This window comes from Oncorhynchus clarkii, chromosome 31 (assembly GCF_045791955.1).
Source record: "Oncorhynchus clarkii lewisi isolate Uvic-CL-2024 chromosome 31, UVic_Ocla_1.0, whole genome shotgun sequence".
NCBI classification, from domain to species: domain Eukaryota; kingdom Metazoa; phylum Chordata; class Actinopteri; order Salmoniformes; family Salmonidae; genus Oncorhynchus; species Oncorhynchus clarkii.
The window spans coordinates 7,471,997-7,573,527 of NC_092177.1; the positions used below are offsets into that span (position 1 = coordinate 7,471,997).

At 44.5% G+C, this 101,531-nt stretch overlaps 4 protein-coding genes across 8 annotated transcripts in view; 3 read left to right on the plus strand and 1 right to left on the minus strand.

Annotated features, from left to right (window-relative positions):
• LOC139390922 (uncharacterized) overlaps positions 1–1,546 on the plus strand; it is a 22,497-nt gene extending 20,951 nt beyond the window's left edge. For all 4 annotated transcript variants that reach the window (XM_071138318.1, XM_071138319.1, XM_071138317.1 and 1 more), the window contains exon 12: positions 1,047–1,546. In XM_071138318.1, the coding sequence (XP_070994419.1) occupies positions 1,047–1,157 (111 nt within the window). In that variant the 3' untranslated portion in view covers positions 1,158–1,546. The remainder of the gene's footprint in view (positions 1–1,046) is intronic.
• Positions 1,547–27,074: 25,528 nt separating this feature from the next.
• LOC139390929 (cationic amino acid transporter 2-like) lies at positions 27,075–45,072 on the minus strand. Its single transcript, XM_071138328.1, has 14 exons — positions 45,017–45,072; positions 44,623–44,656; positions 43,940–44,114; positions 42,229–42,430; positions 36,853–37,008; positions 36,546–36,711; positions 32,929–33,065; positions 32,274–32,496; positions 31,708–31,844; positions 31,405–31,507; positions 31,181–31,314; positions 28,097–28,263; positions 27,544–27,652; positions 27,075–27,291 (listed from the first exon to the last, which is right to left on the minus strand). Exons 3-14 carry the CDS (start codon positions 44,105–44,107, stop codon positions 27,161–27,163), a joined length of 1,833 nt encoding a protein of 610 aa, XP_070994429.1. The 5' UTR covers positions 44,108–44,114; positions 44,623–44,656; positions 45,017–45,072; the 3' UTR covers positions 27,075–27,160.
• A 1,620-nt stretch (positions 45,073–46,692) lies between these two features.
• On the plus strand, positions 46,693–49,835 carry LOC139390483 (uncharacterized). Its single transcript, XM_071137617.1, has 2 exons — positions 46,693–46,713; positions 47,889–49,835. Exons 1-2 carry the CDS (start codon positions 46,693–46,695, stop codon positions 49,833–49,835), a joined length of 1,968 nt encoding a protein of 655 aa, XP_070993718.1.
• Positions 49,836–56,498: 6,663 nt separating this feature from the next.
• Positions 56,499–95,220, plus strand: LOC139390920 (annexin A6-like). 2 transcript variants are annotated; one of them, XM_071138312.1, is made up of 25 exons: positions 56,499–56,874; positions 58,401–58,445; positions 61,393–61,477; positions 62,376–62,470; positions 63,517–63,630; positions 63,782–63,872; positions 66,307–66,386; positions 66,631–66,687; positions 66,815–66,908; positions 67,279–67,374; positions 67,547–67,605; positions 68,315–68,437; positions 71,817–71,875; positions 75,581–75,659; positions 77,261–77,342; positions 77,503–77,597; positions 78,022–78,135; positions 83,185–83,275; positions 83,797–83,876; positions 84,017–84,070; positions 84,154–84,247; positions 86,599–86,694; positions 86,854–86,912; positions 88,559–88,681; positions 92,958–95,220. In XM_071138312.1, exons 2-25 carry the CDS (start codon positions 58,437–58,439, stop codon positions 93,015–93,017), a joined length of 1,989 nt encoding a protein of 662 aa, XP_070994413.1. In that variant the 5' UTR covers positions 56,499–56,874; positions 58,401–58,436; the 3' UTR covers positions 93,018–95,220. The 2 variants fall into 2 exon arrangements, with proteins under 2 accessions (XP_070994413.1, XP_070994412.1); XM_071138311.1 differs by having other exon boundaries at positions 56,698–56,874; positions 88,559–88,696.
• The last annotated feature ends 6,311 nt before the right edge of the window (positions 95,221–101,531 follow it).

Below are 101,531 nucleotides of genomic sequence, written 5' to 3' on the forward strand. Positions count from 1 at the left end.
ATTTTTGACGTTGTGGTTACAGTGAACAACATTGTTAACTCACAAGCATATAATGAAAATTAAACATCTTATCTATGTTACCCAACTAATTCTGATTATTCCCCCACACTCAATATCACAGACCAGATTTTCCCCAAAAGAAAAATGCATCAGGTATTATATGCATTGTTTTGATTTTGAGCGAATTCAGTAATATATTTGTACCACTTTAGATGCTGTTTTATTTACAGTGGTGACGATGTAATGATGATGTTAATGATGGCAGCTGGAGTCATTTTGAAAACATGTGTACCAGTACCCCCCTGTATATAGCCTCCACATTGACTCTGTACCGGTACCCCCTGTATATAGCCTCCACATTGACTCGGTACCGGTACCCCCTGTATATAGCCTCCACATTGACTCTGTACTGGTACCCCCTGTATATAGCCTCCACATTGACTCGGTACCGGTACCCCCTGTATATAGCCTCCACATTGACTCTGTACTGGTACCCCCTGTATATAGCCTCCACATTGACTCTGTACCGGTACCCCCTGTATATAGCCTCCACATTGACTCTGTACCGGTACCCCCTGTATATAGCCTCCACATTGATTCTGTACTGGTACCCCCTGTATATAGCCTCCACATTGACTCAGTACCGGTACCCCCTGTATATAGTCTCCACACTGACTCTGTACCGGTACCCCCTGTATATAGTCTCCACATTGACTCTGTACCGGTACCCCCTGTATATAGCCTCCACATTGACTCTGTACCGGTACCCCCTGTATACAGCCTCCACATTGACTCTGTACTGGTACCCCCTGTATATAGCCTCCACATTGACTCTGTACCGGTACCCCCTGTATATTGCCTCGCTATTGTTGACTTTTTACCCCTTTTCTCTCCCCAATTTCGTGATATCCAATTGGTAGTTAGTCTTCTCCCAGGTCTACTACACCTGTTGTATTCGGCGCAGGTGACAAATACAATTTGATTTGATTTTGATACTTCGTTGGACTGTTAAACCCATGTTATCCTGTATCTTGGGTCTTTCCTAGGAGTTCTCAGAGGAAGACTACCTGGCCATAGTGAACGGCTGGAGAGACAAACTAAAACGCTGCGACACTGGGGACCAACGCTGGGGTCTATTCCATGCAACAAGGAACTGAGAGAGATGGAGAGAGAGAGAGAGAGGAGAGAAGTATCCCTTCAGGAGGGAGGGTTCAGTGCCTGGTCCCAGCTCCACTGCTACCAGATCAACTAGAGGTGCTTACTAGACATCAGTAGCCTCTAGTCTGAGATGATCTTGTGGCACGTACAGATTGTGAAGTATTTGAAAAATGGTCGTTATCCAGGTACCAGTCTAACTGGTGTCTTTGGTTTGAAAGGCGAAAATGATCTAAATAAGTAAATAAGTACATTTTATTAGACATTTTAACTTTGTGTAAATTTGACCCGACAATTTTTTTGTTATCAAATGTGAATGTGCATCATTTCCCAGTCTGTACTATCAACATACCATAGTTTGATAACTTTTACAAATAAAATGTTGAAAACACTCTGTTTGCCCTGGCTTGAATTGGTTTCTGTCTGTCCTTGTTGCTGCCTCATTGTTCTGTCTTCATGGCAAAAGAGGAAGTAAAAAGAGGTGGACTAAGATACAAATCTAATATGCAGTATATTTAATAGCAGGATTCTATTGTGAATTATTAAGCCTGTTACGTCACATTGTGTTCCCAACTTCTAAAGGTATCACCACGGTCACCATTATCACCACGGTCACCATTATCACCATGGTCACCATTATGACCATGTCCACCATTATCACCACGGTCACCATTATGACCATGTCCACCATTATCACCATGGTCACCATTATCACCATGGTCACCATAATCACCATGGTCACCATTATCACCATGGCCACCATTATCACCACGGTCACCATGGTCACCATTATCACCATGGTCACCATTATCGCCATGTCACCATGATCACCATGACATGCAACACATTTTGGGACTAACAGAAGGCTCCTTAACAGCTCCTTCCCCCAAGCCATAAGACTGCTGAACAATTAATCAACTGGCCCCCCGGACCATTTACATTGACTCCCCCCCTTTGTTTTTACACTTATCCAGTGAAGGTCCGTCCATGCTGCAGCTGAACAGCCCAGTCAGAGCGAAGACCACCTCTGTATTCCACCTTTAACAGATTCAAATATCATTTAAAAATATCATTGTTCATTTTGGAGAGTTTCAGGCAGACACACTTTTACCACAGAATTTAAGTGAACAAAACAATTGATTGTTAAAGATTCCTGGACTCTTTATTTAATCCTGATACACCTGAACCAAAAATAAAACACTATGGTAAAACCCTCTCTATTTCTCCCCCCTCTCTATTTCTTTCCCCCTCTCTATTTCTCCCCCTCTCTATTTCTCTCCCCCTCTCTATTTCTCCCCCTCTCTATTTTGCCCCCTCTCTATTTCTATCCCCTCTCTATTTCTCTCTCCCCTCTCTATTTCTCTCGCCCCTCTCTATTTCTCTCCCCTCTCTATTTCTCTCCCCTCTCTATTTCTCTCCCCTCTCTTTTTCTCCCCCCTCTCTATTTCTCTCTCCTCTCTCTATTTCTCTCCCCTCTCTATTTCTCTCCCCCTCTCTATTTCTCCCCCCTCTCTATTTCTCCCCCCGCTCTATTTCTCTCTCCCCTCTCTATTCTCCCCCTCTCTATTTCTCTCTCCCCCTCTCTATTTCTCTCTCCCCTCTATTCTCCCCCTCTCTATTTCTCCCCCCTCTCTATTTCTCTCTCTGCTCTATTTCTCCCCCCTCTCTATTTCTCCCCCCTCTCTATTTCTCCCCCTCTCTATTTCTCTCTGCGCTCTATTTCTCTCTCCCCTCTCTATTCTCCCTCTCTCTATTTCTCTCTCCCCCTCTCTATTCTCCCCCTCTCCATTTCTCTCCCCCTCTCTATTTCTCTCCCCTCTCTATTTCTCCCCCTCTATTTCTCCCCCCCTCTCTATTTCTATCCCCTCTCCATTTCTCTCTCCCCTCTCTATTTCTCCCCCCTCTCTATTTCTCTCTCCGCTCTATTTCTCTCTCCCCTCTCTATTCTCCCCCTCTCTATTTCTCTCTCCCCTCTCTATTCTCCCCCTCTCTATTTCTCCCCCCTCTCTAGTTCTCTCCCCTCTCTATTTCTCTCTCCCCCTCTCTATTCTCCCCCTCTCTATTTCTCTCCCCTCTCTATTCTACCCCTCTCTATTTCTCCCCCCTCTCTATTTCTCTCTCCGCTCTATTTCTCTCTCCCCTCTCTATTTCTCTCCCCTTTCTATTTCTCCCCCCTCTCTATTTCTCCCCCCTCTCTATTTCTCTCTCCGCTCTATTTCTCTCTCCCCTCTCTATTCTCCCCCTCTCTATTTCTCTCTCCCCCTCTCTATTCTCCCCCTCTCGATTTCTCTCTCCCCTCTCTATTTCTCTCCCCTCTCTATTTCTCCCCCCTCTCTATATCTCCCCCCTCTCTATTTCTCTCCCCTGTCTATTTCTCTCTCCCCTCTCTATTTCTCCCCCCTCTCTATTTCTCTCTCCGCTCTATTTCTCTCTCCCCTCTCTATTTCTCTCCCCTTTCTATTTCTCCCCCCTCTCTATTTCTCCCCCCTCTCTATTTCTCTCTCCGCTCTATTTCTCTCTCCCCTCTCTATTCTCCCCCTCTCTATTTCTCTCTCCCCCTCTCTATTCTCCCCCTCTCTATTTCTCTCTCCCCTCTCTATTTCTCTCCCCTCTCTATTTCTCCCCCCTCTCTATATCTCCCCCCTCTCTATTTCTCTCCCCTGTCTATTTCTCTCTCCCCTCTCTATTTCTCCCCCCTCTCTATTTCTCTCTCCGCTCTATTTCTCTCTCCCCTCTATTCTCCCCCTCTCTATTTCTCTCTCCCCTCTATTCTCCCCCTCTCTATTTCTCCCCCCTCTCTATTTCTCTCTCTGCTCTATTTCTCCCCCCTCTCTATTTCTCCCCCCTCTCTATTTCTCCCCCTCTCTATTTCTCTCTCCGCTCTATTTCTCTCTCCCCTCTCTATTCTCCCTCTCTCTATTTCTCTCTCCCCCTCTCTATTCTCCCCCTCTCCTTTTCTCTCCCCCCCTCTATTTCTCCCCCCTCTCTATTTCTATCGACCTCTCCATTTCTCTCTCCCCTCTCTATTTCTCCCCCCTCTCTATTTCTCTCTCCGCTCTATTTCTCTCTCCCCTCTCTATTCTCCCCCTCTCTATTTCTCTCTCCCCTCTCTATTCTCCCCCTCTCTATTTCTCCCCCCTCTCTAGTTCTCTCTCCCCTCTCTATTTCTCTCTCCCCCTCTCTATTCTCCCCCTCTCTATTTCTCTCCCCTCTCTATTCTACCCCTCTCTATTTCTCCCCCCTCTCTATTTCTCTCTCCGCTCTATTTCTCTCTCCCCTCTCTATTTCTCTCCCCTTTCTATTTCTCCCCCCTCTCTATTTCTCCCCCCTCTCTATTTCTCTCTCCGCTCTATTTCTCTCTCCCCTCTCTATTCTCCCCGTCTCTATTTCTCTCTCCCCCTCTCTATTCTCCCCCTCTCTATTTCTCTCTCCCTCTCTATTTCTCTCCCCTCTCTATTTCTCCCCCTCTCTATATCTCCCCCCTCTCTATTTCTCTCCCCTGTCTATTTCTCTCTCCCCTCTCTATTTCTCCCCCCTCTCTATTTCTCTCTCCGCTCTATTTCTCTCTCCCCTCTATTCTCCCCCTCTCTATTTCTCTCTCCCCTCTATTCTCCCCCTCTCTATTTCTCCCCCCTCTCTATTTCTCTCTCTGCTCTATTTCTCCCCCCCTCTCTATTTCTATCCCCTCTCCATTTCTCTCTCCCCTCTCTATTTCTCCCCCCTCTCTATTTCTCTCTCCGCTCTATTTCTCTCTCCCCTCTCTATTCTCCCCCTCTCTATTTCTCTCTCCCCTCTCTATTCTCCCCCTCTCTATTTCTCCCCCCTCTCTAGTTCTCTCCCCTCTCTATTTCTCTCTCCCCCTCTCTATTCTCCCCCTCTCTATTTCTCTCCCCTCTCTATTCTACCCCTCTCTATTTCTCCCCCCTCTCTATTTCTCTCTCCGCTCTATTTCTCTCTCCCCTCTCTATTTCTCTCCCCTTTCTATTTCTCCCCCCTCTCTATTTCTCCCCCCTCTCTATTTCTCTCTCCGCTCTATTTCTCTCTCCCCTCTCTATTCTCCCCCTCTCTATTTCTCTCTCCCCCTCTCTATTCTCCCCCTCTCTATTTCTCTCTCCCCTCTCTATTTCTCTCCCCTCTCCATTTCTCCCCCCTCTCTATATCTCCCCCCTCTCTATTTCTCTCCCCTGTCTATTTCTCTCTCCCCTCTCTATTTCTCCCCCCTCTCTATTTCTCTCTCCGCTCTATTTCTCTCTCCCCTCTCTATTTCTCTCCCCTTTCTATTTCTCCCCCCTCTCTATTTCTCCCCCCTCTCTATTTCTCTCTCCGCTCTATTTCTCTCTCCCCTCTCTATTCTCCCCCTCTCTATTTCTCTCTCCCCCTCTCTATTCTCCCCCTCTCTATTTCTCTCTCCCCTCTCTATTTCTCTCCCCTCTCTATTTCTCCCCCCTCTCTATATCTCCCCCCTCTCTATTTCTCTCCCCTGTCTATTTCTCTCTCCCCTCTCTATTTCTCCCCCCTCTCTATTTCTCTCTCCGCTCTATTTCTCTCTCCCCTCTATTCTCCCCCTCTCTATTTCTCTCTCCCCTCTATTCTCCCCCTCTCTATTTCTCCCCCCTCTCTATTTCTCTCTCTGCTCTATTTCTCCCCCCTCTCTATTTCTCCCCCCTCTCTATTTCTCCCCCTCTCTATTTCTCTCTCCGCTCTATTTCTCTCTCCCCTCTCTATTCTCCCTCTCTCTATTTCTCTCTCCCCCTCTCTATTCTCCCCCTCTCCATTTCTCTCCCCCCCTCTATTTCTCCCCCCCTCTCTATTTCTATCGACCTCTCCATTTCTCTCTCCCCTCTCTATTTCTCCCCCCTCTCTATTTCTCTCTCCGCTCTATTTCTCTCTCCCCTCTCTATTCTCCCCCTCTCTATTTCTCTCTCCCCTCTCTATTCTCCCCCTCTCTATTTCTCCCCCCTCTCTAGTTCTCTCTCCCCTCTCTATTTCTCTCTCCCCCTCTCTATTCTCCCCCTCTCTATTTCTCTCCCCGCTCTATTCTACCCCTCGCTATTTCTCCCCCCTCTCTATTTCTCTCTCCGCTCTATTTCTCTCTCCCCTCTCTATTTCTCTCCCCTTTCTATTTCTCCCCCCTCTCTATTTCTCCCCCCTCTCTATTTCTCTCTCCGCTCTATTTCTCTCTCCCCTCTCTATTCTCCCCCTCTCTATTTCTCTCTCCCCCTCTCTATTCTCCCCCTCTCTATTTCTCTCTCCCCTCTCTATTTCTCTCCCCTCTCTATTTCCCCCCCTCTCTATATCTCCCCCCTCTCTATTTCTCTCCCCTGTCTATTTCTCTCTCCCCTCTCTATTTCTCCCCCCTCTCTATTTCTCTCTCCGCTCTATTTCTCTCTCCCCTCTATTCTCCCCCTCTCTATTTCTCTCTCCCCTCTATTCTCCCCCTCTCTATTTCTCCCCCCTCTCTATTTCTCTCTCTGCTCTATTTCTCCCCCCTCTCTATTTCTATCCCCTCTCCATTTCTCTCTCCCCTCTCTATTTCTCCCCCCTCTCTATTTCTCTCTCCGCTCTATTTCTCTCTCCCCTCTCTATTCTCCCCCTCTCTATTTCTCTCTCCCCTCTCTATTCTCCCCCTCTCTATTTCTCCCCCCTCTCTAGTTCTCTCTCCCCTCTCTATTTCTCTCTCCCCCTCTCTATTCTCCCCCTCTCTATTTCTCTCCCCTCTCTATTCTACCCCTCTCTATTTCTCCCCCCTCTCTATTTCTCTCTCCGCTCTATTTCTCTCTCCCCTCTCTATTTCTCTCCCCTTTCTATTTCTCCCCCCTCTCTATTTCTCCCCCTCTCTATTTCTCTCTCCCCCTCTCTATTCTCCCCCTCTCTATTTCTCTCTCCCCTCTCTATTTCTCTCCCCTCTCTATTTCTCCCCCCTCTCTATATCTCCCCCCTCTCTATTTCTCTCCCCTGTCTATTTCTCTCTCCCCTCTCTATTTCTCCCCCTCTCTATTTCTCTCTCCGCTCTATTTCTCTCTCCCCTCTCTATTCTCCCCCTCTCTATTCCTCTCTCCCCCTCTCTTTTCTCCCCCTCTCTATTTCTCCCCCCTCTCTATTTCTCTCTCCCCTCTCTATTTCTCTCTCCCCCTCTCTATTCTCCCCATCTCTATTTCTCTCCCCTCTCTTTTTCTCTCCCCTCTATTTTTCTCTCCCCTCTCTATTTCTCTCCCCTCTCTATTTCTCTCCCCCCTCTCTATTTCTCTCTCCCCTCTCTATTTCTCTCGCCCCTCTCTATTTCTCTCCCCTCTCTATTTCTCTCCCCTCTCTTTTTCTCCCCCCTCTCTATTTCTCTCTCCTCTCTCTATTTCTCTCCCCTCTCTATTTCTCTCCCCCTCTCTATTTCTCCCCCCTCTCTATTTCTCCCCCCGCTCTATTTCTCTCTCCCCTCTCTATTCTCCCCCTCTCTATTTCTCTCTCCCCCTCTCTATTTCTCTCTCCCCTCTATTCTCCCCCTCTCTATTTCTCCCCCCTCTCTATTTCTCTCTCTGCTCTATTTCTCCCCCCTCTCTATTTCTCCCCCCTCTCTATTTCTCCCCCTCTCTATTTCTCTCTCCGCTCTATTTCTCTCTCCCCTCTCTATTCTCCCTCTCTCTATTTCTCTCTCCCCCTCTCTATTCTCCCCCTCTCCATTTCTCTCCCCCTCTCTATTTCTCCCCCCTCTCTATTTCTCTCTCCGCTCTATTTCTCTCTCCCCTCTCTATTCTCCCCCTCTCTATTTCTCTCTCCCCTCTCTATTCTCCCCCTCTCTATTTCTCCCCCCTCTCTAGTTCTCTCTCCCCTCTCTATTTCTCTCTCCCCCTCTCTATTCTCCCCCTCTCTATTTCTCTTCCCTCTCTATTCTACCCCTCTCTATTTCTCCCCCCTCTCTATTTCTCTCTCCGCTCTATTTCTCTCTCCCCTCTCTATTTCTCTCCCCTTTCTATTTCTCCCCCCTCTCTATTTCTCCCCCCTCTCTATTTCTCTCTCCGCTCTATTTCTCTCTCCCCTCTCTATTCTCCCCCTCTCTATTTCTCTCTCCCCCTCTCTATTCTCCCCCTCTCTATTTCTCTCTCCCCTCTCTATTTCTCTCCCCTCTCTATTTCTCCCCCCTCTCTATATCTCCCCCCTCTCTATTTCTCTCCCCTGTCTATTTCTCTCTCCCCTCTCTATTTCTCCCCCCTCTCTATTTCTCTCTCCGCTCTATTTCTCTCTCCCCTCTCTATTCTCCCCCTCTCTATTCCTCTCTCCCCCTCTCTATTCTCCCCCTCTCTATTTCTCCCCCCTCTCTATTTCTCTCTCCCCTCTCTATTTCTCTCTCCCCCTCTCTATTCTCCCCATCTCTATTTCTCTCCCCTCTCTTTTTCTCTCCCCTCTATTTTTCTCTCCCCTCTCTATTTCTCTCCCCTCTCTATTTCTCTCCCCCCTCTCTATTTCTCTCTCCCTTCTCTATTTCTCTCCCCCTCTCTAAATCTCTCTCCTCTCTCTATTTCTCTCTCCTCTATTTCTCTCCCCCCTCTCTATTTCTCTCTCCCCTCTCTATTTCTCTCGCCCCTCTCTATTTCTCTCCCCTCTCTATTTCTCTCCCCTCTCTTTTTCTCCCCCCTCTCTATTTCTCTCTCCTCTCTCTATTTCTCTCCCCTCTCTATTTCTCTCCCCCTCTCTATTTCTCCCCCCTCTCTATTTCTCCCCCCGCTCTATTTCTCTCTCCCCTCTCTATTCTCCCCCTCTCTATTTCTCTCTCCCCCTCTCTATTTCTCTCTCCCCTCTATTCTCCCCCTCTCTATTTCTCCCCCCTCTCTATTTCTCTCTCTGCTCTATTTCTCCCCCCTCTCTATTTCTCCCCCCTCTCTAGTTCTCTCTCCCCTCTCTATTTCTCTCTCCCCCTCTCTATTCTCCCCCTCTCTATTTCTCTTCCCTCTCTATTCTACCCCTCTCTATTTCTCCCCCCTCTCTATTTCTCTCTCCGCTCTATTTCTCTCTCCCCTCTCTTTTTCTCTCCCCTTTCTATTTCTCCCCCCTCTCTATTTCTCCCCCCTCTCTATTTCTCTCTCCGCTCTATTTCTCTCTCCCCTCTCTATTCTCCCCCTCTCTATTTCTCTCTCCCCCTCTCTATTCTCCCCCTCTCTATTTCTCTCTCCCCTCTCTATTTCTCTCCCCTCTCTATTTCTCCCCCCTCTCTATATCTCCCCCCTCTCTATTTCTCTCCCCTCTCTATTTCTCTCTCCCCTCTCTATTTCTCCCCCCTCTCTATTTCTCTCTCCGCTCTATTTCTCTCTCCCCTCTCTATTCTCCTCTCTATTCCTCTCTCCCCCTCTCTATTCTCCCCCTCTCTATTTCTCCCCCCTCTCTATTTCTCTCTCCCCTCTCTATTTCTCTCTCCCCCTCTCTATTCTCCCCATCTCTATTTCTCTCCCCTCTCTTTTTCTCTCCCCTCTATTTTTCTCTCCCCTCTCTATTTCTCTCCCCTCTCTATTTCTCTCCCCCCTCTCTATTTCTCTCTCCCTTCTCTATTTCTCTCCCCCTCTCTAAATCTCTCTCCTCTCTCTATTTCTCTCTCCTCTATTTCTCTCCCCCCTCTCTATTTCTCTCTCCCCTCTCTATTTCTCTCGCCCCTCTCTATTTCTCTCCCCTCTCTATTTCTCTCCCCTCTCTTTTTCTCCCCCCTCTCTATTTCTCTCTCCTCTCTCTATTTCTCTCCCCTCTCTATTTCTCTCCCCCTCTCTATTTCTCCCCCCTCTCTATTTCTCCCCCCGCTCTATTTCTCTCTCCCCTCTCTATTCTCCCCCTCTCTATTTCTCTCTCCCCCTCTCTATTTCTCTCTCCCCTCTATTCTCCCCCTCTCTATTTATCCCCCCTCTCTATTTCTCTCTCTGCTCTATTTCTCCCCCCTCTCTATTTCTCCCCCCCTCTCTATTTCTCCCCCTCTCTATTTCTCTCTCCGCTCTATTTCTCTCTCCCCTCTCTATTCTCCCTCTCTCTATTTCTCTCTCCCCCTCTCTATTCTCCCCCTCTCCATTTCTCTCCCCCTCTCTATTTCTCTCCCCTCTCTATTTCTCCCCCTCTATTTCTCCCCCCCTCTCTATTTCTATCCCCTCTCCATTTCTCTCTCCCCTCTCTATTTCTCCCCCCTCTCTATTTCTCTCTCCGCTCTATTTCTCTCTCCCCTCTCTATTCTCCCCCTCTCTATTTCTCTCTCCCCTCTCTATTCTCCCCCTCTCTATTTCTCCCCCCTCTCTAGTTCTCTCTCCCCTCTCTATTTCTCTCTCCCCCTCTCTATTCTCCCCCTCTCTATTTCTCTCCCCTCTCTATTCTACCCCTCTCTATTTCTCCCCCCTCTCTATTTCTCTCTCCCCTCTCTATTTCTCTCCCCTTTCTATTTCTCCCCCCTCTCTATTTCTCCCCCCTCTCTATTTCTCTCTCCGCTCTATTTCTCTCTCCCCTCTCTATTCTCCCCCTCTCTATTTCTCTCTCCCCCTCTCTATTCTCCCCCTCTCTATTTCTCTCTCCCCTCTCTATTTCTCTCCCCTCTCTATTTCTCCCCCCTCTCTATATCTCCCCCCTCTCTATTTCTCCCCCCTCTCTATTTCTCTCTCCGCTCTATTTCTCTCTCCCCTCTCTATTCTCCCCCTCTCTATTCCTCTCTCCCCCTCTCTATTCTCCCCCTCTCTATTTCTCCCCCTCTCTATTTCTCTCTCCCCTCTCTATTTCTCTCTCCCCCTCTCTATTCTCCCCATCTCTATTTCTCTCCCCTCTCTTTTTCTCTCCCCTCTATTTTTCTCTCCCCTCTCTATTTCTCTCCCCTCTCTATTTCTCTCCCCCTCTCTATTTCTCTCTCCCTTCTCTATTTCTCTCCCCCTCTCTATTTCTCTCTCCTCTCTCTATTTCTCTCTCCTCTATTTCTTTCCCCCCTCTCTATTTCTCTCTCCTCTCTCTATTTCTCCCCCCTCTCTATTTCTCCCCTCTCTCTATTTCTCTCCCCCTCTCTATTTCTCCCCCTCTCTATTTCTCCCCCACTCTATTTCTCTCTCCCCTCTCTATTCTCCCCCTCTCTATTTCTCTCTCCCCCTCTCTATTCTCCCCCTCTCTATTTTTCTCTCCCCTCTCTATTTCTCTCTCCCCCTCTCTATTCTCCCCCTCTCTATTTCTCTCTCGCCTCTCTATTTCTCTCTCCTCTCTCTATTTCTCTCTCTTCTATTTCTCTCCCCCCTCTCTATTTCTCCCTCCTCCGGTCATCTTAAATAATTATACTTTTAAACAAAACAAAAGTCCTCACCTCACACACATGGTTACGGGCGTATATATATATATAGAGTTGAAATGTATTACATTTTGAGTTTGCATCTCAATATTACACTTTATTTTCATCACAGAAGACTGAAATTTAACAAAACCTTTGACATAGAAACACCACATTTTCTGCAGGTTTTTTAAAATAATGTTGATAAATTATTAAATTATTGTTTATACAGCATCTCTATACAAACAGAGAGGTGAGAAATGAGTCCCTCTCACCAGAGTCACACAGGCCTTACATACAGCATCTCTATACAAACAGAGAGGTGAGAAATGAGTCCCTCTCACCAGAGTCACACAGGCCTACATACAGCATCTCTATACAAACAGAGAGGTGAGAAATGAGTCCCTCTCACCAGAGTCACACAGGCCTACATACAGCATCTCTGTACAAACAGAGAGGTGAGAAATGAGTCCCTCTCACCAGAGTCACACAGGCCTTACATACAGCATCTCTGTACAAACAGAGAGGTGAGAAATGAGTCCTTCTCACCAGAGTCACACAGGCCTTACATACAGCATCTCTATACAAACAGAGAGGTGAGAAATGAGTCTCTCTCACCAGAGTCACACAGGCCTACATACAGCATCTCTATACAAACAGAGAGGTGAGAAATGAGTCCCTCTCACCAGAGTCACACAGGCCTACATACAGCATCTCTGTACAAACAGAGAGGTGAGAAATGAGTCCCTCTCACCAGAGTCACACAGGCCTACATACAGCATCTCTGTACAAACAGAGAGGTGAGAAATGAAGTGAGTCTCTTTTTATATTCAAGTTTTATACAGGGGAAAAACAACATTGAGACTGAGGTCACTTTTTCTAGTGAGCCCTAGTTGCCGTGGAGATTCCTGTTTCCATGGCACCCTGTCCCATCACATCGTCAGGACCGGAGTCTCACCTGAGTCTCACCTCGTTGTCCTCCTCTAGGTTAAGCAGGAACGCCTCACGCAACAGGGGTTCCCTTTCCACCTCAGCTTCATGGTGTCGCCGACCCGGACACTCAGACGGCCCCCTACACGCTGGAACTCAACCCACACTAACTCAGCCTACGGTATAAACCCAGGAGAGGAGAAACATGCAGTTTATCTTTATTCTTCATTATGTTTAGACACAAGAGAATACCTCACACTGCTTTTGCTAGTATCACTTAATTTTATTCAAGATTAGTCACAGCTTTTATGAATGCTTGTAATAGACATTGCTCCGCCAACATCCGTCCATTGCATCAGAAATCTCAGACCTGTGAGTGCTTTTAAAAAATGTGTGCACATAATGTTTACCTTTAATGCATACTACTTATATGTACAGATTTGACGAAGATCCCAATCTGTCATGGCAGCCTCACGATTACGAAAATGCAAAACAAGGCTTACTTTTATGAATAATTTGATAATTTGAAATGTTTTCAACCCTACCTGTGTCAGAGGAACAGGGCCGGTGTTGCTTTAGCTTTGGGTTAACCTGCTCCCCTCACTGGTTTACTGTTACTGGGTTTAGGCTTACGTCCTGGTGGGCTGGTCTGTCCCTCCTGCTCCCCTCACTGGTTTACTGTTACTGGGTTTAGGCTTACGTCCTGGTGGGCTGGTCTGTCCCTCCTGCTCCCCTCACTGGTTTACTGTTACTGGGTTTAGGCTTACGTCCTGGTGGGCTGGTCTGTCCCTCCTGCTCCCCTCACTGGTTTACTGTTACTGGGTTTAGGCTTATGTCCTGGTGGGCTGGTCTGTCCCTCCTGCTCCCCTCACTGGTTTACTGTTACTGGGTTTAGGCTTACGTCCTGGTGGGCTGGACCGTCCCTCCTACTCCCCTCACTGGTTTACTGTTACTGGGTTTAGGCTTATGTCCTGGTGGGCTGGTCCGTCCCTCCTGCTCCCCTCACTGGCTTACTGTTACTGGGTTTAGGCTTACGTCCTGGTGGGCTGGACCCTCCCTCCTGCACCCCTCACTGGTTTACCCTTACTGGGTTTAGGCTTACGTCCTGGTGGGCTGGTCCGTCCCTCCTGCTTCCCTCACTGGTTTACCCTTACTGGGTTTAGGCTTACGGCCTGGTGGGCTGGTCTGTCCCTCCTACTCATCCTCACTGGTTTACTGTTACTGGGTTTAGGCTTACGTCCTGGTGGGCTGGTCTGTCCCTCCTGCTCCCCTCACTGGTTTACTGTTACTGGGTTTAGGCTTATGTCCTGGTGGGCTGGTCTGTCCCTCCTGCTCCCCTCACTGGTTTACTGTTACTGGGTTTAGGCTTACGTCCTGGTGGGCTGGTCCGTCCCTCCTACTCCCTTCACTGGTTTACTGTTACTGGGTTTAGGCTTACGTCCTGGTGGGCTGGTCCGTCCCTCCTACTCCCCTCACTGGTTTACTGTTACTGGGTTTAGGCTTACGGCCTGGTGGGCTGGTCCGTCCCTCCTACTCATCCTGCTGGCACTGTCTTGCAGAGCAAGTATCAAATAGTGAATTTGTATTCTTTGAAATACACATAACCATAGTCACAAGCACAGTATGCTTCAGGTTAATGCAACATGAAGAGTCTAATGTTGATTTGCTATTGGTAAACATACTTTGGCAATGACAGGAATGTCCTGCATGGAATTTACAATACAGACAGACAGCATGAGGTGAAAAGTAATGTAACTAACAAAAGAAATGCCATCAAAGTTCACAGTAAGTCATCTACTAATCTCTTCCTGCACCTCACTAGCCTAGTGTACGTTCAGGAATGCACACTATCCACAGCCACACAGAGAGGAAATAAAGTCACTTACCAAACTCCAGGTTTAACCCACAGATGAGGAGAGCGCCCAATAATACCAGCCTCCACTTCTCCCCTGAGCCGTTTACTGCCACCATGGATCCTGTGATGTACAGACCAATGAACCCACCGACTGACTGAGCACAGGATTAACAGTTCACAAGGCTCACAACCGCAGAACCACAGGGAACGCAACAAGGAGGGAAAGAAGGGGGTAGAGAGAGAAGGAGAGAGGGAGAGAGAGGGAGAGGTTGGGAGAGGGGGGAGAGAGAAGGAGAGAGGGAGTGGGAGGGAGAGAGAGGGAGAGAGAGGGAGGGAGAGGTTGAGAGAGGGATGGAGAGACAAGGAGAGAGGGAGAGGGAGGGAGAGACAAGGAGAGAGGGAGTGGGAGGGAAAGAGAAGGAGAGAGGGAGAGGTTGAGAGAGGGAGGGAGAGAGAAGGAGAGAGGGAGGGAGAGAGAGGGAGAGGTTGAGAGAGGGAGGGAGAGAGAAGGAGAGATTGAGAGGGAGGGAGAGAGAAGGAGAGAGAGGGGCAGAGAGAGAGAGGGGGTCAAGAGAGAGGCAGAGAGAGAGGGAAAGAGAGAGGCAGAGAGAGAGGGGGTAGAGAGAGAGGGTTAGAGAGAGAGAGGGAGAGAGAGAAAGGCAGAGAGAGAGGGGGTAGAGAGAGAGGCAGAGAGAGAGGTGGTAGAGAGAGAGGCAAAGAGAAATACATATAATGAGAGAGACACAAAGAATTAGAAAACAATTGGGTGAAATGCCATCGTGTGACCTGTTGCCACAAGAAAAGGTCAACCAGTGAAGAACAAACACCATTGTAAATACAACCCATATTTATGTTGATTTATTTTGTTTGCACATAATATGACATGATTAAAATGTCTTTATTCTTTTGAAACTTTTGTGAGTGTAATGTTTACTGTTATTTTTTTATTGTTTATTTCACTTTTGTTTATTACCTAGTTCAGTGGTTCCCAAACATTTTATAGTCCCGTACCCCTTCAAACATTCAACCTCCAACTGCTGTACCCCCTCTAGCACCAGGGTCAGCTGTACCCCCTCTAGCACCAGGGTCAGCTGTACCCCCTCGAGCACCAGGGTCAGCGCACTCTCAAATGTTGTTTTTTGCCATCATTGTAAGCCTGGCCCACACAAACACTATACAACACATTTATTAAACATAAGAATGAGTGTGAGTTTTTGTCACAACCCGACTCGTGGGAAGTGACAATGAGCTCTTATAGGACCAGGGCACAAATAATAATATCATAATAATCAATAATTTTGCTCTTTATTTAACCATTTTACATATAAAACGTTATTTGTTCATCGAACATGATGAATAACTCACCACAGGTTAATGAGAAGGGTGTGCTTGAAAGGATGCACATAACTCTGCAACGTTGGGTTGTATTGGAGAGAGCCTCAGTCTGAAATCATTTTCAACACACACTCTGTATCAGGAATCAAGGTAAGACCCAGATGCAGACCGTGTCGAAGTAACAATGTTTATTACAGCAATCAGGGGCAAAGGTACAGGACGGCAGGCAGGCTCAGGCTTAGGGTCAGGCAGAGTGGTCAGGTGGGTGGGTACAGGGTCAGGACAGGCAAGGGTCAAAATCCAGGAGGATGAGAAAAGTAGGAGCTGACACAAAAACACTGGTTGACTTGAACAAACAAGACAAACTGGCAACAGACAAACAGAGAACACAGGTATAAATACACAGGGGATCATGGGGAAGATGAGCGACACCTGGAGGGGGTGGAGACAATCACAAAGACAGGTGAAACAGATCAGGGTGTGACAGTCTGTGTCTGTATTTAGTTTTCATGCTAGTGAGGGCCAAGAATCCGCTCTCACATCGGTACGTGGTTGTAAAGGGCATCAGTGTCTTAACAGCACGATTTGCCAAGGCAGGATATTCTGAGCGCAGCCCTATCCAGAAATCTGGCAGTGGCTTCTGATTAAATTCAGTGTTCACAGAACCGCTTGTTGCATTTTTGACGAGGCTCTCTTGTTCAGATATCAGTAAGTGGACTGGAGGCAGGGCATGAAAGGGATAATAATTGTGTAATCCGTTTCGGGAAAGTACCTGTGTAATTGTACACCCAACTCACTCAGGAGCTTCGCTATGTCACATTTGACATTGTCTGTAATCTTGAGTTCATTTGCTCAAAAAAATTAATGCAAGCGGTCAGACAAGTGAAAAAAATGGTCAGTAAAGAAAACTTTAACCTGTTTCAAAACATCTCCTGCCGTGTCACTGATGCGACGTGAAACGGTGTTGTTTGATTGTCTGTATAGTTTTTTTGGCCTTTTCCCCCAGCATTGTCCCAGCCACATCCACGGCAGCAGGAAGAATTAATGAAGTCCTCCACAATAGTGTGGGGCTTGCCTGTCCGAGCCACTCGGTAGCTCACCATATAAGACTCTTCTGGCCCCTTCTAATTAATGGTATCTGTGGCTTTTATACACGTCTTACTACTCGAAAGTTGTCTTTATTCTCGCTCAAAAAACTCCTGTGGTTTATTTTTCAAATGGTCATGTTTCGTTTCTAAATGTCTGCGCAAGAGTGAAGGTTTCCTGTGAGAGTAACGGTTAATGTGATTGGATGAGTAACGGTTAATGTGATTGGATGAGTAACGGTTAATGTGATTGGATGAGTAACGGTTAATGTGATTGGATGAGTAACGGTTATGTGATGTGTAACGGTTAATGTGATGAGTAACGGTTAACGTGATTGGATGAGTAACGGTTAATGTGATTGGATGAGTAACGGTTAATGTGATTGGATGAGTAATGGTTAATGTGATTGGATGAGTAACGGTTAACGTGATTGGATGAGTAACGGTTAATGTGATTGGATGAGTAACGGTTAATGTGATTGGATGAGTAACGGTTAACGTGATTGGATGAGTAACGGTTAATGTGATTGGATGAGTAACGGTTAATGTGATTGGATGAGTAACGGTTAATGTGATTGGATGAGTAACGGTTAATGTGATTGGATGAGTAACGGTTAACGTGATTGAAAATGTGAAGAATAAAATTTTTTAAATATATATAAATATATATAATATATATACACTTTTTTATTATAAATAAATTAATTGTGAATCACGTTTTTATTTAGTCCCAGTTTGGGACTACCTGAACTACTTTACTACAATGTAAATAGATGTTTCTCATGCCAATAAAGCCCTTAAATGGAATTGAATTGAAATGAGAGAGTCTCCACAAATTCCTCCTGAAATTCTCAATGGAGACATTCAGGGGCCTGTGGTCCAATCAGCAGCCGGGAATGGAGGCCCCTCCGCCCAACTACTTCTGGGACTGCTGAGACTGTTTATTTAGGTAGTAGAGTGAGAGAGAGAAAGAGCTTTGCATAGTAGCAGTGGCCCTCTGAACTACCTTGAAGACGTAAATAACAACAGTGTCCTAGTGTTGATGTTGGCGTGTTTTAGTTAGGTACTACCTTCAAAGGGACAGAAGTTTGAGGGAGGCTGAGACTATTTGTTTAGCTGGAGCAGTCAAGAAAGAGGGGCATGGCAGGTTGGCAGTGGCCCTCTGAAGTACAGAGGCGATATCTTTTAAAAGTTAACAACAGGGTCATTTCTAATACTACTCTTTTCATTAGATTTAGTTGGTTTAGCTGGAGAAGTGGAATAGAGGGCGAGGAGCATGGCCCTCAGAACTACCGTGCTGCAAACCTTGAAGATAGAAATATAGTATACTCTATTACAGGTTTTCCTAAAACTCTTGTGTTTTGACCCAAAGCTTCTCTAAGGTTCAAATACATGGATTGGATGTTTCTAGGAGTAAAATATTGCACCATTTAGGAAACAGGAAGCTAACAACAATTATGTATTTACCATAGTGTTGGGCAAGCTACTCTGAAAAGATTGTTCACCAAGCTACCAATTACGTACACTAGCAGTAGTTAAGCTACACTAAAGCTACCCCTTAAGAAAAGTATAGTTTACTAAAGTTACTTTAAAAAAACGACTTTGTGAAAAATGATCATATCATACATCTGAAATGTCATAGACTACAAATTAAGCAGGTCTGATTCTGAAAAAGAAAGGAAATTATTGCCTACTTCACCCATATTTTTGCAAAAGAAGTAGTTAGCTACACCGCTACATGGTAAAACAGTAGTGTGTACTTCCAGTAGTTAGCTACATGGTTAAACAGTAGTGTGTAGTTCCAGTAGTTAGCTACATGGTTAAACAGTAGTGTGTAGTTCCAGTAGTTAGCTACATGGTTAAACAGTAGTGTGTAGTTCCAGTAGTTAGCTACACCGCTACATGGTGAAACAGTAGTGTGTAGTTCCAGTAGTTAGCTACATGGTTAAACAGTAGTGTGTAGTTCCAGTAGTTAGCTACACCGCTACATGGTAAAACAGTAGTGTGTAGTTCCAGTAGTTAGCTACACCGCTACATGGTAAAACAGTAGTGTGTAGTTCCAGTAGTTAGCTACACCGCTACATGGTAAAACAGTAGTGTGTAGTTCCAGTAGTTAGCTACACCGCTACATGGTAAAACAGTAGTGTGTAGTTCCAGTAGATAGCTACATGGTTAAACAGTAGTGTGTAGTTCCAGTAGTTAGCTACATGGTTAAACAGTAGTGTGTAGTTCCAGTAGTTAGCTACATGGTAAAACAGTATTGTGTAGTTCCAGTAGTTAGCTACACCGCTACATGGTAAAACAGTAGTGTGTAGTTCCAGTAGTTAGCTACACCGCTACATGGTAAAACAGTAGTGTGTAGTTCCAGTAGTTAGCTACACCGCTACATGGTAAAACAGTAGTGTTTAGTTCCAGTAGTTAGCTTCACCGCTACATGGTAAAACAGTAGTGTGTAGTTCCAGTAGTTAGCTACACCGCTACATGGTAAAACAGTAGTGTGTAGTTCCAGTAGTTAGCTACACCGCTACCTGGTAAAACAGTAGTGTATAGTTCCAGTAGTTAGCTACACCGCTACATGGTAAAACAGTAGTGTGTAGTTCCAGTAGTTAGCTACATGGTAAAACAGTAGTGTGTAGTTCCAGTAGTTAGCTACACCGCTACATGGTAAAACAGTAGTGTGTAGTTCCAGTAGTTAGCTACATGGTAAAACAGTAGTGTGTAGTTCCAGTAGTTAGCTACACCGCTACATGGTAAAACAGTAGTGTGTAGTTCCAGTAGTTAGCTACATGGTAAAACAGTAGTGTGTAGTTCCAGTAGTTAGCTACACCGCTACATGGTAAAACAGTAGTGTGTAGTTCCAGTAGTTAGCTACATGGTAAAACAGTAGTGTGTAGTTCCAGTAGTTAGCTACACCGCTACATGGTAAAACAGTAGTGTGTAGTTCCAGTAGTTAGCTACATGGTAAAACAGTAGTGTGTAGTTCCAGTAGTTAGCTACACCGCTACATGGTAAAACAGTAGTGTGTAGTTCCAGTAGTCAGCTACACCGCTACATGGTAAAACAGTAGTGTGTAGTTCCAGTAGTCAGCTACATGGTTAAACAGTAGTGTGTAGTTCCAGTAGTTAGCTACACCAGTAGTTAGCTACATGGTTAAACAGTAGTGTGCTACATGGTAAAACAGTAGTGTGTAGTTCCAGTAGTCAGCTACACCGCTACATGGTAAAACAGTAGTGTGTAGTTCCAGTAGTCAGCTACATGGTTAAACAGTAGTGTGTAGTTCCAGTAGTTAGCTACACCGCTACATGGTAAAACAGTAGTGTGTAGTTCCAGTAGTTAGCTACACCGCTACATGGTAAAACAGTAGTGTTTAGTTCCAGTAGTCAGCTACATGGTAAAACAGTAGTGTTTAGTTCCAGTAGTTAGCTACACCGCTACATGGTAAAACAGTAGTGTGTAGTTCCAGTAGTTAGCTACATGGTAAAACAGTAGTGTGTTGTTTCAGTAGTTAGCTACACCGCTACATGGTAAAACAGTAGTGTGTAGTTCCAGTAGTTAGCTACACCACTACATGGTAAAACAGTACTGTGTAGTTCCAGTAGTTAGCTACACCGCTACATGGTAAAACAGTAGTGTGTAGTTCCAGTAGTCAGCTACATGGTAAAACAGCAGTGTGTAGTTCCAGTAGTTAGCTACACCGCTACATGGTAAAACAGTAGTGTGTAGTTCCTGTAGTTAGCTACACCGCTACATGGTAAAACAGTAGTGTGTAGTTCCAGTAGTCAGCTACATGGTAAAACAGTAGTGTGTAGTTCCAGTAGTTAGCTACACCGCTACATGGTAAAACAGCAGTGTGTAGTTCCAGTAGTTAGCTACACCGCTACATGGTAAAACAGCAGTGTGTAGTTCCAGTAGTTAGCTACACCGCTACATGGTAAAACAGTAGTGTGTAGTTCCAGTAGTCAGCTACACCGCTACATGGTAAAACAGTAGTGTGTAGTTCCAGTAGTTAGCTACACCGCTACATGGTAAAACAGTAGTGTTTAGTTCCAGTAGTCAGCTACATGGTAAAACAGTAGTGTTTAGTTCCAGTAGTTAGCTACACCGCTACATGGTAAAACAGTAGTGTGTAGTTCCAGTAGTTAGCTACATGGTAAAACAGTAGTGTGTTGTTTCAGTAGTTAGCTACACCGCTACATGGTAAAACAGTAGTGTGTAGTTCCAGTAGTTAGCTACACCACTACATGGTAAAACAGTAGTGTGTAGTTCCAGTAGTTAGCTACACCGCTACATGGTAAAACAGTAGTGTGTAGTTCCAGTAGTTAGCTACACCGCTACATGGTAAAACAGTAGTGTGTAGTTCCAGTAGTTAGCTACATGGTAAAACAGTAGTGTGTAGTTCCAGTAGTCAGCTACATGGTAAAACAGCAGTGTGTAGTTCCAGTACTTAGCTACACCGCTACATGGTAAAACAGTAGTGTGTAGTTCCAGTAGTTAGCTACACCGCTACCTGGTAAAACAGTAGTGTGTAGTTCCAGTAGTTAGCTACATGGTTAAACAGTAGTGTGTAGTTCCAGTAGTTAGCTACATGGTAAAACAGTAGTGTGTAGTTCCAGTAGTTAGCTACACCGCTACATGGTAAAACAGTACTGTATAGTTCCAGTAGTTAGCTACACCGCTACATGGTAAAACAGCAGTGTGTAGTTCCAGTAGTTAGCTACATGGTAAAACAGCAGTGTGTAGTTCCAGTAGTAAGCTACACCGCTACATGGTAAAACAGTAGTGTGTAGTTCCAGTAGTTAGCTACATCGCTACATGGCAACACTACACTACCAAGATCTGAATGTAGTTCAACTACCACCAAGCTACTGCAAAATGTAGTTAAATTACTAGATCAACTACATGTATATAACTACTCCCCAACACATGTTTAACATGCATTTTTATGAATGGTACTGTATGGAAGGCCTAATGAACCGTCTGACCCCCCCATGTGGGGGCCTATGTTCATGGAAGCACACACAGTTGATGTCGGGGAGTTTACATATACTTTAGTCAAATACATTTAAACTCAGTTTCTTCACAGCTGCTGACATTTAATCAAATATGTAAATGAAAGAGTAGTATATTTGAATGTATCCTGTATGGTGTAATTAAACAGTAGAGTATTGGAACGTTGTAACGTCTCTCGTCGGAAAGCATGGACCAAAACGCAGCGTGGAAAGTGTTCACGATTCTTTATTACTCGAACAAAATAACAAAGTGAAAAAAAAAACGAAACAGTTCTGTCAGGTGCAGAAAACACTAAACAGAAAATAACTACCCACCAAACACAGGTGGAGAAAAAGGCTGCCTAAGTATGATTCCCAATCAGACACAACGATAGACAACTGCCTCTGATTGGGGAACCACACTCAGCCAAAAAACAAAGAAATAGAAAACATAGAAATAAAGAACCTAGAATGCCCACCCTAGTCACACCCTGGCCTAACCAAAATAGAGAATAAAAGCCTCTCTATGGCCAGGTGGCGTAACAAACGTATCCTGTGTGGTATAGTTAAAGAGTATTGGAATGTACTGTATCTTATATGGTGCTTCATTAGCTCTACTGTACCTCAGGTCTAGATGTCTGTGTGCTGTGTGAGTGCGCTGAACCTTGCTTAAGGAATGACTTGCTCAGCCATGATTATGGCATGGCCTAGGTAACAACATGTCAATGGTTCTATTGTTCCCCATGAACACAGAGTGGAAAAGTGGTACGCTATGACCATGTCCCAAATTGCACCCTATTCCCTATATAGTGCACTACTTTTGACCAGAGCCCTATAGGCCCCAGTCAAAAGTAGTGCACTATATAGGGAATAGGATACGATTTGGGATGCAAGTATACGAGCTCTTTATCCCAGCTTAGCACTGCCTTCATCACTGGCTTGGTCAATGGAAAAAAATGTGTGTTACAGTTTATTAAAACCTCTTAAGTCTACCCCTTCCTTTTTCGAACATTCTGTTAAAAATCGCGCAACTTTTCAGCGTCCTGCTACTCATGCCAGGAATATAGTATATGCATATGATTAGTATGTGTGGATAGAAAACATTCTGAAGTTTCTAAAACTGGTTAAATCACGGCTGTGACTATAACAGATCGTGTGTTTCATTGAAAAACGCAAGAAAAACTGCTCTCTGAAAGCTAAAAATAATTTCCATAAGTCACTTTCATGGGTTGTTAAAAGAGCACAAAATTAATTATGGATCTGCATGCAATTCATACAGATTCCACACGATGTCGCCATTGTCGTCATTTTCAATTGACTTTTTTGTTGGAAAATCCAACTAACAGGATTCCGTTTCTTCCGGTCTCCACCAGGATGGTTTGAATGTGCACATTGGCAGCCATTGATTTGCAGACGAGGAGCTATTGAATATACATCGCCCTGTAATCATTTTGACAGATTATAAACGTTTACTAACACCTAAAGTTGGATTACAAAAGTATTTCGAAGTGTTTTGTGAAAGTTTATCGTCGACCTTTTTAATTTTAAAAAATGACGCAGCGTTTAAAAACGATGTTTTTTTCTGAATGACACAGCTTCCATAGAAAGCTATTTTGGGTATATATGGACCGATTTAAACGAAAAAAAGACCCAATAGTGATGTTTATGGGGCATATAGGAGTGCCAAGAAAGAAGCTCGTCAAAGGTAATGAATGTTTTATATTTTATTTCTGCGTTTTGTGTAGCGCCGGATAAGCAAAGTCTTTGTTTACGTCGCATTCAGGCATTTTGAGGTGTTGCATGCTATCAGATAATAGCTTCTCATGCTTTCGCCGAAAAGCATTTTAAAAATCTGACTTGTTGGCTAGGTTCACAACGAGTGTAGCTTTAATTCAATACCCTGTATGTGAATTTTGATTAAGGTTTGAGTTTTAACGAGTACATTTAGCATTTAGCGTAGCGCATTTGCATTTCCAGGTGCCTAGTTGAGACATCTGCGTCTCAAGTAGGATCAAGAAGTTAATGACCCTTGTGAGAAGGCTTTGACCAATGAGAAGGCTCTGACCAGTGAAAAGGCTTTGACCAATGAGAAGGCTCTGACCAGTGAAAAGGCTTTGACCAATGAGAAGGCTCTGACCAGTGAAATGGCTTTGACCAATGAGAAGGCTCTGACCAGTGAAAAGGCTTTGACCAATGAGAAGGCTCTGACCAGTGAGAAGTGTTTGACTAATAAGAAGGCTCTGACCAGTGAGAAGGGTTTGACCAGTGAGAAGACTTTGACCAGTGAGAAGACTATGACCAATGAGAAGACTATGACCAATGAGAAGAAGTTGACCATTGAGAAGACTTTGACCAAAATGGAACATGATCAAGTTTATTTGGGAGACATTTGCATTACGTCATTGTATACATTCATCTCTTTAAATTATGAAACAATAAAATATCTTGTTAAAATCTTAAAATAAGCTATGTACTAGACATTTATTTTAATTCAAAATACGATTCTTCATCATATGGACATTCTATATGTACACCTGACAACATTATAATACATGTAGAAAACTGCATCCTAAGAAATGGAGAGAGAAATCTTCCTCTGATTTAAAACTCACTTGCTTCATCTATTATTGGCAGGACAACGACAAGCAGGGAAAAGCAGTGAGTACGTGAACTTTAACACACCATCAGTCACAGTCGCACCGTCAGTCACACATCGTCAGTCACAGTCACACCGTCAGTCACACACCGTCAGTCACAGTCACACCGTCAGTCACACACCGTCAGTCACAGTCACACCGTCAGTCACAGTCACACACCGTCAGTCACAGTCACACCGTCAGTCACACACCGTCAGTCACAGTCACACCGTCAGTCACACACCGTCAGTCACAGTCACACCGTCAGTCACACCGTCAGTCACAGTCGCACCGCCAGTCACACCGTCAGTCACAGTCACACCGTCAGTCACAGTCACACACCGTCAGTCACAGTCACACCGTCAGTCACACACCGTCAGTCACAGTCACACCGTCAGTCACACACCGTCAGTCACAGTCACACCGTCAGTCACAGTCACACACCGTCAGTCACAGTCACACCGTCAGTCACAGTCACACACCGTCAGTCACACCGTCAGTCACAGTCACACCGTCAGTCACACCGTCAGTCACACACCGTCAGTCACAGTCACACCGTCAGTCACAGTCACACACCGTCAGTCACACCGTCAGTCACAGTCACACCGTCAGTCAGACCGTCAGTCACAGTCACACCGTCAGTCACAGTCACACACCGTCAGTCACAGTCACACCGTCAGTCACAGTCACACACCGTCAGTCACAGTCACACCGTCAGTCACAGTCACACACCATCAGTCACAGTCACACCATCAGTCACAGTCACACACCGTCAGTCACACCGTCAGTCACAGTCACACCGTCAGTCACAGTCACACACCGTCAGTCACACCGTCAGTCACAGTCACACCGTCAGTCACACCGTCAGTCACACCGTCAGTCACAGTCACACCGTCAGTCACACCGTCAGTCACACACCGTCAGTCACAGTCACACCGTCAGTCACATGTTAGTTCACAGTCACACCGTCAGTCACAGTCACACACCGTCAGTCACACCGTCAGTCACAGTCACACCGTCAGTCACAGTCACACACCGTCAGTCACACCGTCAGTCACAGTCACACCGTCAGTCACACCGCCAGTCACACCGTCCGTCACAGTCACACCGTCAGTCACACCGTCAGTCACACCGTCAGTCACAGTCACACCGTCAGTCACATGTTAGTTCACAGGTGAGAAGAAGAAACAGAAAGCTCAACTCCAACTGGTTTAATGGACTCCAACTGGTTTAATGGACTCCAACTGGTTTAATGGACTCCAACTGGTTTAATGGACTCCAACTCCAACTGGTTTAATGGACTCCAACTGGTTTAATGGACTCCAACTGGTTTAATGGACTCCAACTGGTTTAATGGACTCCAACTCCAACTGGTTTAATGAACTCCAACTGGTTTAATGGACTCCAACTGGTTTAATGGACTCCAACTCCAACTGGTTTAATGGACTCCAACTCCAACTGGTTTAATGGACTCCAACTCCAACTGGTTTAATGGACTCCAACTCCAACTGGTTTAATGGACTCCAACTGGTTTAATGGACTCCAACTGGTTTAATGGACTCCAACTGGTTTAATGGACTCCAACTCCAACTGGTTGAATGGACTCCAACTGGTTTAATGGACTCCAACTGGTTTAATGGACTCCAACTCCAACTGGTTTAATGGACTCCAACTGGTTTAATGGACTCCAACTCCAACTGGTTTAATGGACTCCAACTGGTTTAATGGACTCCAACTGGTTTAATGGACTCCAACTCCAACTGGTTTAATGGACTCCAACTCCAACTGGTTTAATGGACTCCAACTGGTTTAATGGACTCCAACTCCAACTGGTTTAATGGACTCCAACTGGTTTAATGGACTCCAACTCCAACTGGTTTAATGGACTCCAACTGGTTTAATGGACTCCAACTGGTTTAATGGACTCCAACTCCAACTGGTTTAATGGACTCCAACTGGTTTAATGGACTCCAACTCCAACTGGTTTAATGGACTCCAACTGGTTTAATGGACTCCAACTCCAACTGGTTTAATGGACTCCAACTCCAACTGGTTTAATGGACTCCAACTCCAACTGGTTTAATGGACTCCAACTCCAACTGGTTTAATGGACTCCAACTCCAACTGGTTTAATGGACTCCAACTCCAACTGGTTTAATGGACTCCAACATACTCTATATAATCGTAGTAGGGCAATTTTCCTGAAGAAAACATTGTTATGTTTGCTTCAGCTGTCCACTATTAATTTTTATGGTAGTTAAATAAGTTAATAAACAGCAGGGCGGCAGGGTAACCTAGTGGTTATAGCGTTGTAGCGGAAGGTTGCAAGTTCAAACCCCCGAGCTGACAAGGTACACATTTGTCGTTCTACCCCTGAACAGGCAGTTAACCCACTGTTCCTAGGCCGTCATTGAAAGTAAGAATTTGTTCTTAACTGACTTGCCTAGTTAAAAAAAGGTAAAAAAGTTGAATAACTTTTTTTGATGAAGGTCCCTTGCTGTTTTTGATGACTAGCATAAACAGTTGAAGAGCAAGACTATTCTGAAAAATTACAACACTTTAGTTTTACAGTAGACAGGAATCCTCTTAAATACACAATGTAACATCAGAACATCTCTCTCTCGCTAACTCTCTCTATTCAATTCAAGGGGCTTTATTGGCATGGGAAACATACAGTATGTTTACATTGCCAAAGCAAGTGAAATAGATAAACAAATAAATAAACAATAAAAAGTGACAGTAAATATCTCTCTCTCCAGACCTTCTCTGTCTTATCAGCTCCCGTCCTGTCCTGTCAGCTGCAGTCCTGTCTTGTCCTGTCCTGTCAGCTCCAGTCTTGTCCTGTCTCTCGCTCCTATGTCCTCTCTTCTCCTCTCCTCTTCTCTCCACTCCTGTGTTGTCCTTTCCACTCAGCCTCAGAATCTGTCTTCTTTGAAGGCCTCCTTCTTCGTCACACCGCTGATGGTCTCAATCTCCACCTGGCGGGTCTGGTTCCTCTGCTTCTGAACACTGTTACGGATCCCATAACCAAAGTAGATGAGGAACCCTACAGACAGACATACACAGAGAGAGAGAGAGAGAGAGATCAGAGAGATCAGAGAGAGAGAGAGAGATCAGAGAGAACCCCTCCTCAACCCTCTGACATCCTGTATAGCCTCCAACCAACTTTAAACAACCCACACTCCTATTGATATCAGGTCAGATTGATAGAAAATGACCCATCCATCCCCACCAGCCTCCCAGTTTAGTGCTTGTGGCATGTATAATTGGGTAGAGAAGTGTTGGGTAGAGTACTTACCTACAGCCATCCAGATGGCGTATCTCATCCAGGTGTCTCGTCCTAACTGCACCATCAGGTAGACGTTGACGAACACACTAACTACCGGCAGCACAGGCAGGAAGGGCACCTGGGAGCAGACGGCAGGGGGTAAGAGAACTCTACTGTAATGTCAACTTAAAGACACAAACAACGTACCACACAGGGTCCCGGGCCCAAAGGTAAACATTCTGGAGTTCAAACACATTTGGGGTTGATTGATATTACGATTTGTTAGGCTGCATCTGATAATGGTTGATAATATTTGTGAATCAGCGATGTTTGTATAGCCTGTGATAATGTCCTCTAATCAGCGATGTTTGGACAGCCTGTGATAATGTCCTCTAATCAGCGATGTTTGGACAGCCTGTGATAATGTCCTCTAATCAGCAATGTTTGAATAGCCTGTGATAATGTCCTCTAATCAGCGATGTTTGGACAGCCTGTGATAATGTCCTCTAATCAGCAATGTTTGAATAGCCTGTGATTAACGTTCTTTATATGCAGGTGTCCATCTTCCGACAGTGCTTCTCACCATGAAAGCAGCCTTGGCTTGGTTCTGTGGATGCCTCCAGATGACGATGACCAGGACCAGGAGGATGAAGGCTACTATGGACACACACACCATGCTCCAGATCTCCTGCCGCTGTATAGCGTCTATCGCTTGGGTCAGCAGGACGCACAGACCGCATACACACACCACTGGAGAGAGAGAGAGAGAGAGAGAGAGAGAGAGAGAGAGAGAGAGAGAGAGAGAGAGAGAGAGAGAGAGAGAGAGAGAGAGAGAGAGAGAGAGAGATATTCACTTTATATATTCTCTACCTCACTTGCTTTGGCAATGTTAACACATGTTTCCCATGCCAATAAAGCCCTTGAATTGAATTGAATTGAGAGAGAGAGAGAGAGAGAGAGAGAGAGAGAGGAAGGGGGTGAGAGAAGAACAACTGAACAGAGAGAGAGAAAGGGGGTGAGAGAAGAACAACTGAACAGAGAGAGAGGAAGAGGGTGAGAGAAGAACAACTGAACAGAGATGAATGGGGTGAGAGAATAACAACTGAACAGAGAGAGGAAGGGGGTGAGAGAAGAACAACTGAACAGAGAGAGAGAAAGGGGTTGAGAGAAGAACAACTGAACAGAGAGAGAGAAAGGGGTTGAGAGAAGAACAACTGAACAGAGAGAGAGAAAGGGGGTGAGAGAAGAACAACTGAACAGAGAGAGAGGAAGGGGGTGAGAGAAAAACAACTGAACAGAGAGAGAGGGGAAGGGGGTGAGAGAAGAACAACTGAACAGAGAGAGAGGGGAAGGGGGTGAGAGAAGAACAACTGAACAGAGAGAGGGGAAGGGGGTGAGAGAAAAACAACTGAACAGAGAGAGAGGAAGGGGGTGAGAGAAAAACAACTGAACAGAGAGAGAGAGGAAGGGGTGAGAGAAAAACAACTGAACAGATAGAGAGGAAGGGGGTGAGAGAAAAACAACTGAACAGAGAGAGGAAGGGAGTGAGAGAAGAACAACTGAACAGAGAGAGAGGAAGGGAGTGAGAGAAGAACAACTGAACAGAGAGAGAGGAGGGGGGTGAGAGAAGAACAACTGAACAGAGAGAGAGAGGAAAGGGTGAGAGAAAAACAACTGAACAGAGAGAGAGAGGAAGGGGGTGAGAGAAAAACAACTGAACAGAGAGAGAGGGGAAGGGGTGAGAGAAAAACAACTGAACAGAGAGAGAGAGGAAGGGGGTGAGAGAAAAACAACTGAACAGAGAGAGAGAGGAAGGGGTGAGAGAAGAACAACTGAACAGAGAGAGAGGAAGGGAGTGAAAGAAGAACAACTGAAAAGAGAGAGAGAGGAAGGGGTGAGAGAAAAACAACTGAACAGAGAGAGAGAGAGGAAGGGGGTGAGAGAAAAACAACTGAACAGAGAGAGAGAGGAAGGGGTGAGAGAAGAACAACTGAACAGAGAGAGAGGAAGGGAGTGAAAGAAGAACAACTGAACAGAGAGAGAGAGGAAGGGGTGAGAGAAAAACAACTGAACAGAGAGAGAGAGGAAGGGGGTGAGAGAAAAACAACTGAACAGAGAGAGCGAGGAAGGGGTGAGAGAAAAACAACTGAACAGAGAGAGAGGAAGGGGGTGAGAGAAAAACAACTGAACAGAGAGAGAGAGGAAGGGGGTGAGAGAAAAACGCCTGAACAGAGAGAGAGGGGAAGGGGGTGAGAGAAGAACAACTGAACAGAGAGAGAGGGGAAGGGGGTGAGAAAATAACAACTGAACAGAGAGAGAGGGGAAGGGGGTGAGAGAAAAACAACTGAACAGAGAGAGAGGGGAAGGGGGTGAGAGAAGAACAACTGAACAGAGAGGAAGGGGGTGAGAGAAAAACCACTGAACAGAGAGAGAGAGTAAGGGGTGAGAGAAAAACAACTGAACAGATAGAGAGGAGGGGGGTGAGAGAAGAACAACTGAACAGAGAGGAAGGGGGTGAGAGAAAAACAACTGAACAGAGAGAGGAAGGGAGTGAGAGAAGAACAACTGAACAGAGAGAGAGGAAGGGAGTGAGAGAAGAACAACTGAACAGAGAGAGAGGAGGGGGGTGAGAGAAGAACAACTGAACAGAGAGAGAGGAAGGGGGTGAGAGAAAAACAACTGAACAGAGAGAGAGAGGAAGGGGGTGAGAGAAAAACAACTGAACAGAGAGAGAGAGGAAGGGGTGAGAGAAAAACAACTGAACAGAAAGAGAGAGGAAGAGGGTGAGAGAAAAACAACTGAACAGAGAGAGAGAGGAAGGGGTGAGAAAAGAACAACTGAACAGAGAGAGAGGAAGGGAGTGAAAGAAGAACAACTGAACAGAGAGAGAGAGGAAGGGGTGAGAGAAAAACAACTGAACAGAGAGAGAGAGGAAGAGGGTGAGAGAAAAACAACTGAACAGAGAGAGAGAGGAAGGGGTGAGAGAAAAACAACTGAACAGAGAGAGAGAGGAAGGGGGTGAGAGAAAAACAACTGAACAGAGAGAGAGATGAAGGGGTGAGAGAAGAACAACTGAACAGAGAGAGAGAGGAAGGAGGTGAGAGAAGAACAACTGAACAGAGAGGAAGGGGGTGAGAGAAGAACAACTGAACAGAGAGAGAGGAAGGGGGTGAGAGAACAACAACTGGACAGAGAGAGAGGAAGGGAGTGAGGGAAAAACAACTGAACAGAGAGAGAGGAAGGGAGTGAGGGAAAAACAACTGAACAGAGAGAGAGAGGAAGGAGGTGAGAGAAGAACAACTGAACAGAGAGGAAGGGGGTGAGAGAAGAACAACTGAACAGAGAGAGAGGAGGGGGGTGAGAGAAGAACAACTGAACAGAGAGAGAGGAAAGGGTGAGAGAAAAACAACTGAACAGAGAGAGAGAGGAAGGGGATGAGAGAAGAACAACTGAACAGAGAGAGAGAGGAAGGGGGTGAGAGAAGAACAACTGAACAGAGAGAGAGGAGGCCGATGGAAGAATGTCTGAAAGAAAGGGTGGAAGGCTACATAATGTCCCACTGCAGGTACTACAGCACCTTTAAAATGTAGACCATCTTTGAATAATATTACTTGTCAACTTGAAAGACAGATTGATTGGAGATTTCTTGTCAAACCGTTATGCTTACCAGAAAAGACGGTCAAACTTGTGACTGTTTTCGAGGTGCCCGATGTTGGAAATGATGGTGGTTTGAGACAACCAAACTTGGTGCTTGATTCAAGGATCTGGAGATCTGAGTCTTCTGATTGGGTCTCTTGGTACCTAGATGTTACAAAGTCAACTTAGTACCTTTTATTTAGCTAAATAGACGATGGCTGTTTATCTAAGTTTGGATATTTGGGAAATACTTACCTAAGTATAAGAATGCATATAGCCACAAGTGTGTAGGCAAAGAGTGTCCCAATTGACATCATATCAACCAGAGCTTTCAGGTCAAACACCAGGGCCATTATCGCTGGAAAGGAAAACAAACAACCATTCAAGTATTTACCGTAGATAAATCATCACACAAAATATATCATAAGCCAAACACAACAATCTCTTCATATCTCTACGAGAGAAAGAGAACGAGAGAGAGATAGAGAGGGATGGGGTGTTACCTGCTACGACCCCGGAGGAGAGGGTAGAGAGAGATAGAGAGGGATGGGGTGTTACCTGCTACGACCCCGGAGGAGAGGGTAGCGATGACAGGACTTTGTCTGGCGCTGACCTTACTGAGGGGCTTGAAGAGGAGGCCGTCTCTGGCCATAGCAAACAGTACGCGGGGCATAGGGAACATGGAACCCAACAGACTGTACAGGAGACAGACAGACACAGAGAGCAATCAGACATGTTACAGTCTCAGGTTTATGCCCCAAATGGCACCCTATTCCCTATATAGTGCACTACTTTTGACCAGGGCCAATAGGGTAGTGCACTATAAAGAGATAAGGGTGCCATTTGGCATGCAAGGGTGCCATTTGGCATGCAGACTCAGCACAGGACCCCGTTACAATCTCAGCAAAACAGCTATAACAACAGAATACGAGGCTAGATTTACAAATCATTTGCAACCTGGTAACTATGGTTTATCTCGTTTTAGAATGGAGACAGACAGACAGACAGACAGACAGACAGACAGACAGACAGACAGACAGACAGAGACAAACCGGCCAACTGACTAACCGTAATGGCGCCTGGTGACATCATCGACCAGGGACTTCACATGTTCTCCTACCTACCTGGTGGAGAGGGCGCAGAGCGAGCCGACAGCCACCACATACTTGGCGGGCCCCCAGCCGATGTACTTGAAGGCCACGGGCAGCGGGCTGTTAACATTCAGCATGTAGTAGGGCATCATCAGAGTGAGGGCTGCCGACACGGCGAAGTAGGCCAGGAAACAAATGAGGAGAGATGCCACGATGCCTAGCGGGATGGACTTCTGAGGGTTCTTCACCTCCTCACCTGGAGAGAGACAATGAATGAATGAATGAATGAATGAAGCGCTGTCAATCAATCAGTCCATAAGTCGATTGGGGTTGATTGATATTACGATCTGTTAGGCTGCATCTGATAATGGTTGATAATATTTGTGAATCAGCGATGTTTGTATAGCCTGTGATAATGTCCTCTAATCAGCGACGTCAGTAGAATGGTCAATCATTCGATCAATCAGCCAATATCGATCAATCAAGCAAGCAAAGTTTAATCACGAAGAATATCGACTGTTACAATATGCCTAAACATTCACCCCAAAAAAGTATTCTGAGTAGAGTAGACATTACCAAAGATACTGTATGGACAAAGCTTGGAGAAGCGTCTGGCTTTATTAATGTTTCTGATGTATATAGGTTAGTGTCTCTGTGCATGTTCAAAGATCAAAGCAGGTAGGCCTACTTGTTGTGGCGATGCAGTCGAAGCCTACGAAGGCGTAGAAACAGGTAGCGGCTCCAGAGATTGTCCCGTCGAAACCGTACGGGAAGAACCCTCCAGCCCCATATATACTGGTCACGTTGACTGTAGAGGTTAGGTTCCTGGAGAGGTCACAATACAGGACATATATACTGGTCACGTTGACTGTAGAGGTTAGGTTCCTGGAGAGGTCACAATACAGGACATATATACTGGTCACGTTGACTGTAGAGGTTAGGTTCCTGGAGAGGTCACAATACAGGACATATATACTGGTCACGTTGACTGTAGAGGATAGGTTCCTGGAGAGGTCACAATACAGGACATATATACTGGTCACGTTGACTGTAGAGGTTAGGTTCCTGGAGAGGTCACAATATAGGAAATGTTTGCAAAATTATGAGAGATAAAAACAGAAATACCTTATTTGCACAAGTATTCAGACCATTTTGCAATGATGCATCCTGTTTCTATTGCTCATCCTTGAGATGTTTCTACAACTTAATTGGATTCCACCTGTGGTAAATTATATTGACTGGACATGATTTGGAAAGGCACACACCTGTCTATATAAGGTGCCACAGTTGACAGTGTATGTCAGAGCCAAAACCAAACCATGAGGTCGAAGGAATTCTCCGTAGAGCTCAGAGACAGGATTGTGTCGAGGCACAGATCTGGGGAAGGGTCCCAAAACAAGCCATTCCTCAGTAAAAGGCACATGGTAGCCCGCTGGTGTATGCAAAAAGGAGAAACAAGATTCTCTGGTCTGATGAAAACAAGATTGAACTCTTTGGCCTGAATGCCAAGCCTCATGTCTAGGGGAAACCTGGCACCATCCCTACGGTGAAGCATGGTGGTGGCAGCATCATGCTGTGGGGATGTGTTTCAGTGGCAGGGACTGGGAGACTAGTCAGGATCGATGCAAAGATGAACGGAGAAAAGTACAGAGATCCTTGATGAAAACCTGCTCCAGAGCGCTCAGGACCTCAGACTGGGGCGAAGGTTCGCCTTCCAACAGGACAATGACCTTAAGCACACAGCCAAGACAACGCAGGTGTGGCTTCGGCTCAAGACTCTGAATGTCCTTGAGTGGCCCATCCAGAGCCCGTACCTGAACCCGATCTAACATCTCTGGAGAGACCTGAAAATAGCTGAACAGCAACGCTCCCCATCCAACCTGACAGAGTTTGAGAGGATCTGCAGAGAAGAATGAGAGAAACTACTCAAACACAGGTGTACCAAGCTTGTAGAGTCAAGAAGACTCAAGTAAAAGGTCAAAATACTTATGTAAATGTGATATTTAGGTTTTAATTGTTTTAATTTCTAAAAACTTGTTTTTGCTTTGTCATTATGGGGGGTTGTGTGTAGATTGATGAGGGAAATAAACATTATTTCATCCATTTTAGAATTATGCTGTAACGTAACAAAATGTGGAAAAAGTCAAGGGGTCTGAATACTTTCCGAATGCACTGACTGTAGAAGTTAGGTTCCTAGAGAGGTCACAATATAGGACATACAGTTGAAGTCGGAAATTTACATACACCTTAGCCAAATACATTTAAATTCAGTTTTTCACAATTCCTGACATTTAATCACAGTAAAAAATTCCCTGTCTTAGGTCAGTTAGGATCACCATTTTATTTTAAGAATGTGAAATGTCAGAATAATAGTAGAGAGAATGATTTATTTCAGCTTTTATTTCTTTCATCACATTCCTAGTAGGTCAGAAGTTTACATACACTCAATTAGTATTTGGTAGCATTGCCTTTGAACTGGTTAACTTGGGTCAACCATTTTGGGTAGTCTTCCACAAGCTTCCTACAATAAGTTTTTGGCCCATTCCTCCTGACAGAGCTGGTGTAACTGAGTCAGGTTTGTAGGCCTCCTTGCTCGCACACGCTTTTTCAGTTCTGCCCACACATCATTTTCTATGGGATTGAGGTCAGGGCTTTGTGATGGCCACTCCAATACCTTGACTTTGTTGTCCTTAAGCCATTTTGCCACAACTTTGGAAGTATGCTTGGGGTCATTGTCCATTTGGAAGACGCAATTGCGACCAAGCTTTAACTGACTGACTGATGTCTTGTGATGTTGCTTCAATATATCCACATAATTTTTCTGCCTCATGATGCCATCTATTTTGTGAAGTGCTCCAGTCCCTCCTGCAGCAAAGCACCCCCACAACATGATGCTGCCACCCCCGTGCTTCACGGTTGGGGTGGTGTTCTTCACCTTGCAAGCGTCCCCCTTTTTCCTCCAAACATAACAATGGTCATTATGGCCAAACAGTTCTATTTTTGTTTCATTAGACCAGAGGACATTTCTCCAAAAAGTACGATCTTTGTCCCCATGTGCAGTTGCAAACCGTAGTCTAGCTTTTTTATGGCGGTTTTGGAGCAGTGGCTTCCTCCTTGCTGAGCGGCCTTTAGGTTATGTCGATATAGGACTCGTTTTAATGTGGATATAGATATTTTGTACCTGTTTTCTACAGCATCTTCACAATGTCCTTTGCTGTTGTTCTGGGATTGATTTGCACTTTTCGCACCAAAGTACGTTCATCTCTAGGAGACAGAACGCGTCTCCTTCCTGAGCGGTATGACGGCTGTGTGGTCCCATGGTGTTTATAATTGCGTACGATTGTTTGTACAGATGAACGTGGTACCTTCAGGCATTTGGAAATTGCTCCCAAGTATGAACCAGACTTGTGGAGGTCTGTATTTTTTTCAGAGGTCTTGGCTGATTTCTTTTGATTTTCCCATGATGTCAAGCAAAGAGGCACTGAGTTTGAAGGTAGGCCTTGAAATACATCCACAGGTACACCTCCAATTGACTCAAATTATGTCAGTTAGCCTATCAGAAGCCATGACATCATTTTCTGTTATTCCCCAAGCTGTTTAAAGGCACAGTCAACTTAGTGTATGTAAACTTCTGACCCACTGGAATTGTGATAAGTGAAATAATCTGTCTGTAAACAATTGTTGGAAAAATGACTTGTGTCATGCACAAAGTAGATGTCCTAACCGACTTTCCAAAATTATAGTTTGTTAATAAGAAATGTGTGAAGTGGTTGAAAAACAAGTTTTAATGACTCCATCCTAAGTGTATGTAAACGAGTTTTAATGACTCCAACCTAAGTGTATGTAAACTAGTTTTAATGACTCCAACCTAAGTGGATGTAAACTAGTTTTAATGACTCCAACCTAAGTGGATGTAAACTAGTTTTAATGACTCCAACCTAAGTGGATGTAAACGAGTTTTAATGACTCCAACCTAAGTGGATGTAAACTAGTTTTAATGACTCCAACCTAAGTGGATGTAAAATAGTTGTAATGACTACAACCTAAGTGGATGTAAACTTCCGACTTCCACTGCATATATATATATATATATGTATATAGGGTTGCAAAATTCTAGTAACTTTCCCAATCTTCCCTGGTTTTCCAGATATCTCGGTTGAAAGATTCACGCTAATATTTCCTGCTAATACCACGGCTATAACACGCTCACACACATTTGCCAGTAGAAATGTGTTCAACAACCACTGAAGTTTCTAGCACGTTTGGTATGATGAAGGATATCTCATGTATTGTAATGAAACATACTGTAATTCCGCTGTAGCGTTGATGAGCACCTCCTGACTGATCTGCCAGTTACCGACGTCTCCCTTGACAACGCCCGCTACAATGACAAACAGAAGCACCAGGATGTTGACGGCCGTGAAGATCTTGTTGACTATTGCCGATTCCTGGACACCGAAGGCCAGCAGACCTTCACAGGACAGAAACACGTGAACGAAACGTGTTTATCATCATCATCATCATCATCATCATCAGTACCAGACAGTTTTAATGTCGCTATGCTGTTAAACGAACCAGTGATCAATCAGTCAATCAATCTGATTTAGTTTACCTGCCAGGAGCATAATGAGCCCAGCAGCAAAGAAGTCTGGGTATTCTGCGAGGCCCGGGAAGCCCATGTTAAGGTTTTCTTTGAAGAAATTCCCCATGACGTTGCCGATGAGGTCATCAAAGGTTCCGCTCCAAGCCCTCGCCACACTAGACGTCCCTGACAGGATAATGATGAGAGGAGATTAGCCAATATGACAATAGCTGGATCAATCAATCAACCCTTTACAACTGGTGGGAATCGGCTTTTATGGATAGGGCTAAATTCAAATGTCTCTTACAGAAGACACATGAAAAGCATAGGCATAACCCTGGTAGCAATTGAAAGGGAACAGTTTAGAGATACTGTGAAAATTATTAAAACAAAGGTGAGAGGACACAACAGTTCACCTGACACAAGACTGAATCCAAACATTAAACTGTTGATTTTATGCACATTTTACATTTACTGTACTTTTCGCCACATTTGTTGACAACGAAATCTGAAAATACTCCGGATACATTCAGTAACATGTTGAGAATATTCCTGGAAAATGTGGGATAGGTGCAACATAAGACAAGAAAATTACAAAGGTTTGAGTGAGAGGAGTGAGAGGAGTCTCCAAGTGGACAGACATGTCCGCAGTTCCTCAGTAATTATTGTTTTCAACTATAAGGTGCTTTTTAGAGCTCTCCTACTGTAGCTTTGCCAGTTTTGTTAACTAGAGCAGGCAGACGTGTAGTTGTTTTGTTTGGAACCCAACCCTGCATCCCCGCCATCACACAATTACTGTTCTTGTTTATGAAATCCCAAAACTGCCCATTATACATCGCAATCTGGTGGGCATGATTTGAAAGCTTGTTCTTTAAGCCAACATGACTGGCTAAGTTATAATATACGATCTTTGATTGCTTTCACGGGGCAATTCAGAGAAACAGATCTTCATTTTGGTGCGGTTCAGAACAACCCAGGGTATGACGCCATGTCATCTTGTAACATTAAACATAGTGATCATAAATGTTGACACTGTATACGACATGAGGTTTTTATGATATGTGAAGTGCCCATTTGGACTCAGGGGAGTAATGACGTCAAAGTGGTATTTATTATAATCCTCAACGTCTCATCTTTCAAAATACACAGAGTCCTTTTAATTTACAGAATTTCCCTCAACTCAGACAGATTTTCTTTTTGCAAAAGTTACCCAATTAGCAGAAGAAAATGAGGGAAAAAACATCTTGTTGCATGCAGTGCTATCAGTCAAGAGGTGCTATCAGTCAAGAGGTGCTATTGGTCAAGAGGTGCTATCAGTCAAGAGGTGCTATCAGTCAAGAGATGCTATCAGTCAAGAGGTGCTATCGGTCAAGAGGTGCTATCAGTCAAGAGGTGCTATCAGTCAAGCGGTGCTATAGTCAAGAGGTAAGCCGTGCTATCAGTCTCAGTCATGAGGTGCTATCAGTCAAGAGGTGCTATCGGTCAAGAGGTGCTCAAGAGGTGCTATCAGTCAAGCGGTGCTATCAAAGCGTGTGCTATCAGTCAAGCCGTGCTATCAGTCAAGAGGTGCTATCAGTCAAGCCGTGCTATCAGTCAAGAGGTCTAAGTCCTTTTAATTTACAGAATTTCAAGCGGTGCCAGTCAAGCGGTGCTCAGACAGATTTTCTGCTATCAGTCAAGAGGTGCTATCAAAAGTTACCCAATTAGCAGAAGAAAATGAGGGAAAAAATGTCTTGTTGCATGCAGTGCTATCAGTCAAGAGGTGCTATCAGTCAAGAGGTGCTATCGGTCAAGAGGTGCTATCGGTCAAGAGGTGCTATCGGTCAAGAGGTGCTATCGGTCAAGCGGTGCTATAAGTCAAGCGGTGCTATAAGTCAAGCGGTGCTATCAGTCAAGCGGTGCTATCAGTCAAGCGGTGCTATCAGTCAAGCGGTGCTATCGGTCAAGCGGTGCTATCGGTCAAGAGGTGCTATCGGTCAAGAGGTGCTATCGGTCAAGAGGTGCTATCGGTCAAGAGGTGCTATCAGTCAAGAGGTGCTATCAGTCAAGCCGTGCTATCAGTCAAGAGGTGCTATCAGTCAAGAGGTGCTATCAGTCAAGCGGTGCTATCAGTCTATCAGGTGCTATCAGTCAAGAGGTGCTATAAGTCAAGAGGTGCTATCAGTCAAGCGGTGCTGTCAGTCAAGCGGTGCTATCAGTCAAGAGGTGCTATCAGTCAAAACGCCATTCAGAGCAGTACAGCCCACTACGTTCCAATTTAGGCGTTTTTCATCTTCGAACCATATATAGAGACGTGTGTAAAGTGCTACACAGTCAATCCATCAATCAGTACTCATCATTTTATCACATAGTGTCATACAGATGGGGTGGCAGGTAGCCTAGTGGTTAGAGCGTTGGATCCCCGAGCTGACAAGGTAAAAAATCTGTCGTTCTGCCCCTGAACAAGGCAGTTAACCCATTGTTCCTAGGCCGTCATTGAAAATAAGAATTTGTTCATAAATAAATAAAGGTTAAAAAATATATATATATATATATAAAAAAACATCCCTGAGAAGATAAGAGAGAAGAGAAGAGAGTTCATTTTGAATCATAATTGTACTGTGTTGTGTCATATCGTACATACCCAGAGCGCAGAGAGCGCCCTAGAGGGTAGATATAAATGTGATTGGTTAAGTCTAGGCAAAAATGTGATTGGTTAAGTCTAGGCAAAAATGTGATTGGTTAACCTTAGGTAAATGACTCCAACTATCTAGGCTCTTAATTATCAGCTAACTTAACTGCTGTGGGGTTGTTTTTAAGAGCACAGTAGCACCTCCTGGTTGAAACTCCACCGATCCATGTTTCATTTTTCCTTTTGTTTTGTCTGTTTTACACACCTGGTTCCCCATCTCATAATTATGTTCCTTATTTAACCCTCTGGTTTCCCTTTCTGTTTTGTGCGTGATTGTCTTTCGTGTATTCCGGTGTGTTGTATTTTGAGTCTTGTTTTGTCCTGGTTTGGAACGGGATTTTGTTATGTTTTGGATTGAGTAAATCAGTGATTGTTACTCTTATCTGTGTTCTGCGCCTGACTCCTTCGCTATCTTCTAGATAGACTCTGACAATATGACTAAAGAGTTAATCAGGGTAAACTGGGATATGACTAAAGAGTTAATCAGGGTAAACTGGGATGTGACTAAATAGTTAATCAGGGTAAACTGGGATATGACTAAAGAGTTAATCAGGGTAAACTGGGATGTGACTAAATAGTTAATCAGGGTAAACTGGGATGTGACTAAAGAGTTAATCAAGGTAAACTGGGATATGACTAAATAGTTAATCAGGGTAAACTGGGATGTGACTAAAGAGTTAATCAGGGTAAACTGGGATATGACTAGAGAGTTAATCAGGGTAAACTGGGATATGACTAAATAGTTAATCAGGGTAAACTGGGATATGACTAAAGAGTTAATCAGGGTAAACTGGGATGTGACTAAAGAGTTAATCAAGGTAAACTGGGATATGACTAAATAGTTAATCAGGGTAAACTGGGATGTGACTAAAGAGTTAATCAGGGTAAACTGGGATATGACTAGAGAGTTAATCAGGGTAAACTGGGATATGACTAAATAGTTAATCAGGGTAAACTGGGATATGACTAAAGAGTTAATCAGGGTAAACTGGGATGTGACTAAAGAGTTAATCAAGGTAAACTGGGATATGACTAAATAGTTAATCAGGGTAAACTGGGATGTGACTAAAGAGTTAATCAGGGTAAACTGGGATGTGACTAAATAGTTAATCAGGGTAAACTGGGATGTGACTAAAGAGTTAATCAAGGTAAACTGGGATATGACTAAATAGTTAATCAGGGTAAACTGGGATGTGACTAAAGAGTTAATCAGGGTAAACTGGGATGTGACTAAAGAGTTAATCAGGGTAAACTGGGATATGACTAAGGAGTTAATCAGGGTAAACTGGGATGTGACTAAAGAGTTAATCAGGGTAAACTGGGATATGACTAGAGAGTTAATCAGGGTAAACTGGGATATGACTAAGGAGTTAATCAGGGTGATTTTTCCACAAATGGACAGGTGTTTTCCTTTCCATGGTAGCAAGATCTTATCCATTTTTGCAAACGTTCTCTTAAAATGTATTGTAATGAGATCCTTTCTTTCTTTCAGGATATGTATACCGAGTATGTCCACGTCACCACCAGACCATTTTATTGGTAAACTACGCGGTAATGTAAAAGTAGTATTGTTGTGAGATCCAATACATAATAAACTGATCATAGTCTGGTTGTAATCCAGAGAGGTTCGAAAAAGTATCTAGATCCTCTATGAGGCTGTGGGGAGATTCTAATTGTGGATTTAAAAGAAAACATGAATCATCAGCATACAATGACACCTTTGTTTTTAAGCCATGGATTTCTATTCCCTTGATATTATTGTTGGATCTGATTTGAATAGCTAACATTTCGATGGCCACAATAAATGTATATGCCGATAGTGGACAACCTTGTTTTACTCCTCTTGACAGTTTAAAACTTTCTGAGAAGTAGCCATTATTTACTATTTTACACCTAGGGTTACTATACATGATTTTAACCCATTTTATAAGAGATTCTCAAAAAAGTAAATGTTCCAGGCATTTATATATAAACTCCAGTCGTACTTAATCGAAAGCCCTTTCAAAGTCTGCTATGAAGAGCAGGCCTGGATTCCCAGATTTTTTATAGTGTTTTTTTGTTTCTGGTACTTGCCTTATATTATCTTCAATGTATCGTCCATGTAAAAACCCTGTCTGATTAGAATGAATAATGTCTGACAATACCTTTTAAATTCTATACATTTTGCTAGAATTTTTGCATTACAACACTGAAGTGTAATGGGCCTACAATTCTTTAAATGGACTGGATCTTTATATTTGGACAGGATCTTTATTTTTCTCACTTTGTATCCTTGCATGATTCTTGCCATTCTCCTTTGACCTCTCTCATCAACAAGCTGTTTTCACCCACAGGACTGCCTCTGGCTGGATGTTTTGTGTTTGTTGCATCCTTCTTGGTAAAACCTAGACACTGTCGTGCGTGAAAAGCTCAGGAGGGTGGCTGTTTCTGAGATACTGAGTCCGGCGCACCTGGCACCGACGATCATAACATTATCAAAGTCGCTTAGGTCACACGTTTTGCCCATTCTAGCGTTCAATCGATCAGTAACTGAATGCCTCGATGCCCGTCTGCCTGCTTTATATAGCAAGCCACAGCCACGTGACTGTCTATAGGAGAAATACATTTTCGTGAATGGGGTGGCGTGCCTAATAAACTGGCCTGTGAGTGTAGATCAGATAGGAATAGTTCACTCCCAAAATCATAGCTAGGAAAACTCCTGAAGTAGAATGAAGTAGTATGCAGTTGTATCTTACCTATGACGTAGGACAGCAACAGATTCCATCCGGTAATAAACGCCAGTAGCTCTCCCACCGTCACATAGCTGTACAGATACGCAGACCCCGTTTTGGGGACGCGGGCCCCGAACTCAGCGTAGCACAAGCCGGCAAAGATGGAGGCCACGGCAGCGATGAAGAAGGATATGATGATGCTGGGACCTGACGACGTCCTAGCAACCTAATAGATGTCATTATCAATTAAATCGATTTTATAAATCCCTTTTTACATCAGCAGTTTCCAGATACAAGGCCAAAACCCTAAAGAACAAGCAATACAGAGGCAGAAGCCCAGTGTCTAGGGAAACTCCCTAAAATATTAGAGAAAGGTCCAGACACTGTTTTTGCGATTTCGTTTTTTATTTTTACTTACCACAACCAACAAGTTCACTTCCCCATCCTCATTGTGCATTATTTACAATTTCATGTGTACACCTTCTGGAGACCTGCATCACTATACTGAAAGCGTTTGACATATTTGGTTATTTCCGGAGCACTTGTTCATGTTTTTTCAGAGCACCCGTACTGCACAGCGAGAATGAGGAAGTGTATCACTGGTTGGGGTAAGTTTTTCAAAAACAAATGAAATCCCTCCCTTTTACGCTGCTATTCTCTGTTTATCATCTATGCATAGTCACGTTAACTCTACCTACATGTACTGTACCTATTACCTCGATTACCTCGACTAACCGGTGCCCCCGCACATTGACTCTGTACTGGTACCCCCTGTATATAGCCTCCACATTGACTCTGTACCGGTACCCCCTGTATATAGCCTCCACATTGACTCTGTACCGGTACCCCCTGTATATAGCCTCCACATTGACTCTGTACCGGTACCCCCTGTATATAGCCTCCACATTGACTCTATACCGGTACCCCCTGTATATAGCCTCCACATTGACTCAGTACCGTAATACCCTGTATATATCTTCGCTATTGTTATTGTTGTTATGCTGCTCTTTAATTATTTGTACATTTTATTTCTTATTTTTTACTTAACACTTATTTGTCTTAAAACTGCATTGTTGGTTACTGGATTGTAAGTAATTATTTCCCTGTAAGGTCTACACCTGTTGTATTCGGCACGTGACAAATAAAATTTGATTCGATTTGTTTTACTGAACAAAAGGCACATCTCAATAGGTGGCCCTGATATACTCATGACATGGTTAGGTTAAATGTTAGGTTAAAGTTTTACGATAAAGTGTTACAATAAAGTGTTACGTAGAATTCTTACATTCAAGTGAAACATTAAAGTGTTACATTAAAGTGTTACAATAAGGTGTTACAATAAGGTGTTACAATAAAGTGTTACGTAGAATTCTTACATTCAAGTGAAACATTAAAGTGTTACATTAAAGTGTTACATTAAGGTGTTACATTAAGGTGTTACATTAAGGTGTTACATTAAGGTGTTACATTAAGGTGTTACATTAAGGTGTTACATTAAAGTGTTACATTAAGGTGTTACATTAAGGTGTTACATTAAAGTGTTACATATGGCTAAGTATTAAAGTATTAAAAGTGTTGACAGGTAAGTGTTAAAAAAGAGGATAAAAGGCTAAGTGCAACAATCAGAGATGTATCCATATATCGCCCCCAAGGTAATCCCCACCCCCCAGGGCCACCAAGTCAACAGTGTTAAATTAAAATAAATGAGTTTACTAAGAAGAAGATGTATCCATGCCTCTCCAGAGAGAACGTAGACCCCTGCCCCCAGGGTACTCCCCACCCCTAGGGCCACCAGGTCCAGGGTGGTCAGACAGCGGTTGAAAGTGGACTCCTCTCCCTCGGGCTCCAGAGGTTTTCTCCTGGACAGGCTCCGTACAAAGGAGCTCAATGAGTGGCAGGTCATCCTTCTACTGGGGTCAGGGGTCAGGGGTTGTGGGAAGAGAGAGGGGGGGGGGGGGGGGGGTGTAATGAGAGAAGGTATAGAGGGAAAAGGGTATCAGCGAGGGGGGGGTCATCCCTTACACTGACTCATTCCTGACAACATGATGTTCAAGAACATTACTTTCTAATAAGATCAAAAGTTACATTGAAGAAAATGCATTTAAAGCTGTCTGTCTTTACCACAGTTTGAAAGATCAGCGGTATAATATCAGAAACATTATCAATAAACCTTGATCAGTTTCCATGTATTTCATGAAGTCTTCTATATGCAAACCGTGCTCTTTGTAAGTCCACGGTAAAATCCATAAGCTACTTCATGGACTGTCCCTATCAGTGACATTCTTACACCAGGCACGCTAACTCCATGAGTTCCGCACCACTGAGTGACAAGTTTGCAGTCTTCTTTTAAAACGGCCCAAAATCACTATCATTACTCTATCAGATAATCAATACATCAATATTTGTTTGTCTGCTTACCTGTTAGTGAGTGATTCCCTGTTACAGAGCTGTGCTGTGTTTAGGAGAGACAATTGACAGTGTTGATTATTCCTTCCTTCAATCACTTAATTATTTTATGCCTCCTCCTTAATCACCTGCCTGACAGAAGAGTACTGTTGCTTGTCGTTTTTCTCCTGATGCCCACTGGCTCTATAACTACGCCCTAACCTGCCACATGACTCACGACTCTAGCCAAAACTTAACTTGACAACTTTTATCCATGGGATAAACCTAAATGAGTCAAGTATGTAAGGAAATATTTACGCTATGTCATGAAAATACATGTTAATTAAACAGATATGTCATATAAAAACATGTATTAGGGATGTAATATCTAATAGCAGGTGTGTGAATCAATAGAATGTGTACTCACCTTACGATAGAAGTTCCATGTTATCATGTGCTCTGAGACGGAACATTGAGAATCAGACATTCCATTCAGCTCTCTCTCTCTCTCTCTCTCTCTCTCTCTCTCTCTCTCTCTCTCTCTCTCTCTCTCTCTCTCTCTCTCTCCACTGGGTGTTCTGTAGGGCCACTGCTCCCTCCTTCCTTACATTGGAGAGGACAAAAACCGAGGGGGAAGAATGAACCAGAGAATGATCCGCTAGCTAAATGCCACTATCTCGAAGGAGAATATATACAGTGGGGTATGAAATGATTGACACCCTGTTTAAAGGTGAGCAGAAAATCTATATACTGAGCTATATTGTGTGCTCCAAACATTTTGGAAATTATTTTATTTTATACTAATACAGTTGTTCAGAGAAACAGATTTTGTTTAACAATAAATATTTTTTTTCTCAAAAAGGTAGGGGTCAACATTTTTTTCAACATCTCACTTTGCGAGAAAAACGGCACCCATTTTGATCCCTACCTTTTTGAGAAAAAAAAGTATTACTTGTTGAACAAAATCTATTTCTCTGAGCAATTGCCAGAACAGCTTCAAAGCACCTTGGCATAGATTCTACAAGTGTCTGGAACTCTATTGGAGGGATGTGACACCATACTTCCACGAGAAATTCCATCATTTGGTGTTTTGTTGATGGTGGATAACTGTCTCAGAAACCACACCAGAATCTCCCCTAAGTGTTCAATCGGGTTGAGATCTGGTGACTGAGACGGCCGTGGCCTATGGTTTACGTTGTTTTCATGCTCATCAAACCATTCAGTGACCACTTGTGCTCTGTGGATGGGGGCATTGTCATCCTATGGGGGCATAGCCAGGGTAGCCAAAATAATGGCCTGCCCAGTATTTTTATACATGACCCTAAGCATTATGGGATGTTAACTGCTTTATTACAGTTTTTCTCAATTGCTAAAACACTAAAACCCATTGGCTGAACAAAGTTCTCAGTTGCCTGGACTCATTTAGCTAATTATGCAGTCTGTTGTCAATACCTTAAACCATTTCACATGATAAAACACCATTTGCAGATCTCACTTACACTTTTCAGCAAAACTCTAAACACATTCTCATTCTCAAAACACATTCTGCACTCTAATGCACATGTCATCCATACTGGTAAACACAAGTGGCAACAATCAAATACAAATAGAGAACATATGTCATTGATTGAACACAACCACTCAAAATGGATTTAACCTGTTTCAAATGATGCGACACAACCAATATAAGCCAGTACAGAGAGCAAACAGGTTGTTGAAGGTGGGAAGGAGAAAGTCTGAGGATGGATACTGTAGTACAGTGCATTGTAGGCTGTATACTGTACAATGGATGAATTGTATGGCCCTGAACATTGTGCTTTCCATTTATTAACAGTACTGACGGCTCAATAGATTTTGACTGGTTGCAGGCTCATATCAACAAAGAACAAGAATTACAGTGTCACAGAGACAAAGGACAAGTTTGTGAGATGGGTACAGTACTGTAAAAATAGGGGTACAAGGAGGAGGAAGAACAAAAAACTAAATTGCAAAGAGCAAAGCAGAGTAGTAATTTCTGATCAATGTTGAGCTACTATGATTGAACATGTTTTCGTTCATCAAAAGACAATGACGGAAAAATATGAATATTTTTTTAGATTAAAAATGTACTTCTCCCTGAGAATTGTATGTTTTGAACAATGTGTTTTCTATACTTCGGTGTATTGTTTACTGACTGCTTGAGAGTGAATATAATTTTGATCACTTGGTTTATGATTTGAGAGCAGTGTTTGATTTTGAACACAGGTAAAACTGTTTTGAGGCGAATGTTTAATTTTGCGGGAGGAGTCAGAGGTTATGTAAATAGTGCTTGAAGATGAGGTTTTGTGTTTAATGTTTTCAGGAAATGGAGCAAAGTTTCAGAAATTGTGTTTTAGCAATTGAGAAAAACTGTAAATCAGGAAGGGTGTCAATAATTTCGAACCCCACTGTGGCTGTCTGTCCACACAGTTTCTTTCTCAGGGCACACCACAACACACCCTGCATTGTTGCCCTGTCCCAGCCGACTCTGGAGACAAGGTTATATTTTTCTCTGCAATGTAGTTCCCAGCCAGCTCTCTGTCAGCAGCTGAGAGGCAGCCCTAACTATCAACCCTGACAAATAATGTCAAAATAATCACTATTAACTAATAGGTAATGTCATAATTAGTAAAGAGAGGGGGGGGGGGGGGTCGAGAGAGCGGTTAGAGAATGAAAGAGAGAGACGGACAGAGAGAAAGAGAGACACTGAGAGAGAGAGAGAGAGAGAGAGAGAGAGAGAGAGAGAGAGAAAGAGAGAGAGAGCGAGAGAGAGAGTGAGAGAAAGAAAGAAAGAGCGCGAGAGAGATTGAGAAAGAGAGAGAGTGTGAGCGAGCGAGAGAAAAAGAGAAAAAGAGAGAGAGAAAAAGAGAAAAAGAGAGAGAGAAAAAGAGAAAAAGAGAGAGAGAAAAAGAGAAAAAGAGAGAGAGAAAAAGAGAGAAGGGGACAAAGCTGCTTTCATGGCCCATAACGGGCTGTACACTCTTTGTGACTGTGGTGTTGTTTCGTTTTCTTTCCCCCTGAGCCTCCTCTCGTCTCCCATAAAGGGACTTCAGCCAACCCTAATCCCTCCTGACGTCCACCTGCCTACCCAGGGACGGACTGAGACCAGAAATCAACCCGGTTATTTCTAGCACACCAGACAATTTTGTTTTCTTTATTGAGGCCTCCATTATTATCTAAATAATGAGAATTCAGCCCATCTGGCATTTCCCAACTGCCCTACGGCCAGTCAGTTTCTGTCACTACCCCGGCCCTGCCTCTCCACCCCCTGGCCCACCCAGGCCCTGCCTCTCCACCCTCTGGCCCACCCCTGCCCTGCCTCTCCACCCCACACCGGCCCTGCCTCTCCACCCTCTGGCCCACCCCGGCCCTGCCTCTCCACCCCCTGGCCCACCCCGGCCCTGCCTCTCCACCCCCTGGCCCACCCCGGCCCTGCCTCTCCACCCTCTGGCCCACCCCGGCCCTGCCTCTCCACCCCACACCGGCCCTGCCTCTCCACCCTCTGGCCCACCCCTGCTCTGCCTCTCCACCCTCTGGCCCACCCCGGCCCTGCCTCTCCACCCCCTGGCCCACCCCTGCCCTGCCTCTCCACCCCCTGGCACACCCGTGCCCTGCCTCTCCACCTCACCCCTGCCCTGCCTCTCCACCCCACCCCTGCCCTGCCTCTCCACCCCCTGGCCCAACCCGGCCCTGCTTCTCCACCCCACCCCGGCCCTGCCTCTCCACCCCCTGGCCCACCACTGCCCGGCCTCTCCACCCCCTGGCCCACCCCTGCCCTGCCTCTCCACCCCACCCCTGCCCTGCCTCTCCACCCCCTGGCCCACCCCGGCCCTGCCTCTCCACCCCCTGGCCCACCCCTGCCCTGCCTCTCCACCCCACCCCTGCCCTGCCTCTCCACCCCCTGGTCCACCCCTGCCCTGCCTCTCCACCCCCTGGCCCACCCGTGCCCTGCCTCTCCACCTCACCCCTGCCCTGCCTCTCCACCCCACCCCTGCCCTGCCTCTCCACCCCCTGGCCCACCCCTGCCCTGCCTCTCCACCCCACCCCTGCCCTGCCTCTCCACCCCCTGGCCCACCCCGGCCCTGCCTCTCCACCCCCTGGCCCACCCCTGCCCTGCCTCTCCACTCTCTGGCCCACCCCGGCCCTGCCTCTCCACCCCGGCCCTGCCCTGCCTCTCCACCCTCTGGCCCACCCCTGCCCTGCCTCTCCACTCTCTGGCCCACCCCTGCCCTGCCTCTCCACCCCACCCCGGCCCTGCCTCTCCACCCTCTGGCCCACCCCAGCCCTGCCTCTCCACCCCACCCCGGCCCTGCCTCTCCACCCCACCCCGGCCCTGCCTCTCCACCCTCTGGCCCACCCCTGCCCTGCCTCTCCACCCTCTGGCCCACCCCTGCCCTGCCTCTCCACTCTCTGGCCCACCCCTGCCCTGCCTCTCCACCCCACCCCGGCCCTGCCTCTCCACCCTCTGGCCCACCCTAGCCCTGCCTCTCCACCCCACCCCGGCCCTGCCTCTCCACCCCACCCCGGCCCTGCCTCTCCACCCTCTGGCCCACCCCTGCTCTGCCTCTCCACCCTCTGGCCCACCACGGCCCTGCCTCTCCACCCTCTGGCCCACCCCGGCCCTGCCTCTCCACCCCACCCCGGCCCTGCCTCTCCACCCTCTGGCCCACCCCTGCCCTGCCTCTCCACCCCACCCCGGCCCTGGCTCTCCACCCCACACCGGCCCTGCCTCTCCACCCCACCCGTGCCCTGCCTCTCCACCCCCTGGCCCACCCCTGCCCTGCCTCTCCACCCCACCCCGGCCCTGCCTCTCCACCCCCTGGCCCAACCCTGCCCGGCCTCTCCACCCCCTGGCCCACCCCTGCCCTGCCTGTCCACCCCACCCCTGCCCTGCCTCTCCACCCCCTGGCCCACCCCTGCCCTGCCTCTCCACCCCACCCCGGCCCTGCCTCTCCACCCCCTGGCCCACCCCGGCCCTGCCTCTCCACCCCACCCCGGCCCTGCCTCTCCACCCCCTGGCCCCCCCTGCCCTGCCTCTCCACCCCCTGGCCCACCCCGGCCCTGCCTCTCCACCCCCTGCCCCCTCCCACCCCCCCTGGCCCTGCCCACCTGGCTCAGTACACGCCCATGTACCTTTGACCAATCTCCTCATGGCTCAGGCCTCCTGCCCCAGGGACCCATATCTGCACAACTCAATAACACGGATAAGTTATTCAGACTACCAGTAATGATATTGGTAATGTTGAAACCACAGAGGTGTGCTTCTGTGGATCAGACACACACACACACACACACACACACACACACACACACACACGCTGCTGCTGTGGAAGAGAACAGTCATGGCTCTCTCACACACACACACACACACACACACACACACACACACACACACACACACACATATATACACCAATATACACACACACATTGCTGCACACACATTGCAAGTACACACACATTGCTGCTGCTGTGGAAGAGAACAGTCTTGGCTCTCACACACACACACATATACACACATACACACACACACACACGCACACGCACACACACGCACACACACATACACACTGCTGTGGAACAGAACTGTCATAGTTTGTGAGGAAGGTTTATAAGCAGAGAGAGATAGACAGAATCAAACTGAACCTCAGTAAAGTTCACATGCATACGGGGCAAGTGTCTCAAATGGCACCCTATTCCCTTTATAGTGCACTACTTTTGACCAGCGTCCTATGGGCCCTAGTCAAAAGTAGTGCACTATAAAGGGAATAGCGTGCCATTTGAGACCAGTCCCTTCCCTGTGTGCTCAGACAGTGGGTTTTTAACATGGAGTGACAAGTAACAAGTCTACCTGACAGATTGTACATACAAAAATTCATTCAGGCAGGAAAATTGCATATATATTTATAAATATCCCAAATTGAAAAGCTACTAAGTCTCTCTCTCTCTCTCTCTCTCTCTCTCTCTCTCTCTCTCTCTCTCTCTCTCTCTCTCTCTCTCTCTTTAATCTTACTAGTTTACTGTCTCTCTCTTTTTCTCCCCAACAAACACCACTCTATAAATACATACTTTGAATTAGAGTCTTTACCTTGTCTCAAATTCGCCCAGACCAAGACTGCTATTTAATTCTTGTTGTTGTGTATCTCGAGTGGACGGACAAATATAACCACTGTCTGTGTTTACTCTTATGAGGGGCAAAGTGATTTTTTACGGCCATATATACAGGGCCTGTTGTGTGACCCTCCTACTCACTAGATTTAGCGACAAAGTAGCCTTTCTGACTGGCTGCTGAGTCTGGCCCCGTTTGGCCCATAATGTCCTCATTATTACACACAGCCTGAGCCCCAAATGACACCACATTCCCTATGTAGTGCACTACTTTTGACCAGAGCCCATAGGGAATAGGTTGCCATTTGGGACACTTCCACAGTCAGGACTACAGGGTGAGAACTGTGAACAAATCCCGTGCTGAATGTCAGAAATTCTTTTCTGCTGTAAACTCTACTCTTTAGTTTTTTCTTGGTTGAACCCACATGCTGTGGTCACACAGGGATTTTTTTTATTGATAAAAAAGTGGGGCTTTTGTTTTTTGTTTTTTTTTGGGGGGGGGGATGTCTTGTGACTTTGAGATGAAGTTGAACAAGTTGAGATACAGAGATGTGAGGGTGGGAACTCGTATCTGTCAAGGAATCTGATGACGTATTCTATGTAATGCAGTTCTGAAGCAACAGAGAGCCGTATTTCAAATCAAAGTTCATTGGTCACATACACAGGTTTGCAGATGTTATCGCAGGTGCAGCGAAATGCTTATGTTTTTCTTTTTTAGCTCCAACAGTGCAGTTATATCTAGCAATATACTAACCAAAACATTTTTTAAAAAGCAAGAAATTAGTAAATATCAGAACGAGCTAGTGGTGACTGTTTAACGGTCTGATGACCTGGAGATCTATTTTTCAGTCTCTCGGTCCCAGCTTTGATGAACCTGCACTGCCTCCGCCTTCTAGATGACAGTGGGGTGAATAACACATGGCTCAGGTGGCTGAGGTGATCAGATTAGTCTTGAAGCATAGATTCTGATTGTTCAGACCAACTTTGAACAGTCCTTATCACGGGTGTTTCTAGTTTAAGTTTCTGCTTATAGGTGGGGAGGAGCAGGATCGAGGCGTGATCTGATTTGTTGAAGGTAGGGAGGGGGAGGGTACTCGTAGATGTTCCAGAAGGTAGAGTAACAACGGTCAAGCATGTTCTATTTGCGTGTAACACGAGATGTGTTGGTAGAATTTCGGGAGCGTTTTCCTCAGATTTCATTTATTAAAGTCCAAAGCTACAATAAATACAGCCTCGGGATATGCAGTTTCCAGTTTGTGCGAAGTCCACTGTAGTTCTTTGAGAGGGGTTGCAGTGTCGGCTTGGGGGTGAATATACACGGCAGTGACAGTAACCAAAGAAAATTATCTTGGGATGTAATGTGGTCGGCATTTGATGGTGAGATATCCCAGATTGGGAGAACAAAAGAACTTGAGTACCTATAAAACCACATTCACACCATGAGTTGTTAATCATTACATACCCTTCCACCTTTGTTTTCCCAGAGAGTATGTTTACAGCCCCTTATGTCTCTCTGAAAGGTGATCCTCGCCCTGAGCTCGTCTCTTTTATTGTCCAGGTCAGGGAAGTAGAATTCCTGGTTGGATTTCTGGTGATTGACCGCCGATCTAATGTCCAAAAATTTATTTTCGGCTGTAGTAAATAATACTAGAAACGTTTTGAGCAAATAACGTAAGAAATAACACACACACAAAAAAAGTACAAATTCCGCAAAGTTTGCTAGGAGTTAGGAACAAGGTAACCGTGTCTGTCGGCTCCATCTTGCATATATAACATCTCAGGGATCACATTGCTGTGTAATCTGGCTAACTATAAGAAGAGAAAATAGCCTTGTGTGTCTGTAGTAGACAGCTACTTTTTTTGTTGTTTAACCTTGACAGTAATCCAGGGCATAGTTTCACATTCTGCTCAGGGAAAAGCAGAGAAAAACATACTTATCTTTCCCTGGGATGTGATTGAAAGGTATTAAAGTTACTGCATACAGTGGCAGATTAACTAATCTTATAAAAAGTCTCAAAATGCCATCATACTTTGGCAGGGGTTGGGAACATTTTAATCTCCAAATTCTGTCTACCCTGTTTGTGCTGTAAGGTGCATGACCAGGAAAGCCAGGTGTCTTTTGGGAAGCTAACAGGGGAGAAGTAGTGGCCAGTATTGCTGGCAGTGATGTAAATACAGTCATACAGTCCCACTGTCCCACACACTCGAATCTCCCGTGGGCAGATGATGCGTGTAGACGAAGAATCTGCCGGGACTGAATGGGATGCATGAGACAACTGCGATCGCAACATTTTTGGCAAAATCAACCATTCCTTGCATATTATGCGAGGGCTTGCAAATTTGACCAATCTCCGCACTATTTCCGCATAAAACAGTCAAATCATTGCAATATTATCACATAAAACTGACCCATCACCGCAGTAAAAAAAAAAAAAAGAGGGCTTGCAATTTCAACCAATCATCGTACATTTACCGCATAATGTGGTTCAATCAACCAATCATCTTTTACATTTACCGCATAATGTGATTCAATCAACCAATCATCTTTTACATTTACCGCATAATGTGATTCAATCAACCAATAATCTTTTACATTTACCGCATAATGTGATTCAATCAACCAATCAACCACACGTCAACAAACTTTTTCCCTCGTCAGCGCATTTTCTCAACAAAATTGGACAGAATCATTGCAAATTGCCATGCAAAATGTCAGAATTGCGGCACAAAAATCTAGCATTTTATCCCGCAAATATCACAAAACATGTCAGTGAAATCCCAGAGGGATAACAGCATTAGTTCCGTTTTGGGGTTTTCATGGTTATTTGGGTGTGTGAGGATTGGACAAAGGCTGTGCTTAGGGTGGCTTCATGTGTTCTTGTGGGAAATGGGAAACTGGGAAGTCTGACATGATTGTGTTCACGTGCCTTTGAAACACTAAGATTTGAACTTGCAACCTTCCGGTTACTAGTCCAACGGTCTAACCACCCTGCTGCCCCTGTGTTCACACAGTGTGAACACAGAAGTTAATTATGCAGCTGACCAAATTACACAAGATTTTACTTCTGGGTTAACAGTAATTACTCACACTCTGATCTCTCTTCCCGTTCTCTCTCTTTCTCTCTCTCTCTCTCTCTCTCTCTCTCTCTCTCTCTCTCTCTCCCCTCACTCTCTTCCTCTCTCTCTCACTCACTCTCTCTCCCCCTGTCTCTTTCCTTCCCCTCTATCTCTCTCCCGTCTATCTTTTTCTCTCACACTCTACCCCTTTCCCTTTCTCTCTCCCTCATTCTCGCTTTTCTCTCTCGCTCCCCCCTCTCCTATTCTCCCAAGTTCTGATCTCTCTGCCCCTCCCCCCCTCTCTCGCTCTCCTCCTCTCACTCTCTCTCTCCCCCCTCTCACTCTCTCTCTCTTTCTCTCTCCCTCTCTCCCTCTCTCCAGTCTAGCTTTACATTACCCTCTGACCGGAATGGCTCCCACCACAGCCAGCAGAGACAGAAATAGCACAGTCACAATATCTCACACAGAATGCTCAGCTCTGGCAAAGTCACAAACCGGTAGGTCTCACAGCTCACACACACCAGTCATACCTCTCTCTCTCTCACTAAGGTTCAAACTATTATAACAGTGGAATAATAGATCTGAATATGGTTGTACAGAAGGCCCTGCATGTTGTTTCAATGTTTCAAGACTGGCTCCTCTCATAACCTGACCATAACATGATTGCAACATTCACTCTGGTGGAGGTGGCTCCTCTGCATGCAACCTGGACTCAGAGGTAGACGTAACATAATACACATAATTTGAATCAGGTTCATTTTAGTTTTGAATTAAAGTTGAAAATATGTATTTTCCGGACATTGAAAATACATATTTTCCAGACGTTGAAATCAGTTTCATTTTCGGGTTCTGAATGAAAGTTGAAAAAACATAATTTACAAATGTTGAAAATACTTGTTTTTTTGGTCATTTGTTCTATGGATATTTCAACTGCACACAAAGTACGTTCTCAGTGATTAATAATGTTTTATAGCCATCACTAGCACATTAGAGGCTGCTTGTTGTCTATTAACATAGACTTGAAATCACTGGCCACTTTAATAAATGGAACACTAGTCACTTTAATAATGTTTGCATATCTTGCATTACTCATCTCATGTGTATACGCTGTATTCTATTGTATTCTACTGTATCTTAGTATATGCCTCTGACATTGCTCATCCACATACACTACCGGACAAAAGTTTCTACTCATTCAAGGGTTTTTCTTTATATTTACTATTTTCTAAATTGTAGAATAATAGTGAAGACAACAACACTATGAAATAACACATATGGAATCATAAAGTAATCAAAAAAGTTAAACAAATCAAAATATATTTGAGTTTCTTTAAATAGCCTCCCTTTGTCTTGACAGCTTTTGCACAGTCTTGGCATTCTCTCCACCAGAGATTGTCCCTTAGTTCCCTTTTTTTTTATCTAAGGTGGAGACTAAGTAACATCAGATGTCCTTCTAAGTTCTCAGTACTGAACAAAACAACAAGTTCTTAGTACTGGAGGCAAAGTGCTGGCAAAGGATGTGTGGGGTTAGGGGCTCCCGAGTGGCGCACTTCATCTCAGTGCAAGAGGAGCCACTACAGTCCCTGGTTCAAATCCAGGCTGTATCACAATGGACCACAATTGGGTGAGTCCCATAGGGCAGCGCAGTGTCGTCTGGGTTTGGCTGGGTGAGGCCATCATTGTAAATAACTGACTTTCCCGGTTAAAGGTAAAGGATGTCGCACCTATCCTGCTATGGTATATTACCCAGAGGCCCACTCTACCCAGTGGGGTTCCACTCTATTCACTTTGTGGGTGGTGGGAGCCGCTCCCCTTGTCAATACGTTTTTAATAAAGTAAATATCCTCATAGGTGATTAACATTGTCTCTCCTCATTATGGGTCATTTTAAATATCCACTACACCCGACCGGACAATAGTGTGCAACTGCAGCCCGCAATTCAGGGCGTTTCGAGCATCCCATCGGTCCCTGGATGGTCCCTGGATGGTCCCTGGATGAACATTACACATTTGAATGTGGGTCAAAAGGGAAATAAAAGTATTATCTGTGTTTTCTCGCGCCCCCGCCTCCCAGAGTCCTCCTTGCTAGCTAGCGGGAGTGACACCAGTAGACAGTGTCCTTCGCTCCTACCTGCCGAAAACCTGCATTAACAGAACTGCTGGATAACAGTGCCCGAAAGGCGGGGGCGAAGGACACTGTCTACCGGTCACCCCCACCTACCGCTAGCACAGCAGGCACCGTGTGTTAGCTAACTAGTTAGCTTGCTAGTTAGCTCGCACATAGTGTTGCCTCTGCCTCCCGCCTGCTGTGTTCCGGGAGAAAACCGTGCCCAACAGGCGGGGACGAAGGACACTGTCTACCAGTTGCCTGCTAGTTAGCTAGCTAGTACACAGTGTCGATTCCGCCTGCTGTGTACCGGACCAGCTGGCAGTGTCCTTCGCTCCTGCCTGCCGAACACCTGACCTCGTAGTCATTAACAGAACTGCAGGAAAACAGTGCCCGGCAGGCTGGGAGGAAGGACACTGTCTACCGGTGTACGGCTTACTAGCTACCATTGTCACCCCCGCCCCTTCTTCTGTGAGGTTTTTTCGGCGGCTGGCATCCAACGTTATTGTGCATTAAAGCCACCTCCTGTAGTGGACTGGCCCCACCTCCCTCCTGTCCTAGCTTAGAAATTGACCAATAGAAGTATAAAGAGGGTTTCCAGCACGTGCCAGAATTCCCACATGCAGGAACACCCTGAATTGCTGGCTGCAATTGCATCCCTCTTTGATCTGACAGGACCAAAAATAAGTCCTAAAGAAGGTTCATGCTTAGTGGGTATATGGAGCGTCCAGAAAGACCAAACAGCACAAGTAAACTAGTTGTTCACATCTTTGTTAATTTACCCTAAACACCATTTTTTTTCAGTGTGTAAGGAGGGCTCGCTGTTTGAAAGGGAAACTCTTTTTGACGCACTGCCGGTGAGCGCCGCAGTTATTACGTCAGCTCGAGGACAGTGAATAAGACAGCTGGCTGTTTCAACACCGGGCAAAACGCAGGAGAGAGGAGGTCAGCACTGCGGCGTGGGTTGATTTGGATCAAATTAGTTCTGTAAAAGAGGTGAGTTTGCATTTAGCATTGTAACGAGTTTCCTATAGTGTCAAATGCTCAACAATATAGGCAAAGATAATGTTGTCGCAAGTCACGTGAAGACAATAACGGAGCTATAACGGTTTGTTTAGGCTATTATTAGCCTAGCCCAAGCCTATAATAGCAAGTTTGTGAAATGAGAGTAATAAACAGACACACTGTCCCATTTTACAAACCAAGAAGTATAAAGAACAACATAGAGAAAAGGTTGTTGTAAATGTAAAGCAATGGATTGAGCATAGACATGAGTCATGTCTATTGACATTGATGTCCATTGTGTAAATAGTCAAATTCTAAGTTATGTGTTTTTAGACAGAATAAAATAAATACATTTAAAAAAAAGTTTTAACCTTTATGAATATGAAGTTGTATAATTTGTTTGGGGTGGGAGCCTGAGAGATGGGGTGTGGTCGTGGACATTCTGTGGCTGTAGGGGTTGTGGATCAAACTATTTTAGGAGACTGAACACTGCTGTGGGCTTATCTTAAACAAACTAAGATACCTTTCTTAGATTGTTTATCTCATATCCTCACTAATGGAGAAACTCTCAGAAATCCTACAATTGACTGCAATACTGCGTGCTTGCTTGTCCTCACTGAGTGCTTCTCCTGCGCTATATATTCTTTATGTGAATCCGAATGACTTTTCATCTCATTTGGAAAGTCCAACAGCATTTCCTTTACTGATACACAAATTCTTAAGCTACACTGTTTTTCCATCTACTGTAGAATTCATCATCATAGACCGTGTGTGCTTTGGTTCGAAGTGGAGATGCTTCAAAACAGTTCAACAAGAGTGTCAGAACAAGTTTAACCCAATCGTACCTTTGTAAAAGTAGATGTTTGATTATTAGATGTTCTGTGCCCCTTTCTCCACCTCACCAGATGCTAAAGCTAACTACCACTCTGAAAGGGAACACTGTAGCCACACTTAACTGCAGGAGAGAAGCAGCCAACATGTTTCCTGCAGAAAACGTGGCTATGCTTTATAACCACTAGGCCATAAGCCAACCACCCTACATTTACCCTGAACGCGTCAGCATGTGGGTGGGCCCCCGTTGTGTCTCCTCCCTGTAATCCTATAGCAAGCCAACTAGTGACTTTTATTATGAAACAGTGTTTTGATCTTGCAATGCAGTCTTCTCTAGTGCAGGTTCTGTGGATGGTGTTGTGCTGAAACCGGACCACCACCATTCAATGACATATAGAGTATATTTTCATGAGCCTATGGTCCAATAGCATCTCTTTGTTCATCCAGCCACACATATGGATCACAATCATATCATGTAAACATTGACAGTTAGGATCGATAAGATGGCACAGCTAGAAGAGGACTGGCCACCCCTTGGTTTCTGTAAAAAGCTCTTTGTGACAACTGCGAGCTGTAAAAAGGGCTCCATAAATACATTTGATTGGTTGATATTGATACCATCTTAAACAGCATGTCACCGAGTTTCACTGTTCTCATTTCTGCTTCGTATATATCTTGTCTTGCAGGTTGATTGTTTCCTGCATATCCTTAAAAGACCAAATATGGTAATGGTAAGTCAAAATCATAATCCTGTGTCTGCTATTCTCTCAGCGCTATGTGTAGCTACAGTAGATCTATAAGGATAAACGTATCCTATTCCATAATGACTGTATGATAATGAGGTAAGGACAGAGGAGGGGTCAGATGAGCAGTCATCAGCCTTGGGGCGTCTGTTTATTGTAATGGCAGCAGTATAAGGTGTCACTTCCCTCTGGCAACCTGGACATGCTATTGACAGACACACAGAGAGATCTCCGGCAGACATACGGCAGGCCTGCTCCTCTATCTGATGCCAAGCCTCGGACACCCAGGTTCCGGCAGGCCTGCTCCTCTATCTGATGCCAAGCCTCGGACACCCAGGTTCCGTCAGGCCTGCTCCTCTATCTGATGCCAAGCCTCGGACACCCAGGTTCCGTCAGGCCTGCTCCTCTATCTGATGCCAAGCCTCGGACACCCAGGTTCCGTCAGGCCTGCTCCTCTATCTGATGCCAAGCCTCGGACACCCAGGTTCCGTCAGGCCTGCTCCTCTATCTGATGCCAAGCCTCGGACACCCAGGTTCCGTCAGGCCTGCTCCTCTATCTGATGCCAAGCCTCGGACACCCAGGTTCCGTCAGGCCTGCTCCTCTATCTGATGCCAAGCCTCGGACACCCAGGTTCCGTCAGGCCTGCTCCTCTATCTGATGCCAAGCCTCGGACACCCAGGTTCTGTCAGGCCTGCTCCTCTATCTGATGCCAAGCCTCGGACACCCAGGTTCCGTCAGGCCTGCTCCTCTATCTAATGCCAAGCCTCGGACACCCAGGTTCCGTCAGGCCTGCTCCTCTATCTGATGCCAAGCCTCGGACACCCAGGTTCCGTCAGGCCTGCTCCTCTATCTGATGCCAAGCCTCGGACACCCAGGTTCCGTCAGGCCTGCTCCTCTGTCTGATGCCAAGCCTCGGACACCCAGGTTCCGTCAGGCCTGCTCCTCTATCTGATGCCAAGCCTCGGACACCCAGGTTCCGTCAGGCCTGCTCCTCTATCTGATGCCAAGCCTCGGACACCCAGGTTCCGTCAGGCCTGCTCCTCTATCTAATGCCAAGCCTCGGACACCCAGGTTCCGCTCACGTAAGCTCTGAAAGTCCAGTCAACAAGAGGAGATTTGCAAAGATGGCTCTGCTAGACTATTTAATATCAAAAGCATGTCCAACGATGGCTCTGCTAGACTATTTAATATCAAAAGCATGTCCAAAGATGGCCCTGCTAGACTATTTAATATCAAAACCATGTCTAAGGATGGCCCTGCTAGTGTAACCGATGTGAAATGGCTAGCTAGTTAGCGGTGGTGCGCGCTAATTGCGTTTCAATCGGTGACGTCACTCGCACTGAGACTTGAAGCCGCGGCTTTTGTGGAGCGATGGGTAACGATGCTTTGTGGGTGTCAGTTGTTGATGTGTGCAGAGCGTCCCTGGTTCGAGCCCGGGTAGGGGCGAGGGGACAGACTAAAGCAATACTGTTACACTAGACTATTTAATATCAAAACCATGTCCAAGGATGGCTACACCAGAGTAGCAAGACAAACGACAAGTTAGCCATAGCACAGACAGACTGGTGCCAAGGATAGTGCAGTGTCTGAATGGAAGTTGCAAGCAGCCAATCACTGCTGTAGTTTAGTTTTATCATCAAAACAAATAGCTCTAGTATTTCACTGGTATCATCTGAACATACTGTGTATTATACACATACATATTATCTATGTTCTACTATGCTTATTTGCTGCTTGAACAGTCTGTTTGCTGAAAGGACCGTTGCTATAGGCCCGTTGGTTTGGTCCTGTCGCTATGTGGGTGGGACCTCCCAGCTGTCCTGGGGAGTGATGGTCTCTATGGTAGAGCTGTAGTAGGGGCACATCTGAGCATGTGCAGTGGCCTCCTTGGCTGTCTGGCTGGCTGGATTTCTGGGTAGGAGACATTGGCTGTGTGCCTCAATGCAGCAGAAAGAATCTCCACAGAAACGGATATGTTTCTCACATACAGGATAATAAATACACATCAGATATAGGCTGGGGATTCTTCAAGACAGATCTGTAGTCTCTGAGCTGTTTATTTGGTTCTTGTTTATCACGTGATCTTCAACGTGTATTTTCACGTCATATGAACACCGCTATTTTCCGCACTGAATATTTGATTGAATTGCAGCCCTGGTGACTATTGTGTTTTTATTGTTACCGTGTTGATTTGAATTCAGCTTCTCTGAAGCCGTGTCAGACCCCTGCAGACTGAGCAGGTCTCTGTGTGTGTAACCTGACTCCCCGTTCCTCCCTGCACACACACGGCTGTTCTGGAGGGGGCAGCTGTAGGCAGGCGGGCAGACTGGTGTCAGCTGTCTGTCTGCCTGTCAACCCTCTGCTCAGGGCAGGCTTGGCCACAGAGACTGCAACCACAGCCCTTCCTGCTCCCTGTACACCCACACAACCCCTTCCTGCTCCCTGTTCACCCACACAGCCACTTCCTGCTCCCTGTTCACCCACACAGCCCCTTCCTGCTCCCTGTTCACCCACACAGCCCCTTCCTGCTCCCTGTTCACCCACACAGCCACTTCCTGCTCCCTGTTCACCCACACAGCTACTTTCTGCTCCCTGTTCACCCACACAGCCACTTCCTGCTCCCTGTACACCCACACAGCCCCTTCATGCTCCCTATTCACCCACACAGCCCCTCAAAGGCCATCATATACTCCAACACCACCCACAAACACACCCATAACCCCTCACTTCCCTGTGACTTTAATTAAACCTGGGACAGGCCCAGAGCAATTCCTGGCCCCTCATTCATTCTTCTGTGCCGAACTAGTCATACCAAGCTTCCAGTTGGCTCGATCAACCTTTTCCCCTGCTCTGAAACTCATTGTTATGAATGAAAATGTGTTCTTTAACAACTGACCTGATTAAGTGAATAAAATGTCGTGAATATTTTTCTAGGGGTTCCGAGGCACAGTAACCGATGCTCCAGACTTTGATGCCAGTGCAGATGCTGAGACACTCTACAATGCCATGAAAGGCATCGGTGAGTAACACCGTAGCTACACTCAGTATCCACTTTAGGGCAGGGGGTACACTAGCCTGGTAAAACCAAACAGAACAATGCACTGCACTTTGTTTCAGTTTACTTCAGTTCTGTCTGGTTGTCTGGTTGTCTGTTCACACTGCTATGCTTTATCTTGGCCAGGTCGCAGTTGCAAATGAGAACTTGTTCTCAACTAGCCTACCTGGTTAAATAAAGGTGAAATAAAAAAAATAAAAAAAAAAATAAAAAATTATTAACCAGGCTAGAGATACACAACTCCAACACCAGTATTCACGGCTGTTTAGAACAGGGCTGATTTAACCCTGTTCCTGGAGAGATACCATCCTGTAGGTTAACTCCAACCCTGTTCCTGGAGAGATACCGTCCTGTAGGTTTTAACTCCAACCCTGTTCCTGGAGAGATACCATTCTGTATGTTTTAACTCCAACCCTGTTCCTGGAGAGATACCGTCCTGTAGGTTTTAACTCCAACCCTGTTCCTGGAGAGATACCGTCCTGTAGGTTTTAGCTCCAACTCTGTTCCTGGAGAGATACCGTCCTGTAGGTTTTAGCTCCAACCCTGTTCCTGGAGAGAAACCATCCTGTAGGTTTTAACTCCAACCCTGTTCCTGGAGAGATACCGTCCTGTAGGTTTTAACTCCAACCCTGGTAATTCTGGTAATTAATTCTGGTAATTAGCTGGTTGATAAAAATCAGTTTAGTTACAACGGGCGTTGGAGCAAAAATCTAGAGGAGGGTAGCTCATAGGAATAGATTAGAATCATTCTATTTCAGTGGTGTAGCTCTCCAGGAACAGGATTGGACAGCCCTGGCTGACAAGGTTCTAAAGTCAAATGTTACTAATGATGTTACTGATGATCTTCCTCTGTGCTCTGCAGGCAGCGACAAGGAGGCCATCTTGGATTTGGTCACTGGCAGAAGCAATGCTCAGAGACAGGAGATTGTACAGGCGTACAAGTCTAGCTATGGGAAGGTACAGGAACATCACATCATAACATCTAACATCACATCTATCATCACGTTTCTGTACCTTTCCAGAGCTGGACCTGGATTGCATTGAAATCATTTTTTGGGGGGGGAGGATTCATGTACATAAACATCACTATATATCAGAAAGTACCCATTGTTACTTTGACCCACTCTATCATCTATAGTTAATACCAGGTAAATACTGGATCTGTATCAGCTAAAACCACGGTGTAAAATTTAGCTATACCACAAATTGCACAATTCAGTGTGCCATTTATTAGAAGGTACAATACATTCTTAGTTAAATTCCAGAGGTGCATGCATCAGTTTGTGAACATTAGCTAACGTTAGCTAACATTACCCATTTGTGTTGTTTTATGCTAACGTTAGCTAACATTTCCCATTTGTGTTGTTTTATGCTAACGTTAGCTAACATTTCCCATTTGTGTTGTTCTATGCTAACGTTAGCTAACATTTCCCATTTGTGTTGTTTTGTGCTAATATTAGCTAACATTTCCCATTTGTGTTGTTCTATGCTAACATTAGCTAACATTTTCCATTTGTGTTGTTTTGTGCTAACATTAGCTAACAGTCTGCGAAGGTAGTGTGCAGAGAATGTCAGTGTCTGTTTTGGGGTCTAAACTGCCACTACAAATAATAATGTAACCCTGTAGGCTTTCCATTACATGTAGTAGGAATAGCAACGTCATTTGCAGTTTGACTATTACCCCTAAACTACCACAGTTATCCTTACAAAAAAGGATCTGTTTAATGTTTCACTGTAACATTTTGGAATATTCATTCAAATCGTTCAACTGAAATTGTTGCTAAGTAACATGTTTGCCGCTAACAGAAGCGTTGTTGAACTCACTATACTCTACTGAGCACGTTGTGTCACAAATCATGACAGGACAACTTCAAAACAGACACGTGTCTTACTAATTGTGTTGAATTCTTTAAGGTAAGTTTGTCCAGTCAATTTGCAATTCACAATTCAGTGTGCACACACCGTGAGAGGGTAACTTCCTAACAGACGTCTCTGTTCCCCAGGACCTGATAGATGACCTGAAGTATGAGCTGACGGGGCATTTTGAACGCCTCATCGTCAGTCTGATGAGACCCCAGGCCTACCATGACGCCAAAGAGATCCACGATGCCATCAAAGTAAGATAATGTCTTCGAGATTTTGGAAGTAAAAAGTTAAGAAACAGGAAAATGATCAGAATTGAGAATACCCACATCAGACACCAACTGTTACACAGTCCAGTTAGTAACTTGTGCCATTCTGTATTTAATGTAATGCTTTATTTCTAAGGGGGCAGGAACAGATGAGAAGTGCCTGATTGAAGTCTTGGCCTCGAGGAACAACCAACAGATACACGACCTGGTGGAGGCATACAAGGATGGTAAGATATATTTCCTCCTCCCATTAGAATAGATAGTAAGATATATTTCCTAATAATCTCCCATAATCTCCCATTAGAAGCATTAGAAGCTGAATGGTGGAGATGCCTGCAGATCTATGATCTATAGTTAAAGACAAATACATATGATAATAATAATAATTATGATTTAATATATTATTTATTATTATAGCATTTTTTATTACAAAGTCAAAGAGCTTTAAGCAACAACAAAAAATGTTTAAAACAAATATACAATTTCTAAAAACCAAAACAAATAGTTCATGACCGATCATGTCAGGCAGGGTAGTTAATGGCTTGAGATAGTCGGCACCAGGAGGAAGGCTAGAGCAGAGGCAGTTCAGAGGTGAAACAGAGGGGTAGCTAGCTAACTAGTTTGATCACTCTTTTGTTGCTGAGAATTTTTGCTACACGGCAGGAAATGCAAACGTGTAGTGTATTCAATCAAGGCTTCTGAAGTTTTGTAATTTCCACTTGAATTCCCATTTCCTGTTGCCGCAGCAACATACTCTATGACATATGACATACTCTACACTTGAATTCCCATTTCCTGTTGCCGCAGCAACATACTCTATGACATATGACATACTCTACACTTGAATTCCCATTTCCTGTTGCCGCAGCAACATACTCTATGACATATGACATACTCTACACTTGAATTCCCATTTCCTGTTGCCGCAGCAACAGTATGACATACTCTACAGAAGTATGTGGGCACCCCTTCAAATTAGTGGATTTGGCTATTTCAGCCACACCCGTTGCTGACAGGTGTATAAAATTGAGCACACAGCCATGCAATCTCCATAGACAAACATTAGCAGTAAAAATGGCCTTTACTGACGAGCTCAGTGACTTTCAACGTGGCACCGTCACAGGATGCCACCTTTCTAACAAGACAGTTCATCAAATTTCTGCCCTGCTAGAGCTGCCCGGGTCAACTGTAAGTGCTGTTATTGTGAAGTGGAAACGTCTAGGAGCAACAACGGCTCAGCCGTGAAGTGGCAGGCCACAGAAGCTCACAGAATGGGTGCTGAAGCGTGTAGCGCGTAAAAATCGTCTGTCCTCGGTTGTAACACTCACTACCGAGTTACAAACTGCCTCTGGAAGCAACGTCAGCACAATAACTGCTTCTCGGGGGCTTCATGAAATGGGTTTCCATGGCCGAGCAGTCGCACACAAGCCTAAGATCACCATGCTCAATGCCAAGCGTCGGCTGGAATGGTGTAAAGCTCGCCGCCATTGGACTCTGGAGCAGTGGAAACGTGTTCTCTGGAGTGATGAATCACGCTTCACCATCTGGCAGTCCGACGGACTAATCTGGGTTTGGCAGATGCCAGGAGAACGCTACCTGCCCCAATCCATAGTGCCAACTGTACATTTTGGCGGAGGAGGAATAATGGTCTGAGGTTGTTTTCATGGTTCGGGACTAGGCCCCTTAGTTCCAGTGAAGGGAGATCTTAACCTTACAGCATACAATGACATTCTAGATGTTTCTGTGCTTCTAACTTTGTGGCAACAGTTTGGGGAAGGCCTTTCCTGTTTCAGCATGACAATGCCCCCGTTCACACAGCAAGGTCCATACAGAAATGGTTTGCCGAGATCAGTGTGGAAGAACTGGACTGGCCTGCACAGAGCCCTGACCTCAACTCCATCGAATACCTTTGGGATGAATTGGAACGCCGACTGCGAGCCAGGCCTAATCGCCCAACATCAGTGCCCGACCTCACTAATGCTCTTCAATCAATAAAGCCCTGATGTCACAAAGTGCTGTACAGAAACCCAGCCTAAAACCCCAAACAGCAAGCAATGCAGGTGTAGAAGCACGGTGACTAGGAAAAACTCCCTAGAAAGGCCAAAACCTAGATAAGAAACCTAGAGAGGAACCAGGCTATGTGGGGTGGCCAGTCCTCTTCTGGCTGTGCCGGGTGGAGATTATAACAGAACATGGCCAAGATGTTCAAATGTTCATAGATGACCAACAGGGTCAAATAATAATCAACACAGTGGTTGTAGAGGGTGCAACTGGTCAGCACCTCAGGAGTAAATGTCAGCTGGCTTTTCATAGCCGATCATTCAGAATATCTCTACTGCTCTTGCTGTCTCGAGAGAGTTGAAAACAGAAGGTCTGGGATGTCCGGTGAAGAGGTCAGGGGTTCCATAGCCGCATGGCTGAATGGAAGCAAGTCCCTGCAGCAATGTTCCAACATCTAATGGAAAGCCTTCCCAGAAGAGTGGAGGTTGTTATAGCAGCAAATGGGGGACCAACTCCATATTAATGCCCACGATTTTGGAATGAGATGTTCGACGAGCAGGTTGTCAACATACTTCTGGTCATGTAGTGTATGACAAACACAGCATGTTCCAGTGAAATCCTGGTTGCGTTATTAACTGCCTGTGTTGTTACTGTCTTCAGCTTACGGCTCAGACATCGAGGAGGACGTTACAGGAGAGACCTCAGGGCACTTTAAGAAGATGCTGGTTGTTTTACTCCAGGTAAGTTGCTTTATAAGGTCACAGCCATGGAAACAGGAAATGTAAATCGATCTAAATGTGATTTGATTATTTGAAAGGCTGTCAATAGCTTGTTTTCTGGTTTTTGTTATTTTGTAAGTAGATCTAGTCTGGGTACCAATCTGTTACCGAACTTGTTGTTGTCCTAACCAAGGCATTTGTATAGCTGTTTAGTCAGATGTGTGTGTGTGTGTGTGTGTGTGTGTGTGTGTGTGTTTTTCTCCAGGGAACCAGAGATGAACCAGGAGCAGTGCATACTGATCTAATAGAGGAGGACGCTCAGGTGAGTGTTTAAAGCAGTAAAACACGTTCCCCATAATATAAACACCAAGCATTTGATCCCCTTCCCAACCCTATCAACCTCACCCCTTTCTTCCTGTCTCTAACTATCACTTTTCAACACTTTCCAGGTGCTGTTTGCAGCCGGGGAGGAGCAGTGGGGCACAGAGGAGTCCATTTTCATTATGTTGCTGGGAAACCGCAGTTTCGACCACCTACAGATGGGTGAGTATAACACTGGGGTACATAAACATGAGGCTGAGCGCGACAACAGTATCATGACCTCAGCCTGACCAGAACTACTGGTTACATCCCAAATGGCACCCTACTCCCTACATAGTGCGCTGTCTATAACCCATAGATGTTAAAAGTAGTGCACTATGTAACGAATAGGGTTCCATTTGGAACATATCCAGTATGACGTCAGTGTGACATTTACTAGTGTGAATGGGTCATTTCTTGTCACACCCACAACACACAGGGATCCTGGTTGTATCAGGCTGCTGAGTTATGTGTCTGTGGTCTGGTCTCAATAGTTCACTGACTAGGATACCATGCCAGGGAATGACTCCGTTCTCTTGTCTTCTTCCTGCAGTGTTTGATAAGTACCAGGAGATAGCAGAGACGTCCATAGAGGACAGTATCAAGAGTGAGCTGTCTGGGGACTTTGAGAACCTCATGTTGGCTGTCGGTACGTGTTGGACTCTTTCTGATGGTTAAAAATCAGACGGAACCAAATTGAAATCAAATTGAACATCGTGGAGTACACTCACCGTCGTTCAGTCTGGTCTAATCATACCTAGTCAAGTCATCCACGAACCCTTATTTCAACATGTCTGTCTTGTGCGTCTTGTCTCCTACAGTCCAGTGCATCAGGAGTGTACCTATGTACTTCGCCAAGCGTCTCTACAAGTCTATGAAGGTAAAAATCAACTGCTTATTCTTATTGAAGTCTTTCAGTCTCAGCTGCGCTCATATCCATCTCACTCTGACCAACAAGCTCTCAATTCAATTCAAAGGGCTTTACTCTCTTTCTCTCTCTCTCTCTGTCTCTCTCTCTGTCTCTCTCTCTGTCTCTCTCTCTGTCTCTCTCTGTCTCTCTCTGTCTGGCGCTCTCTCTCTCTCTGTCTCTCTCTGTCTCTCTCTGTCTCGCGCTCTCTCTCTCTCTCTCTCTCTCTCTTTCTGTCTCTCTGTCTCTCTCTGTCTCTCTCTGTCTCTCTCTGTCTCTCTCTCTCTCTCTGTCTCTCTCTGTCTCTCTCTCTCTTTCTCTCCCCCCTCTCTCTCTCTCTCTCTCTCTCTGTCTCTCTCTGTCTCTCTCTGTCTCGCGCTCTCTCTCTCTCTCTCTTTATGTCTCTCTCTCTCTGTCTCTCTCTGTCTCTGTCTCTCTCTCTCTCTCTCTCTCTCTCTCTCTTTCTCTCCCCTCTCTCTCTCTCTCTCTCTCTCTCTCTCTCTCTCTCTCTCTCTGTCTCTCTCTCTCCCTCCCTCTCTCTATTTCAATTCAATTCAAGGGGCTTTATTGTCATGGGGAAACATATGTTAACGTTGCTAAAGCAAGTGAAATGGATAAACAAAAGTGAAAAAAACAATAAAAAGTGAACAGTAAATATCTCTCTCTCTCTCTCTCTCTCCAGGGTCTTGGTACGCAAGACAACACTCTGATCAGGATCATGATCTGTCGTTCTGAGATTGACATGCTGGATATACGGGAGTGCTTCCGTATGTGCTATGAGAAGTCCCTGTACAACATGATCAAGGTGATACAACTTAACTTATCTTAAACCCGTATATGCTTTGATCCTATAGATTGTAACCTCCAGACGTTATAATGCCTCTTGTTTGAAGTTCTGTCTTAGTTCTTAGTCACCTTGTCTAGTGACTTGAGTTCTTAGTCACCTTGTCTAGTGACTGAGTTCTTAGTCACCTTGTCTAGTGACTGAGTTCTTAGTCACCTTGTCTAGTGACTGAGTTCTTAGTCACCTTGTCTAGTGACTGAGTTCTTAGTCACCTTGTCTAGTGACTGAGTTCTTAGTCACCTTGTCTAGTGACTGAGTTCTTAGTCACCTTGTCTAGTGACTGAGATAAGAGTAACATTATGACTCCATACTGTCTATCTTCCTGTCTGTCTAACTAGCTATCTGTCTGTCTAACTAGCTATCTGTCTGTCTAACTAGCTATCTGTCTGTCTAACTAGCTGTCTGTCTATCTAACTATCTAACTAGCTGTCTGTCTATCTAACTAGCTATCTGTATATCTAACTAGCTATATGTCTATCTAACTAGCTATCTGTCTATCTAACTATCTAACTAGCTATCTAACTATCTAACTAGCTATATGTCTGTCTAACTAGCTATCTGTCTATCTAACTAGCTATCTGTCTATCTAACTAGCTATCTGTCTATCTAACTATCTATATGTTTATATAACTAGCTATCTGTCTATCTAACTAGCTATATGTCTATCTAACTATATATAAGTCTATCTAACTAGCTGTCTGTCTATCTAACTATCTAACTAGCTATCTGTCTATCTATCTAACTAACTATCTGTCTATCTAACTATCTGTATATATCCCTGTCTTTCTAACTATCTATATGTTTATCTAACTAGCTATCTGTCTATCTAACTAGCTAGCAATCTGTCTATCTAACTAGCTATCGGTCTATCTAACTAGCTAGCTATCTGTCTATCTAACTAGCTATTGGTCTATCTAACTAGCTATCAGTCTATCTAACTAGCTATCAGTCTATCTAACTAGCTATCTGTCTATCTAACTAGCTATCGGTCTATCTAACTAGCTATCAGTCTATCTAACTAGCTATCAGTCTATCTAACTAGCTATCTGTCTATCTAACTATATATATATATATGTCTATCTAACTAGCTATCTGTCTATCTAACTAGATATCAGTCTATCTAACTATATATATATGTCTATCTAACTAGCTAGATGTCTATCTAACTATATATATATATATGTCTATCTAACTAGCTATCAGTCTATCTAACTAGCTATCTGTCTATCTAACTATATATATATGTCTATCTAACTAGCTATCTGTCTATCTAACGAGCTATCTGTCTATCTAACTAGCTATCGGTCTATCTAACTAGCTATCAGTCTATCTAACTATATATATATGTCTATCTAACTAGCTATATGTCTATCTAACTATATATTTATGTCTATCTAACTAGCTATCTGTCTATCTAACTAGCTATCAGTCTATCTAACTAGCTATATGTCTATCTAACTGTATATGTATGTCTATGTAACTATATGTATATATCCCTGTCTTTCTAACTATCTATATGTCTAACTATCTATATGTCTATCTAACTAGCTATCTGTCTATCTACCTATCTATGTCTATCTAACTAGCTATCTGTCTATCCAACTAGCTCTCTGTCTATCTAACTAGCTATCTGTCTATCTACCTATCTATATGTCTATCTACCTATCTATGTCTATCTAACTAGCTATCTGTCTGTCTAACTAGCTATCTGTTTGTCTAACTAACTATCTGTATATCTCCCTGTCTATCCAACTAGCTCTCTGTCTATCTAACTAGCTATCTGTCTATCTACCTATCTATATGTCTATCTACCTATATATATGTCTATCTAACTAGCAATCAGTATATCTAACTATCTATATGTCTATCTAACTAGCTATCAGTCTATCTAACTAGCTATCAGTCTATCTAACTAGCTATCTGTCTATCTAACTATATATATATATGTCTATCTAACTAGCTATCTGTCTATCTAACTAGATATCAGTCTATCTAACTATATATATATATGTCTATCTAACTAGCTAGATGTCTATCTAACTATATATATATATATATGTCTATCTAACTAGCTATCAGTCTATCTAACTAGCTATCTGTCTATCTAACTATATATATATGTCTATCTAACTAGCTATCTGTCTATCTAACGAGCTATCTGTCTATCTAACTAGCTATCGGTCTATCTAACTAGCTATCAGTCTATCTAACTATATATATATGTCTATCTAACTAGCTATATGTCTATCTAACTATATATTTATGTCTATCTAACTAGCTATCTGTCTATCTAACTAGCTATCAGTCTATCTAACTAGCTATCTGTCTATCTAACTGTATATGTATGTCTATGTAACTATATGTATATATCCCTGTCTTTCTAACTATCTATATGTCTAACTATCTATATGTCTATCTAACTAGCTATCTGTCTATCTACCTATCTATGTCTATCTAACTAGCTATCTGTCTATCCAACTAGCTCTCTGTCTATCTAACTAGCTATCTGTCTATCTACCTATCTATATGTCTATCTACCTATCTATGTCTATCTAACTAGCTATCTGTCTGTCTAACTAGCTATCTGTTTGTCTAACTAACTATCTGTATATCTCCCTGTCTATCCAACTAGCTCTCTGTCTATCTAACTAGCTATCTGTCTATCTACCTATCTATATGTCTATCTACCTATATATATGTCTATCTAACTAGCAATCAGTATATCTAACTATCTATATGTCTATCTAACTAGCTATCTGTATATCTAACTAGCTATCTGTATATCTAACTATCTATATGTCTATCTAACTAGCTATCTGTATATCTAACTAGCTATCTGTATATCTAACTATCTATATGTCTATCTAACTAGCTATCAGTATATCTAACTATCTATATATCTATTTATATAGCTATCTGTCTAACTATCTGTATGTCTATCTAACTAGCTATCAGTATATCGAAACTATCTATCTATATAGCTATCTGTCTAACTATCTATCTAATTACCTATCTGTCTAACTAGCTATATGTCTATCAAACTAGCTATCTGTTTGTCCAACTAGCTATCTGTCTATCTAACTGTATATATATGTCTATCTAACTATATGTATATATCCCTGTCTTTCTAACTATCTATATGTCTAACTATCTATATGTCTATCTAACTAGCTATCTGTCTATCTACCTATCTGTATATCTCCCTATCTATCTAGCTGTCTGTCTATCTAACTAGCTGTCTGTCTATATGTCCCTGTCTAACTAACTATCTGTATATCTCCCTGACTGTATATATTTTAACATGGTGTCTTAATGTTCCGTCTGGTCTTCTACCCATCAGGAAGACACATCAGGAGATTACAAGAGGACTCTGCTCGCCCTGTGTGGAGGAGACGATGAGTAAGTTAGTTACTGCTGATTGATGGAGCTCATCATTACTGGGTATTTTTAGTAGTTCATTTTCACCGCTTGGGGGTGACATTGCACCATCTCAGTTTATCCACAGTTGGCAGATTCGACAATGACTTTTTCTGAGAAAACAGTAAGCCAAGGAGCTGAAACCCAAAGCTTCCCTAAAAAGTGAGAGAATTTAGAATGAAATGTGGTCATAGTTTAGGAATGAGTCAGAGGAGAAATACTGTTCATATATAACTCTCAACAGGCAAGCCTGAAGGGTCAGAACAGAGTCTGCTTATAGTGTAAAGGTTGGGGGAGTGCAAAGCTGACAAGGAATTATGGTCATGATATCGATGTTGTGGTCATACTAAGATGGTCATACTGTGGATAATTTTGCTATTTGATTTTTAATTGTGTGACCCCTTTAGGTATCAACATTTAAAAAAAATAGGTATTTGATAAAATAACAATTTTAGCCTTTACTACTAAAGCCGATAGAAACGCATTGAATAACACATTCATACATGTCAAAAAGGACAGTCAGAAAATAAATCATAAAAACAAGGTTCTGAAGTGTCTATGCTATTCCAGGAGATACAGTGCATTCGGAAAGTATTCAGACCCCTTCTCTTTTTCAAAATGTTGTTACGTTACAGCCTCATTCTAGAATGGATTCAATTATATTTTTTCCTCATCAATCTACACACAATACCCCATAATGACATCACAATACCCCATAATGACACCACAATACCCCATAATGACATCGCAATACCCCATAATGACATCGCAATACCCCATAATGACACCACAATACCCCATAATGACATCAAAATACCCCATAATGACACCACAATACCCCATAATGACATCACAATACCCCATAATGACACCACAATACCCCATAATGACACCACAATACCCCATAATGACACCACAATACCCCATAATGACATCACAATACCCCATAATGACACCACAATACCCCATAATGATACCACAATACCCCATAATGACATCACAATACCCCATAATGACACCACAATACCCCATAATGACAAAGTAAAAACAGGTTTTTAGAAATACCTTATTTACATAAGTATTCAGACCCTTTGCTATGACACTCAAAATGGAGTTCAGGTGCATCCTGTTTCCATTGATGATCCTTGAGATGTTTCTACAACTTGATTGGAGTCCACATGTGGTAAATTCAATTGATTGGACATGATTTGGAAAGGCACACACCTGTCTATATAAGGTCCCACAGTTGACAGTGCATGTCATAGCTAAAACCAAGCCATGAGGTTGAAGGAATTGTCCGTAGAGCTCCGAGATAGGATTGTGTCGAGGCACAGATCTGGGGAAGGGTACCAAAACATTTCTGCAGCGTAGAAGGTCCCCAAAGAACACAGTGGCCTCCATCGTTTTTAAATGGAAGAAGTTTGGAACCACCAAGACTCTTCCTAGAGCTGTCCGCCCGGCCAAACTGAGCAATCAGGGGAGAAGGGCCTTGGAGGTGACCGAGAACCCGATGTCTCCTGACACTTGTGGGGGTCGTAAAGCAAAACGGAAAACACCTTCGTGAGAGGCTCATCTTTCCATATAGTTGTCATAATAGTTTGTAGTTTACACCTTCTGGACGCTGCGGACATTTACGCGACAAGACCAATTTTCGGGACGTCTCATGCTCTGACAAACACGCTCTAGCTCTGCCACCTCCCACCACAGATGCAGAAGTGCAATATAGGCAGATGAGGTTGATTGAGACGCATCCAATGATATCTCTAGTTTAAACTGAAGGATTTTGATGGGGATTCTTTGGTTATTTAACTTAGATTGACATACCTGTGCGATAATCAACTCTAAGGGGTTTAAAACAGCCATAAACCCCATTGCGACGGGGGAAATGGAAGCTTGTTGTGTGCAACAGGGAGTGGCAATGCAAGCTTCACACGTATTTGTCTTCTTGCCAAAATAGTTATAGTCGGGTAACGATGACGTGGACATGGATTTTAAGGCAGCCCCCTGCGCCTCTCCGAGTCAGAGGAAAATGAGGAAGACACATTTAGTTTGAATGCATTCACTTGTGCAACTGAATACGGTATTCCTCATTTCCTTCCTATTTATGGGTAACAGGGTTGACGTGTTATGCTTGACCCACTCAGTTTTTTGGTCACCACAAAAACACCAGGAAATGTCCAGAAAGAGTACAACCCAGCTCATATTCTTTTACACTATGAATTGATTATTCATAGTTATTATTATTTTATTATTCTTTAGAAAATACAATTCTAAAGCAATAGTTAAATAAAACTAGAGTTCAGTTCACGTGACAGGGTTGACCTTAAAATGAGGGACATATATATATATATATATATATATATATATATATATATAGTGGGGAGAACAAGTATTTGATACACTGCCGATTTTGTAGGTTTTCCCTACTTACAAAGCATGTAGAGGTCTGTATTTTTTTTATCATAGGTACATTTCAACTGTGAGAGACGGAATCTAAAACAAAAATCCAGAAAATCACATTGTTTGATTTTTAAGTAATTAATTTGCATTTAATTGCATGACATAAGTATTTGATACATCAGAAAAGCAGAACTTAATATTTGGTACAGAAACCTTTGTTTGCAATTACAGAGATCATATGTTTCCTGTAGTTCTTGACCAGGTTTGCACACACTTATGTCATGCAATAAAATGCAAATGAAATGAAAATTACAGACCTCTACATGCTTTGTAAGTAGGAAAACCTGCAAAATCGGCAGTGTATCAAATACTTGTTCTCCCCACTGTATATACAGTATATATATATATACAATTATTTATTTAATCTGATTAATAAATAAATCATTATCTTAAGAAAGGATTTGTAACTGTTGCCTTTTTTCATGTAAATAAATCAGATTTAGGTCTATATTAAAGGGCACCTCATTTAATATAACAGGCTTTTAAAAAAAAAAATCAATATTGGTGCACAATTTCTACTTAAAATATCAAAGGGACGCAAAAGGTACTCTTTACGTAGAACGACACAGCTACTTTAAGGAAGTATTATTAGGAGAGAAAACAGAGTTGTCAAGAGAACATGATGTCGTGTGGAACATGTCAGATCTCAGAATAGCATATCTTATCTAGGAAATGAACCATATGTGTATTAGATAGCCAGTTCTCTTTGTGTGTGTGTGAGGGGGGGTAGCTCTGTGATTTTGTTGTGGGGGGGTCCGGGTTAGCCCTGTGGTTTTGTTGTGGGGGGGTCCGGGTTAGCCCTGTGGTTTTGTTGTGGGGGGGTCCGGGTTAGCCCTGTGATTTTGTTGTGGGGGGGTCCGGGTTAGCTCTGTGGTTTTTGTTGTGGGGGGGTCCGGGTTAGCCCTGTGGTTTTGTTGTGGGGGGGTCCGGGTTATCTCTGTGGTTTTGTTGTGGGGGGGTCCGGGTTAGCTCTGTGGTTTTGTTGTGGGGGGGTCCGGGTTAGCCCTGTGGTTTTGTTGTGGGGGGGTCCGGGTTAGCCCTGTGGTTTTGTTGTGGGGGGAGGGGTGGGGGGGTGGGGGGGGGGTGGGGGGTGTAGAGTTGGCTCATGATTAGATACATTTTATTATTAAAGTGTTTTGAATCTTCAGGATGCCCAGCCCAGTCTGTTTTTCTGATTCAGTCTGTTCCATACTCCTTGACTCATTAGTCTATAATTGGTCATTGCAGCCTTGCAGGAGAGTTCTTCCCAGAGGCTGCTCAGCTAGCCTACAAGATGTGGGAAACAAGCGCCATGACAAAAGTCCAGGTTTGGCCCTCTGCTCACACATCCCAAAAGTAGTACACTGTGTAGGGTGTCATTTCAGAGATTGCATGTTTGTTCTGGCTCTGCCATGCATCTCAATACCTTTACAAGGATCTCTTCCCTTGCTGTTGCCCCTCAACCCGCGGTGATTACTCTACCATGTCCTCCCTTGCTGTGGCCCCTCAACCCGTGTTGATAACTCAACCATTTCTTCCCTTGCTGTGGCCCCTCGCCCCGTGGTGATAACTCAACCATCTCTTCCCTTGCTGTGGCCCCTCACCCTGTGGTGATAACTCAACCATCTCCTCCCTTGCTGTTGCCCCTAAACCCGTGTTGATAACTCAACCATCTCCTCCCTTGCTGTGCCCCCTCACCCCGTGTTGATAACTCAACCATCTCCTCCCTTGCTGTTGCCCCTCAACCCGTGTTGATAACTCAACCATTTCTTCCCTTGCTGTGGCCCCTCGCCCCGTGGTGATAACTCAACCATCTCTTCCCTTGCTGTGGCCCCTCACCCTGTGGTGATAACTCTACCATCTCTTCCCTTGCTGTGGCCCCTCACCCCGTGTTGATAACTCAACCATCTCTTCCCTTGCTGGTTTCCCTCACCCGTGTTGATAACTCTACCATCTCTTCCCTTGCTGGTTTCCCTCACCCCGCGGTGATAACTCTACCATCTCCTCCCTTGCTGTTGCCCCTCAACCCGTGGTGATAACTCTACCGTCTCTTCCCTTGCTGGTTTCCCTCACCCCGTGGTGATAACTCAACCATCTCTTCCCTTGCTGGTTTCCCTCACCCGTGTTGATAACTCAACCATCTCTTCCCTTGCTGGTTTCCCTCACCCCGCGGTGATAACTCTACCGTCTCTTCCCTTGCTGGTTTCCCTCACCCCGTGTTGATAACTCTACCGTCTCTTCCCTTGCTGGTTTCCCTCACCCGTGTTGATAACTCAACCATCTCTTCCCTTGCTGGTTTCCCTCACCCCGTGGTGATAACTCTACCGTCTCTTCCCTTGCTGTGGCCCCTCACCCCGTGGTGATAACGCTACCATCTCCTCCCTTGCTGTGGCCCCTCACCCCGTGGTGATAACTCTACCATCTCCTCCCTTGCTGTGGCCCCTCACCCCGTGGTGATAACTCTACCATCTTCTCCCTTGCTGTGGCCCCTCACCCCGTGGTGATAACTCTACCATCTCCTCCCTTGCTGTGGCCCCTCACCCCGTGGTGATAACGCTACCATCTCTTCCCTTGCTGTTGATATACTCAACCATCTCTTCCCTTGCTGTGGCCCCTCACCTCGTGGTGATAACTCTACCATCTCCTCCCTTGCTGTGGCCCCTCACCCCGTGGTGATAACTCTACCATATTTTCCCTTGCTGTTGATAACTCTACCATCTCCTCCCTTGCTGGTTTCCCTCACCCTGTGTTGACCTGTGCATGCTTGCTGCTCTGACCCTATGAAGTGTTGACATTTCAGAAGGAGGATTATGCAATAACGGCTTTGCCTTTACTATACGTGTGTGTGTGTGTGTGTGTGTGTGTGTGTGTGTTTACTATATCTGATTTGTCCCCTGCCCCCTCTCATCATCATCCTCTCTTCTTCAGCTCAGACCAACCATCCGTCCTGCCAGTGATTTCGACCCGGCTGATGATGCTCAGAACCTGAGGAAAGCCATGAAAGGCTTTGGTACATTGCCTCCCATGGAAAACACATCACCTTCACTCTAACCGTCTTAATGACGTTGTTGTAACTGGTTCATACATCATATGGTATTGTATTAAACATATTGTGTGGAAGTGTTTGATAAAACAGGTATTTATAACCATTGTTTCTGCCGTGTCTTCAGGCACAGATGAAGACGTCATCATTGACATTGTGGCTAACAGGAGCAACGAGCAGAGACAGGAGATCAGACAGGCATTTAAGTCCATCCTCGGCAGGGTAAGACAGACATCCCCAACACTCACATGGTAGAGCTTTACGTTGTACTGTGAAACCCACCGCATCCAAAACTCTGTTTGCTGGAATGTGATGACATCATTCCAGTGAGTGGGTGATGCACAGCAGCCATTTTGTGCCAGTAGTTCCACACATGGGCTACAGATGTACACAGGATCAGATTATCATTTTTATTTGACCTTTATTTAACCAGGCAAGTCAGTTAAGAAAAAAATCTTATTTTCAATGACGGCCTAGGAACAGTGGGTTTACTGCCTGTTCAGGGGCAGAACGATAGATTTTTACCTTGTCAGCTTGGGGGTTTGAACTTCCAACACTTTCGGCTGCTAGTCCAACGCTCTAACCACTAGGCTACCCTGCCACCCCCGTCATCTGTTCTGGGTGCTAACTACAACCTCTCCTATAGGACCTGATGAAGGATCTGAAGTCTGAGCTCTCTAAGAACCTGGAGAGGCTGATTATCGGCCTGATGCTGACGCCCGCTGAGTTTGACGCCAAGATGATGAGGAAAGCGATGGAGGTAGGAAGAGATGGTGGTCAGTGTATCTACAGCGCATTCGTAAAGGATTCAGACACAATGACTTTTTCCACATTTTGTTATGTTACAGCCTTATTCTAATATGTATGAAATTACTTCAATCTACACACAATACCCGATAATGAAAAAGGCAAAAACAGATTTTAAGAAACGTTTGCAAATGTATATTTTAAAAAACAACTGAAATATCACATTTACGTAAGTATTCAAACCCTTTACTCAGTACTTTGTTGAAGCAACTTTGGCAGTGATTACAGCCTCAAGTCTTCTTGGGTATGACGTTACAAGCTTGGCACACCCATATTTGGGGAATTTCTCCCATTCTTCTCTGCAGATCCTCTCAAGCTCTGCCAGATTGGATGGGGAGCGACACTGCAAAGCTATTTTCTGATCTCTCCAGAGATGTTCGATCGAGATGTAGTCCGGGCTCTGGTTGGCTACTCAAGGACATTCAGAGACCGAAAGCCACACATGCGTTGTCTAGGGTCGTTGTCAGGTTGGAAGATGAACCATCTCCCCAGTCTGAGGTCCTGAGCGCTCTGGAACAGGTTTTCATCAAGAATCTCTCTGTACTTTGCGTCGTTCATCTTTCCCTCGGTCAGGACTAGTCTCTCAGTCCCTGCCGATGAAAAACATCCCCACAGCATGATGCTGCCACCACCATGCTTCACCGTAGGGATGGTGCCAGGTTTCCTCCAGACATGAGACTTGGAATTCAGGCCAAATAATTCAATCTTGGTTTCATCAGACCAGAGAATCTTGTTTTTCATTGTCTGAGAGACTTTAGGTGCCATTTGCAAACTCCAAGCGGGCTGTCGTGGGCCTTTTACTGAGGAGTGGCTTCCATCTAACCACTCTACCATAAAGGCCTGATTGGTGGAATGCTGCAGAGATGAATGTCCTTCTTGAAGGTTCTCCCATCTCCACGGAGGAACTCTGGTGCTCTGTCAGAGTGACCATCGGGTTCTTGGTCACCTCCCTGACCAAAGCACTTCTCCCCTGATTGCTCAGTTTGGCCGGGCAGCTCTAGGAAGAGTCTAGGTGGTTCCAATCTTCTTCCATTTAAGAATGATGGAGGCCACTGTGTTCTTGGGCACCTTCAACGCTGCAGATATTTTTTGGTACCCTTCCCCAGATCTGTGCCTCGACACAATCCTGTCTCGGAGCTCTACGGACAATTCCTTCAACCTCATGGCTTTGTTTTTGCTCTGACATGCACTGTCAACTATTGGACCTTTTATAGACAGGTGTGTGCCTTTCCAAATCATGTCCAATCAATGGAACTTACCACAGGTGGACTCCAATCAAGTTGTAGAAACATCTCAAGGATGATCATTAGAAACAGGGTCCACCTGAGCTCAATTTCAAGTCTCATAGCAAAGGGTCTGAATACCTATGTAAATACCGTATTTCTGTTTTTGACAATCATTTCAAAGAATCAAATCAAGTTGTATTTGTCACATGCGCTGAATACAACAGGTTTAGACCTTACAGTGAAATGCTGAATACAACAGGTTTAGACCTTACAGTGAAATGCTTACTTAACCAACAATGCAGTTTTAAGAAAATACCCCCCCCCCCCCCCAAAAAAAAGAATTAGATAAGAATAACAAATAATTAAAGAGCAGCAGTAAATAACAATAGCAGGTCTATATACAGGGGATACGGGTACAGAGTCAATGTGTGGGGGCACCGGTTAGTTGAGGTAATTGAGGTAATATTTACATGTAGGTAGAGTTATTAAAGTGACTATGCATAGATAATAACAGAGAGTAGCATCAGTGTTCCAGAGCAGGAGGGGGCAATGCAAATAGTCTGGGTAGCCATTTGACTTGATGTTCAGGAGTCTTATGGCTTTGGAGTAGAATATATTTAGGAGCCTCTTGGACCTAGACTTGGTGCTCCGGTACCGTGCGGTAGCAGAGAGAACAGTCTATGACTAGGGTGGCTGGAGTCTTTGACCATTTTTAGGGCCTTCCTCTGACACTGGCTGGTATAAAGGTCCTGGATGGCAGGAAGCTTGGCCCCAGTGATGTACTGGGTCGAACGCACTACCCTCTGTAGTGCCTTGCGGTCGGAGGCCGAGCAGTTGCCATACCAGGCAGGGATGCAACCCGTCAGGATGCTCTCAAGGGTGCAGCTGTAGAACCTTTTGAGGATCTCAGGACCCATGCCAAATCTTTTCAGTCTCTTGAGGGGGAATAGCTTTTGTCATGCCCTCTTCACAACTGTCTTGGTGTGCTTGGACCATGTTAGTTTGTTGGTGATGTGGACGCCAATGAACTTGAAGCTCTAAACCTGCTCCACTACAGCCCCATCGATGGGGGCGTGCTCTGTCCTTCTTTTCCTGTAGTCATGAAGTCCAGGATCCAGTTGTAGAGGGAGGTGTTTAGTCCCAGGGTCCTTAGCTTAGTGATGAGCTTTGAGGGCACTATGGTGTTGAACACTGAGCTGTAGTCAATGAATAGCATTCTCACATAGGTGATCCTTTTGTCCAGGTGGGAAAGGGCAGTGTGGAGTGCAATAGAGATTGCATCATCTGTGGATCTATTGGTGCGGTTTGCAAATTGGAATGGGTCTAGGGTTTCTGGGATAATGGTGTTGATGTGAGCCATGACCAGCCTTTCAAAGCGCTTCATGGCTACAGACGTGTGCTACAGATTGCTAGTCATTTAGGCAGGTTACCTTAGTGTTCTTGGGCACAGGGACTATGGTGGTCAGCTTGAAACATGTTGGTATTACAGACTCGGACAGGGAGAGGTTAAAAATGTCAGTGAAGTCACTTGCCAGTTGATCAGCGCATGCTCAGAGTACACGTCTTGGTAATCCGTTTGGCCCTGCGGCCTTGTGAATGTTGACCTGTTTAAAGGTCTTACTCACATTGGTTGCGGAGAGAGTGATCACACAGTCGTCCGGAACAGCTGATGCTCTCAAGCATGTTTCAGTGTTACTGTGGCCCTGCCACATCCAACATGCGTCGGAGCCGTTGTCACTGGGCAGCTCTCGGCTGTGCTTTCCTTTGTAGTCTGTAAGTGTCAGAGCAGGTGTAGTACGATTCGATCTTAGTCCTGTATTGACGCTTTGCCTGTTTGATGGTTCATCGCAGGGCATAGCAGGATTTCTTATAAGCTTCTGGGTTAGATTCCCGCTCCTTGTAAGCGGCAGCTCTACCCTTTAGCTCAGTGCGAATGTTGCCTGTAATCCATGGCTTCTGGTTGTGGGGACGACGTCCTCGATGCACTTATTGATAAAGCCTGTACTTCTCAATGCCACGAGAAGAATCCCGGAACATATTCCAGTCTGTGATATCAAAACAGTCCTGTAGTTTAGCATCTGCTTCATCTGACCACTTTTTTATAGACCGAGTCACTGGTGCTTCCAGCTTTAATTTTAGCTTGGAATCAGGAGGATAGAATTATGTTCAGATTTGCCAAATGGAGGGCGAGGGAGAGCTTTGTACGTGTCTCTGTGTGTGGAGTAAAGGTGGTCTAGAATGTTTTCCATCTGGTTGCACATTTAACATGTTGATAGAAATGAGGTAAAACTGATTTAAGTTTCCCTGCATTAAAGTCCCCGGCCACTAGGGGCGCCACCTCTGGATGAGCATTTTCCTGTTTGCTTATAGCGGTATGCAGCTCATTGAGTGAGGTTTTAGTGTCAGCATTGGTCTGGGGTGGTATGTAGACAGCTACGAAAAATACAGATGAAAACTCTCTAGGTAGATAGTGTGGTCTACAGCTTATCATGAGATACTCTACCTCAGGCGACGAAAACTTTGAGACTTCCTTAGATATCGTGCACCAGCTGCTGTTTACATAAATGCATAGGCCCCTGTGTCTTACCAGAGGCTGCTGTTCTATCCTGCCGATAGAGTGTATAACCCCCCAGCTGTATGTTATTAATGTTGTCGTTCAGCCACGACTCGGTGAAACATAAGATATCGTTTTTAATGTCCCGTTGGTAGAATAAACGTGCTTTCAGTTCGTCCCATTTATTTCCCAGCGATTGAACGTTAGCTAGCAGGACGGAAGGCAAGGGCAGATTGGCACTCATCACCTGATGTTCACAAGGCGCCCTGATCTCTTTCCGTCTCCGTTTCCTTCTCCAGCGAATAACGGGGATCTGGGCCAGGTCGGGGGTGTTATATCTCTACCGTCCGGCTCATTGGGTATCTGGGCCAGGTCGGGGGTGTTATATCTCTACCGTCCGGCTCATTGGGTATCTGGGCCAGGTCGGGGGTGTTATATCTCTACCGTCCGGCTCATTGGGTATCTGGGCCAGGTCAGGGGTGTTATATCTCTACCGTCCGGCTCATTGAAGAAGAACTCTTTGTCTAGTTTGAGATAAGCAATCGCAGCTCTGATGTCCAGAAGCTCTTTTCGGTCATAAGAGACGGTAGCAGCAACATTATGTACAAAATAAAGTTACGAACAACGCAGAAAAATGAATGTTTTTATTTCGTCATTATTGGGTATTGTATGTCGATTGCTGAAGGAAAAAACTGTAACATTTCTGAATGCACTGTAATATATAGAAATGTATTTACACACTGAATGTTTGTGAAGGATCTCTCTGTATGATACATATCTAGTAGACAGGTCTTAGTATGAGATAACATCTTCTGTTCCTACGGGTTCTTTCTCCAGTGGGTGGATTAATGTGTGAGACAGACATGACGAACTATGAATCAAAAGTGTTTTGACAGCACAGTGCCTTTGAAAGACTCTTTCTCATATATATATGAGAGAGAGAGAGAGAGAGAGAACACTTCTGAACCCTGGGAGAGAGAGAGAGAGAGAGAGAGAGAGAGAGAGAGAGAGAGAGAGAGAGAGAGAGAGAGAGAGAATTGAGTCAGCCTGGCAGACACAGTGTTGACCGAGATAGGCGTTTCCATGTTGACTGATTCTAAAAGATAAATCTCAGCATTTAGAAGACTTGCAATGGATTTGATGTTGGCTGCTCAAACAAACCAGAATGACAACACCGTTTCCTATTCTGGGAGTCACACAAACTGTTTCAATATTTTTCCAGGGGGCGGGGACAGATGAACACGCTCTGATTGAGATCCTGGTAACCAGGAGCAACGAGGAGATCCACGCCATGAACGCTGCCTACGAGGATGGTGAGGCTTATAGCGCCCTTTAAAAAATATATAATCACTACTGACCACTATTATTCTACAATGTAGAAAATAGTAAAAATAAAGAAAAATCCTTGAATGAGTAGGTGTGTCCAAACTTTTGACTGGTACTGTATATGCATATAGCAATTATTGGTACCATGATATTTGTATTGCGGACTCTGACATCGCTCGTTCTGATATTTCTTAATTTCTTCATTTTCATTAGTTGCTGTATTTGTGCGTATTTGTTTACATTGTTAAGTAATACTGCACTGTTGGAGCTAGAAACATCAGCATTTCTCTGCACCTGCGATAACATCTGCGTAATATGTGTTCACAACTAATACAATTTGACTAGCTCTTTGAACTGTGGTACCTGTTGTTGCCTGTAGGGGGAGCCAGTTGTTCAGGTAGCTGTTACTAAACCAGAACACACTGAAGCACTAACAGTTACTGTAGCTATAAACACCTATGATGCATGAATAATAGCCTTGTATTAACCTGGGTCCGATGTCTTGCAGGCTATAAGAAGAGCATGGAGGACGCCATCCAGTCGGACACCTCAGGACGCTTCAGTCAGATCCTCACGTCGTTGGTGCAGGTAACGTTTATTCCCTCGTACTGTACATCTACAAAACAACGGGACATATAATTCTATAGGAACGAGTTAAATCTAATCTACATAACAATTCCTGCCGTGCTCTTCCTCCCCCCCCCCCCCCCCCCCCCCCCACACACCAGGGGGCGAGAGAGCAGGGTCCAGCCGACTGGGACAGAGCATTGGTGGACGCCCAGGTGAGTACATCATGCAACATGACTCTCGCTTGTTTGATTTTTCAACAGGGTTTATTGTGGAATAGTGTTGATGCTCTTTTCAGGAACTGGCCGATGCCTGTAACGAAGACTCTGACGACATGGAGATTAAGTTCATGAGTATCCTCTGTACCAGGAGCTTCCCACATCTCAGGAGAGGTACCAGAGAAACACTGTTTAATCACTACTGACCACATCTCAGAGAGGAACCAGAGAAACACTGTTTAATCACTACTGACCACATCTCAGGAGAGGTACCAGAGAAACACTGTTTAATCACTACTGACCACATCTCAGAGAGGTACCAGAGAAACACTGTTTAATCACTACTGACCACATCTCAGAGAGGTACCAGAGAAACACTGTTTAATCGCTACTGACCACATCTCAGAGAGGTACCAGAGAAACACTATTTAATCACTACTGACCACATCTCAGAGAGGAACCAGAGAAACACTATTTAACCACTACTGACCACATCTCAGAGAGGTACCAGAGAAACACTATTTAATCACTACTGACCACATCTCAGAGAGGTACCAGAGAAACACTATTTAATCACTACTGACCACATCTCAGAGAGATACCAGAGAAACACTATTTAATCACTACTGACCACATCTCAGAGAGGTACCAGAGAAACACTATTTAATCACTACTGACCACATCTCAGAGAGGTACCAGAGAAACCCTGTTTAATCACTACTGACCACATCTCAGAGAGATACCAGAGAAACACTATTTAACCACTACTGACCACATCTCAGAGAGGTACCAGAGAAACACTATTTAATCACTACTGACCACATCTCAGAGAGGTACCAGAGAAACACTATTTAATCACTACTGACCACATCTCAGAGAGGTACCAGAGAAACACTATTTAATCACTACTGACCACATCTCAGAGAGGTACCAGAGAAACCCTGTTTAATCACTACTGACCACATCTCAGAGAGATACCAGAGAAACACTGTTTAATCACTACTGACCACATCTCAGAGAGGTACCAGAGAAACACTATTTAATCACTACTGACCACATCTCAGGAGAGGTACCAGAGAAACACTATTTAATCACTACTGACCACATCTCAGAGAGGAACCAGAGAAACACTGTGTTGGCACTACTGACCACATCTCAGAGAGGTACCAGAGAAACACTATTTAACCACTACTGACCACATCTCAGAGAGGTACCAGAGAAACACTATTTAACCACTACTGACCACATCTCAGAGAGGTACCAGAGAAACACTGTGTTGGCACTACTGACCACATCTCAGAAAGGTACCAGAGAAACACTATTTAACCACTACTGACCACATCTCAGAGAGGTACCAGAGAAACACTATTTAATCACTACTGACCACATCTCAGAGAGGAACCAGAGAAACACTATTTAATCACTACTGACCACATCTCAGAGAGGTACCAGAGAAACACTATTTAATCACTACTGACCACATCTCAGAGAGGTACCAGAGAAACACTGTTTAATCACTACTGACCACATCTCAGAGAGGTACCAGAGAAACACTATTTAATCACTACTGACCACATCTCAGAGAGGTACCAGAGAAACACTGTTTAACCACTACTGACCACATCTCAGAGAGGTACCAGAGAAACACTGTTTAACCACTACTGACCACATCTCAGAGAGGTACCAGAGAAACCCTGTTTAATCACTACTGACCACATCTCAGAGAGATACCAGAGAAACACTGTTTAATCACTACTGACCACATCTCAGAGAGGTACCAGAGAAACACTATTTAATCACTACTGACCACATCTCAGGAGAGGTACCAGAGAAACACTATTTAATCACTACTGACCACATCTCAGGAGAGGTACCAGAGAAACACTATTTAATCACTACTGACCACATCTCAGAGAGGTACCAGAGAAACACTGTTTAACCACTACTGACCACATCTCAGAGAGGTACCAGAGAAACACTATTTAATCACTACTGACCACATCTCAGGAGAGGTACCAGAGAAACACTATTTAATCACTACTGACCACATCTCAGAGAGGAACCAGAGAAACACTATTTAATCACTACTGACCACATCTCAGAGAGGTACCAGAGAAACACTATTTAATCACTACTGACCACATCTCAGAGAGGAACCAGAGAAACACTATTTAATCACTACTGACCACATCTCAGAGAGGTACCAGAGAAACACTATTTAATCACTACTGACCACATCTCAGGAGAGGTACCAGAGAAACACTATTTAATCACTACTGACCACATCTCAGAGAGGAACCAGAGAAACACTATTTAATCACTACTGACCACATCTCAGAGAGATACCAGAGAAACACTGTTTATCACTACTGACCACATCTCAGAGAGGTACCAGAGAAACACTGTTTAACCACTACTGACCACATCTCAGAGAGGTACCAGAGAAACACTACTGACCACATCTCAGGAGAGATACCAGAGAAACACTATTTAATCACTACTGACCACATTTTTTTTCTTCTCAGTGTTCCAAGAGTTTGTTCGATGCAGCAATAAGGACATTGAACAGATCATCAAGAATGAGATGTCTGGAGACGTGAAACAGGCCATGTATGGCATAGGTAATAAGGCATTTGATTGGATGGCTTCTTTAGTTTGACCCTTGACTCCAGAGTGGAGTATAGGCCATTGAGGCTGTTGACAAATTACATTTTACTGGTTTTGGCTATTGTAATATATTTATTTTTTTTGACCTATCATATCTCTCTTTCTCGTTGCAGTTCGGAGTGTAAAGAACCAGCCTAATTACATTGCAGAGCGCCTGTACAAAGCCATGAAGGTAGGTCTATTTCTGCTGCTTTTTACAAACGGCTCCCATCGCAGTCCAGCCATGTTTCACTGGCCCGTGGATAGCTAGCGAAATCCAGTTTTTACTAGGCTAGCTGTTAGTACTAGCAGGCCTAAAGGGGAGGGATTTTCTAACCACTTCATGTTGTTGTTTCTGTCTACCTGCTAGAGCAGGCTATGTATGTTTTGTGTTTTGTTGTGATTTTGTTTTGTAGTGTGTTTTGTTTTGTGTTTTGTATTGTGTTTTGTAATGTGTTTGTATTGTGTTTTGTAATGTGTTTGTATTGTGTTTTGTAATGTGTTTTGTATTGTGTTTTGTAATGTGTTTGTATTGTGTTTTGTAATGTGTTTTGTATTGTGTTTTGTAATGTTGTTTGTATTGTGTTTTGTATTGTGTTTTGTATTGTGTTTTGTAATGTGTTTTGTATTGTGTTTTGTATTGTGTTTTGTTGTGTTTTTGTTTTGTAATGTGTTTGTATTGTGTTTTGTAATGTGTTTGTATTGTGTTTTGTAATGTGTTTTGTATTGTGTTTTGTAATGTGTTTGTATTGTGTTTTGTAATGTGTTTTGTATTGTGTTTTGTAATGTGTTTTGTATTGTGTTTTGTATTGTGTTTTGTTGTGTTTTTGTTTTGTAATGTGTTTTGTATTGTGTTTTGTATTGTGTTTTGTAATGTGTTTTGTATTGTGTGTGGACCCCAGGACCCTAGGGATCCAAGGACACTGAACTAAAATATAAACACAACATGTAAAGTGTTGGTCCTATGTTTCATGAGCTGAAATAAAAGATCCCAGACATGTTCCAGACGCACAAACATATTATTTCTCTCAAATGTTGTGAACAAATGTGTTTCCTTCCCAGTTAGTGATAATTTCTCCTTTACCAAGATAATCCCATCCACCTGACAGCTGTGGCATATCAAGAAGCTGATTAAACAGCATGATCATTACACAGGTGCACCTTGTGCTGGGGACAATAAACGGCCTCTCTAAAATGTGCAGTTTTGTCACACAACACAATGTCACAGATGTCTCAAGATTTGAGGGAGCGTCAATTGACATGCTGACTTCAGGAATGTCCACCAGAGCTGTTGCCAGATAATTTAATGTTGATTTCTCTACCATAAACTGTCTCCAACGTTGTTTTAGAGAATTTTGGAGTACATCCAACCGGCCTCACAACCGCAGACCACGTGTACGGCGTGGTGTGGGTGAGCGGTTTGCTGATGTCAATGTTGTGAACAGAGTGCCCCATGGTGGGGTTATGGTATGGGCAGGCATTAGCTACGATGAACATTTTACCAATAGCAATTTGAATGCACAAAAAGACTGCGATAAGATCCTGAGGCACATTTTGTTTTAAGCATCTGCGACCAACAGTTGCATATCTGTATTCCCAGTCATGTGAAATCTATAGATTAGGGCCTTGTGAAATTAGAGGGGATTTTTTTTTGGTGGGGGGGGGGGGGGGGGGGGGGGTATTTTATATATTTTTGATCGGTATATGTGTGTATAAACATGTTTTCTCTGTTCTCTCTGCAGTGTATGTATATATATATATATATATATATATATATATATATATGTGTGTGTGTGTGTGTGTGTGTGTATAAACATGTTTTCTCTGTTCTCTCTGCAGTGTATTGGCACAGACGACAGGGCTCTGATCCGCATCATGGTCTCACGCAGTGAAGTCGACCTTTTCAATATCCGCAAAGAGTTCAAGGAGACTCACGACTGTTCTCTCCATGAATTCATCCAGGTAGAAACCATGGTTGTAAGTTTTCATATTTTACATGTCGAGTGACACACTACTGTCTACTGCACTCTGCACGTCCCTTTTACATGCCCCTGTACACCCTCGGTGTGTGTGTGTGTGTGTGTGTGTGTGTGTGTGTGTGTGTGTGTGTGTGTGTGTGTGTGTCTGTGTCTGTGTCTGTGTCTGTGTGCGTGCGTGCGTGTCTGTGTGTGTGTGTATGTGTAGTGTGTGTGTAGTGTGTGTGTAGTGTGTGTGTAGTGTGTGTGTATGTGTAGTGCGTGTGTGTGTGTGTGTGTTGTGTGTTCTGTTGCACTAACTGTGCTGCTACACATCCTATTTCCGTTCGAGACGGGTGGAGGGGGAACGGTGCTCTATAGCTTCCTGTGTCGGGCGGGGCTTGTGGGGCTGCGGCTGCCATACAGCTGTTTAGGAATTTCCCCTGACTTCCTCTCTGTAGGCCGACACCCGTGATTGGCTGGAAGATGTCGAGGCAGGAAGTGCCCAATAACAGGTCTATACTGACTCTCACATGTAAGATGTCGAGGCAGGAAGTGCCCAATAACAGGTCTATACTGACTCTCACATGTAAGATGTCGAGGCAGAAAGTGCCCAATAACAGGTCTATCTATACTGACTCTCACATGTAAGATGTCGAGGCAGGAAGTGCCCAATAACAGGTCTATACTGACTCTCACATGTAAAATGTCGAGACAGGAAGTGCCCAAAACAGGTCTATACTGACTCTCACATGTAAGATGTCGAGGCAGGAAGTGCCCAATAACAGGTCTATACTGACTCTCACATGTAAGATGTCGAGGCAGGAAGTGCCCAATAACAGGTCTATACTGACTCTCACATGTAAAAGACCTGGGTTGTGTACTGAATGGCACCTTGTTCCTCTACGGGCCCTGGTTGAAAGTAGTGCAGTATATAGAACCTAGAGTAGGGTTCCATTTGGGACACTTTCACCAGTACTAACTTCTGCAGGTGAGGGTGACCCTTAAATAATGTCAATGATATCATCTATGTACCAGAGGAGGATATAAGAGCTATAGTGGAATGGTTGGGGATTGATATACGGGTTGGTTGAAAGAGTCGTGAAGTCACGTGCTGTAAATACAGTCGCTGTGTCATTAAAATACAATAAAAATGTAACCCGATCCGGAGACGTTCTTTATTGCCGTCAGCGTAAAGTAAATTGCCATTTTGCTAATTCAATGTATTTCAAAACCGATTTGTGAACTTAGATTCTGACATGTTATAACTTCTTTGGTTTCTATAAATGTCTGTCCACTAACCCTGTGTGTCTGTCCACTAACCCTGTGTGTCTGTCCACTAACCCTGTGTGTCTGTCCACTAACCCTGTGTGTCTGTCCACTATCCCTGTGTGTCTGTCCACTAACCCTGTGTGTCTGTCCACTAACCCTGTGTGTCTGTCCACTAACCCTGTGTGTCTGTCCACTAACCCTGTGTGTCTGTCCACTAACCCTGTGTGTCTGTCCACTAACCCTGTGTGTCTGTCGCCTAACCCTGTGTGTCTGTCCACTAACCCTGTGTGTTTGTCCACTAACCCTGTGTGTTTGTCCACTAACCCTGTGTGTATGTCCACTAACCCTGTGTGTCTGTCCACTAACCCTGTGTGTCTGTCCACTAACCCTGTGTGTCTGTCGCCTAACCCTGTGTGTCTGTCCACTAACCCTGTGTGTCTGTCCACTAACCCTGTGTGTCTGTCCACTAACCCTGTGTGTCTGTCGCCTAACCCTGTGTGTCTGTCCACTAACCCTGTGTGTCTGTCCACTAACCCTGTGTGTCTCTGTGATGTACTGTGTGTGTCTCTGTGATGTACTGTGTGTGTCTCTGTGATGTACTGTGTGTGTCTGTGTGATGTACTGCATCTGTCTCTGTGATGTACTGTGTGTATCTCTGTGGTGTACTGTGTGATGTACTGTATGTATCTCTGTGGTGTACTGTGTAATGTACTGTATGTATATGTGGTGTACTGTGTGATGTACTGCATATGTCTCTGTGATGTACTGTGTCTGTGTGATGTACCCTGTGTGTCTGTGTGATGTACTGCATATGTCTCTGTGATGTACTGTGTCTGTGTGTCTGTGGTGTACTGTGTGATGTACTGCATATGTCTCTGTGATGTACTGTGTGTATCTCTGTGATGTACTGTGTGTGTCTGTGTGATGTACTGCATCTGTCTCTGTGATGTACTGTGTGTATCTCTGTGATGTACTGTGTGATGTACTGTGTGATGTACTGTGTGTATCTCTGTGATGTACTGTGTGTATCTCTGTGATGTACTGTGTGTACCATGTGTGTCTCTGTGATGTACTGTGTGTGTCTGTGTGATGTACTGCATATGTCTCTGTGATGTACTGTGTGTATCTCTATGGTGTACTGTGTGATGTACTGCATATGTCTCTGTGATGTACTGTGTCTGTGTGATGTACCCTGTGTGTCTGTGTGATGTACCATGTGTGTATCTCTATGGTGTACTGTGTGATGTACTGTATGTATCTCTGTGGTGTACTGTGTGTATCTCTGTGATGTACTGTGTGTATCTCTGTGATGTACTGTGTGTATCTCTGTGATGTACTGTGTGTGTCTCTGTGATGTACTGTATGTATCTCTGTGATGTACTGTATGTGTCTCTGTGATGTACTGTGTGTTACTGTGTGATGTACTCTATGTATCTCTGTGATGTACTGTGTGTATCTCTGTGATGTACTGTGTGTATCTCTGTGATGTACTGTATGTATCTCTGTGATGTACTGTGTGTATCTCTGTGATGTACTGTGTGATGTACTGTATGTGTCTCTGTGATGTACTGTGTGATGTACTGTATGTATCTCTGTGATGTACTGTATGTGTCTCTGTGATGTACTGTATGTGTCTGTGTGATGTACTGTGTATATCTCTGTGATGTACTGTGTGTGTGTGTGTTAATGTGTCTGTGTGATGTACTGTGTCTCTGTGACGTACTGTACTGTATCTGTCTGTGTGTGTGTTAATGTGTCTGTGTGATGTACTGTATGTATCTCTGTGTTACTGTGTCTGTGTGATGTACTGTGTGTTACTGTCTCTGTGTTAATGTGTCTGTGTTAATGTGTCTGTGTTACTGTGTCTGTGTGACATTATTTAGTTGACAATGCTTTTACTCTGGGAGCTGTTCATATACCTAACTGATTACCCCGCTCTGAATAACTTAGAATATTTATATAGCTATATAATATATGATAGAATTAACCAATAAGGCCCGAGGGGGTGTGGTATATGGCTAATATACCACGGCTAAGGGCTGTTCTTATGCACAACGCAACGCGGAGTACCTGCATGCAGCCCTTAGCCGTGGTATATTGGCCAATATACCACAAGCCCCAGAGGTGACTTATTGCTATTATAAACTGGTTACCAACGTAATTATAAGAGTAAAAACAACCCAGTTTATAACTTAGATTATATCACATATTATATAACTTAGATTGTGACCTGGGTGGTTCGAGCCCTGAATGCTGATTGGCTGACAGCCGTGGTATATCAGACCGTATACCACGGTTCGTCGGGTCTAAGAACAGCCCTTAGCCGTGGTATATTGGCCATATACCACACCCCCTCAGACCTTATTGGTTAATTATATAATATATGATATAATAACATATACTGTATAAACACTCAGTAAAAGAGACCCTAAATACTCCTTCCTCTCCTGTATGCATCCCCAGCTGTGCCACCAGAGACTCTGGGTTTGCGCCCAGGCTCTGTTGTAACCGGCCGCGACTGGGAGGTCCGTGGGGCAACGCACAATTGGCCTAGCGTCGTCCGGGTTAGGGAGGGCTTGGCCGGTAGGGATCTCCTTGTCTCATCGCGCACCAGCGACTCCTGTGGCGGGCCGGGCGCAGTGCGCGCTAACCAAGGTTGCCAGGTGCATGGTGTTTCCTCCGACACATTGGTGTGGCTGGCTTCCGGGGTTGGATGAGCGCTGTGTTAAGAAGCAGTGCGGCTTGGTTGGGTTGTGTATCGGAGGACGCATGACTTTCAACCTTCGTCTCTCCCGAGCCCGTACGGGAGTTGTAGCGATGAGACAAGATAGTAGCTACTAACAATTGGATACTACAAAATTGGGGAGAAAAAGGGGTAAAATTCACACCAAAAACAACAAACAAAAAAAACATTTGTATGCATCCCAAATGGTCCCCTATTATTATATAGTGCCATTTGGGACGGAGTCTGTTTTAGTAAGTTCCTAAAAAGCTGCTGCTTCCTCTCTCAGGGTGATACCTCAGGGGACTACCGTAAGACCCTGCTGATGCTGTGTGGAGGACAAGACTAGAACCAGAACCACCCAGCAGGCTTCCTGAAGGCTCTAGAACACTCTAGAACCAGAACCACCCAGCAGGCTTCCAGAAGGCTCCAGAACACCAGTGGAGCTTCTGGAACACTCTAGAACACCAACTGAAGCTGTCAATCTACCGGTCAACTGTGCTGTGTATACATCCACATTGAACCCAGTGGGGATAGTCCGTCTGCTCTGTTTGTCCCTCACCGCTGCCACTCCTCTGCCAAAGTGACCTATGACCTCAACAGCCTCCCCACAGAGTCTCTGTTCCTTTCTTCTTTCCTAGCTTTCTTCAAGTAATTACAGATCTAAATTGGTTCAAGTGATGTTCATAACCTTGCTATGCTTACACCTATCCATAACTAATGATGCATTTTTAAAGTATTGGAACATTGGAGCTCTGTGCTGTCACCTCTGTGTCAGATAGCTGTCACCTCTGTGTCAGATAGCTGTCACCTCAGTGTCAGATAGCTGTCACCTCTGTGTCAGATAGCTGGCCCCTCTGTGTCAGATAGCTGTCACCTCTGTGTCAGATAGCTGTCACCTCTGTGTCAGATAGCTGTCACCTCAGTGTCAGATAGCTGTCACCTCTGTGTCAGATAGCTGGCCCCTCTGTGTCAGATAGCTGTCACCTCTGTGTCAGATAGCTGTCACCTCTGTGTCAGATAGCTGTCACCTCTGTGTCAGATAGCTGTCACCTCTGTGTCAGATAGCTGTCACCTCAGTGTCAGATAGCTGACACCTCTGTGTCAGATAGCTGGCCCCTCTGTGTCAGATAGCTGTCACCTCTGTGTCAGATAGCTGGCCCCTCTGTGTCAGATAGCTGACACCTCTGTGTCAGATAGCTGGCCCCTCTGTGTCAGATAGCTGACACCTCTGTGTCAGATAGCTGTCACCTCTGTGTCAGATAGCTGTCACCTCTGTGTCAGATAGCTGTCACCTCTGTGTCAGATAGCTGTCACCTCTGTGTCAGATAGCTGTCACCTCTGTGTCAGATAGCTGGCCCCTCTGTGTCAGATAGCTGACACCTCTGTGTCAGATAGCTGGCCCCTCTGTGTCAGATAGCTGTCACCTCAGTGTCAGATAGCTGTCACCTCTGTGTCAGATAGCTGTCACCTCTGTGTCAGATAGCTGTCACCTCTGTGTCAGATAGCTGTCACCTCTGTGTCAGATAGCTGTCACCTCTGTGTCAGATAGCTGTCACCTCTGTGTCAGATAGCTGTCACCTCTGTGTCAGATAGCTGTCACCTCTGTGTCAGATAGCTGTCACCTCTGTGTCAGATAGCTGGCCCCTCTGTGTCAGATAGCTGACACCTCTGTGTCAGATAGCTGGCCCCTCTGTGTCAGATAGCTGACACCTCTGTGTCAGATAGCTGTCACCTCTGTGTCAGATAGCTGGCCCCTCTGTGTCAGATAGCTGGCCCCTCTGTGTCAGATAGCTGACACCTCTGTGTCAGATAGCTGTCACCTCTGTGTCAGATAGCTGTCACCTCTGTGTCAGATAGCTGTCACCTCTGTGTCAGATAGCTGTCACCTCTGTGTCAGATAGCTGGCCCCTCTGTGTCAGATAGCTGACACCTCTGTGTCAGATAGCTGGCCCCTCTGTGTCAGATAGCTGACACCTCTGTGTCAGATAGCTGTCACCTCTGTGTCAGATAGCTGGCCCCTCTGTGTCAGATAGCTGGCCCCTCTGTGTCAGATAGCTGACACCTCTGTGTCAGATAGCTGGCCCCTCTGTGTCAGATAGCTGGCCCCTCTGTGTCAGATAGCTGGCCCCTCTGTGTCAGATAGCTGGCCCCTCTGTGTCAGATAGCTGACACCTCTGTGTCAGATAGCTGTCACCTCTGTGTCAGATAGCTGGCCCCTCTGTGTCAGATAGCTGGCCCCTCTGTGTCAGATAGCTGGCCCCTCTGTGTCAGATAGCTGACACCTCTGTGTCAGTCTTTTTCATGTCAAAATATTTTTTTTCATTTTTTTTCCCAGAACCCCTGTAGTGTTAGTGGTATTTACATTGAAAGTGAGAGATAGGAAACTGCTTGGCTATGTGTCTATCAACCTATTGAGGGCTTGATGTGTTTTGTATGGCGCTTCTACAATGCAATAGGTCAATAGGTCATCCATCCAATGGATACTGTATGGTTTTAGGAACGTTACATTGTGTCTCCTGATAATAAAAGGACTGTGTCGTAGTACTGTATTCTGTTGGCATTTCTTTTTTGAAAACAGATTTGAATGATAAGATATGACCTATATTGGTATAAATGCACATACAATTTTGGAAACTGCATTGAATACATTTGCAACTAAATTACTCTTAGGTCCACATTTCTGTGTGATATGCACCGATGATGGGGTAATGACTCATTTGGACTGAGATCGTGTTACGGTAATGCCCTGTGTTGATTTCCTCTTGACGGTGCTGCAGATACAGCAGGATCAGGGTTAAGGCTGTGTCAACATCTCTACTTACCAGAATGGCACCTAATCCCTTATATAGTGCACTACTTTTGACCACAACCCTATGGGCCCTGGTCAAAAGTAGTGCACTATATAGGGAAGAGGGTGCCATAGGGCTCTGGTTAAAAGTAGTGCACTATATAGGGAAGAGGGTGCCACAGGGCTCTGGTTAAAAGTAGTGCACTATATATAGGGAATAGGGTGCCATTGGGCCCTGGTTAAAAGCAGTGCACTATATAGGGTGCCATTGGGCCCTGGTTAAATGCAGTGCACTATATAGGGAATAGAATGCTATTTGGACCTTGTCAGTGGTACACTATGTTTAGCTACCTGGGTAGCTTCTGGGTAACGTTCAGTGATTAAATATTGATATTGGCAGAGGGACACTGGGCAGAGATTTAGAATCAGGAAACTCCCTGGTTACATCCTGAATGGCTCCCTATTCTCTATATAGTGCACTACTTTTAACCAGAGCCCTATGGCACCCTATTCCCTGTATAGTGCACTACTTTTGACCAGAGCCCTATGGCACCCTATTCCCTGTATAGTGCACTACTTTTAACAAGAGCCCTATGGCACCCTATTCCCTATATAGTGCACTACTTTTAACCAGAGCCCTATGGCACCCTATTCCCTATATAGTGCACTACTTTTAACCAGAGCCCTGTGGCACCCTCTTCCCTATATAGTGCACTACTTTTAACCAGAGCCCTATGGCACCCTCTTCCCTATATAGTGCACTACTTTTAACCAGAGCCCTATGGCACCCTCTTCCCTATATAGTGCACTACTTTTAACCAGAGCCCTATGGCACCCTCTTCCCTATATAGTGCACTACTTTTAACCAGAGCCCTGTGGCACCCTCTTCCCTATATATAGTGCACTACTTTTAACCAGAGCCCTATGGCACCCTCTTCCCTATATAGTGCACTACTTTTAACCAGAGCCCTATGGCACCCTCTTCCCTATATAGTGCACTACTTTTAACCAGAGCCCTGTGGCACCCTCTTCCCTATATAGTGCACTACTTTTAACCAGAGCCCTATGGAACCCTAATCCCTGTATAGTGCACTACTTTTAACCAGAGCCCTATGGCACCCTCTTCCCTATATAGTGCACTACTTTTAACCAGGGCCCAATGGCACCCTATTCCCTATATATAGTGCACTACTTTTAACCAGAGCCCTATGGCACCCTCTTCCCTATATAGTGCACTACTTTTAACCAGAGCCCTATGGCACCCTCTTCCCTATATAGTGCACTACTTTTAACCAGAGCCCTATGGCACCCTATTCCCTATATATAGTGCACACATTTTGACCAGGGCCCAATGGCACCCTATTCTCTATATAGTGCACTACTTTTAACCAGAGCCCTATGGCACCCTATTCCCTATATAGTGCACTACTTTTAACAAGAGCCCTATGGGTCCAGGCCAAAAGTAGTACACTATTTAGGGAATAGCAAATGGTACTCTATTCGGGATAGGCTACTACTTTGGATACGGCACTTTGTATAATTCACTCACTGCCTCTTCCACTCTCTGACTCTCCCACTCACTGCCTCTCCCACTCACTGCCTCTTCCACTCTCTGCCTCTCCCACTCACTGCCTCTCCCACTCACTGCCTCTTCCACTCTCTGCCTCTCCCACTCACTGCCTCTTCCATTCTCTGCCTCTCCCACTCGCTGCCTCTCCCACTCACTGCCTCTCCCACTCTCTGCCTCTCCCACTCACTGCCTCTTCCACTCTCTGCCTCTCCCACTCTCTGCCTCTCCCACTCTCTGCCTCTCCCACTCACTGCCTCTGCCTCTCCCACTCGCTACCTCTCCCACTCTCTGCCTCTCCCACTCTCTGCCTCTCCCACTCTCTGCCTCTCCCACTCTCTGCCACTCCCACTCTCTGCCTCTCCCACTCTCTGCCTCTCCCACTCGCTACCTCTCCCACTCTCTGCCTCTCCCACTCTCTGCCTCTCCCACTCGCTGCCTCTCCCACTCGCTGCCTCTCCCACTCTCTGCCTCTGCCTCTCCCACTCGCTACCTCTCCCACTCTCTGCCTCTCCCACTCTCTGCCTCTCCCACTTGCTGCCTCTCCCACTCGCTGCCTCTCCCACTCACTGCCTCTCCCACTCACTGCCTCTTCCACTCTCTGCCTCTCCCACTCACTGCCTCTTCCATTCTCTGCCTCTCCCACTCGCTGCCTCTCCCACTCACTGCCTCTCCCACTCTCTGCCTCTCCCACTCACTGCCTCTTCCACTCTCTGCCTCTCCCACTCTCTGCCTCTCCCACTCTCTGCCTCTCCCACTCACTGCCTCTGCCTCTCCCACTCTCTGCCTCTCCCACTCTCTGCCTCTCCCACTCTCTGCCACTCCCACTCTCTGCCTCTCCCACTCTCTGCCTCTGCCTCTCCCACTCGCTGCCTCTCCCACTCGCTGCCTCTCCCACTCGCTGCCTCTCCCACTCTCTGAACCAAAAATAAATAAAAGTCATCCAATCTTAAAAAACACAGTATGTTGTGGTCTTCATAGTTAATATAATAGCTTGTTTTAATCACATCCATTACATTCTTTATTTCACTGACCAGAAATTATATTATATATTATATATTATATTATATATATATATATATTATATATAGACACTGAGCGTACAGAACATTAAGAACACCTGCTCTTTCCATGACAGACTGACCAGGACTATGCATAGACACTGAGCGTACAAAACATTAAGAACACCTGCTCTTTCCATGACAGACTGACCAGGACTATGCATAGACACTGAGCGTACAAAACATTAAGAACACCTGCTCTTTCCATGACAGACTGACCAGAACTAAGAGAGAAATTATATATTTCCTCTGGCATAGACACTGAGCGTACAGAACATTAAGAACACCTGCTCTTTCCATGACAGACTGACCAGGACTATGCATAGACACTGAGCATACAAAACATTAAGAACACCTGCTCTTTCCATGACAGACTGACCAGGACTATGCATAGACACTGAGCGTACAAAACATTAAGAACACCTGCTCTTTCCATGACAGACTGACCAGGACTATGCATAGACACTGAGTGTGCAAAACATTAAGAACACCTGCTCTTTCCATGACAGACTGACCAGGACTATGCATAGACACTGAGCGTACAAAACATTAAGAACACCTGCTCTTTCCATGACAGACTGACCAGGACTATGCATAGACACTGAGCGTACAAAACATTATGAACACCTGCTCTTTCCATGACAGACTGACCAGGACTATGCATAGACACTGAGCATACAAAACATTAAGAACACCTGCTCTTTCCATGACAGACTGACCAGGACTATGCATAGACACTGAGTGTACAAAACATTAAGAACACCTGCTCTTTCCATGACAGACTGACCAGGACTATGTATAGACACTGAGCATACAGAACATTAAGAACACCTGCTCTTTCCATGACAGACTGACCAGGACTATGCATAGACACTGAGCGTACAAAACATTAAGAACACCTGCTCTTTCCATGACAGACTGACCAGGACTATGCATAGACACTGAGTATACAAAACATTAAGAACACCTGCTCTTTCCATGACAGACTGACCAGGTGAAAGCTATGATCTCTTATTAATGTCACTTTTTAAATCAGATGAAATGGAGGAGACAGGTTGACTTGGCAAGACAAAATATTGAAGTGCCTTTGAACTGGGCATGGTAGGGTAGGGGGGTGTTGATAGACGAGGAAAACGAGGTTTGAAAGACAAGGTTATCCCCTCAATATCTCCCATGCACTTAAGGAAATTACAAATGTCATGGATATATTGAAACTAGTGGATATATGGAGGCTTAAATATCCTGACCTTGTGAGATATACATGGCGGAGGCTCAATCAAGCTACTCGTCTTGACTACTTTCCTATGTCATTCTCTCTGGTGTAACAGTATAACTTTAGACCGTCCCATCGCCCATACCCGGGCGCGAACCAGGGACCCTCTGCACACATTAACAACAGTCACCCACGAAGCATTGTTACCCATCGCTCCACAAAAGCCTTGCAGGGCAAGGGGAACCACTACTTCAAGGTCTCAGAGCAAGTGACATCACCGATTGAAACGCTATTTAGCGCGCACCGCTAACTAAGCTAGCCGTTTCACATCCGTTACACTGGCACCAAAAGTTTTTAAAAAGTGTTGAAAGGGGACAGAATGCGGTCGAACCATCACATAACTGGTGTATACCAATATACATTACACTTACAGAATTTCCGCAAGGGCGAGGATATTGGAAATGTATTCAAAGCCTACTGGATGACAAAATATTTTTTTTAACCAATACCAAGAATAATTCATAACTTACTTTTTCCTACACAACATAGGTACAGCAGATCCCCTTATTGTAAGGAACACTTTTAAAATGTGCTTTTAAGAGGCCATGCAATTCAACACTCATCTTTAAAACAAAACAATTGAGGTCTAAAGAACTCAGTCCAGATGTATAGCAACAAAAAACTGTAACATAGAGGTTCAGAACAAGTTTAGAGGAAAAACAAAAAATAACTCAAGAAAGATCAAGTGTAATATATTATAAAAATGAAGCGAACTGGATGGAAAATGGAAGGAAATGCACCGAATTACGTTTTGATCTTCCAACACAGAAATGCTAACAAAAATAATTCACAGAAACTCAGCCATGGTTTACCAAACAACATTTTGAAAGAGGAAGCACTTTAAAAGCTTAAATGTTTTAATTTCAGTCTCCTCCATTTTCACTAATTGAAAATAGTTAATTAATTTAATTAATTTAGTGTCGACTTAACAGCTGTACAGAAAGACTCATGTGAAGGACTAGTTACAGAGGAGGAACTTCTAGATGCAATTAAAGTGTTCAAGTCTGGGAAAACTCCAGGGCGTATATCAAATATTTTTCAATGTACTCAAAAGGTTTGCTTATTAGCATGTTTTAACTACTCCTATAAACATGGTAGACTATCACAAACTCAGTGAGGTGGTTAGATTTGACTATGACTGAAACAGGACCCTGGTGGTAAATATAAAGATCCAGTCCACCTAAAAAAAAAACAGACCCCTTACACTGCGGTGTTGTGATGCTAAAATCCAGGCAAAATGCATAGTGCATAGAATTAAAAAGGTATTGTCGGATATTGTTCATCCTAACCAGACAGGTTTTTTTTTTTTTACATGGAGATAATATAAGACAATGTCACACCCTGACCATAGTTTGCTTCGTATGTTTCTATGTTTTGTTTGGTCAGGGTGTGATCTGAGTGGGCATTCTATGTTGAATGTCTAGTTTATCTGTTTCTGTGTTTGGGCCTGATATGGTTCTCAATCAGAGGCAGGTGTTAGTCATTGTTCCTGATTGGGAACCATATTTAGGTAGCCTGTTTTGTGTTGGGTTTTGTGGGTGATTGTCTATGTTGATTGCTTGTGTTCAGCACAGTTCTCATTTAGCGTCACGGTCGTTATTTCGTTTATTGTTTTTGAACAGTGTGTTTCAGTGTTCAGTGTTTTCTTTATTACATTTCATCATGAACACATACCACGTCGCATTTTTTGTCATCCGATCCTTCTCGCCTCTCCTCTTCAGATGAAGAGGAGGACGCCCGTGACAGACAAGTACTGGAAACAATAGAACACTATTAAAAATGTGTGAAACCAGGCCTGGTATTCATAGCTGACTTTGAAAAGTCCTTTGCTAAAACACGACTGCAATTTATATATAAATGCCTGGACTTTTTTATTTTATTTTGGAGAATCTCTTATCCAATGAGTTAAAGTTATGTATAGTAACCCCAGGTGTAAAATAGTAAATAATGGCTACTTCTCAGAAATAATTAAACTGTCAAGAGGAGTAAAACAAGGTTGTCCACTATTGGCATATCTATTTCCTATAGCCATCCAAATGCTAGCTATTCAAACCAGACAGCACAATAATATCAAGAGGCTAGAAATCTAAGGCTTAACCTGTTCAACCTCTCTTTCGTATCATCTGAGATCCCCAAAGATTGGAAAGCTGCTGCGGTCATCCCCCTCTTCA

What these genes read in the sequence shown, in the direction of transcription:
- LOC139390929 (XM_071138328.1), bottom strand. Translation starts at nt 44,107, where the DNA reads ATGACCTGCCACTCATTGAGCTCCTTTGTACGGAGCCTGTCCAGGAGA. An exon ending in GTTGCTGTCCTACGTCATAG is followed by an intron (nt 37,009 to 42,228) that starts GTAAGATACAAC and finishes TTATCCTGTCAG; the next exon opens with GGACGTCTAGTGTGGCGAGG. An exon ending in CGCCATCTGGATGGCTGTAG is followed by an intron (nt 27,292 to 27,543) that starts GTAAGTACTCTA and finishes GTCTGTCTGTAG; the next exon opens with GGTTCCTCATCTACTTTGGT.
- LOC139390483 (XM_071137617.1), top strand. Translation starts at nt 46,693, where the DNA reads ATGTACTTCTCCCTGAGAATT. An exon ending in TGTACTTCTCCCTGAGAATT is followed by an intron (nt 46,714 to 47,888) that starts GTATGTTTTGAA and finishes TGGCCCACCCAG; the next exon opens with GCCCTGCCTCTCCACCCTCT.
- LOC139390920 (XM_071138311.1), top strand. An exon ending in GAACGCTGCCTACGAGGATG is followed by an intron (nt 83,276 to 83,796) that starts GTGAGGCTTATA and finishes GATGTCTTGCAG; the next exon opens with GCTATAAGAAGAGCATGGAG. An exon ending in ACAGGCCATGTATGGCATAG is followed by an intron (nt 86,695 to 86,853) that starts GTAATAAGGCAT and finishes TTCTCGTTGCAG; the next exon opens with TTCGGAGTGTAAAGAACCAG.